General features: G+C 39.9%; 2 protein-coding genes across 4 annotated transcripts; one reads left to right on the forward strand and one right to left on the reverse strand.

Annotated features, from left to right (window-relative positions):
* Positions 1 to 7,361: 7,361 nt before the first annotated feature.
* Positions 7,362 to 55,171, reverse strand: PDHX (pyruvate dehydrogenase complex component X). 3 transcript variants are annotated; one of them, XM_037393984.1, is made up of 12 exons: positions 55,113 to 55,171; positions 54,639 to 54,840; positions 44,872 to 44,955; positions 37,412 to 37,512; positions 29,390 to 29,595; positions 27,883 to 27,981; positions 22,504 to 22,687; positions 20,776 to 20,923; positions 14,643 to 14,701; positions 12,908 to 13,066; positions 9,306 to 9,370; positions 7,495 to 8,076 (listed from the first exon to the last, which is right to left on the reverse strand). In XM_037393984.1, exons 2-12 carry the CDS (start codon positions 54,781 to 54,783, stop codon positions 7,812 to 7,814), a joined length of 1,515 nt encoding a protein of 504 aa, XP_037249881.1. In that variant the 5' UTR covers positions 54,784 to 54,840; positions 55,113 to 55,171; the 3' UTR covers positions 7,495 to 7,811. The 3 variants fall into 3 exon arrangements, with proteins under 3 accessions (XP_037249880.1, XP_037249882.1, XP_037249881.1); XM_037393983.1 differs by lacking the exon at positions 55,113 to 55,171 and having other exon boundaries at positions 7,362 to 8,076; positions 54,639 to 55,056; XM_037393985.1 differs by lacking the exon at positions 55,113 to 55,171 and having other exon boundaries at positions 7,362 to 8,076; positions 54,571 to 54,661.
* Positions 55,144 to 72,090, forward strand: LOC119150884 (APAF1 interacting protein). The gene is made up of 8 exons (XM_037393986.1): positions 55,144 to 55,270; positions 60,947 to 61,047; positions 64,050 to 64,098; positions 65,393 to 65,510; positions 66,577 to 66,712; positions 69,289 to 69,456; positions 70,006 to 70,125; positions 71,342 to 72,090. Exons 1-7 carry the CDS (start codon positions 55,175 to 55,177, stop codon positions 70,103 to 70,105), a joined length of 768 nt encoding a protein of 255 aa, XP_037249883.1. The 5' UTR covers positions 55,144 to 55,174; the 3' UTR covers positions 70,106 to 70,125; positions 71,342 to 72,090.
* Positions 72,091 to 130,351: the final 58,261 nt, after the last annotated feature.

Genomic DNA, 130,351 nt, shown 5'->3' on the forward strand with positions numbered 1-130,351 from the left:
AACAACCAAAGTTTCTGTCTGATCCTAATTCCAACAGAGTAAGGCAATTAGTGTTTACTATTCCTTCTTTATTCATGTCAGGTGCTTTTTGAAACACTTCAAAGCCAAACCATCAAGCTATAGTTTAAATTCGACATACTAATTTTACCATTCTACATAATGAAATAGTTCCGTGACTGTATGTACACTTAAAATCAAGAGACTGAAAAAGTCAGAAAGCCGGACTGCTCTGTCTGCCCTCTGCCGGCCTTTCTGTATTTCAGCTTTCCCTTCAAAACAAGCCTTTCCTTGACTGAGATGATCGGGGATGGTGGTACCATTAAGGCTTACACCTGAACCGCTCTATACAGAGATCAATAGGCTGATCAATCCACTTTCTTGGAAACAAATTTTGGATAAATATGCATAATGCATATATTTCTGGTAATTGACAAAATACAGAAAACGAAAAAAACCCCCACACTTCATGCACTTTCCTGTAGAACAATGTTTCATTCTTTGTGCTACATTGCTATGGTCAGAAAGGAAACTGATAGGAGACACACTTCTCTAGTGCTAATATCCTTTAAAGCTACTCCAGCAATGTTCATCTCCCTCGTTTTCGAGATCAGTATCATGCTCATCTTAGATACACTTCCTCTTCTGCAAGAACAGTATCTAGCTGGCATATTTTTTAAATGATTGCTAAGACACTAATTTAAATGACACATTCACAAAGGGTTTGGCCATACCTCTTAAAACAACAGAGAAATTGCTACTCAACTCTCTCATGTGGCTGAATTAAAAAAAGGAAATATTCATAAATTAGAAGCTTATAAAACTTAACCTAGTATACAGAGACTAAAAGGGAAGGATCAGAATGTTTAAATTACTTAGGAAGAGTTACCAAAACATTAACCTAATTTTATTGGACTACCATTTAGTTAATACTTGGGAACTTTAAGGAAAATGAAAAAACACCACCATCAGCAGCAGCATACAAACAGGAATATATGCGAACCATCATTTTGTTCATCTTCCTTACTTACAAAGCACTATGTGACTATCCACACGTAATTTAGTAACTTTTTAAAAAACCACCAAAAAACGAAACAAAAAAGGAAATACAAACAGCAGTCTACAAACAGGTATTGGGGAACGGGAAATCAAAGGTACTAGGACACTTCTTAAATGCTAATGCTTCATTGCTTATTAGTAGCCTTCACAGTAAAGGAAATAATAGCTATTGATTTCTGATCTGTGATGCACTATAGTACTAGAAGAGAATCTCTCCTGATCTAGAAGAGTCAGAAAAGTATTAAGAGTGGGTGGACAGCTAGTTAAATTTTATTAGTTGTGCTGCAGTACTTCATAAGAAGTGAAAGGATATATTATTTCAAAGCCTTGGAAAAAATAATTTTTCTCTAATTTCAAGAACAAAATAGCATGAATGAGAGCAGTAAAGGCAAATCAGCCATGAAAAAGAGGCTGAAAAACAGCCCTTCCATAACATGAAAGTGGGACATAACATCGGTTGAAATAATAAATTATTTACTGGTACTTGAAGCAGTACAAACAATAAACAGCATAAGCTCAAACTGAACACATAGCTCAAGAGTAGTAGTTTTCATAGAATCATAGAACAGTTTGGGTTGAAAGGGACCTTTAAGGGTCATCTAGTCCAACTGCCTCTGCAGTGAGCAGGGCCATCTTCAATGAGATCACGTTGCTCAGAGCCCTGTCCAGCCTGACCTTGAATGTCCAGAGAGGTGGTAGATGCCCCATCCCTGGAAACAACCTGTTCCAGTGTTTCACCACCCTCATCATAAAAAAAAATTTCTTCCTTGTATCTAGTTTAAATCTACCCTCTTTTAGTTTACAACCCTTCCCCTTGTCCTGTCACTACAGGCCTTGCTAAAACATTTGTCTCCATCCTTCTCATAATCCCCCTTTAAGTCCTGAAAGGCCTCCCTGAGGTCTCCCCAGAGCCTCCTTTTCTCCAGGCTGAACAACGCCAACCCCCCCAGCCTGTCCCTCATAGCAGAGGCCCCCGGACCCCTGCCATGTCCCACCTATGAGACCAGAGGTGTGACTGAGTCACAAATCCCCTCAGTGTGCACCAAGGTGAGATACCACCCCAGGTCCACACAAAACCATCAGCTTTAACGGAAAAAACATTCTGTGAACATTGGCCCTCTCACAGTTATATCCAACCAAGCTGTGCAGCTGTGTGAGGAGCCGAGGTAGACCTTGCATTATTTAAGAGCTTTAAGAGAAAAAGAGGAGGGGGAGAGCAAGCTAGAAGCAGGGGGAGAGACAGGGAGGTCACCAGTCCTGGATCCAGCACTGGACATGCCAGCAGGGCGTTCAGTGCAGACAGCTCCCCAGAAGGTCCAGCTTCTCAGAGGAACAGGTCGAGGGCCCTGGCTAGCACCTGACCTCTAACCTTGGCATGGCATCCCACAGCTCCTCACGGGCAAGCCCCGTATTACTCCCCTCCTCCTTCAAGCCTCGTTTAAAGCTGTCAGAGCCCCACTAGCTTGTGAGCAAAGACCCTCTTCCCTCTTCGAGAAAGGTGAATCCCATCTGATGCCCGCAAGCCTGGTGCCACGTAGGCCACCTCATCATTGAAAAACCCGTAATTATGGCAGTGACACCAGCCAACCAAACACAACAAACTACCACAACGAACAGTTTGTGGGTACAGAAAGGGGTGATTCGATTGAACACCAGAAGACGGCCTGTTTCTCATGAGAACCCATCTCCTGCATTCTTTTCGAGCTTACACAGCTGTACGGACTGCACGGGGCCTGGAAACAGATCAAAGAGGATTTCGAACACACAGACATTACTTACACTCCTTGATAAGAAAGTAAACGATGCAAATTCTCGTGAATTCTTAGGACAATACTTTCATCACTTTAGGAAGGAGGGGGGCATCTCCAAAAAAGGAGACCTAAGAGACCTAGTCAAACACCAAAGACAAAATCAGTTGAATTAAAAAAAGAAATAATAGTATGAGCTACCAGTTCAGTAACCTATACATATTTTATTGTCATGTAACTATGGAAAACTGTCTGCTTGGCAAGAGGACTCCTTGTAACATTATTTCCTTCTGTCAAAAGACATTGGAATACTTTTCAGCTCATCAGTCACCAAAGCTTTTAAATGAGTATGCTGTTGTGTTTGCAACATCTCAGCTGTGCCTTTTCCTATGCAAAATTTTTAATTCTGTGCTACAGCTTTTCATACCCTAGAAGCAGTGGTTGTGAAAGATACTGGATGTCCACCCAGGACAGCAAAATCCTTCTCCATAAAAGTCTACTGCACAAATCATAGAATTACATTTCCCAGTGGCTGCTCCTGGTCTTGCCTGGTTTTGGTTAACATACAAGTAGATTAACCATACTCCAATTAACCCATATCTGAAGCTGCCAGGATAAACTCCAAGAGGCTTGCAATGAGTACCTCTGACAGAAAGATACCAACCCATTTGACCAGTTGGCACTGGCCATTGCACAACCATTACTTACTCTGTGCTTTATTTGCATTGCTTTCAAACAAATTATAACAATGCACAACATTTTCAGTGGATTTCAGGGAGGAAAGAGTATTTGTTATAGTCTAACGTAATCCAGGACTAAAACTCATTGGAAAAATGAGAAGTCATACAAGAAAAGGCAAGAAAGTAAAAAATAAAAAAATGATCAGTTTCAAACCTACAGGTTACCACCATAAGACTAATACACAATCAATCCTAATGGCACCTTTTTCTTTATTTTCCTTCACCTTATGGCACAAATTATTGCATATGAAAAACACATCAAGTATGACACAATTCTGAATTAGTTCCCCTTTAATTCACTCTGCAATTGCATATACTTTAATGCGATCAATATCAACTTTCTGTACAAGAGCACATAAAAGCATGTATTCAGACTTTGTTTCTTGGATTATTTGTCATATCTATGGCTTCCTACTCAACTTTAAAATATTTTTTTATCCAATGGGACTTAGTTGAATTAATTAGTTCAACTAATTAGTTGAAATAAGAGTGTCTACTGTTATTTTGTATAGATGGAGATGAACACGTGGACAAAAGAAATAGATGAAAATAACACTACGCATACACTTTGCAGGAGTGAAGTTCTTTCAGAGATTATGTGTAGGAAGATTAATTACAGAAACTTTATTTCGTAAGAAATACACTGCAGAAAAAAAGATCCAAAGAAGTCAAATATTCTGACAGAATAATTAGGGATTAAACTGTGACACAGATCAATACTTGCCAGCAATCACAAAGTCCAAAATAGCTACCTTTTTTTTTTTTCTATCTATGCCTCTTGCAAAGGAAAATGATACAAAGAAAGTAATTTTCCCCAAGCATACCCTAAAGAGGCAGACATTTCCATCAGATGTTAGCACACTCCTTACGTTTTTTTGGTTTTGTTTTTTAATTCTTTAAGAAGGTAGATGTCTTCATGGTATTTCTTGCTTAGGTACGTAAAAAAAGATGTTGTCAGAAAACATTTTAAAGAATAAAAAAATGAAAATTTGTATTTTTCATACGCGAAATTTTTGCTTCAAGGAAAATTTGCTTCAAATGTAAGCATAACCATTTCAATGGTTCATTTTCTGGGCCATTTTATCTATTGCCCCTATCCCCAAATCCCCGAATTCTTCAAGGAGATATTAAATGTTTTATTTTAATCCACATGGGCAACTATTTGTTGTCTCAGTTCTGCTGAAGTGGTAGGTGTTGCTAAATGGTACAATTACTCTGAATTAAGGAGATCTGACTGCTATCACATGTCTGAACTCCAGAGGTTTCTTTCACAGGCTGAGGACTAACAAATCACATACATCCATCTTTATGTGAAATGACAGTGATGACAAGCAGGCAGGTATAAAGAAATTGGAATTAAAGCTTGTATTGACCTTACTGAGTTTTGCCTAGTTCAAAAGGTGTATTTAACCTGGAGAAAAAGTTGCATTGTCTTCACCTGTCCATGTCAAACAGGGAAAGTATAATGGATTAGTACCCACACAAATGAGCCAGGCTAAACATTGTATACTTACATACAACAGTGCCTTCCAGTGGCTCCCAAAACCAAAAAAGCATACTGACTTGCACTACATGAACACACACGCATGCAAAACTATAGTTGTACACATCAGTCACACTACCTTTAACTGTGGCCAGCTGAAGAGTAGAATATATAAATGCTGGGGAGCACACAACAACACTAGAGCACCAAGTACAAAAATGAAGAACAGTATATCTGATTTTAAATTAGTCTGCAAATTCTCTTGGGTAGACCAGGTTTAGCTATGCAAACAATGACAATTTCTTTTATATATTGTCCTTAATAATGTACATCGGTGGGGTTTTTCCCTTTTAAGTAATACGGGATTGACAAAACTTCAGAAAAATACATGGTTAACCATTTAAGATTGCAAACTAATCTTCAGCACCAATCTTGAATATAATTTATCAGTGAGAAACTCCTGGAAATACAGAATGGATATGTCCATTATTGCACAGTAAACGATATTTAGCAATCAGAATCTCTCCCTACTGTTAGATTAACAGTTTATGAAATTTATGATATAAGAACAAGCTGAAGAAGCAAACTCATTTAGAAAAACCTCTCAACTCAGTATTAACAAAATATTTTGTCTGGTAATTAGCTTTATAATTATGGCAGCAGCTCAACAAACATGTCCTCCAAATCTTTAAAAAAAGTACTTTCACAAAACAGATTAAGCCAAATTCCTAAAATTCTACTGATAATTTATATTCTCACCAGGTCCTGTAAATGCAGTTATTTCATTACAAACACATACAATACATGGTTCCGTAATTATATACAAGAAAAAAGCCCAATCTGTTAATTTAAACTTCAGGCCATTGCACTTAAGCCTCTGAGTTACAATTCAATACACACTGATGATTAAACACTTTCTGCTTACATCCTTCTCCTATCCATGCAAAGAACAGCATTAAACAGCAATATCCAGTGTGCAAAATACGACCTTTCATACTGGAACCTCTATGAGATTTAGAGATCACAGCTAGTTTTTCATCACAACACTGCTGACAAAATTAACTTATGTTTTAAGTTAACCACAGTGTATCACAGAGCACCTGAAAAAAATATTTTTTTACATTTTGTGATACTGAAGAAGATATCTGAGTTGGGGCAACTTCTGAATTTAGAAAAATGTAATTGTCTACAAATTAAGTCAAAGAAAACCTATTATTAATTTTTTTTTACGCAAAATGTTTTCACTAGATGTTGGTTCCATCAAAACCCAAAAATCAATGACACTTAGATTCCATTCTTTATGGAGAATGCATTTATTCAGACAAATTTATTCTCCTCTCTATCCCTCTGCAAGGCATTAATTATGCGGTTAACCTTAAATACTGAAAAAAGCAGATGCATCTACAGTTTAAATGTGTTTGAATGAGTTCTAATTATATGAATGAAGCTGTGGATTTCACCAATTACTTAGTATTTTGAGAAATTATTTTTTATCTATCATCTACTTCAGTCTTCCTCAGAATTTCTTGTTATTTCTTTTTTTGCATTCATCTCCACATTCATCTTATTTTCTTTGATGCAGCTTATAGTAAAGGAGAACATAAAGAGCAGTTAAATCTGTGACATAAAAAAACTGAACCAAAATGGTTTTGGTTTGTAATGTCTTTGCTTTTATGTAGGAAGCCATTGAAATATCTGTCAAAATCTTATAAACACTACTTCAATCTAACTTGGATGGAACAACATGCCAGAAAAAGCCTCCTGAAAATTGACAAACTTTCTACTGCAGAAATATAATTGAGCTACTTGGTTACCTCAGTACTGACCAGGAGCCATAGCAGCACTTTACTCAATTATGAGTCTCGCTTTCCTCACTATAAACGCTAGATATATAGATATATACATAAAACAAAGCCCTTAAATAAAGCATTCCATTTCAGCACTGGAAAGACCACCCCTGGAGTACTGTGTCCAGCTCTGGGGTCCTCAGGACAGGAAAAAGATGAACTAGTTGGAGCGGGTCTGGAAGAGGGCCACAAAAATGATCCAGGGACTGGAGCACCTCTGCTATGAGGGACAGGCCAGGGGGGGTTGGAGTTGTTCAGCCTGGAGAAAAGGAGGGAGACCTCAGGGAAGCCTTTCAGGACTTAAAGGGGGATTATGAGAAGGATGGAGACAGACGTTTTAGCAAGGCCTGTAGTGACAGGACAAGGGGAAGGGTTGTAAACTAAAAGAGGGTAGATTTAAACTAGATACAAGGAAGAATTTTTTGTTTTATGATGAGGGTGGTGAAACACTGGAACAGGTTGTCCAGAGAGGTGGTAGATGCCCCATCCCTGGAAACATTCAAGGTCAGGCTGGACAGGGCTCTGAGCAACCTGATCTTATTGAAGATGGCCCTGCTCACTGCAGAGGCAGTTGGACTAGATGACCCTTAAAGGTCCCTTTCAATCCAAACTATTATATGATTCCTTTTTAAACTTCATCAAGTTTTCTTGAGTTTTCCTTTACAGAGCAGACTGACTTTTCTACACAAATGTTACTTGCCATTAGTACTCAGTGTTTAAAGAAATGTAGTATGTTAACTCTGAAGTCTTTTAGCTTTACAGTATTAAAACCTGGTCATTGCAAAAGACTATGAGCATGAAAATTAAGAGGTTTTCACATTAATTCAATAAATTAACTATCCATCCTACAGTAACTATTTACTCCTCTATACAGAAGAACAACCTCAAGTATGTAACAGTTATCTATGTTGTCATAAGAAGAAGCAATCCACTGAGTTTAACACAAGGCAAGACGGATTGGATTTTCTATGTTGGCTTTCAAGGTCTCCAGAAACTTCGAAGCCAGTTCATCATCTACCACCCGACCATCACTTGAAAGAGTCACTGTCATGAGTTGATGCTGCTTAAGTTTCTCATTCCCTTCTTCATCTTCCACAATCTTGAGCTCTGGTCTTGCTCGGCCCACAGCTAGGATGCAGGCCTGTGGAGGGTTTATGACTGCAGTAAAATCATTGATGCCAAACATGCCCAGATTGGAGATACTAAATGAAAGAGAAAATTTACTAGTAATGTCAGAAATTATATATCCCCTAGAAGAAATAATCTATACTTGATGACTAACATGATGTCACTCTCTCCCACGGCCAAACCCATTAACTTTATAATATATGTGAACTGGATTGCAGTTAGACACACTTAAAGACTCAAGGTTTGGGATTTTTGCAATTATAACTAATGCATGTTTTTAAAAGCCCCATTTCTGTACAGCAGTATATCCTTGCATTGCATGCACTAAAGGCAGAAAGTAGAAAAGGAAAGCAATACCTTCAAACAAACTTTGGCTGTCCCTGCACCAAGCCAAATGTCTTTTAGACTGAATTTCACAACATTTAAGTTAAAAAGGCTGCTGATAACCATGTCATACAATTTGGGCATCTACATATCACTCAGCCACAGGACAGCCTCATCGTGCCTTTCTCCCTTGAATGTTTTTGTCTGTCACCAGCCAGGAAGTGGCATATTAGGAAAGGCTTGGACTCTTGATGATACTGTGTCATACAATACAGTACATTTGAAGGTTTAGAAAGCTGGGGAGTGTAAAAACTCAGTTGAGAAATTAGTTGTGCAACTGCGTCACTACATTTATGCTAGTGTTCTACACGTGCCATTTATTTCCCATCACTGAGCTCACTAGCTCTTTTTTCAGAGCACATTTCATAGAAAAAAATATTTACTAAATATATCCTACTATTTAAAAATTATCTACTCAGTTTTTAATGTTTCAGTTAAAAAGTATGAGTCAACACAACTTTGCTGTACCTTTTTTTGTCCCTATAGAGACATTTCAGATACCTCTGCCAGACAACTTATTTTAAAGTATTTCTTTTTTAAAATATTAACAACGGATTTTCCTAACTACAGAACTCAATTCAAAAAACAAAACAAAGCAAACCCAACAAAAAACCAACAAATGAACATTCTTCTGTAAATGTGAAAAATTAGGTGCAAAAAATGAAAGTCAGGTCAGTCTCAGTATGAAAAATATGAATTTCACACCAGGCTGAGATGAAATAAACCTGCACCAAGATAATTGTTTTCCCCTGATACAGAACACACAGCCTAGGTTTGGCCCTCAGAATTATCACACAGTGTTTCATCCTAAATGGAGCAAGATTTTAAAAGGCAATGCATTAACACACAGTGGAATAGCTGAGGATAAAACAGTTCTGAACCCACAATGCATGTATTAAGTGCTGCTAGAGAGTTTTACCTAAAAGATCCTCCCTGGTACTCTTCTGGTAATAGTTTTCCATCTCTTGCTTTCTTTGCTAGAGCCTAAGGAAAATGAAAGATAAAAAAAAGAGAGGGGAAAGCAATTAATGTGTTGTAATGGATTAACCCTTTTTACTTCAGTAAGGCATTATAAGTACCATACAGCCATTAAAGAAGCATCTGCTTTTGGATTTAGGGAAGCACCTCAACAACATTTTTGTTGTAGCTGCAATGATTTGCCAAAGAGACTAGAACACAAAACTTCATTTTCCCAACGATACTGGCTGTTCAGTAAAAGCTGTTCTCACCTTACAAACCTTGCTCCGGTTTTCACAATGGAACCACTAAAACCACTAGGGAGAACAGATGATAAAAATATCTAGCAAAATACCGATGAGACAAATTCATAGTATTCTTCTTAACGTATTTGTTTAAAGAAACTGCCATGTATCACTTCAGAACTTTCTAGCAGATTGAGAGAACTTATTTCTTCCAGCTAAGCATTCAATTACCTTAAAGACTACCTTTCCTGTGACCTCCATCTCATTTGTGAGAGTTTTCTACTTCTAAACATAATAGAAGAAACTGTCCAGGAATGTTTTGTTCAAAACAGAGCCCAAGAAGTTCATACTATGTTCTGAGATAAGATCACAGAGAAAAATAACCTTATCCCAACCTAGGATGTTTCTAGCACAGAGGTCTCCTTAGAAAGAAGCAGTGGGAATCACGATGGATAATCCTTAGTGCAGTTCTCACATAAGGAAGAAAGGACTGTGTGGCCCTCAAGAGGAATGGCACTCATTGGTGGGTCAAGAGCCAGTTATTCAGCTACCAACCGGTTCCTAACACCCTGTGAGTACCCAGCAGAAAAGGTGGTGACTGGAAATGTGCCACATGACTTCTCCATTAATAGCAACCTTTTCAAAATCAAGAGCTCTTCAACTGACAGCCGAGACTGAAGTGGGAATATACGTAGGACAGATGAACTATCCTATTCACACAGAATAGCGGTTTTGGCTTGTATCATATTTATCTCACAGGTGGAAAAACACATGGAAGTTGTCATGTTGTAACAATTGCAGCATTTGTGGACATTTTCAGACAGAAAGAACTGTTTCTAAAAGCACAGTCAGGGAAACTGACTCAGATCTGCCTCTGGGAAGACAGTTTGTTTATATTTTCCTTCTGGTAAAATGAATAAAACTAATGATAGTTTCCAATATTTAGTTATGTTAGGGAAATTCCAGTGGAAGCGAATAAAAACCAAAAAAGTCTACTTTATCACAATGTCAAAAAGGTGTTGTATCACATTCGTGAAACTTTCTTGGAGAAGATTATTCCATGAATCCCATGTTTTCTAGGAATTTTCCATTCTCTTTTTAGGAATTCTACCACTTTCCTAGGATATTTTCCATGTTCTTGCTAGGAATTGACCTTTTTAATCTTTTTTATTTCCTCCTCTTGTTTTAATTTCTAGACTGTTTTGCAGCAATTGCCTGTTCTGCTTTCCAGGGATTTTTTTTCACATGCATTCTATAGATATCCCGTCAAGCACTCAATTCAATCTACCAAGAGGTAACTCCTATGAAACCTCACCCCTGCCTTTAAGGGCCTGAGTCAAAAAACGGAAACTATGATAGAATTGACTTCTTTTTGTTTGCATGAGGGTGGGGTAAAGTCATCAACTTCCGCACAGATAATGAGTTGGTTAGTAGTTACAGTCATGACATGGACTAATCCCCTTTCATGTTGTAATATAACTCTGTTGGTCATGGTAAACAACTGTCTTCCCTGTATACATTTCTAAACATCTTTCAGGCAAGGGTTCTGAAAGGCCACAGTAGTTTAACAATGGCAGTAACTTCAGCTTAAAAATAAACACTAAGATGTTTAAGAGAATCTCATAGTAATGAATCACCCACCAAATAATTCAAGCTGACATCAAGTTTTGTAAAACTTTGACACCCTCATTATGAATTTAAAAGTTAAAAGGATACAATGAATTTTATTTTAAGCTTTTATTCATCTCTGAATAATTAGTGAACCAGAAGACAATAGCCAAGGAAACAGCGTTCACACACTAGGGTCAATATAAGCATTATGCATATGTCCAATTGCGTTACTTGAAGGATGAAAATATGGTGCTAGGATGCACGTAACCTGGAAAGAAGTAAAACTAACATACAGCAGAAGGAGACATATAAGCAATCTACACAAAAAAGTGCTTGCCAAACTACAGGGAGATCGGTAGAGAAGCAGCTGCAGTTTCAATTTGTGCTTCCTACATATGCATGTCAGGTACATATTTATTTCAATAATTCAGTGAAGTTGAAAAGCAAAACTATATTGGTGTGGACACCTGCAATCTATGTGACCCAATGACTTTTATACTGTGTGACCTATGTTACAAACATTCCATTTGAAACAAACGTGGGATGTTTACTTTATCATGGCCCTATTAAACATAATGCAAGTATACATTCCCATCATGGGAACTGCAGGACACGGTAATTTATGGTAATACTGCATCACAGTATCACAGGTATTGGGGATAATAATGAAAACACAACTTACACTTCCCTTCTCATAACGCTGTTGTTCTTGTCAATCTACCATTAATCACAGAATGATGTAAAAATCTCAGCTGACCTTCCTCCTCGACTGGCTATTACATTAGCAAAAGGATTTGTTTTCACAACACATTCAACATGAAGTAAGCTATATGAACTGGAAATATCTTTAAAATATCCAATTACAAATGTTTTGTGGCATGACACTTAACATCTTCTGCTACAACTTTGTTGGTTCCCCTCTACCAATGCAGACTACTTATACAAAAATTTACAAAGTGCAGCTTGTGTCTAGTTTTGGGATGTCTTATGCCCTAGCAGCCAGTTCCATTCCTCAGATACTACAGGCCTTTGATTAGCACTCAAATGAAAAAAAAAAAAAAAAAGCCTTGTATTGGGGCATTTCATTATTCATTGTATTTTCACCTGCCACAAAATACTTCTTCTGTGGCTGGCAACAACTGCCACAGATTCAAGTCACTCCAACTGGCACCTAGTCTTTGCAAAACACTGCTCATCAGTCAGAGAAGTTTAATATTACCTTTCAGTGACATTCTCAACTGAACTGCATACTAAAATATGCAGGCAGAAATAACATAACTGCACACAGAGTAACACAAGCAGCTATAAGTGAATCTCTGGGAAAGGGGGCGAAAAACCTCCCAAACAAAATCTCAAACCCAAAGACTGGAAATACTAAAGACTTTAACATTATTTAGCTTTCTTATGAGGATTAAAGAAACACAATTGTATTAAATTTCAGATTTGTGTAAAGGTTTACTTTTCAAACAGTCTAACCAGCATTAAACTAAATAACATGATGGTTTAAGTACTGTTAATTAAAAATTAACAGAGTTGCAAAAATTATAATAATTTTTAAGTCTAAAGAATGCTGAAACTGCTTTAGATCCATTTTGAAACTGCCTTTGTTATTACTGATGTCCATCCGGGTCATGCCACATTTTCTGCTACAAAAAACTATATAGCTACTATATGATATTCTTCAGCCCACCATACATTTAAAACCTACCTTTGCAGAGGCAGCAATTTCCTTTATTCCCTTGGCGGCAACATCTTTTATGATTGGTGTAATGAGACCTCGGTCTGTTGCCACAGCAATAGAAATGTCAATGGACTGCAGCTGCCTGCAGGATTCTCCATCCCAGGTTACGTTCACATCTGGCATTTGCTAGAAGACAGACAGAGGGAGAGAAGGCGGGGGGGGGGGGGGGGGGGGGGGGGGGGGGGCGGGCACAGGGCGCAGCGGAGAAGAAAGAGGGGGGGGGGGGGCGAGAGAGGGGACGGAGGACAGAGAGGCGACAGAGAGAGCGCGCTGTTAAAAGAACAATGGTGCAATCAATTACCCCCCCAAAAAAGGAAAAACCTTTAAGACACAGCTACATACAGGCATTCACCAAATTAATTAGTGCATCGCAAACTGCTGTCTCTAAATGAAGGCAAAAGAAGAGGTTACATATATCTTCAGGACAGCCAGAAGCAAACCAAAAAACCCAAAAGTCACTGTGAGGGTCTGAGAATAGACGTACACAATTAGCTTGCATTTATTTTATTTAAACTCTACTTTGTCAAAAAGCATGAACCAGGAACTGAAAATGGCAGGGCAGCCAGAAGCTTTTTTGGTGCTGCTGAAAAAAAAATTAACAAAAGCCTACAAAATCCTTCAGGAGTCACTGATGCCACCTCACAGATAACCAGCATGCAAAACTACAAAGCAGTGTCATTTCCCCCCTCAAACTGAATCTCAGGATATTGACTTAAAAAGCATGGAAATGGACATCCTACTATACCCCACTTGTGTCTCAAGCATGACTTGCAACAAAGGAAGCTACAAATAGAATATGCTGCAGCTACACTCACTGTTATTCAGATTAGGTTCTCCTAAACCACATCTGATAAAATTTTTTGTGTGTGTGGACTCAATTAAAATTGAGATAATGTTTACTGATAATTTCCATAAGGTTTTTGAGTTTACCCTATAAAGCTGAAAAAGCTTAGAAGAAAAGAATACCCCAACATACAGGTGAAGTCTAGGTAACATAGACACTATGAACTACTACTTGCAATAAATCCAAGACTAGTTTTTAGCAACCTTAATGAAATTAGAAACTTGACTTCATAGTGGAGAAGATATTCCAGAAAAAAGTATGGGAGGGACACATTATCTCTATCTAAACTAACTCCACTCCTACAAAAAGCAGTGTAACAGTATTCACTCATATTAAAAAAAAAAAAAAGGAAAAAAAATGGATGGCAGTAATCCTCTTTGCCAATTAAATAAACATCAGGAAAGTCCCACTGCATACACAGTTGTAAGAAGCTTTCAAGTGGGTATTGTGCAAGTATGACTATATAAAGTATCCAAACAAGATGGTAGGGCCAAGGAGTTTCTCCTATCAAATTCAATATGATTAGAATAGTCTTAATTTTGATGTAGACCAAACAGTATTGTTTCTCCCATCACTTCAGCAATGAAAGACGATTTATTTTTAAAGAACGGTTGCTATAGCAGCTGTTGTTACTAAACCCAACTACTTGGGGATATCAGCCTGGAAGCTCTCATTCCTTCCTCCCCTGTCCTTGTTCCAGAAAGCCAAAATTGTTCCAAGAGGCTAACATCTGGTGAACCCACTAGCACGTTCACAAACCTCTGGCTATCAAACAGCGAGACCAAGCTGAAAAGCAGAATCCATAACTGGACTTGTTTTTAAAAAAACTTGGTTTTTTAAAGTCAGTTATTCACTTACCTTCAGAGTAACTGCAGTTGCCTTGATAATAAAATCATTTACAGATACTTTAATGTCATCTGCAGACAGGAGAAAAAAAAAGGATAACTATCATTGCTTGTATGATTTGTTCATCAGTATTTGTGTGGTAAGATCACAGTGATTCAGCAGATTTGCTTCTTTGAAAATTGTCAAGTTTTGTCTTTTGTCAGAAAGTAACTCATCTTCAAACTATAATCATAAAAGAAAGAAAACTTTTCTCCCCCTTGGGACAGAATAAGTATCATCAAGGAAAAGTCTGCTGAGCAGAGACATTCTTGCTAGCTGTTACTAGAAGGCCAAAAAAACTGCAAATTTGAGTATAACTATTCATCCCTGTAAGTAACAGCCTATATGTACTTCACACTTTACGTATTTACTGTCTATGTAGAAATCTATTGCAAGATTTAAATTTAGAGACAATACCGGAGACTACTATTCTTTATGTAGTGTAATGCATTAACTGGAATAATTGCAGAGATCAACTTTTATTCATCTATAAATCAGAAGTATGTTATTCTCCAGTGACCTTTGGGGCCTTATAATTTAAGAATTAGCAAGTTAAAAGGCATCTGTCAATCCTTAAAATGGGCTAACAATATATTCAAAAGCCGGCTGCAAAATAATATGTGTGGCAACATTGTTAAATTAAAAACAAAGCTGCAGACAAAAAAAGGCAGTGTTAGCCAAAAGCAGATAAAATAACCTTTTATCTGGAGGTATCCAGATAAATCCAGAGGACTGGATTTTTTAAATGTGAGCCCAAGAAATACTGCAAAACACTTAATACAGTTGTGTCCCTTCCCAAAAGCTCAGGAGAAAGGAGGGGTGGTAACAATGGCTATATTTGCCCTGCATTATTTTTTTCCAAGTTTTAGGAGACTGAAAGTACTAACTAAAATCAGGACTGGCAGCAGAAGCAAAGAGTATAGATACAATGCAAAATATGTCACAGTTGCTACAAGATTATCCTGAAGATGCAAACTATTTACAAAATGCTAAACACATAATTCTCACAATAAAAAAGCTACATTATTCTGCTACCATCACCACTGCTGTCAGCTGAACAGATCAAGAAGCAAAGTTATTTCATTTTTGAGTATGGTTTACAGCATGTAACACATAGCTTTGGAAATGCTTTTGTAAAGGGAAAATTATTTATAGATAATTATATTAAGTGAAATCTTCTTAAGTGATCATAAATTTGGAGGAATGAACCAAGTATATACTTGCCGCATAACTCACCTGCAACATTTGTCATGATTAGCAATCTATGCATAAGAGAGTCAGACTTCTATTGTAACAGAGCAGAATTTGCAAGTACTATGTTGCATTGACAGAATTTCACATCAGACAAACCTGTATCTTGGTCATCAGATGTATTTCAGTGTTCTGTATTTTGATTTATATATTACATTCCTAACCCTTGGCAAAAATGTCACTGTCCACTAGAGGGGCAGTAATATATTGAAAAGATAGTACAGTTAGATGAATTATGCCTGAATACTTTACCTCCAATCATTTACAGTAGGGAAAACTGCTATATTCTACACCCATAACAAGGAAGCTTACATTAGGGAATGCTCCATGAAACTTCCACATTACATCTCATCATGTAGTAGAAAATACCATCATTTCCATCAGAAAAAAAAAAAAATCTACCAGGACCATCTCTGCAATTCCATTTTATGCAAAGACATATGGGTGTTTCCCACCCCTACATATTTAAAAAAAATATTCATTAAGAATCCATAACAGCAGAATAGATGTGAAAAATTTTAAGTGAACATTCCTCAGACAATTTTTTATTTAATTTCTTATGACTTGCTGCTGTTTAAAGAAAAAAAGTTAACATAATTAATTGTCTTTGACATTAATTTGTGAATAAGACATTAAAATAAAAATAAACATCAGGTAGAACAATGACCTGGGTACTCTTGCATTACAAATAGTCATTGAAAACTCTAAAGAAAGGAGAAGCAGCTCCTGTCTCATCATCTAGGAAATCTGAATAGACCAGTCTAATTTAATTTAAGACCTCACAAATGGATAAACAAGCACGAGTTAGTCACCAGCACATAACAGTAGCCCTCCAATGTCAGCATTCTAGTTCTTACATGTACAGCTCTGTGACACTAAGCAGAGAGAAAATTCACTCACAGGGTAAAGCCTCGGGAACAACTTTACCCTGTTGAAATGACTATGAAGTAACCTAACACTCCCACAGAAATGACTATGAAGTAACCCAACACCCCTGGAGGACTTATGTCTTGTGCCATAATGCCACATCAAAAGACCTCTATACTGGGATACACCCAAGAAAAACATGGCAGTCTAAATTGCTAGAAATACCAGGTTGCAAGCAAATCTTTTGTTACATCAACAGAAACATGGTTCAAGGAAAAAGACTATCAACCTCTTTGTCAGACAGGCATATCACCACATGAACACTGTGTCTAAAACGTAGCTGGTGCCTCTGTATACAGAAGCTTTCAAGGCTAACTTCATTAGGTTAACCTTGAAAACCCTTTTGTACACATCCACACAACAACCGACTGTCATGGTTTAACCTGGCAGACAGCTGAACACCATACAGCCACTCGCTCACCCCCCCGCCCCAGTGGGATGGGGGAGAGAAAGTTTGTGGGTTGAGACAAAGACAGCTTAACAGGACAGAAACAAAAGAGAAAATAATAATAATAATAATGGTAGTAGTAATGATAAAAGAATTAGAATATACAAAACAATTGATGTACAATGCAAGTGCTCACCATCCATCAACCAATGCCCAGCCATTTCCCAACCAGTGGCCCCCAGCAGTTTTCCTTCTAGTTTATATACTGAGCATGATGTCACATGGTACAGAACATCCCTTTGGCCAGTTTGGGTCTGCTGTCCTGGCTGTGTCCCCTCCCAACTCCTTGTATCCCCCCAGTCTACTCACTGGTGGGGTGGTGTGAGAAGATGAAAAGTCTTTGACTTAGTGTAAACACCACCAAAACATCTGTGTGTTTCAACATTATTCTCATCCTAGTCTTTAATAAAAAAAGTTTGGTCTTTGGGGAAAAAAAAAAAGTACAGTAGGACAAAAAAAAAAATACTGTTTCTCCTCACTATAAAATAATGGGCCTTAAGATGTTTTTACCCAAGTTACAGACTTAGTACCAGGCTATGAGGTGCATGTATGCATGCCTCCTTCAGCAAACAGAAATTCACTACTTGCTTATGTAGCCTGATCAGTGTGGAAAATGTGATTTCATAAAATGGAATGAATGATGAATGAAAAGTAAATTTATGAAGTGGAAGAGATTAATCTGTGTGCCTGGAATAGTATTCAAACTTTGTAGGTATTGAAAAGTCAAGTTTTTTAAGCAACCAAATTATTCTTCCACTAGCATAATTAGCTAAACCTATCAAAAGCAATCAGTAGTTTCCCAATTTGATCTGACGAGGGTTCTCTCCTCTAAAAGAATGAGAATTAATTTAAAATGCTATGCCTGCTTTGGCTGCAACTGAAGAAGCAGACATCAACTGATCTCAACTGATTTCCAGCAGATAAAACACAACAGACACGTCATTTTAGGCAGAGATAAGATAGTCAATTTAATAAACAATACTGCTAACTTCAGGCACTAGAAATTAATATTATTCTTTGTGAAGAATATTCCACATTTCATAAAAGCTTATAGAAAAACTAAAGAATCACTTGCAGATATTGTGGTCAATCATACTACATGATCTTGACTAATTTATCAAGTTCTGCCTTAAAACCAGACAGATTTCCTGAGAAGGCTACTCTTCCTGGACAGCTGTAAGCCAAACCATATTTCTCAATGTATTAGAATCAGTTAGAGCTCCATGGGCAACCAGGAAATTAAAGGCAGGCATTGCCCCCATGCAGGCCTGTCTCCCTTCCTCTCAGCTACTGCCAACTTTGTAACATAACCTCAGTTGTGCTTGTGTAACTTTTTTACAGGTCTGATGTCAAAATGTAACAGGGATTGGGACAGCTTAAAATGACTGAAGTTTTGGCATCAGAGAGCATGAAGATACTAGAGGAAGAAACACGCAGCACAGGTTTTCAACTGTTAAATCCAGCTTTTTCTGTGAAGAAAAGTATCTTAATTCCAATCTATAACCTCTGCAAGTAGCTTAGGAGTTAAGTGAAAACGAAAGATGCAAGTGAAAAAGGACAGTGAATTCATTATTTTTTTCCACAGCTTACCAATTGGTGACAGAGATATGACCTTACTGAGAAAAAAAAAAATTTTACAGGGCAACTGCTCAAAAATTCTCTCTGATCTTATTTCATTACAGTCCTTCAAATTCTTGTTCAAGATCTGTATTTAATGGAGAATAGCCTATTAAGTGTGATGGAAAAAAGAAACATTACATTACAAAGTAAGTTTTTCCTCAGGCTTGAATATCTCTGAGTCAAAAGATACAATTTTTAGAAAATCCTCTAACTTAAGGTGAGTTACTGAAGAGCAAGATACCCTAGATTAATGCAAGTCTAACCTACTGTTACAAGCTGTAAATCTGGCTTGATCAAATTAACTTACAGATGTCACAGTTTTATGAAAACATTTGTTTCCGTATTTCTGATACTGGTATTTATAAATAGATTGCACTGTGTTGATGGCCTCAGAATATTCCTCAGAATACAGAATATTAAACCAGCTACAAAAAAAAAAAAAAAAAAAAAGGGGAGGAAAAATTTTAGTAACAGCAGGCAATTGCAAGAACTGACCTACCATAAAACAATGCTTTCCTAAAGAGTTTCCGCAGGTTTTGGTTTAATAACATAGCAAACTGAAATTGGAGCCACTTTCTGTAGACAACATTAAAAACAGTATATTGATCAAGTATTTCTAAAAATAGTAAAATTTATTTAAATTAAGAAGGTTATGATGTTAAACTAAGACAAATTTTCATTCAGGTTTTTTAGGGCAACTAAGTAGAAGTCCTTAAAAAAAGACACTAAGCAAACAACACTTTTGTGATATTTTGTATGAAAACTAATTACCTGTCTTAAGTGTGTTCTATTGAAAAATCCTCTTAACTTTTTTAAATGCATGTCGTATGTACTTTGTTGAACAGAAATTTGGGAAAGAAGATTCTACTCTGCATGATTGATTTTTAAACTATTTAAAGATCTTATCATACAATATACTTTGCTGATTTTAGTAAAAACAGTAACATTTTCACCAAAACAAAGCAATCTTTGAAAATGACCTTAAATTTCAACAACTTTTTCTAAACAAGCCACTTCAGTGAATACAAGTTGAGACAAAAAGAGAAAAATTAATTTCTTAATCTTATACATAAATGTCTCTGTATAAATAAGACACAGTGAGACATTATGAAAATTGGGATTTACACAGATACAGATATATAAATATTGAGATTTATAGCTTTTAATCCAATTATCCAGTTTTCTGTGAGACAGATTTCTATTCCAACGGCTTAACATAATTTTAAGCATGTACATCTAAATTTCACTGATAGAGATAACCCTGTCTCCTTCACATTAATACCATTACTTTGCCTTTAAGAGGAATTTATCCTGCATTGGCTAGCACATGCTAAAAACTCGCTTGCTTTCCTCACCATGGATAAAGCCATTCTCAACCAGAATTTCAGAGGCTGCATTAGCTTTCCTTTTCCAGTAAATTCAACAAAGAGACCAGCAAAACTAAATTTTAACATTGTACCTAGGACAGAGCGTGATTTTTATTTTGAAGCTTCACCTATTATCTTTCACGTGAATAATGTGAGATTTTAACCATCAAGAAGCTAAATATTGCTGCATCTGGATAGATGGAAACAAAAACCTACCAGACAATTCATAGTCCTGTGTTAAACTGTCGCTGTCTACAGTGTTGTGTGCATTGGCAAAATAAGACCTCTATCTTCCTATACCTTAGTAAGCTGTCCAATTTAATAATCGCAGGGAATGACAGCTTGAATACAACATACAGAATACTGAAAAAGATTATTTGAGTGTATAGTGTTCTGCCTAAACAAAATTCTACACCTCCTGGCCAAGATTATTGAAACAGGACAAACTATGCATTAAAACCACATAGTATAATAAATCAGTTTAATCACTAACCTTTGGCCAGTTCTTTTCTTAACTTCAAAATAGCATCAATGTCACAGTCTGCAGCAGCATATGCATGAGGTATAGTAGCTTTAGACTCTGTTAATCTCTTAGCGATAACTCTTCGGATGTTGCTAGCTGGGATTTCTGTAAACGTGCCCTGAAAGAAATCATATGCTGCATATTTAATATCAAGAGATATTAACATATAAAAAAACTTCCCCTTTGCTAAAACAGAACTCCAGCACTGATGCATTATGCTCACTTCAAACATCTCCTAGATCTCAAAAAGCAATATTCCAACTACCAAAATTGATATGATTAAGAGCAATGAGTGTTCTAGTCTATTCCACTTCACTTGGATCAACACAACAGGTTCTATAGAATAAAGATAGTTTCACTTTACAGTATAGAATTAATCCTACTATTCTAGCAGATTGCTTAAAGATATATACGTATTTCCAAATATTCAAGCATTAATTCTCAGCCACGGTATATAAACACTGTTCCACCTGCCAGACCTGGCACATTGCTCAGAATATACTTTGTTCCATTTAAATTATAATAGATATTTCCTCAGTAAGCTGAAGGGAAAAAAACCCCCACACTTCTTCAGCTCCCTGAATGGTTCCTTAAGACCAGCTTTACCGAATATCTTTTTTTTTCTTCTCTCTCCTTCCAGATATATTCACTAATGTTTCAATGCAGAAGTTTTCCCAGCTTCTTCATAGAAGCAAGTCAACTTTCAAGGAATCTCTTGAAATATCAGTGACTACAGAAAGCAAGAAAATAAGTGATTCTGTAAAATATTATTTTGTACCTAGTCTATAGCACGTATGCTACATACTGAGTAGTACTCAAGACACAACAAATTGCAGTATGTTCTGGTACAAGTGAAGAAACATTTTTTTTCTGTAATGAAAAAAAATCTAAGTTTGACCTTTGTGTGGTTTCTTTGGATCTTTGGACAGTGCAAAAAAAGCAGCATTTTCTGAATATTATGAATTGTAGCTACATTGTAAACTTTAGCCTGTACAGACACTTCAAATTTAGTTCTAGACCCAGAAGTTTTTTCCTCATATTTTTCACAAAAGCATTTCCATTTCTACTAATATGCGTTTCAGCATGAACTTTTATTCTTTACAAAACAATTTCTGGTATTTCTGTCATTTCAAATTAACATTGAAATTGTATTTGGGTGCTAGAGTTTGCAAAATTACTCTTCAAAGCAACCACTTTCCTTCCTCGCTTCTGGACAACTCATCAATGGACATTCACATATACTTATATTGCAGGAAAGCAAACAAATGAAGTACAGTAAAAATACATCAGGATTCAAGTTTCTCCAACTTTGGAAACATATATTGATCCTGCAGGGTTTAAGGGAAAGGATGTATTGTTGCCATCCAAAATATTGGCGTCTTCTTGTTTGGGGACTGAAACAAAACTGCTGCCTCTCTGACTTTCCCCTTTCCAAGGCCTGCAATGTAAATTCTTTCATGGCTTCAATATGCAAGTTACACAAAGTAGGGCACGCACTATAATTTCAAGAGCTCTGCATTTTGAATTACACTGCTTTAAAATCACTCAAACTTAGTAAAAACTGCACATGACTGGGCTTGGCATCTGGCTGGCCTTAGTTCCCTTCATCTCTCCAGTTCTGGAAATCTCACATAGCTGCTTTAGTAGCCATGGCAATATTTAGCTGTAGCAACATTGGGGATGTAATAGAAGCCTTACCAGTGCAGCAGGTTGTCCTGGTGTGGAAATTGGAGGAAATGCTGGCCTTGGATAAGCAGAAGTCACAGCTGCTGTTTGCGAAGCAGAAGGCACTGTGGTAGGCTGTGGAGGAGCTGGAGAAACCACAGGTTTCAATTCACTGGGTTTGCCCTTCTGCTTCTCTTGCAGAAGTTTGAGAGCATCCCTGGTGATTAAACACAGTGAAATACTGACGACAAAGAAACTATTTCAAAAATTTCCGAAGTATTACTATTCCATCACTAAGTTTAATCAATTAGCCGCTTTTGTGCATTTAAATTTCTGTCGTCAAACTAAACATTAAGAAGATGATTATTATTAACTGATAGAAATTTTGTGTCTCTTATGACACCTTTTTTGGTAAATTCTCATTAACTTCTGTGAATGAAAGGGCTTGAATGTGGAGTAACAGAAAATATTTGCGTTAGAGAAGCATAACATCCATCATCACTAATTGTGAGTGTACAAGGTAATATGTGAATTGCACTAACAATTCTTCTAAATAAGATACAGTACACTTACTTCAGCTATAAAGTCTCAAATAAAAGCTGTTTCATCTGTTACATGTGTAATCATTTGAATTCAATGTAATTAATTAGTGCTCCCAGAAAACTGAGTAGTACATTTATCATTGATTTCTCTGTACCCTTTTGACATAAATATGCACAAACATCTGTAGATAGTATACAAGTCCATACTTCTTCATATGCCACTTGAAAGATAGCACCACACTAAAGTACCAAAGCCAAAAACTGAGTAACATCAAACAGTCTGAGGTATGGCTGAACTTCATTTACTCTGTAAGCATTCTCCCAGGGTCTTTATACTGATACAGCTCCCACCACAAAACTTCCCTTTTGTGGGCATAGCACAACAGGCTAAGTAAACTCTCATCTTGAAGCTGTAATACTACATCCACTCTAGATGCATTGTATTTACAAAGCAACATGCTAAACATTAGCACCTATGAGGCTAAACAGAAAGAGACTGCATTTACACTACCACTGCCAAATGCAAGGGAAATAAGCTATAGTAAAATCTCTCTTTTGCAGTTGTAACTGCACCTATACTAACAACTTGTTAAAAGACCTGTATCGGTCATAGATCTCCTCTCTTTATGTTCCAGATGCGACAACAAAAGTCTGTATTATACACCCTAGCTAAATCTCTTATTACTTCGCGAAGACATCACCACAGCATGTACATAAAAGCTTACGTACACAGTTTTATTACATAAACTGACAGAGGAAATTAAAAATAAATGCAAAAATCACACTACTAAGAAGCATCCTATGGTTTCAAAACATAAGCCATAAAAACTAAAGAACAAAGCTATCTAATTTCTTTATATTACTGCTTGAGTGAGTCAATAGTTTGTGTTATTGTATTTTTGTAGAAAGGACAAAATCTCAGAACATTATGTGTTCTTAGTTCTTCCTAACAAAGTAGTACTCCAGAACCAAGAACTGAAAACTGAAAAGCTCTGTATGGTCTATATAATGCCTTCTACTGACTGCTGACTTGCTTCAATGTTTTTTTAGCTTCAATACATACTTTACCAAACTACATTAAAGTTTAGAAAAATGAATGAGTTCAGGATGTAAATCTGTTATTAAAATTGTTACTTGTTTTTCCAAATTAACATGTTAGCCAAAATCTGTTTTTTAAAAAAAAAAAAGTGATTAGTGTTTAACGTAACTTCTATTATCAGGGGAAAAACTAGATTTCATTGAATGAAAATTATGTCCTAACATTACAATTTGAGGAAAAAAAAAAAAAGTAATTGCATGACCTAATGCAACTTTCCTAGTTAACATATTAGAAGCTACCAAAAATTACTTAAGGATTTTAATTTGGCAGCTGTAAGACAGACCATCTGCTCAATATATTCTGTAATACATAAAATAAAGCTTTTATAGCTTATTATATGTTTTAAAGCTAAGGAAATGCTGTAAAATTTCTTCTATGTATTATGCAAATGCCAAAAATCAGATGGTCTTACCTATCATAGCCAAGCCAAAACGCTTTAATAATTTTGCTGACTTTTAGTGTGTTAACTATAAAATTGCCAAAAAAAGGCTTATTTTTAGTGTAGAAGATTCACTTAGGAGCTTTTAAAACTGATACTAATGTGTGAGTATGAGATATAAATATAATATATATATAAATTGTATTTCATATATATTCATATAGTATATATATATATATTTGTTACACATACATATAATCCTCCCCCCCCCCCCCCAACTGCACATGATTTAACTGAGTAAGAAAAACTGGTACAGCAATGACACGACTGTCATGGGTGCAAGATTACAAGCCCGAATACAGGTAGAGTTGGAGGAGGCACCACAGCAAACCCAATTAAACAGATTTCAGTGCAAGTCAGGCAAATAGATATTTTACTTGAACTGGAAAACAAAGGGTTGGAAACATCTTTGCAACTACTCTACAAACCTCTGTCAACACAGGATAGTAAAGGAAAAAGATGAGAGATAACAAACATGAAAGAGAGCAGTCCTCTCCCCAGAAAAGATACCTGAGTTTCGTAAACATTTATCACACAAAAATATGCCTTACCAAACTGTTACTATTAGAAGTCTGAAGATTCTGGCAACTGTTACACTTCACTTTATCACTGCTACAGAAGTGTATATAGTCTTTCCACTTCATGTCAGCCAAAATCCAAGAATAGGGAAAGTAAACTATTCTGTGCTCAAAATAAGCTTTGCTTGAAATGGGCAAGTTAGAGGTTATACACACACCTAAAAATCACTAAAGATTCAACGGTGCAAAAGGAGGTGCACAGATGGACACTATCTTCCTCTGGTGGCAGTTATTGTTACTAGATTGTCTCAATCCCCCTTCACCTGAACATCTCATTACTCAATTCATAGAAGATTTCCTAGAAGAAGGAAAAAGGTGAGCAGAGAATGTTACACATCAGAAACTTCTAGGTATCAGACTTACTGCACTATCTACGTTACAGAAGGAACTCATTCCTTCATAATGGCAGCTTTGGAAGCAATTTGTTGTATGTTTGCACACAGCATAGATCCCACTGTAAGTCTGCATTCAATAGATACACATGAAACGACTCTCTGGAAAACCAGCACTACATGTGTGCGCTGTGCCTTATTTATAAGCTGAAAATGCAAATGACTGAGCAGCTCTGAGATCCCAAATCACACCAACCTAGTGACAGCTGGTAGGAAGGTACAGATAGGAGGAACGTGGCCTCAGAAAAACACAGTTATTATTGGTAACTATCCCCCCCGCTTTTTATGATTACATTTATAAATCCCTAGATCACTAGTAAATAGGACAAGAAAGGGCAGAAGTAGTCTGAAACAATCAACAATTTTAACATAGCTCTCCCAAACACAGTGTCTGAGCTGTTTGACTAGCATGGTGCAATCTCTGACAGAAGTTGTGAGTTACTTTGTACTGACACATCAATTTCCTAGTATATATCTAAAGAAAGCAGAGGATATTGCTTTAAAAAAAAAAAAGAGCTGCCACTCCATAAAAAAAAAAAGCAAGTAGGAAGAAGACAACAGTAATTCAGCCTTGCACAGACACATAAGAGAAATGAAGTATTGCCCTACTAAGGCAGTAGATTTTAAGAGAGAAAATTATTAAGTAAAAGCTCCTATTGCTGTTAAAAGTTTTACAGTAAATTGAATTTAAAGATAGAAAGTTGGGGGAAAAGAATGTTGCTTACTTACATAACTCACTTTCTGTGTTTGTTTCTTGTTATCTGGTGAGCATGAACCCTGTTCAATAAGGAAACTCAGAGTCTGAAAGTGAAAAGTGAACTTGCAAGACTCCCTTGAAAGAATCAATCACTCATCTACTTGGAAAAGAGACCATGAGTCACTAAGCTGTGAAGCATGGCATGTATTCTAACAGTAATCTCAAGTTAGCAAAAGAAGTATTTCCCTGAATAACTGTAGCAGCTTTGCAAAAATCTGCAAACATTTCATTTTGAATTGAACATAACAGCAGAGCCTGCAGGCATCTGAAAGATTAACATCATTTCAAAAGAATGGTTAAAAAAACCACAGTCTGTATCTTAAACTGACATTTCAAAGTCGAATCTTTTGTACAGAAGAAAGCAGTTTTGAAAAAAGATTTTGTTAGGTAATTCTCATAGCTGCAGAAAAATCTTCGCTACATCTCCATGACAACTAGGGAATGTTAATTTGGCAGCTGGAGTCCTAAAGTCCTAGAGGGTTTCCACATGCCATAGCTTAGTAACACGCCATAAATTACCATTACACATATAATTAAGAAAAAACTATCTCTGATAATTTGCTGTTACATAGGATATTATCTCCGTTCAACTCCTTACCTTACCTCAACTCAGCTGAAGACCACAGGAAAAAGAGTTTTGAAAAAAACCAGCAGACGCTGTCTGCTTCTCTTGGTTCAATTCCAAGTTACACTTACCTGGTTGTCTTTGAGTGGAACTAGAATTACAGTGGCTAACAAGGTCTATGTAGGTGAATGGTGGCATTTCTCAAAAAGAGTAAGTTCACCGAGAACAAAAATAAGTATTCCTGCCAAAATCTCCCCCTCCAATAACATACTAATGTGAAGATAATGCATCATTTCAAACCTAAGGGCTCTGGATCTACAACACAATTTTATATGCAAGTTCCTCACTCCAAGGCTAGAGTGCCAATCATTACATCAGAATACTCAAAGTATAGTAAACTACTAGAAGCCTGACCAAAACAAACCACAGGTTCGTAAACAAACAATCTTCAAATCAAAGATGGGGAAAAAAAAAACCATGGGAGAAAAGCAGAACTCTGGGGTTCTTACCATTACACTTTATTGCTCTCCCCAGTCTAACAAAAAAAGGAACAAATTAAATCCCAACAGACTTCATAATTGAACTTAAGTGAAAGAACCAAATGACTCGAACTTGCCAAAGAAAAGTAGTTGAAGAAAACAGGCCACTGGTATTTTATTTTGGCTCTGAATGTATCTCCAAGTAGAAAAATTCTTGAGATGCACAAAGGTAGCTAACTGTGGTACCTACGAGTTGAGAGTGACCATCAGGCTGAGCTGCAGGAAATGTGACAGCAGTACCATGCAGCTCAGTTGGGATATAAAAACAAAAAAATATATTTTTTTTTTAATTAAGACTTCTTACAGTATTTCCTAGCGTATTCTCCATATCTTCTCAACAGGTTTTTCAAATATAACTAAACCATTACCCCAAAGAAAAAACTAGAACAAAAAGTTGTTTTTTTAAATAAATGGATGTTCCAAGTTCATGAAGATTGCTCTAGGTTCAAAGGAAGAAATAAGGGAATATGAGGTTGTAGCTTTACTGAAATATCTACATACTCTTTAGTGAAGATTCCTCGAGGCCCAGAAGGTGTAACATTGCTTGGATCTAGACCATGCGTTGCCAGAATGTTGCGAGCTGCAGGACTTAAGCGAACCCTAAAAAAATGGTGAGAAAAATAAACTATTTAAACAATTAGATTAACTTATTCCATTTAATGTGTATCAAGAGAAACTACACAATATATGCTCTAATGCAGAAGCAACAGCTGGGAAAGAAGAGACTTCTGCAATAAGGCAGATCCTGCACAGTGATCTTGACACTGCAGTCACACTGTGCCCCTTCATCAAGCTTTAATGCAAAGTTCAATTTAAAAACACAGTAGCAACCCTTAAACAGATCAAATTAAAGGTGGAAAATTCATCTCCAAACTTTCCTCTTACAGCAGTGATGCAATGTACTTGTGGATTCTTCTGGAAAAGGGTCATCAGTGAAGAACAAAATACATTTTTTTTAAGACCACCTTGTTATAGTAACATTAAAAAATGAGTTTTAGGAGCTCAGACAAGTGGGTTGCTCAGCTCATTTATTTATTTGGCTAGCTATAATTGTATCATTATGCAGCTTAATTTTAATTATAATATTACATTTGCACTAGCTTCAATTTTATTTTATAGGATTGATTCAGTAAAATGGCTATTTTTTTGGAAAGCAAAAGCCATATAGATGTAGCTGCATACTTCAGTATATGCTTTAGAAGACTAAATACTAAGCCTTCCCACACTCAAACCTTTTAAGCAGCGTATACCTAAGATGTACTGTAATACTAGTCAACCTGTACCTGCCATCTTGACCTAGATGGGGTATGCTCAAATAGTAACATTTCTGCCTGGAAACAGAAACAGTGATCAACCACAAAGTGCAGTACATAGCTACAGAGCACCCAGTGTACCACCTTAGCATTATTCGCTTTCTGAAATGAAGGGTAAACACGCACAGAAGAGATTTCAGATGTCTGCAATGCTCCAAGTACTCTAACAGATCAAACCAAAACAAAACTAACAAAGACACATAAACCTACAGTTTTGAGTGAGTTTTTTGCATTCCAATGTTATGAAAATCACGAAAGAAGAAAATGTTTTTAATATCAAAAGTGCAAGAGCTTGGAAAAGTTTTGGACTATGCCATTTGTTTATTTTTTCTCCTTAAAAAGAAAGAGAAAACAAGTTATAGTTAAACTAAGCATCTGCTGCATAAGCATTAGTGTCCATCATATATAAACACAACTTCTTCCTAATCTAAGCTTAAAATCCTTCATAAAGCAATTGTATGTCAGAATAAAAGCACATCCATAGGAAGTGCTCTACTAAAACTATGTTGTTCAAATTGACTAACTGGCTTACAAGCAAAGAAATATTCCGGGCAGGCAAGCTTTATTACTTTACACATACTGAAACACTCTCTTAAACAGCTTAATCCTAGGTAAAAAGGGACAAAAGATTCTTCTTAGTTCAGCTCTACTGACCTAAGTAAGAGTTCCATTTCATAACACACACAGAAACTTACTGCAATTTTCCAGGCTGATGTTCCAGTTTAGGAGGAGCTGAAACTGAAGGACCTGCAGGAGCTGAGGTAAGCGCAGGTGCTGGTGGAGCTAGAGAAGATGGATCACTACCATCAGATGGTATTTCAACTTGCTTCCAGTCCTGTCCTTCCTCTACCAGTAGACCAATTAGTGAGCCCAAGCGTACATTTTTGCTTCCTTCTGCCACCTAAATTTAGGTGAACATTTCATTTAGGTGAAAATGGGAACATTAGGTTACATATTGTGCTGTCTAGATTAATATGACTGCAGATGGTAGATGTGACAATTTCAGGCATATTAATGACACTTCATCAAGAAAATATATCCCATTTTATTCCCACTATTAATAAGATGACTCATGGCTGAAGTTAATTACAATGGCTATTATAAGGAGAGGAATATTAACTTATGCCCCAAAATCCCATACGTCTGAAGTTAACATTCAGAAATCAAAGCAAGCAAGTTACAGACTACTGAGTACCTCCAAAGACACATAACCTACTGAAACCAAAAGCGGATCCCTAATCTTTGCGAACAGAGCCTGAAAAGTTTGCTGGACACATTCAGCAGATGCACTTTGAGCTATCTACCCTGTATCTAACAGTCTGACTTTTTAAAACACAAACTTGTAAATTCAGAGTCTAAGGGAACAAAAAGAGACCAAAACTGCACAACATCAGTGCCTCATTACTTCTTTTTGAAAAATATAACATTCACTTCCCACTAACTTTCACCTCTGTGTATTTTAACATAACTGGTGCCAAATAACAAGTCTGTCCATCAAGAAAGCAATAGCGCTTATATGGCATGTAAATCTCTGTTTCAAAGATCATCTGAACAGAAGTCTACAGAAAGATAAATCTAATATAATCTAATTAGACTAGACAAAGCCAATCTAGTCTACATGTTTCTTGTAAAACGAAAATGTATCACAGTCAAAAACATCTCTGTGATGCTTCAGATAAAGGCAGTTATGTTAACAATTTAATGAAGGGCTACTCCTACAGTCACTGAATTGGTTGCAGAAGTACAACTCTTCATGTACTCAAAAGCAGTAACATTTCCAGGGCATCAGGCCAAATATAAAGAGACACCTTTAGGATCACATTTAGTCAAATACAACTAAGACTGCACCAGCCCAGATAGGGTTGATTTCATAACAAAGGAAATATTTCCTTATATAAAGCCACATTGCACATACATTTGCCTCAATGGAACTGGGACATATCTGCGACGCTGGTATTTTACTCAAGAAAATGAAAATCACTGTCATTTGAAAAGCCAAAGACAGGCACAAAAAATAAAAACATACACAGTACCAAGTATCACACTGTTCTTACTACCTTAACTGGGTTTTCTAGGCACTTAAATACTAAATAAATAAAACAGAATGCTGTAAAGACTGTACTAGGCAGATGCAAATACTACAACATTATAAGGCTGCTCTCTGCACACTGTTAACTCCACTGACAGAATCAGAATCATTTAGGTTGGAAAAGGCCTTTGAGATCATCAAGTCCAATTGTTAACCAGTAACCATTAATCCAGGACTGTCAAGTCCATCCCTAAACCATGTCGCCAAGCACTGCATCTATGGACATCTAAGGCTGTGGGTGTTGCCTGCTGGACCTTATGTCACCATCGCCCACAGCTATCTCTGGAGACACTGGCTGCTCACGGCTTGGGCGGGTGCACTCTGCGCTGGGTTAAAAGCTGCTGAACGGCCGGGCCCAGGGAGTGGTGGTGGATGGAGTTACACCCAGCTGGTGCCCGGTCACAAATGGTGTTCCCCAGGGCTCCCTGCTGGGGCCAGCTCTGTTTAGTATCTTTATCGACGATCTGGATGAGGGGATCGAGTGCACCCTCAGCCAGTTTGCAGGCGACACCGAGCTGGGGGGAGTGTTGACCTGCTGGAGGGCAGGCAGGCTCTGCAGGGGCATCCGGGCAGGCTGGACCCGTGGGCCGAGGCCGGTTGTACCAGGTTCAACAAGGCTCAGTGCCGGGTCCTGCACGTGGGTCACAGCAGCCCCACACAGCGCTACGGGCTGGGGGCAGAGCGGCTGGAAAGAGCCTGGGGGAAAAGGGCCTGGGGATGCTGGCTGACGGCCGGCTGAATGTGGGCCAGCAGTGTGCCCAGGTGGCCAAGAACCCAACAGCATCCTGGCTTGTGTCCAAAGCAGTGTGGCCAGCAGGGCAAGGGGAGTGGTTGTCCCCTTGTACTTGGCGCTGGTGATGCCACACCTTGGAAGAAAGGTGGATGGAACTTACACTGGCTCACTCTGCAGTGGAAGTTTTACACAATGTCATTTCAGTTCATACAAATTCTTGTTTAGGTAATGAATGAGAAAATGGTGATGGATACTAAATCCAGTTCTTAAACAATCATTCATCATCGGGTTTTGGTCCAAATTGAACTAGTAAGTATTTTAGGCAAAAAAAGTCAGTGTTAATTTAAGAAGCAGCACTACTGAAAGAATAATCACCATTCTGAAATTACCCTTCTAATACTTTCATTCAGTCATTTAACTTTTTTTTTTTTTTGCATTTTTATTGCATTACACTTAATCAGATGTGGTCATTAAAAGACCTGTTCAGACAGAAAAGGAATATATGCATGATATATATTTTACTGTTAAGCCTGCTCTTTCTTAAACCATACAGTCAAGGAAAACCAAGAAGGGTTACAGAAGTTTAATTCATTTAACGTAATGAACATTCCATCTTTAAAGGTAAAAACCAAAATGTTAGGCAAATAGTGTGTTTATTTGATTCAGTTTTCCATACTGAACTCAGTCAAGATAGTGCAGAATTGCAGTTGGCATCAAAGACCATAAAATTATTGCCCCACTTCATTTAGAAAGTGAGTAAACTTCAGCCAGGTGCTGATAACTCAGATGCATTAAACATTCTTAATTTCTCACCAACTACATCACATCTGAAACTTTTGAGTGGCCTTTGAAAGGACAGTCAATAAGAAATCATCTCCCTGTCCACAAACAGGGAGACAGCTTAATGTTATAAACCCCACACAAACATCTACTGAAAACCCAATATAGTGCAGAAACACCCACACTATACTGCAGAAAGACTACTAAGTATCATACTTGAGCTAGGGGGGGAAAAAACCCAGAAAATTCTGATCTTATTGCTCCCCTACTATTTCAGTTTCCAAAACATCAGGTTTCTTCTGTACTTTTTAGGAGACTGGAATAAAAGCTTATTTGTGTACCTATTCTGTACTCTAATACTTATGTCTACCATTTCTAGATTCCAAAAAAGAGGATTAAAAGAATCCATTAAAGACTGGGCATGTATAATGACCTATTCAATGTACTCCAATAAAGCTGCCTCTCTCCCCTTAATCTGAAAGACATTATAATTACTTTCCACCTCCTGACATCTCCTTCTCAAGCTCAGTTCTGGGCATATGATTGTTACTGGATGATGTAGATATGTTGGCTAAGGCTGAGTATCACTGCTCTGTGATACTGATATCACACAGTTGCTGAGGATTCTGGTTTTCATCTATCAAAAAGTGTGCCACAACAGCAATACACAGAAAGAAATCTGGGAATTTGGAATACAAGACAGGAAACAGCAAAAACACAGTTTCTGAAATACTAATGCTATTTGAAATAATCATGATTACTATTAGAGAAAATTTAAATTTAAAAATCAATATTGGAGTCTGCTATTCATTTTTTAATGTATCTCTAGGAATCACTTTTCAATACTATTGACAAAGACAATCCTCATATCTCCTCTTCATGACCTAACAGAGCAGCGTCTGTAAATGCAGAATAGGTACTTCATATTAAAAAAAAAATAAGGGTTACATAAATTTTTGTCAAGAAAATTGGATGCAAAATAATTTTCAGAAACATTCCTAACTGAAGAAGAGAGAATTAAAAATAGTGAAAGCATTGCTCATCCAGCAAATATTAAAATAACTCTATGGAGACTAAAATCACATTTAAGAATATGTCTGATGTGATGTTTTGTCCAGGGATAGCAGAATAGATTATCTGAAACTTATAAGATGTGTTGCTCCACAGCTGGACAGAAAATCTCAGAAGTTTCAAGGTGCTACAAAAAACTTGAACATCTGGGAAAAACTAGTATTTAGCAATGTAAATTAAAAAAAAGATTTACAAAACTCTTACTTGTTTATATAAACTAGTGTTTAAAATGCAAGTTATCCTGTAGAAATTAAACACTAATGACAATTTCTTTTAAGCCCTGACAGACTTCACTTGCAGACGAGTTCCATATTACATCACCTCTCCTCCCAACCCAGCCCCTCATCTATTTTGATGCTTTCATTTTTGCAAAGGATGTTCCCTTTGCTTATACAAAAAAAGGAAGATACTAAACAGATCATCACTTCTTAAACATTGCCACACAGGAAACTAGTCTCCCTTTTTTTGGTGAAGGGTAACTATGGGAATACATGCTGTTGTAAGAAAATGCACCTATACCAACCAAAATAGCTTTTCCAATAGCAGCAGAATCATGTCTCACTGTGCAAGAGTTTTGTGCAGAATTTTCTCTTGCACATTAATGGCTCCAGGAACTAGTTTCCACCTATGCCCATTCTGTTGTTTCCTAATAGCTAGATTGCAACTAATACCAGTATGCCTATATATAATTATGCAATTCATTCCTCTTGTGTAGATATTCCCTAGATGAGACCTCCCTGACCAAATTACATACTTACTATAAAAGTTTGTCTTCAACAGCATTTTCTTTTAGAGTGCAATCTTAGTTCTTAATGATTACAGGACTGTTAGTAGAATAACACTGTTTTAGTTGAGCAGAAAAGGCTCCAAGATTACACAGGATTACTAGCTAAACATGAGTCAATATAAAAACTGCTGCAAAAAAGGGTGGGTCATAGAAGCATAGCATATTTCATTTGGGAAATGTTCCATTAAATACTTGAGAAGTATTTCACTATAAAGTCCTGATACAGCTTCAGATAGAATATTTAATCCAGTTTAGAGCACCATACTTCCAAGAGAAACTGTTAAAAAGAACTTGAAGGATTATAACAGAACAAAATAATTTTGAAAACAATCCTTTGGAGGTTGAAGAATTCAAGCTTTTTCAAGCTTGCAAAAGAGAATACTTGAGAGATATGTAAGAGTCTTCCAGTACATAAATAATTGTGATAAATGGAATAGTTATCAGCTGCCATTTGTGGCTACCGCATCAAGAGAATAAAAAACAGTTTACTTTTGTACAATTATTTACTTTTGATGACTGAGGAAATATTTTTTTCTAAATGCAAATATAGGATGGTGTCAACAGCATGTAAAGAGTCTCTGTCAGCAAATTGTCTAGGTAACTTTGAGCTGCTGTCAATGCAGGAAGCTGCAGTAATCAATAACTTATGCTTTTCTAACCTACTTTTATCTATAGCTCCTTGACTCAGCACCTTGCACTGCTATATTTCACACCTTTTTATCCACTCTGATCACACTGATATTCTGGATTATCTTCCAGGTTTTTGCAGTTAACTAACCAAGTCAATATCTACCCTTCTTAGAACTACAAATATAGCTAAGTGCTAAGACCAAAACTGGCAATGTCTTCTGAGGAAATTTTACTAGTGACACTTGTGGTCACAACAAAATTTAGTAACTACAACCATCAGAAACAGCGTAAGATTTCTGTGGAAAGCCAGCCCCTCCAATTTTTAATTCTTCCCACTTTCTACATAAACTTAACTTGATTGTGAAATGATTGTATTAAACACAGTGAAACAGTGGAGCATACTAAACATCAAGGTACAAAGCAAATATCAAGGAAACAGACATTAAATTTCATGCTTATATCATTTTTCAGATGATGGTATCTCTCTTCATAAATACTTCTCAATTTTGACTGAATATCATCAAGCTTTAAATAGTGTCATTATTAACAAGTGCAAGTACATGAAGTAACATTTGCAGGGCAGCATCGTTTAAGACTTTGTTTAGTGTTAAAATAGTCACATCTTTTTAGTCCAACACCTTCATGGAGTTGTTAAGAAGCATGACTGAAATAATGGCTTATCATCTCCACAAAGGGATTTAAAGTACTTAGTAGAGTTAGAAAAGTTTCAGACACCTTATAGTTATTTATTGACCAAAAGCTACGATCACATGGATCTAAAATGCATAGAGAACAAACGTTTTTCCAGAAGAGGTACGGATTATTTGAAATCTTTGGCCTGCCCACCCCTGCCAAGCAGGGACACCTCTTTGGTAAGACTTGCACCTCTGATGTTACCCGGGACAGTACTGTTAACTAAAGTGCTGAACTTTTAACTTGAGCCCGATTGTTGCAGTAAGTGCATTTATCAACAGCAATTCCAAATTTGTTGTTATCTGTTGCCTTAATAAATCATCTGGGTTTTTTTTCAACTTTGTAAAACTCTTTCAGTGAAAGTCCTTGAGAGGGATCTGACAGGCAAACATTGACTCTGAAGAGTGGCTGTATCCTCTAGATCTAAACTGCTGACCAAGTCTGAGACTAGGATTGGATCTAGCCAAATCTAGACTCCTCTCTGTGAATGAGTTTAGAAAGCAAGGGGATCCTTTCCGAACCTCATGATTCAACAGGAAGGCTTTCCCACTCTGGCCACGCATCAGACTCACACCCATTACGTGACAAAAAGATACAAAATTTGACTTGTCTTTTTAGAATATACTATGTACAGAATAGCACAAGATTTACAAGCAGACCTCAAGCAATGCAGGGTTAGAAGTAAGTTTGTTGACTCACAAGCAGAGTTCATTACCCAGTGTGCAAGAGCCAGTCTCAGACAAGGGCCGAGATATCACGTATTGCATGTCTGCACAGAGATGGATGCTAGGTGGTAAATCCACAAAGCTAGCATCTCTCTTAACACATAGTAGAACATTTTATAGACTTTGAACAATCGTTTACAATTATGTTTAGTCACACTTAAGTCTCATTGGCTCTTCAGAGCCTCATCGCCATTTAAAGGTACAGTGCTCTTTTTTTCACCACACGTTCTGTGGGGAGGGGGCTTTGTTATTAAGGAGCTTTCTTTGTTCAAGGGTGGATATTTTAGTATGCTAATTAGGATAGTTCACACACAGGTCAACTAATTTTCTGTTTGGTTGGTTCTCGTGTCCCAGTTTGATATATTTATGGTGTCTAGTCCTTCTTCCAAGGCCATGTTTTCTTAACTGTTTGTAACATCCTGTTTTTCAAATTCTTTCTTGTTTTTTATTATAGATATTTTCATACTTTGTCTAATTTCAAGTTTGATCTAATACTGAGCCAGTCCACAGGTCCTTCATCCTGATCTCTGTAGTCCAGTTGTTACTACTTTCATCTTCCTACAGAACAGGATTTAAATCCAAACATCAACAAGGAAGCCAAAAAAACCCTAGCATTATCACAGTTATATATGCACATACACATCAATAATCCAAAATGATGTTCAGATAACTTCACTCATGCCAGTTCTTATTCTTTATATTAAGCCTAGTCAATCTAACTTTAAGAATACAGGAAGTTAAAAATTCTAAGAATCATACTCTGTGTCAGCCCATCTTGTATAATGTTCCATCTTCAATGGCCAGCACAAGATAATCTAGCATGGATATCACATATCCTGGGTAAAGTATCATTCAAAATTCCACATTCCAGTAAACTGATTGTAACTTGTTTTTTTGTAACTCAGAGTAAGACATCACAAACAGCAATATTGCATGGCCATAATTCATAAGGTGCAAAACATACAAAACCCCCCAATCAATCAGCTTAACTGAAAATCCATTAAATAAATATAGAATCATGTACCAGTAGCCTGGTACATGTACAAAATTATAAATAGAGCAATTATTTCTCACTAGGAATGCAAGTACATTATTCTGAAAACTGAGCAGAAGGAAATCTAGCTACCTAAACTAGTTTTTGAGGCAATATGCTAAATGACAGTCTGAAGAGAAGTTATATCATCCTACTCAGAAAGGCAGAATCCCTACCAGTATTTTAGCCAATATGCCATCATCACTTGATTCCATGGTAATCACCGCTTTGTCTGTCTCAATTTCACACAAGGCATCTCCAGCATTCACTGTTTCACCTGCAAAATATAACAAAACTTAAAAATACTTAGCCTAAACTTCCTTTCAGATCTATTTAACCATGGCAAATAGATACTTATCCCTATAATACAGCCACTTTACATTCTTTAATATATTCTATAGCTACTTGATCCCCCATCATTATTTATTATATTGTATCTTTCATTTCCAAATAAAAGCACTAAGATTCAGAGACACAAACTGCTGCACCAGAACATTTAAGATATTCCAAATACTTATGTTTACAGTAGGTTTTCCAAAAGGAAGCACACACACTTTTTTTTTTTTATTTCCAGAACACCACCACTCAGTAACACTACAATGAATAAAACCCTGAGCCTTCCATATTCATTACTAGCCATGAGTCAAAGCAAGCTATTAAAGACAATGGCACAGGCAACATCTTCAACTAAGTACCAGAGTTCTCTAGTTTGTATCCACACTATTAAAGTTACTCAAGTAAAAACCTAAGGAACTTTAATCTCTTTGGAAAGCATGTCTGCAAGTTTGTTTCCCCGATCTCCTATATAGTTAAAAAGGTGTATTAGAAACATACTTACCTTCGTGAAATAAAAATATGCACAACTGTTAGAAATTGCTTTTACTACATCACACAAATCTATGATTAAATTTGAAGTATACTCTTCCTTTGCTTTTCAAGTGTATCTGTAGCTGCTGGCTCATGATAAAGACATTATGGATCTGGATTCTTTCAACAGATCAATTTATAATATCTTTACTAACATAAATTATTTATTAACTTAAAAAAATCAGGTACTACTTTTTGTACTCCCCAGCCAAGTTCCATAATGGGAACATCTATGGCTTAAAGTTATGTAAGTGACTAAGTTTTGAATGTTTCCATTGTTCGCTACTGCAGAGATCACAAGCATCACACAACACTTCATTTTCCCCTTCTAATTCTGGGAGTCCTGAAACAGGAAATACTTATTTAATAAGAAGTGTTTATCTCTTACCTAAATACAGGAATTTAACTGCACTAGGTTTATTCTCATGCTTAAGCACAACAGAGTGATATCAGGAATTAAATTAAATGCTTAGACAGGTAATAACATTGCAGCATTTCTGGTACTGGGGAAATACTAAAATTTTATTTCACGTAAAAGTTGTAATCATGCGTTAGGCTTATATGTATTGTCCCTATTTTTCAGTGCTCTGTAAGGAAAAGGTTATCCTATTTTGTTGGAGGCCAAAACATTCGACTACCTCAACATTTTTCAATGTAATTTCTATTTTAATGTTGGCCATAGTAAAAAATGTTCCTATGATGGAACTTGGCAGGGGATTACACAAACTAGGACCTGATCTATTTAATTTAATAATCTAATTGCCACACTGTACTTTGCAATAACTAGAGTATAAACATTTTATATAACAGGAAGTAAAAATTCCAGGCTCTATACCATTGTTTTAATTCCATTAGATCATTAATTCAAGTAGCCCATGTATCAGACCATTAGGTAAGCACTTTACAGATGTTAAGAAATCAAACTGTTGGGCAAATTCTTTAACCTACAGAGCTAAGACAGGCAAGCAGAAAGGAGCTTAACTCTGTCTTAATTAGTCTCTTCTCCCAACCTGTAATCAGATTGTGTGTGTTCTGCACCATTAAATAGAAATCTCAGTGCTAAGCAACCTGCAGCTGTAACTCCCAACAGTGCAAGCCAGTCAAACCAAGTACCTTTATCCATGTCTTTGTCACATATGACACATCTCTTAACTTGGATACGTGAGGCTGTTCACAGAAAGCTATAGGATTCCCTTACACTGGGGAAGTGTCGTGGTTTAGCCCCAACTGGCAACTAAGTACCAGCAGCCTCTTGCTCACTCCCCCCGGCCCCTGGTGGATGGGGAGCAGAATTGGAAAAGGTAAAACCCACCGGCTGAGATAAAGACAGTTTAATAATTGAAATAAAGTATACTACTGATACTAATAACTGTAAAGAAAATGATAACAGAAAGAGGTAGAGAAACAAAACTCAAGGGAAAAAAAAAAAACCAAGCGATGCACAATACAATTGCTCACCATCCACTGACCGATGCCCACCCAGTCCCCAAGCAGCAACCTGCGCCCCTCCAACTGCATTGCCCTAGTTTACGTACTGACCATGACATCATATGGTATGGAATAACCCTTTGACTAGTCTGGGTCAGCTGTCCTGACTGTGTCCCCTCCCAACTTCTTGTGCCCCTCCAGCCCTCTCACTGGAAGGGCCCATAAAACTGAAAAGTCCTTGACTCAGTAGAAACATTACCCAGCAACAACTAAGAACATCAGTGTGTTATCAACATTATTCTCACACTAAATCCAAAACACAGCACTGCACCAGCTACTAGGAAGAAAATTAACTCTGTCCCAGTCAAATCCAGGACAGGAAGGCAAGAGGAAAAGTCTTCAGAGAACTGGGTAAACCACTTTTCCACTACTATTTTTGTTTTCCTTTCACTGCTGCAGCGAATAAATGGGCCCAAGTTTGGAATGCAATTAATTAAATGCAATTTTAAGAATACTTCATAGCAGCATTCAAAAATTTCATGTGTTTCAGTACCGAAATGCAATGGAAAGGATCATCATTATTTTCCACTGGAAAGAACACTTTTGCAGAGCACATCTTTGCTCTTACACTTTCTAATGAGAGAACAGTATTTGCAACATAAGTTGCATGAATGCCAGCTCTCAGAGATTATATATAACGCCCTTGAAAAATCGTGAGCGGGGTTTGCTTGTTTGGTTCATTTTTTTAAAGTGGTTGAGTTCTTACAGATAGGCTGAATGATTAGGATCTCTACTGAAGCCAAGTATCCCTCTAGATAACATCCAACTGGCATTCAAAAGCCTACATGCTCTGTTCGATTACTGACAGACAAGTATCCAAATCACAAGACACAAAGTGCACTCCTTGATGTACTCTTTGCAAATCAAATCAAAGCTGTCTGAGCATAAAGACCCTCTGGAATCAGACTGAGAAGTCCCTGGAGGTGATGTTTCAGAAGGTGGCAAAGATGTACTGCATGAGGAAACTGCTAGCACTGTTGCTTATTCCGCTTCCTGCCCACAATAACAACAGGATTTCAGTCTCCTGGGCCATCAGTCTATCATCTTTCATCAACATTAAATTCATACATAATAAATAAAAGTTTTTAGAAACACAGTTTATTTTTATGAGAATTACTTTATTACCCACAGGAATCAATACAAAACTGCATTAACAATGAGAAGGAAATAGTAAAGCTGTCAATTAAGTTCAGCATTTTTCCTTCTGCAGTACTGAAACCAGACCACAAAATGAAAACATTTGACATTTACACAAAGAGCAGAAAAATCATAATAGTATTCTACTGACCTCTGCTGGTTATACAGTGGGAAAAACATTTCATATGCCATCATCAGCTTGCTTCTTCCAATTGTTTTAAAATATTTATTTTCTTAGATACGAGATTATCAAACATTTATATTCAGTAATGCCACTACATTTAGATGGCCAAGTCACTGGAGGATTATGCAGTTATGAGCATCCCTTGCAGACAGAAGGGGTATAAGCATTAAATCACATTGGTTTTTTTCTTCAAAATTTATCTTCACATTTTTAATGTTGTCCTTATGATTATTTTCCAGACTGTCAGAGGAAAAACACATACATAGGAACTAATTACAGTCACAGACGTGCCAAATATCACTCAAGCTCAAGATAGGTGCATCCTCATTGAGTAAGATAACAAGCAGGAGCCCTGCATGGATGAGTAAGGAGATTCTGGCAGAAATCAAACAGAAGAAGGAAGTTTATGGGATGTGGAAAAAGGGACAGGCCACTTGGGGGAGGAATACAACGATGTTATCAGAATATGCAGGGAGGTGATGAGGAAAGCTAAGCTCCATTTAGAATTAAATCTGGAAAGGGAGGTGGTCAAGGACAACAACAAAAAAGCTTATTTAATTACATCAGCAGGAAGAGTATGACTAGGGAAAATGTGGGCCCACTGCTGAATGTGGTGGGTGCCCTGGTGACAAAGGACACAGAGGAGGAGTTTCTGAATGCCACCTTTGCTTCAGTCTTCACTGCCAAGGCCGGCCCTCCGGTTCCCCAGACCGTGGAGGCAAAAGAGGAAATCTGGAAAAAGGAGAACTTTCCCTTGGTCAAGGAGGATCATGTTAGAGATCACCTAAGCAAACCTGACACCCACAAATCCATGAGCCCCGATGGGATGCACCCCCAAGTGCTGAGGGAGCTGGCAGATGTTATCGCCAAATCACCCTCCATCATCTGGGAAAGGTCATGGAGAACAGGAGAGGTGCCTGAGGAGTTCAGTAATCAAAAAGGGCAAGAAGGACGACCCAGGAAACTACAGGCCATGAACCTCACCTCCATCCCTGGAAAGGTGATGGAACAGCTCATCCTGGAGGTCATCTCTAAGCATGCAGAGGAAAAGAAGGTCATCAGGAACAGTCAGTGTGGATTCACCAAGGGGAAATCATGCCTGACCAGCCTGATAGCCTTCTGTGATGGAATGACTGGCTGGGCAGACAAGGGGAGAGCAGTGGACGTTGCCTACCTTGACCTCAGCAAGGCTTTTGACGCTGTCTCCCATAACATACTCATACAAAAACTCAGGAAGTGTGGACTACATGAGTGGACAGTGAGCGGGACTGAGAACTGGCTGAATGGCAGAGCTCAGAGGGTTGTGATCAACGGCAGAATCCAGCTGGAGGCCTTTAGCTAGTGGTGTTCACCAGGGGACAGCGCTGGGTCCAATCCGGTTCAACTTAGTCATCAGTGACCTGGATGAGGGGACAGAGTGTGCCCTCAGCAAGTTTGCTGATACAGAACTGGGAGGAGCGGCTGATCCACCAGAAGGCTGCGCTGCCATCCAGTGAGACCTGGGCAGGCTGGAGAGCTGGGCAGAGAGGAACCTCACAAAGTTCAATGAAGGCAAGTGTAAGGTCCTGCACCTGGGGAGGAACGACCCCACACACCAGCACAGGCTGGGGCCTGACCTCCTGGAAGGCAGCTCTGCCAAGAAGGACATGAGAGTTCTGGTGGGCAGCAAGCTGCTCATGAGCCAGCAGTGAGCCCTTGGGGCCAAGGAGGCCCATGGGACCCTGGGGTGCATTAGGAGCAGTGTGGCCAGCAGGTCAAGGGAAGTGATTCTCCCCCTCTGCTCTGCCCTGGTGGGGCTGCATCTGGAGTGCTGTGTCCAGTTGTGGGCTCCCCACTTCAAGAGATACATGGAACCACTGGAGAGGGTCCAGCAGAGGGCTGCAAAGATGCTGAGGGGACTGGAGCATCTCCCTTGTGAGGAAAGGCTGAGAGAGCTGGGCCTGTGTAGCCTGGAGAAGAGAAGACTGAGAGGGGATCTTATCGATGTCTACAAATATCTTAAGGGTGAGTGTCAAGAGGATGGGGCCAGGCTCTTTTCAGTAGTACCAGGTGACAGGACAAGGGGCAATGGGCTGCAACACAAGAAGTTCCTTCTGAATACGAGGAAGACCTTCTTTACTTTGAGGGTGACAGAGCACTGGAACAGGCTGCCCAGAGAGGCTGTGGAGTCTCCCTTCTCTGGAGACATTCAAAACTTGCCTGGACATGACTCTCTGCAACTGTCTCTAGGTGAACCTGCTTTAGCAGGGGGTTGGACTAGATGATCTGCAGAGGTCCCTTCCAAGCCTGAACATTCTGTGATCCTGTGATTCAGTTTTGGTCTTGTTTCTAAATAGAAAGTAGAGCAATAGAAATCCTAAAATATTTTTTATTTTAACTTAACTAACATAGGAGCTTCTTTTTCTCCTTTTGTAATAGGGTGGAAGCGTAGTGGAAAGACTGAGAAAAAACATTGTATAGATGTTACGTCTTAAGACCTTTTCATAATGAAATTGATTCATTTGTGTTGTGGAGTCAACTGGAATCTACTTCAATTCCTATTGTGCTCTCTTCTGTGCTTTCTCTTGCAATTTTGAATGTTATATTTACTGCAAAGCAGACTACCGTTCATTTTTTATGTTATTGTTATTTACAGTTATTGACAACTAATGAATAGAAAAAGGACTTTGGATTGTTCCTTCCTTTCTGTATAATCTTTGACTTGATACTTGACTCACTGAAGCTTCAAGTTTCAAGAACTGCTTTCTACAGACATAGCTGCCATATTTCCTAGCAAATTCTGCAGAAATTCTTACTAGAAGCTTTACAAGCAAAAGGTCACGTCCAGTACTGGAGCAACAAGCTGCTTTCTGGCCACCTCTCAAAATGTATTCAAAATATATAAAAGCAAAGTACTCCAGCAGCACAATGATGGAGGCTGTATAAACACTTAGAAGACTAGCCAAAGGAAATGGCTTATTTAGGCAGAATAGTCAAAACACACATTTAGCTCACCAAATTGTGTCTCTCAAAGATAATATGCTTTAAGAGATTTTCTTTTCTCCAAACACATTCATCGCTTTAACAAAGGTAAAAATGTTTGAGAACAAGATATATTCCTACAGTCATTTAAAACTCCACAACGCATCCTATAACAATGGACAAATGCTACCTGGAATCCAAAACTACAGTAAAAACACAGGTTTAGTATTAAATTGGAGAGGGGAAAAGATAGGAGGAGAGGGGAGAAGGATTTCCTGGCAGAACAGGGACTGCTGATTCTTCTGCAGATCATTTTTCATTTACATATAAACTATGTGAAGTGAGAACATACACCCAGACTATTTCTCTAGCTGCTCCAATGTATTTTAACAGAAGTACATTGCTTTTCAGTTGTCAGAGCACAGAGAACCTAAGATAACCAAGGTTGTTAGGCTTTTTTTGGAGGAGTAGTTTGGGTTTTATTTTGGGGTGTTTTTTTTCTTGGAAAGAGATTTCCCCATTTGCAATTTGGGTTATGAAAGTAATTTACATTTTTCTATCAGCTTTAATTGTAGACTATTGCTTAGATATTTAAGTGCTGAATAAAACTATAAAAACACCAATCTTTCATATAATTCTGTAATGTAGTGGAATAATGAAACAGAGACCCTCCCTGAAGTCAAAGGCTCTCAGCTTTCCAAAGTTACTGGTCTGTATGACAACACTGGGAATTAAAAACAACACACACACACTCACACCCTCGAACAGCCTAACGGAAGCTTTTCAAAAATATGACTGATGCAACCTTTTGAAAGGGAACTAAAGGAAAAACATTTCAAGAACAAACAATTTCAAAGTGAGTATTGTTCAGGAAGACAGCATCCATATACCAAACATTTTGCTTCAAAATACTAAAACAGAAAGAATGATCTTACTCTGTAAGAATAGATTTGTATAGCTGAAGAATTACAAACATGGCCATAGAAAATGCTATCTTACCTTCCTTTTTTAACCATTTCACAATGTTTCCTTCTTCCATTGTAGGAGAAAGTGCAGGCATGAGAACTTTAATACCAGGTGTACCTGTAAAACAAACACATAATTATCTAGACTAAATATTTTTTCAGTACACTTACTTTCTCAGTCAACTGCTTAACACAAATGGAAGTAACTGTCTTTCAGATTTATGCACTTTTGAACAAAAGATTCACTATGATGCTCTTTTCTTATGACAAGTATGCACTCCCAAGAGCACCAAGGAAAACAAGGCACTAAATATAGAACCTCTATGTTACAGAGGGAACAGGAGCTATTGTATTAAGTCATAAATAATACAAAGCATCAAGCAAACTAAACTCTACCTTAAGTAAAAATATATATAGAAACTTTTGCTTTGATGAAGATGACTTTATATACTCACACTGCTTCAGCTTTGATTCAATTAATTTTTAATGGAAACTTTCTCCACAACCAAGTCTTATTCCATTATTAAAAATACATAAAGTAGTATTTCAAGTACCCTCTCAGTTCAGCCTGACCTACTGAACAATCCTACAACGGATGCAAGCGAAATAGAGTTACATACCTTCTGTCCAACAGAAATGTAAACAGAAAAAAATCTACAACTTGGTTAGAGCACTAACTACACACAAGCCATCATGTGTAGGATGAAAAAGCAGCTATAAAATACAAATATACATTGGGGGGGGGGGGGGCGGGAAGAGTAGCTAGCGTGGAGCTGTGATTTTAATTTTTTATTCCCCCCTTGCCCCTGACATGCCATAACTTTTAAAGCTGCCAGCTATCACACCCTGACTCTTGCGTATCAGGGACATATGTACTAAACCAAACCACATTTCCATTTTGGGGGGATTTCCACACATGATCCTGCATATGCTTCCTTCTGCCCTGTCAGGGTCTCTGAGCAAAACCTTGAATAAAACACTGTGCCGCAGTCTGTCACAGAAGTGAATGAGATGAGTCTTAAAGACCTGTCCTCTCATTTCCCGCTTGCCGGGCAGGAAGGAAGTCTGAGCATAAGACTTGTCAGGTATAAGCCCAGAGGAGAGAACACACAGACACATGCACGCACAGCTATCTCAATCCTCAAGATAGGCTGAAATTGCTGCAATCACAAGAAACTGGGTGACAGTTATTGATACGTTCCTTGTTGATGAACCATGATGTGCTACAGAGCATAGTGTAACTCCACGCACAAATTCCTCAGTAGTGTTTACCATAGTTTTTCTTCCTAGTTATGCAGTGTATCAGCAGTATGACTATGAATGTATGACCAGAGTACCAACCAGGCTGGCATCTTCTCTTCTGTTCAGTGTACTTTATCCATCCTCAGGCTTCTAGTCATGGGTATGCATGTGTGAGGACAGAGTGGGGTGTAAATGTGCGGAACATATCTAGACAATTGCTAGAATGCTTTCCAGCTTTTAGCCAAAGGCTAGATACTTATATCTTGATTATAACCTCTGTCTTAATGCTGAACTGCAGAATTAAGAGCATGCAAGGCAAACTGTGTAATTCCATTCCCCAAAGCTCAAGCATTAAAAAAAAAGAAATGGGAATTCAGAGTCCTGAATTCCTAGACCAGAAGTTTGGTTGGTGTCCAGTTTTGACTGGGACAGAGTTAATTTTCTTCCTAGTAGCTGGTGCAGTGCTGTGTTTTGGATTTAGTGTGAGAACAATGTTGACAGCACACCGATGCTTTTTGTTGTTGCTGGGTAATGGTCATACTAAGTCAAGGACTTTTCAGTTTCTCAGGCCCTGCCAGTGAGAGGGCTGGAGGGGCACAAGAAATTGGGAGGGGACACAGCCAGGACAGATGACCCAAACTAGCCAAAGGGATATTCCATACCATATGGTGTCATGCTGAGTAGATATAAGCTAATGGAAAAAGAAGGAGGTGGGAGGGACATTTACCATTATGGTGTTTGTTTTCCCAAGTAACTGTTACATGTGACGGAGCTCAGCTTTCCTGGAGATGGGTGAACACCTGCCTACTGATGGGAAGTGGTGAATGAATTCCTTGGTTTTGCTTGCGTGCACAGCTTTTGCTTTACCTATTAAACTGTCTTTATCTCAACCCACAAGCTTTCTCGCTCTTACTCTTCTGATCCTCTCCCCCATCCCACTGTGGGGGGAGTGAGTGAGTGAGTGGCTCCGTGTGGTGCTTAGTCACAGGCCAGGATTAAACCATGACAGTTGGTCTTGTCAGAATCCACCACGAACACTACATCCCCCTTTCTCCTGTCCTCCTCCTCTTTGCTGCAGGCTGTGGAATTTTTTCTAGATGACAGATTAAATAATATATTTTAAATTAATAAAGCTCCCCTGATCCTAGTACTCCAGACACTGATGATCTACCTTTTTCACTGATAAACTTTTCCAATGCTTATTTATCCTTTCTGCTAGGAAACTATCTACTTTGCAGAATAAAATTGCCTAATTTCAAGTTTCAGTGATTGTATCTTATGCCTGTTAAAAAGCTTGAAAGATTTCTCATTACAGAGATTCTTCTCATCAGTGAGTGTCTATATATATAGACCAGGTAAATTCTTACCCTTTTCTTTCCTTTGACAAGCAAAATAAAAATATCTGAGAAGTCCAACGTATTTAAGCAACACAACATCACAACACTCTGGCCCTACAACACCATGTACTAAACACAGCTAGCTAGCCCATCACTTCAGTCTCCCAGTTGACTAAATTTGTTTAGTAAACCCATACATAGAAGGAACTGGCACTGCCCAGCAGCAAGCTGCATGCCATGTTAAGCGGGATTCTTCTGAGGACAGGGTTTGTGATGCAGCACATTCCCTGGCTTCATAGCACACTACATCTCTTGCTATTTGATCCAGTATATCAAAGTAGTTATCTGACATACAGCTTGTAACACAAAAGATCTTTTTGGCCTTTTAAGGATAGTTAAAAGGCTGAATTAAACATATCTTTATTCAGATACTATTTTTAAGAGTCGTTTTCCAGCACTTGAAAGATTTTTGAGGTTCTTTCTTTAACTTTTCAATCTGAATCTGTATTCAGTTAAAGAACAGAAACAGAAACATAGAAAGTACATTGTATACAACAGCAAGAATCAATTCTACTTCATATTCCCTTGTCTCTAATGCTCACCATTAAGGCTTATTATCATTCAATAGGCAACAATACCACATTTCTCCCAGTTGCTGTATCGCTTAGAGTAATCATGAACAGCTTTAAAACCTTAGAAATTAATCCTTCCCCCCCATTATTTGGAAGGTGAAGGAAAAAAAAAACCCTAGAATTTTGAGCTGAAAAGCATGTGTCACCTAGAGTAAGAATGCCTCTTATCTTTATTTCCAAGTCCTAAGAGTTACCATGGTTAAGATTTCAGAGAACACAAAGATAGAAGTGAAACTTCAACTAATACACAATGATTTAAAGGAATTAAAAGTGTCCACCTACGTTCTGTAATTCATTAATGTTAATACATCCAATACATCTGACCTTGTCTTTCTCATTGCAATAGAATTATGAAAGAATAAATCGCTACTCTTGTAAAAGAATGTAGGTATTCAACCATAAATATTTCAGAGATTAGGTAGAGTGAAAGACATTACATAGAAATAATGGAAAAACTATTTTCATTATTTCCATTATTATTTAAACTCTCTTCCCACACCCAACTAGCAGAAGGACCTCATGGCAGTGACTCAGGGAGCAAAGTCCCTCCTACTGTAAGAGATCAGGTTTGTGACCACCCGAGGAACCTCAACACAGGTAACTAGCATGCATCTTGCTGGGTCCCATAGAGTCCTGAGAGAATTGGCTGATGTATCTGCCAAGCCACCCTCCATGGTATTTAAAAAGTCATGGCAGCCAGGTGAAGTCCCTGGTCACTGGAAAAAGGGAAACATTGCACCCATTTTTAAAAAGGGTAGAAAGGAGGACCCTGGGAACTACCGACCTATCGGCCGCACCTCTGTGCCTGGGAAGGTCATGAAACAGACCCTCCTAGGAGCTGTGCTACAGCACATGGAGAACAGGGAGGTGATTTGAGACAGCCAGCATGGCTTCACCAAGGGCAAGGCCTGCCTCACCAACCTAGCAGCCTTCTATGTTGGAGTGACTACCTCAGTGCACAAGGAAAGAGCTACAGATGCTGCCTATCTGGACTTCTGTAAGGCACAATCCCCCACAACACCCTTCTCTCTAAACTGGGGAGCTATGGATTCGATGGGTGGACTGTTCGGTGACTGAGGAATTGGCTGGATGGCCACATCCAGAGGGTAGTGGTCAATGGCTCCACGTCCAGATAAAGACGGGTGATGAGTGGTGCCCCTCAGGGGTCCACATTGGGACCAGTACTGTTCAATATCTCCATCAATGATATAGACAGTGGGATGCACTCTCAGCAAGTTTGCAGATGACACCAAGATGAGTGGTGCAGTTGGCACACCCGAGGGATGGGATGCCATCCAGAGGGACCTGCACAACCTCAAGAAGCAGGCCCATGTGAACTTCATGAGATTCAACAAGGCCAGGTGCAAGGTCCTGGACCTGGGTCAGAGAAACCCCCAGTATCACTACAGGCTGGGGGATGAAGGGATTGTGAGCAGCACTGCCAAGAAGGACTTGGGGTACTGACACATGAAAAATTGGCCATGAACCAACAATGTGCACTCACAGCCTAGAAAGCCAACCGTATCCTGGGAAACATTAAAAGAAGCATGGTCAGTCTCTTGAGGGAAGTAATTCTGCCCCTCTAATCTGCTCTGGTGAGACCCCACTAGGAGTACTGTATATAGCTCTGCAGTCCTTGGTACATGAAAGACAGGGACCTGTTGGAGCAGGTCCAGAGGAGGCCCATAAAGACAGTCAGAGGGATGGAACATGTACCTCTCCTATGAAGAAACATCTCTCAGCCTTTCCTCACAAGGGAGATGCTCCAGTCCCCATAATCATCTTTGTAGCCCTCTGGAGCTTCTCCAGTGGTTCCATGTGTCTCTTGAAGTGGGGAGCCCACAACTGGACACAGCACTCCAGATGCAGCCCCACCAGGGCAGAGCAGAGGGGGAGAATCACTTCCCTTGACCTGCTGGCCACACTGCTCCTAATGCACCCCAGGGTCCCATGGGCCTCCTTGGCCACAAGGGCTCACTGCTGGCTCATGGGCAACTTGCTGCCCACCAGCACTCCCAGTCCTTCTCTGAAGAGCTGCCTTCCAGCTGGTCAAGCTCTAGCCCATACTGGTGTGTGAGGTTGTTCCTCCCCAGGTGCAGGACCCTACACTTGCCTTTATTGAACTTCATCAGGTTCCTCTCCGCCCAAGTCTCCAGCCTGTCCAGGTTTCGCTGAATGGCAGTGCAGCCTTCTGGTGGATCATCCCTCCCTGCTTTGTATCATCAACTGTATAAAAAAATAAATAAAATAAACAGGAAACAGAGGAGAAAGAAGTATCCAAAAAATCTAAGCATGTGCCAAAACTGAAAAAGTGAAACTGCAATTTTCCATACTATTGTGCCTCACTGCAAGAATTGTATCTCAAAGTGACCCGAGAAGATACAAGACTTTAATAGCCAATAGAGTAGGCTAACAGTGTTCTCAGGTACTTAACAACTTCTTACTAACAATCACACTACAACAAAACCACACCACACAGAATAAACCCACTTATCACTAGATAGAAATGGCAAAACCTCTACTGAGTAGATCAGAGAAGTATCCACAATGGTAGCTAAATAAAAATTTCCTTCATACTTCCCCAGCTTTTCACCACTTATGCAGAATATTTGACTTGTAATAAAAGCTTGTTGTTATTATTACATAGGTAAGTTTTCCTGCTACTGGAGCAAGCCCAATATATCATATAGCTTAAAGGAAAATTCTTTTTAAAAAAAACCACAACAAAATAACAAAAACAAAACCCTACAATGTTCTGCTGCTACTGTTTCGAAAGATATGGGGAGCTGATGGCTACTCAGCTGCTTCAGCAGGCAAGACAATATAAACCCTCTTAATGAGATAGATGTTACTCCGTATCACTGATGTGCTAGTGGAATAGTTCACTCTGCATCAAATCAAAACGAAAGAACATCCGTCTTTCCACTGCTACTCTCATGCTTTATGTTGTAACTCAAATAGCCTTCTTTCCCTTCTCAACCTATGGACACACTTCAGTGTAATTCTATCCTCACAAATCTACAAGTATATTTAGAAATTGTAACAAAAATAAACTATCCCTATGTTCCACTTTTCGCTGAAGAGGCTGCATACAAGACCTTGCAAGCTGCGGGTAATGACGTTTACTACTACCTAGAAGACTGCTAACCTTTTACTTCAAAACATAATTACATATAAATATTGTACTATCCTATGTAGTGATTTCATTCAGAAGATGAAATATCTGGCTGTAGAAGTCTGAATTGTCCCTGCAGACTTAAAACATATTGCAATATGACTGCAAACGTCGTAGATGTTTTCCATTAAACTGTTCACTGCAAGTTCAACATACTGCTTAAGTTACAAAACAATGCACGTGTGGAAACATTTTGTTTCCCAAATGGATTCAAACAAAAAAACCCCACCACATCACAGGTCTTAATTTAAAAAGACAACACCAGCTTACTTATAGCTGCTAAGTGTTAGCATTTGAAATTCTGCTGTATTGTCCCACACAGGAGTTACATACATTTTTAATCTATTTTATTGTAAGGCTTAAAAAAACTTCACATAAGCTGTAGCTGCTAGTTTGAAGAAAATCTGTGTATCCAAGAGAATTTGTTCTTGGTGACATATTTTATGAATCCAGTTGAGTCTTGGCACGATGTTTCTGCCTCCTTCCTTCTCCACGAAGAGATTCAATGCATGCTTAGGCTATCAGACTGACGAACAGCACTTTAAGAGGAGAGCAGACCAGCAGACCTCTGTAATATCCTGTTAACTACAATCGAAGAATCCCATTGACAGTGAATTTTGTACTTAAACTTATCCAGCCTAACACAGGTTCAATGCCTCTTTTTAACATACTTTGATATGGAAAATAGCTACAGCATTGTCAAACCAACAGAACTGCAATGAACTGAAGACAATGCTTTAAGCGCCCCACTGGAGAGAGATTTCGTGACTTCCTAAACCATATTCTGTAACCAGTAGAGAACTGCAAGATTTACTCCAACCCGGTATCAATGATAAGATTAAGAAATATTAAAAACACAGAAAAATTGACAGACCTCCCACATAAAGGTTCATTCTATTTTTCTTTCTTCTGACGTGCAGAATTAGACTCTATAACTCGAAAGTTATAAAGTAGGTATGTTTATTGCGTGCAGATGCACGGGGGATCGCTCCTCCACTAGCGTGCATGCCCGAAGCGAGGAACCATCTCACATTTATACAATGAAACAAATGAATATTCAATTAACGCCTATACATATTCGTTACCTAAACCCACTTCGTATGTTAATTAGCTTATCAGTCCTTTGCCTGGAATGTGGTGGTCTTGCAGGTTTGTAGGTGATTCATGTTCTTGTGACCATCCGATCTTCTCCAGCAAGGAGACTTAGCACTCCCTCCCTCTAGATAGCATTGGAATATCTCTCATCCTTTTCTCATTCTTTTTTAAAATAGACCCTTTTGTTAGAGGAAGAAGGGCAGGCGTCTCCTCAAAACTGTAGGCGTCTCCTCAAGGCTGTGTGCCTATGTGACCAGACACCGCACCCATGACCAGTCACCATACCCACATTCCTTGAGCAGACATATACAATCACAAACGATGTCCATTGTCCCCATTTCACACTATTTCTCCATATCACTTCCTTGCAGCCAACAAACTAGGAATTCAATTCTGAATTAATAGTTCTGACTATGCAAAACATCTTTCTCCCTATTATATCACCACCACAGAGAGGGACAGAAACATAAAAAAGCAAAAAACTGAAGCGACACAACAAAAACTAGACCCACATAAGCCAATACTTTTTCAAACAGTGGTATTTTCAGAAACATACATGTGGAGAAATAAGACTAATGCTAAAATAATACTGACTTAACTTTAAACTCTCAAACTAGGAACCAAGAGCGAGTTTCATGTCCAAAAGAGCTGTATTTTACAAGAGAAGTTATGAGTTTTCTCTTTGTTTTCTTTTTAGAGGCTACAGTAAACATTTAAGAAGAATGGTGTCACCGAGATATGCACCACCTTAAAAGCAGTCAGGAATACCAAGAGGGTTCAAAGTAGTAAGTCAATGAGGAAAGCGTGAACAAGTTAAATGTGTGATATATCCACCTTAATACCAAAAGCTTACTGTAAGGAAGAAAAAGATTCCACACCTAAAATTAATAACTTTAGTCCAGCTATGTATTAAATAAGCCTTTCTCACCATGAAGATATACAGACTATAACAGATTGCCTAGGAGGACCATAGACAAGAAGTCTTTAAGGAGTTAGATAATACGACTAACGCAGAGCTAGCTAACCCTGCATCGGACAAAAAGACAAACATATACTTTATGAAGAATGAAGCAATTGCTTTCTAATAAAATTTGAAATTAAATAACATTTGTTTCAAGAACAGGGATAGCCTTCCTTGTATTATACACAGCTTTGTTATATTATACACAGTTTTGCAAAGAAAAATATGTTCATGCTGCAAAGCAAAAGACAACCAGTGCTGGAAAGAAGGGTGTACTGAGATCTAAAGCACACTCATTAACAAGTCTCTAAACTACTACCGAGTTTTCTGGTAAAATGCACATATTTTTATGACACAAGGTTAGCAAGAGCTCACTTCATTATAAGTGCACTTAAAACCCAAGGAGTTCAGGTATTTTAAGCTCCGTATCACACCAGTACCTATTAACGATGTACCTGATTATTGTTTAAATGTCTTACAAGCTGTAACTAACAGATCAAGTAGGGAAAGAAAACAAATCACGTTTAATTTGGGCATTAAAACTCTTCCCACATTTCAGAGACAAAGGAAGTAGTAAGTAGAAGATCCACCTAGTAATTCTGTAACAACAAACTCCTGAGACCAGAAAAAGTATCTTGAAAGGCTGTTGCCACAACTTATAGGCTGACTTCTATGTAGCAATGTACGCCAGACAAGCAATTACGAAAGTCAAACTCCATTTCTCCTTTAAAAAAAAATTACATAAAATATAGCTTCCCTGCCCTTCTCTAGCTACTTGAAACATTACTTGTAGAATAATAAGTTGACAGAAAAATGGTGGAATTGTCAAACATTTAAAAAAAACCAAACCCAAATACCTTCTCTTTTGTTACACCTAGAAAACACTCGACTATTTTCAATTGTAAGCACTTTTATTCCCCTTATCCACAACACTTGAAGAAGGCCTCATCTCCCAACGACGTCTTCCTCTCTAGACTAATTCCTCCAGCTCTCTCCCAGCGGTCACGTTTTCTGGGCCTTTCGAGGCTCTCGCCTCCCTCCGAATCCCCGCGGTACCTCCGCTACCCCCGGACACCGACCCCGCCGCGCCCGGCCGCCCCCCTCCCCATCGGCCGCTGCTGTTCAGCTTCTGCTCAGGGCACCAAAAGCCCTGCCCGGCCCTGCCACCCCACACACCCACCCGGTAACACCGGGCCCTCGTACCCTACCACCACCTTGCACGGCTTTTACTTCTCGCCCAGCGCCACCCATCCCCATCCCGCATCGAACGCCCCAAGCCCTCCCCACACACCTGCAGCAGGCCGACGGCGCAGGCCTCCGACTAACAACGAGGGGTGCAGGACCCAGCCCAGCACTCACCCAGCAGCTCGCGGGTCTCATGCAGGCACCTCCAGCCGCCTCGATGGGGGGAAAGTCCGCCAGCGCGCAGAGCTGGCCGCCCCCGCAGCAGCAGCCTCGCCACCGCGCCCTTGCCGCCGCAGCTCAGCCACAAGGAAGCTGCCATCTTGCTTCTCCTCCCTTCGCCGCCCCCCCCCAGCGCCGGGGCTGTCTCTCTCGGTGCCTGAGCAGAAAAAAAGCGGCACACCTCCCACTGCCGGGCCACCTCAGCGCGGAACACCGGCTTCACCGGCGCCCCCTGCCCTGCCGCTGGCCGCCTGCCCGCGCCTAGCGCGGCGGGGAGCCCTCCCGCAGCACCAGCCGCTCGCCTGCTCGGGCCGAGCGCCCCTATCGCCCCAGGTACGAGCCAATGCCCGCCACCGTGGCGCCCCTCCCGGCCCTGCCTGACCGCGGCGTGCGCCCGCTACCGGCCCGGCCCTGCCCTGCCCTCCCGACCTGGCGCGGCGCCTGGTCTCGCCACCCAGCCCGGCTGCCCGCGGCAGGTCCCGCTCGGGCCGATGCCCCACCGCTGGGGGCAGGCACCCGCGCGGCCCCGCCGAAGGACCCCCGCGCCGCCCGGCGACATGGCGGCCCGCGCCAGCGATGCCGCGCAGGTAACGGGGGCCGCGCGCGGGCGTCGCAGGGGCGGGCGGGGCGCGCGCCCGGTCCTGGGGCAGCGTCCCGTTCCGGCGGCGCGGGGCCGCCATCTGCGCCATGCGGGCCCGGCCCCGCCGCTCCCCGCCGGCCGGAGGGGCTGCCCCAGCGGCGCGGCACGCCACGGCACGGCGATCGGCAGCGGCCCTGCCGGCGTCGCCCCGGGCGCGGGCTGGAGGCACGGTGGCACTGCGGGTTGCGGTTACTGAGGCTGTTCTTGCGACCGTAGCAATTAGCTAGTAACCTTCGTAGTTACTAATTAGCAGAGGGCATAGAGGTGTTCCCAAACTTACTACGCGTCCCAGAACGTGCCAGCTGACAGTCTGGCCGCAATTACAGGACTTGTGGCCTTTTTTTTTTAATATATGGTAACCGGGGAGGCGTTCAGGTTTGGTTTAGGTTTGGGGTTGGGTTTTTTTTTTCTGTGTTTGATGGTTGGCGGCTTTCTGTAGTTTGGTGGCCGTTCACCACCATAAGCCCGAGGGTCAGCCAGCAGTGCTGCGCTCCATCACGTGAAGCAAACGTTGCCCTACAGCAGGGGTCCTCAAACTACGACCCCCCAGGGTCCTCAGTCCGGCCCCCGGTATTTACAGAACCCCCCTGCCCGCCGGGGGTTGGGGGGGGAACCAAGCAGCCGCAGATGGCTGCCTGCCACTTCGTCCGTGCGCCGGCCCCCTGCTTAAAAAGTTTGAGGACCCCTGGCCTACAGCATATGGGAGCATCTCCTGGGCAAGGTTTGCAATACCTGCCCAGTTTGTATGTGGAACTGGTCAAGAGGCCAGCCCAAGCCTCGAGAACAATGTGGACCCACAACAGGGAGATGAGAATCAGCGGCAGGTTAGATAACGTGGTCTGTCGGGAAGGAATGCGCTTAGTCAAAGAAAAGGGGGAGGTGGGTGGGAAGAGGAGCAGATGGAATTGGCTTAGTATGTAAAATGTTGTCACAGAGATGAAAGGGAGGAATGTTGTCTTTAGGTCCGTAACTGTTTGGTATGAGATAACAAGCTTCAGTTTCAGCAAGCAAGGTTTAGGTTAGGCGTTAGGCAAATATTTCTAACCAGGGACAGTTAAACAGGTTGCCTGAGGAGGTTGTGACTCACTGTCATTGAAGGGTTTAAAGATGATGTTAAAGTAGAAGCTTCCAAACCTTGTCAAACTTACCCCAGGCTACCATCTCCATCACTTCACCTTCCCTGTCTCCTGCCTCAGAACCACTGCCGCTGGCTTGCACCCCTGCCTGTTTCTCCCATGCTGCTGCCACTGCCTCCACACACCCGGTTCTGCAAGTCCGATGCCAACTGGAAGCATTTTCCTGTGGCATAACAACCCCCTATAGCAACTGCAACAAGGTGCAAGTGGTCTGTCTGTTCAGAGAGGCTGCATTAGGCAAAGCTTCTGCTTGCTGTGATTCTAAGGACCAGGAGACAATCTTGAGGGGCTCACAGAATCCTGCTTCCCCTTTGCTTGAGTCTTACGGTCTTACTTTAGACCATCAAGGATCACTCGGTCTTCAACTTCAGAGTCACTGTGGTTTCGGGGTGGGCGGAGAGAACAGTGACAACACCGCGTTGTTTCTTAACGTTTCAGCAAAAGTATCGGTACTAAGTAACTACCTGCCTACCAGTTTTGGTACGTGCTACTTATTTTTTTGCTTTTGTTCTCTTTATTCCATGGGTGTTAGCAGAATACCCTCCACCAATGTAGGTTCCTGCTACTAAACAAACATTTCTCTTGGGAAGTTTCTTTCACGGGCCTAAATGACTAAGCTGAGCAGTAGAGCAGCTGATAGCTTGTCATTTTAAAAAAACTATTAAAGCTTCTAATTGTTGTAATAAAAAAATCAAAACATAAAAAAGGCACACCATAAATTATCAGTTTCAGTTGGAGGTCTGTACTTGCTATAAAAACTGACAGTCTGAGGCTATTAAGTAGAGTAGGAACCGTCACCACATTGCTTTCCTCTCTCTTCCTTACCATTATTGCTTTTTTTCACCTAAAACCCCCTCTTTTTTGCATTATAGAATCCTTGTGTGGTACTAAAGGTGTTGTAGAAAATAAACCAAAACAGCAAAAATAATGTCACGATCCTTTAAAAAAGTTGATTTGATCCATTTCTATGCTAAAGAGATTTTAAACAGAAATCTGTCAGCTTATTAACAGTACTTTATGTATACAGGGTAGCGTATATCTGTTTTTCCACATAAAACTTATCACTACACAGCTGCTCAGAGAAACCTCATCATTATTTAATACTTGGCAGTATGACATATCAACAGTATGATTTCATGCAGTCTGTGCTTATTGGTGAGGAAAATACATGATTTCTAAGCAATTTATGAAAGGGAGATACCTATTTCAGGCACTGCTTATTTACTGTAATATCTGGAAACGTCCACATTGTAGTTCACTTTTACACTTTCTGAAAATTATCCCCAAAACTTTTACACATGTGTTCGTTCCACAAGTAGTCTGGGTCCACTTTGATGTCCATGATATTAGATCCCCATTGTTCTGTGGAGTTTTGCATTGGGAGGGTGGGTTCATTTGATTTTGTTTTTTAAATCACATTAGAGACAGTAATTTGAATAAAATAGGAGAAAGCTAATTTTCCTTGAGCAACGACAGTCTTGCAGAATTCAGTAATAATTTTTTGAAAATATTTTACTGTAGGAAATATTCTACATTTTCAATGAATACTTTCTGTTTAGAAAGTTACCAGCAAAAATGTTTTCAAAAGAATAATTTAATGGATTGAAAAAAGTTCATGGAAATTTGTCAAGTTTTCCTTCATACCTAACAACATGTAGAAACTTAGGCTAAGACGGTAACAGCATAGCAGCAAAGAAACTGAATTGTTCATGTTAGCTGTATCAGAAAACTAGTGGGCCAGATCCTGAATTAGAGAGGTAAAGAAAGATAACCAACAGCACCTGTAGTCCACTTCAAAATCAGATTTAAAAGTACTGCTAACTGAGATTTGACAAAGAGTAATCCTGTTGACTTGCCTACTGCTTTCACACATTCACTCCCAGGCTTATTACAGCAAGTACTCTTTTTTAGTTAATGGAAAGAATCATCATTTTTATTATCAGTGATTTTTAAACGTGAAATATAGTAGTATTTTTGTTTAGGTAATTTATGGTTATAACCAGTATCCACTGATCTTGGAAAAATACTGTTAAACTCTGAAGATTGATTTATAATCCTGGAATTCTTCAGAGAAATAGTAAAAATTCCTTGATTATATTTATTTTCATACATTTTTGGTGAAAGTAGCTTCTGAATTTGAACTTTTAAAAATTCTTTTTAATGGTTTAGAGTGTTGAAAAGCACTCATGTTCTCCCATGAGTATGAATTTTGCAGTAAATGTCTAGATTCATCAAACAGGAAAATATGAAACTGTGGTAGTGTTATAATTGAGGGTTTTTAGGGCTGTGTACATTCAATAAATAATAGCATTATAAACCTGGTAAATATAAGGTTATTCCATCAAAGGTAGAAAAGACATAATTTTTATTTGAAATGAAAAATGTTGGTGTAATATATAGGTTACAAATAGACAGTGATGTAATTCTGAGTAAGAGTCAAAAGAGGATACTGTGGGAACAAGTGAATAGATAAAAGTTATGTAAAACCATTAATTCTGTATAAATAAATCAGAACAACAAAACAGGGACCTGTGAGTTGCACATAGTATGTGCTTGGTTTGTATTTGTAAACGTATGACACATGGGTGAATATTTTCAGATTCATAGTACATTTCAGGGTCATTAGTATTTGAGGAATGCTTAATTACTCCAAGCATACTTGATATATATTACTAATTTCAGTGGCAAAAAGCTGGAAAGCAGTGGTTTCATTTTCAGCTTGTGAATGGGGAAGATTTCAGAGCTTTTTCACTGTAAATATAGAGGTTTGCGTATTTGGCCTGGGGTCTTTTGCCTTCGTATGCTCTTGTATGTGGTGGTCTGTTTGTTTCAGGCAGGTAAAGTGAACTGGTAAAGGTTCATGGTGCTTTAAAAATCTTAACTTCTTACGTAAGTTTCTGGGAGTACTGGTTACAGTCTTGTTTCTATCACTTGAATAAACATTTTTAATATATTAAGACACTGTAAATAATAGAAACAAAATCATAGCAGGCAACAATAGCTTCTGAACTGAATCCCAGTTCTTTAAAGCTAATTGCTTCAGAAACAAGTGCCGTTGAAGAATATGGTGCTGCACTATTGAATTCAAGTTCCAAGTACCTGATCAGACTTAACATGTATATGAAAAGAATTATGTGAGAGTTGGCTGCAGTAGAGGGCTACTGTATTTGGTGAGCTAAAGGTTTAGCCTTCCTAAAACTAATCCAGTTTTCTGTTGAAAACAATGCAAGGAGCACACATGTGGTGATTAATTGCTGATTTCTGTCACACACCCATGTAAGAAACAAAACCAGCGGTATTACTGTGGTAATGTAGGTGGAAATCTTACTCTATCCCGGAGAGATAAATACAATCACTGCACTGCTTCTGTACTGTTTAATTCCTTACTTGATGGGTTCAGTTGTGTCAGGATCTTTGTGAAAGCACAAATAATTTTTATTTTTAGGGGTAAATGTGGGAAGACTGGCTTTTTATGCTCTCAGATAAGCTAAAAGAAATACTCAAGATAACATACAGATGCATGAATTCAAGCACACAGTATGAAAAGTAGCATCTCACGGCTTTCTCTGTGTATACTGGTTATATTTCTCATGTAAATGATTCCAGCATCCCGAATTTTTAATTTTCCAATGCAGTACTCACTTATCAAAGACCTGTTAGACGTAGCTTTCTTAGTTTTATATGTTCAGTGCAGAGTAATGTTTAGGATTTCCAATAAATAGTTTTGGCTTGTACTCTAAAGCCATTCGGTTTTAGATTAACTATGAATGAATCTCTGACACTACAGGTAAGCTTTGGTTACTAGATAGATATAGATATATTTATTGATCTAGTAAACAATAGAATATGGAAAAATGTAAGAACTTCTTTTACTTCTGAAAGATTAAAACAATGCAGTTTGCCTTCTGGCTAAACTGCATGTGAGGTAACCTCATGTTGCAAAAATGTAGGAACTTGAAGTTCATCAAACAATTTGCCTGTTTTCTATGGCATTTTTCACTGCTATTTAAAATACGATACAACAGAACTAATAAAATCTATTCTACTGAAATTTTTTAAATCAAGCAAAATAAACCTTCAGAAAACTGATTCAATGGGAAAAATACTAGTTGAGCTTTTAAAAATGGATAATGTTAGATACATTTATTTTTATTTTTTTGTGTCATTAGTCTATGACTTAATCTTGCTGGTGTAATACCTATGGTCCACTGCACTCGAATAAATTTGAGATGAGACCTTTCCTGTGAAGATTAATCAGACGCATTTTATTTGGGAGCTCTATTTGTTCATTTCAAGGTCTGAATGGCCCCTGCAAACTGTAAGGGGCATTGTGCAAACACGCAGTCATTTTGTAACAAGTTCATAAGTATAAATTAGACTGTCATACTGCAGTATGATTATACTACCCCTTTAAACTCAGTTTCAGAATTTAAATTCTTAGTTTTGTGATGCTTCTGATGTTTTTTAATTTATCACTTTATTTTTAGGACAAGTTACATCCAAGAAATCTTATCCCTGAGCTTTGTAGACTCTTTTATGGTTTAGGCTGGGTAACAGGAACTGGTGGAGGAATCAGCTTGAAACATGGGTAAGTAAAGATGGAAGAAGAGAGAGACGGTGGCTGTGTTTAGTAGTCGGTGGGACTGTGTTTAGTAGTCGGTGGGAGTGTTTCAGTTACATGAAAAATGTTTGAAAGTCAAGAGCAAGCAAGAAGATAGAGGGTGAAATGAACAATATGCCAAATTTAACCATATAGAAGGGAGGTGGCTAGTCTGAAGTAGTCATTTTAGTCTCTTCAATGGAAAGAGCCAACTTCAGAGTGTGACGACTTTTTTCTGTCTTTTTCCTATCTTTGTTTAAGGTAGATTAATTGTCTTTAAGGAACAATGCATTCTCCCTTTTTCATTTCATTGGCTATGGAATTCAGAGTGGATTACATCAGGCACATGGCTTTCAGCTGCCTGTGGTTGAACGATGTGAATCCCCCTCTAGTCATTTTGCAGGCAAGACATTTCCTTTAAGAAGAAAATTACTGTTCTACTGGGGTAACTTCTAAGGAGATATTCTTAACAGATACAATTAAAGCAGGACAGGGAACAGCAAAACAACTTTTTGTGCATATCCACTACTAAGGAGCACCTCTTTGCTTTGCTCGGCTCCCCCTGTTCATACTTTCCATTATTTTAACGGAGACAGAGCTCCTCTCAGTGGCCACTGAAAAAAGAGAAGTCCTCATTCTGCAAAAGACCTTGCACAGCGCCTGCAATTCTGTCCCCAGTCACAGGTGCTGTGACCCTTGAAAGTGTCTGTTCTCATTTTTCTGACATACACTTGTATGCAGACGCAAACAGCCATTGCTATTCAAATACATGCCATATATATATGAAGCCTCTAAATGCTAGTACTTGTGCTATTCTAATGGGGCTTTGTGCAGGTCATTTCACTTCCTTTCTTGATTTTGCAAGCAAAGCAGTCGCAATAATAATGAGAGGAATGATAAGAGGGTTGATTCTTGTTTCTAAAGTTCTTTGTCTATGGAAAGATCTTTCTTGCGCTAATTTCTCATCAGTAGCTAAATGTAACCTATTTTCTCCATCATTTCAGTGCATTTCATTTTGGTTGTGCAAGACAATGGCATCAACAGAGAATACACTGACACAGTAGTACAATTTTCCTCAGCAGTTCTATAACTTGGTTGGTCAGACTACACTGAAATACGTATTTGAGTTGATACCAATATTGTATGTGGTCTAGGAATAGTAATCTATGTGGCTGTACTGTTTTATATGTACAGTAACAGTATCTGTTTCAAAATCAATAGCTATCAGGCAGACATCAGACTAGCTTAGAATTGTTATATAGGAAATAGTGAAAGAAAATTAAAATTTGACTGAAATTCTAACAGCTGGTCTTACCAGGTAATCCTACTCAGCAGTACTCACTGTGCAGTTCCTATCTGCTACTCAACAAAAATGCCAATTTGGACATGGGATAGTATATTAAAAATGTATCTAGAATTCTTTGTCAGATGTGCTGTATTTCAAAGACTGTATTTCATAATCAGATTTTCCTTTTGTGATTAATTTCTAAAAAATAAAAAAAAAATGTTTTAAGAAAAAATGCATGTCTTTCATTAGTAACCCAATTATCACTTGGTTTTTCAATATGTTGCACTCTCAATCAACTTGCTTACGTGAAGGAAGTAAGACTAAATTAATGCAGTATTGGCAGTGTTAATTCATGAATGTTAAAACCTACAAATATGATAAAGCCAGGTTTTGTTGTGCTTCACAGCCATTTTACTACTATGAAGAATACATCACCTTAAAAGTTGTGGTTTTGGAAGAGTTAGAATCTTAGAATCATATAGGTTGGAAAAGCTCTTAAGGTCATCAAGTCCAACCATGAACCTAACGCTGCCAAGTTCACCACTAAACCATGTCCCTGAGAGCCATGCCTAAACGTCTTGTAAATACCGCCAGGGCTGGTGACCCAACCACTCCCTAGGAAGCCTGCTTCAATGCTTGATAAACCTTTCAGTGAAGAAATTTTTCCTAATACCGAATCTAAACCTCCCCAGTGCAAACTGAGGCTGTTCCATCCTATCACTTGCCACTTCGAAGAGGAGGCCAACACGCATCTCACTACAAACTCCATTCAGGTAGTTGTAGAGAGCAGTAAGGTTTTCCTTCAGCCTCCTTTTCTCCAAACCAAATAACCCCAGTTCCCTCAGCTGTTTTTCATAAAACTTATTCTCTAGACTCTTCACCAGTTTCGTTGCTCTTCTAAGTGCTCTTGTCCAGAAATATATCTGTAACTTGACTAATTATTCACTAGATGTCTCTGTGCTCCTGAATTTAGTATGTTACTGTTGCAACTGAATAGTGGTTACAATTGAGAAAGATAATCTGATAAATTTTTTTTGCTATTATTGAAAATATTTTAGATGTCATCTTAAAATCATTGTAATTTAAATCAGTTTTTTATAGTGTTAGTTCATGTAGACCTTGCAAGAAGCAATGCACTTCTACTTGAATTGCAGGCATTTAATTGCATTGCATTACTGTTATCTTTTCATCAACACAAAGAAATACATAAATGCATTAAAAACTTAAACTACACAGTTATAACAAACCCCCAGAAGTATTTACATTGTAGAATACTATGGATAATTAATACTGTTTATCAGTAGTCTGGGAATTTTTAAGTAATAGTTTTGTCACCTGCTTTGTCATAGATCGATGTCCACTTGCAATTTCTCTTGTTCCACTTTTATTCTGAATTCTGGGGATTTGAGTTGGAATTATTGCAGGGGGAGGCTGTGTGTTTGTAGGAAAATAAGGCTGCACTTCGTACACATGTTTCATATCTCTTTGTCAAGTTGAAAGCGCGGTTTTGTACCACTGCAAGTTACAGATTTCGTATGCCCTTCTATGATTCAGTTCTATTTTGAAAACCACCTACATGTAAATCTATGGAAGGAGCAAGAAAGTCACTAAATTATGAAGGGCTAGATTTGCCATTTCCTTTTCAGTGGATCAAGAGCTCTAAACCTGTTTATCCATTTTCCCTGTCTGTAACTTTTCTTAGGAATGAAATCTACATCGCTCCTTCAGGAGTGCAAAAGGAAAGAATACAGGTATGCTGAACTGTATTTTATGTCAAAGCTCATCTTTAGAAGGATGAAAGTACCTTTGTTTAGAGTTTCATTTTTCCGTATGTAAAGTTAGAAACTTATTATACTATTGACTTCCTTATCGAAACAACTGAAGATTCTGCCCAGTACTCCACTAGCATAGCAAGCCAACGTGTTTCAGTGACCAGTGTAGATTACTCGTGATGATCTCTTTGCTTTAAATTAACACAGACAGCTGTGAGATTCAAACGTTACTAAAGTCCAGCTTTGTCAAGCTTGAATGGCTTTATAACTGTCTGGCTACAGTTTCAAGTTACTGTGGCACATAGGTAATTAACATTAACACCTCGTCTCTATTTTCATTTTAGTGATTACAAGTCTTTCTCTTGATATTCTCAGTAAATAGATGGGCTTTCCCCATGAAAAGGTGACTGTGCCTGTCTGTCTCCTTTCCAAAAAAAACCCAAAATATAAGTGGAGGGGAGAATGGTAAATGGTAACTATTTTATGACACCAGGAACTTCCCCAGAGTAGAGTAATATGTGGAAAGGCTTTGTTGTTTTATATATATGAGGGTAAATACAATGAGAAGTGAACAGAATCTCTTCACTGATAGAAACTTGGGGTTTCACAGCAGTGCTTGCTGAGGATGTTAGCAAGTAAAGCAGGCAAAGGCATAACATGGCAAGACTGTGATGGTCTGTTCTTTGCTAGCAGTAGTAGTGGATTGAGCACAGTGAGTAAGGAAATCTCTTGCAACTGTATTTCCTGCTGATTTTTAAAATAACATTTGAAGAAGAACGTTTTATTGCTGCTCTGAACAATTCTTTGTACTGTTATGAGTAGCTGATTGATGCAAAGGTACCAATCATGTAAAGCTACTAAAAGCAAGGTTTAAAAAAATAGTTCTACAAGTTGAATATATTATGTGTAGGTTTAATTTATGTCCATTATTGATTCTTTAAAGGGGGGGAAGGAAAAGTACATCTACATTTCTTTTGAATCAGTTACTATTTTTCCTTTTGATCTGTTGTCTGTTGTTTAGATACAGGCTGCCTCCTCTCCAAGAAAAACTTAGTTTTACAAATATCTGCTTGGCAGCAGTCTGAATGAAAAAAGTACCTGATATTAATTCACATTACACAATGTCAGTAAATAGTATTAGAAGCTAGAATAAATGTGGTGCGTTACAGCACTTCCACGAAGTTAAAATTATGGTGTATGTATTTGCCTCCCTAGAAGGAAAACAAAACTGTTCAGGTCATCACAGGTCAAAATAATTCCTTCTTTGTTACAGCCAGAAGATATGTTTGTTTGTGACATGAACGAACGGGACATCAGTGGTCCTCCACCACACAAGAAACTGAAGAAAAGCCAGTGCACGCCTCTTTTTATGAATGCCTACACTATGAGAGGTGTGTAGCAAATGGGTTTAGTTCTGTGATGACTAGAACACTGAATACATACATCCACAGAATTAATAATCAATACCATATTCGTTAGACATGGAAGTTACAGTGAAATAAACATGAAACTATATAAAATAAATTATTTGTAAAAGAGTATGAACAGTTGAAGGTAATTCATGGTAACATCCTGTGTGTGTGTCATTTACATTTTAATCTTCTCAGGTAGTTATACCTGTGGCCATCCTTTTGGCAGTAATTTTTAGTGCTGTGTATTAGTAGGTTGTGGGAGGAGGTGGGGGGTTTACAGCAGGTTGGTCCCAGTAATTTTGCCTATTCAGCAACTGGTTTAGATCCCTTTGCAACCATTGGCTGTGATTAAAGGTTCTAAATTACAGGTAGGTGAAAAAAGTATGAATTTTTTCTTTTGCAGGTGGACAGTAAAGAGAGCTCTTGCTGTTGTGTAAGATTTACATCTGTTACTTTAGAAATGATTTAGGGAGTTTATTCTGATCTTCCTGCACAAGAAGCATACATGTGTACCCGAGGAAAACTCATTTCATATCTTTGGCAACTCTGCAACTTTAAAAGTAAATTATAATTATTATCTACCTATCTTTCCATGATAACACAAAAAGATAACAAATATTTTTTTCAGAGAATCAGTGGATAATCGAAGAAGAGTATTAGCTTAAAAAGAAAGTAAAAGTCTTTAAACTTTCATCTCACAAATAAATTTTTGAATTAATGAGAGTGTTTCAGTCATTGCAGTATGTAAAGAAGTGTACCAGTAGTGTTTCTCCTTCAATTTTTGCAAGTAGTTTATCTCCTGGAATTTGTCACTAACTGTGGGTTAACGCTGGTGTCCTAAGACAATCTATAATTATCCTTTAAGGATGAGGAATTATGTCATACCTTTATTTAGGTTGCTGGTTTTTTTCCTGTAATAAAGTAGATGACCATTTGCTAAGATGTCTAGCCAAAGGAAATTAATCAAGTAGGTGAATAAGATTCTCTTAATAAACACATTTTAAAATTCTGAAAAAAAAAATAATTCTCCTTTTTCTGTTCTTAGGGGCAGGTGCAGTGATCCATACTCATTCCAAGGCTGCTGTTATGGCTACCCTTCTTTACCCAGGGAGTGAGTTCAGTATTACCCATCAGGAGATGATAAAAGGAATCCAGAAGTGTACTTCAGGAGGCTATTACCGGTACTTCTCTATGTTTAAGAAAAGAGGCACGCTATCTGATCATTTGTTTTCGGCAATATAAATAGATGGCAAGTCATTTGAGTTATGTACATCAAAGTGTGTAATATAAAGTATTAGGAAAAAGAAGTAAAAAGACTTCTACATTAAATCAGTCATTGGCTTTCCATTAAAAGCCTGCAAGCCTATGGAAGAGGTCTGAGATAAAGTCTTGCAGTGTCAGGGCTACTGTGGTCTGTTGAGCTACAGAATCAAGCCAAATAGAGAGTTATATCCTGACAAATATCTCAAGAACAGATAATGTTAACACATCTATAGAATGTTAAACTGAAACTGAAACCAGCCAACATTAGGTTGGATTGAAAATGTGCAAACTACATTTGGGTGGACTTCACATACCACTACATGTGCTAGTTTAGGGCATGTTAAAAGAGTACAGGATTTCAGATTTTACTTGACAGACTTTGAAAGAAAACTCAGAATAAACAGCTCATTAAAGATAATGTTATTACTTTTCAAGGATGAGCTCTGAGGTAAGTGCTGAGTTATTCCAAATTATGTGTGATGGCTTGTTTTGAGGACTCCACCCACAGTGTGTTGAATTGGGATCCGCAAAAAGCATTTATATAATATGTGACAATTAGATGAAAAATTGAAATGCTAAATTCTTTCCACTTTTTTGATGTTAACTTCTGTAACTAATTATTGCCCTTTGCAAGGGAGCAAGCCATGTGTCTGGCATGTGATTTTACACCTGGCCATATTTTATGCAGTTTTGGCTGACTTGCCAGCTTTACTCTCTGGCCAGCATGAGCATTTGTATTTTTAATGTGGCAAGATGCCCCTTATATTGAAATGTGTAACAACGCTGACTTTAAAAAAGTCCAAAACTATTTTCTTGTTGGATATACGTTTTGAATTCTCAAACATTCCCAAATGTTAGTCAGGAGACATTATATTTATTGGGTTCCATATCTCTGAATTGTCCCATTTCATCCTGTTAATTTACCAGAAAAACTAAAGAAGTCAAAGCTCCAGATTACATGGCTCCTAAGTACATACTCATCCATACTAGACTGATTCCACTGTCTTGCCTCACACAAGGCTCCCCATTGATAAGAAGGAATTTGATAGTACGGAATGGGAACTTTCAAAAAAGGGATCAATGATATATTGTTTCTAATTTCAGAAACCTTTTCTGGAAGCTATCCAGGAAAGTGCTACAGACAGAATAATCAGAAGTATTTGTTGACCTAAATGTCATACCAGTGATGCCAGAATACTTTTACATTTGACTTCAGTAGAGAGAACTAGATCTGTAGTAAATAGCTTTGAAAGTCTCAGATTGTCCTGAGATTTTATATGACGGTTTGGCTAAATGTAGGCAGCTTATATTTCAATAAAACTAAAGAAATATCAAGTAATAACTCATTCATAATCTTCTTTGAGTATTATAGGTATTAGTTCTTGATAAAAAGCTTATGGTTATGATTAGAAATCAGTTATGATATTTATACCTGCTTCCAAACTCTCATCCAAGTAGAAAGCAGAACCTAGGAAACCAATGCCTTAGCTCATTTGGCCTCACTAATAGCCCACTCTAAATCTAATTTTAATGATCAGAATGTGTAAGATTCAAAGTAAACCTACAAAAAACACTTAAGTTTCTTCATCACTATTTTCATACTACTTCCTTGGGAAAGCATCAGCATTGAAAACTGTAAGGGATGAGACTTTAATTTTCTGATTTGAAATACAAGATGTATTATTTTTACTATTGCTTTCTCTCTGTGTTTTATAAAAGTACAACTAGGATCCACTCATGAAATATCTGTGATCTCAATGATAAATCTGAACCTGAACTGGGGACTTATTAAAATTAAACAAGTTTCTGCCAGTGTTAATTAACTTTCAAACAATGCCAAATATCCCAGTCCTCCTTCAGAAGAAACTCTTAGGCAAGTTCCACTGAGTAACATGCATCATCTTGTCTTTGGAACTGGGGTTCTCAGGCTCTCTTAAGATCACATATAGCCCACCAATGACTCCATCAGAGTATTTATTTTTCATGTGTTGACTCTACTTTCTATTTATATGCCTTAGCAGGACAATCTTATTTCCAGGGGCTTTTTGGACTACCTAAATTATTTTTTTCTGCTCTGCAGCAAACAGCTTCATTTCCTTCTTCATGATGTGATTCTTTTAAATAATTTAGTCTGAGATAAAGCTTGTAAGTGATGCCAATACAGGATAAAGAGTCTGAGAAAGTTGTAAAGAGACCCAACTACAAAGTGATATGTGAACAAACAGCTACACCTAATACATTAAAGTATTACTTTCTTTTTGTGCCTCAAGTGTAGCTCAGGTATTGCCAGCATAGTGTACGTTTGGGAGTGAGAGATGTTCCTGAGAGTTCTTATGTTACAGCATGACTCACAAGAGAAGAGCATAAAATCACTAGTGTTGAGAATTTGTTAACACCTTCACATGGTCAAAGCAGAATCTCTTTCTTAGGGAAAAGCTTCATACATCCAAACACAGCATTTTTTTAAATACATGAACATTCATTTTTGTTTTAGATATGATGATACGCTAGTGGTTCCCATTATTGAGAATACACCAGAAGAGAAGGATCTCAAGGAAAGAATGGCACGTGCTCTGGAAAAATATCCAGACTCTTGTGCTGTATTGGTTAGACGTCATGGAGTTTACGTATGGGGAGAAACATGGGAAAAAGCCAAAACAATGTGAGTACAACGTAGGAATATGATATCTTTTGCCATTATACCTCAAAATCTTAATGACCTTAATGTCTTGTGTATTTCCAACCCATGGACAATAATTCAGAACATTAAGTTCTGGCCTCACTGAATGTATAGAGAGCTTTTGGGAATGCATTCATCCAAGATTCCACTGCTTGGTTTTGCTTTTGTATCAATGCTGGCTGATACAGTTGCCAATATTTTCCTTTCGTAGGGACAAGTCCCTCCTCATGAAACCTGCAGGCAATCTCTGCTTTTATATGACACCTGCCAATACCGTTTGTATAGTCTTCCCTAGACCCATTTTTGGAATTTACATCTTCATGTGCTGATGGGAATGCAGGAAATCAGGATCATACAACAAAAATGCTCGGCATTTTCCATGCTGCAAGAACAGAAATAAATTACAATAGAGCTGTCCAGTCAGATTGTCGCATTGGTGATGTAGAGCTCAAGGAAGAAAACTATTCTCATAAAACATGGCAAGACTTGAGCCTTACTTTACATTTCACTGTTTTTTCCTTTTGATTTTAGGTGTGAATGTTATGATTACTTGTTTGACATCGCAGTGCAGATGAAGCTGCATGGGCTGGATCCTTCAAAACATCCAGCAGGAGAAAACGGGATCTTGTAAATGAGAACATATATATTCAGGTGTGAGTTTATCTGTAAAGATGATCTGTTTGGAGGGAGAGGCTACAGATGACACCATCACTTCAGTCCGCTTTCCCACCTGGGGAAACTTCAGTATTGCACATCTCCCCCAGTCTGCTCCATTACCACTGCAGTTGCATCTACGCCTGAAATAATGCTGCTTTACCACACAATGGAACAAAAAGATATGTGTTCATAGTGAAGTATGTCCTGTGCATATTTTAGCACTATGTACAGCATGGGGTGCAGTTGCTTTTTAAAACAAAATTGTATCAAGTATTACCAGAAAAAGCCAATGGAAAAAAAAGACCCCAGCCTAGTAAGCTAATCTGTACAGAGGTGCCTGAACACCCAGTTTGTTCTTGCAAGATCAGGTTTGAATTCAATCTGTCTTAGTAGTATTACTTACATGGTGGGTTGGCTGGGGTTTTTCCTTCTGCAGAAATGGCTGATTGCAATTTGATTCATTGATCAGTGTCACCTGTTTACCTCATACAGCAATTTATTAAAATGTTTTGTTTTCTAATGTAGAAATGATCAACGTTTTGAAGGTTTTCATAACAAGTATTTTAAAGTAAAAGCACATAGATAATATGATCATGCAGTACTTTACATGAAGGATCCCTGAAACAATTGTCATGTAAGCAATACACAGCTCAGTATGGCAAAACACAGGGGTAGAGTAACGTTTCAGAGTCTGGGACACTTCTTCCTGAAAATCTAAGCAAGATACCAGTAGTAGTCAGATTACATAGGAGTTGCTAGGCCAAAGTGGTGGTCTAATTAAACAGGGTAGGCTAAATTAGGGCACAGTTAGCCCATGAAATAATCCTCTCCACCCACCACATTTGCATCAGAAGAGATGAGAAAAGGCTGCTCAGGCAGCATGAGCCCAGAACAGACAAGTACTTGGATCTTTAGCCTTTATGGCCACACTAGAGGAGGAAGCAGTGGGACAGGAGGCTTGCTGTCAAGGGAGTCTCTGCATGAACGGGTATTTGGAGTGCTGCCACTACATACAGTGATGAAGACACACTGGCTACCTCACCTACACAGAGCTACCTCATGGCCTATGAGAACCATTCTAAAATTGCTCCTCAGCCCCTGAAACTGAATAGGTTGGGCTAATGTAGTGGCATTAATATTCCTTTGCCTATTTCTTATGACTAAATACCTAGTTTTATAAAATTTTCACTTCTATCTTGTTTCTCTACAGATTTCTTACATGATGATGGGAGTTCCAATTCCACCTCATGCTGTTAAAACCAGAAGGGGGTGCTGTTATACTCAGCTGATGGACAGATGTTAGCAATCAGGTTTGACTGTTAAAAAGAAAATCCAAGAAGAAGAGGACAGTTAAACAAAAAAGCTGAGTAATCATTTCTATTTATGAATCCTGTCAAATGCTGCAGTAGGAGAAATGAAAATTCAGATGCAAAAAAAGATCTGTGAAAAAAGCTGTGGAGAACTAATGTGACATTTTGTTTGCGTGCTTTAAAAATGCAGATTTCAACAACCTGCATTATTTTGATCCTACTCTATTGCTACATCATTTACTTTGTTCTAGGTCTCCATTTCTGAAAGGTATAGTAGCCTTTATTCTTGGGGAAAAAATGTGAGGACGACCCCTTAACTAGAAGTTAGGTAGAAAGTTTAAAGCATTGCTTGAACTGTTAATTCATTCACGCCATGTTAATAGATGTTGGGTTTTTTCAGTTAAGCCTGTAGCATATGTGTTTTTAAATTCTCTTAATTGTTATTATAATGAGTAGGAAACATAATTTTATAGCATGCCTTTGGAAGTTGTTACTGAGAGACTGCTCTGCGTCTTGTCTGTTTTTTATCTCTTTAAATTCATTCACTTTCAATAAGATTTTGTTACAACTTTACAACAGCTTATGACCTGTGATTAGCCAGCCTATGATAGATTTAATCAAACTGCTCATTAAAATATAATATTGCATATTTATGTATCTTAGTGTCCTCTTTTGGAATCTCCTGGAATGGCCCCACAGCGGCATCAGTCTAAGCCTTGATTGACCAACTTCCTGATTGAGTATTGAGGCTCTAGTCCCAGGGGTGAATTGAGACTGGGTAAGCGCCAGTTGACCTTGTTTTCTGCTAGGGGCCATGCATTCCCACCACTTCCCCTTGCATCATCCCTGGCACTTTTATGAACTTCCCTGAAGTGAATTCCCCAGTGGTGTTCCCCAGGGCTCCCTGCTGGGGCCAGTCCTGTTTAATATCTTTTATCAACAATGGGGACGAGGGAGTTGTGTGCACCCTCGGTAAATTTGCAGATGACAGCGAGTTGGGAGGGAGTGTTGACCTGCTGGAGGGCAGGCAGGCTCTGCAGGGGCATCCGGGCAGGCTGGACCCGTGGGCCGAGGCCGGTTGTACCAGGTTCAACAAGGCTCAGTGCCGGGTCCCGCACGTGGGTCACAGCAGCCCCACACAGCGCTACGGGCTGGGGGCAGAGCGGCTGGAAAGAGCCTGGGGGAAAAGGGCCTGGGGGTGCTGGCTGACGGCCGGCTGAACGTGGGCCAGCAGTGTGCCCAGGTGGCCAAGAACCCAACAGCATCCTGGCTTGTGTCCAAAGCAGTGTGGCCAGCAGGGCAAGGGGAGTGATTGTCCCCCTGTACTGGGCACTGGTGGGGCTGCACCTTGAACGCTGTGTTGAGTTTTGGGCCCCTCACGGCAAGAGGGACATTGAGGTGCTGGAGCGTGTCCAGAGAAGGGCAACGGAGCTGGTGAAGGGTCTGGAGCACAAGTCTTGTGAAGAGTGGCTGAGGGAACTGGGGTTGTTTAGCCTGGAGAAGAGGAGACTCGGGGGAGACATTATCACTGTCTGCAGCTCCCTGACAGGAGGCTGTAGGCAGGTGTGGGCAGGTCTCTTCTCCCAGGTAACAAGGGACAGGGCAAGAGGAAATGGCCTCAAGCTTGGCTGGGGGAGGTTTAGTTTGTGTAATAGGAAAAAATTCTTCACTGAAAGGGTGCTGAAGATTGGAACAGGCTGCCCAGGGAAGTGGTGGAATCACCATCCCTGGAGGGTTTAAAAAATGTATAATGCATTTGGCAACATGGTTTAGCGATGGTCTTGGGAGTCAGGGTTAATGGTTGGACTTGATGATTTCAAAGGTCTTTTCCACCTAAAAGATTCTATGATTTGAATTAACTCTTCAACCCAAGAGAAAACTACTGCAGGAGTGGGGTAAAGAAAACCATTACATTGCTTCCTGTTAAGCCACTGGTAAAACATTGAATCAACTCAGAGATGGGTCCAAACAGAACCAGAACTGGGGCAAAAGAGGAGATGGCTGAGGCCAGAGATGGCAGACGCTTCCCCCATTTCACAGGGATGAGTATTCAGACTTATTCAGCTACTTGTGGACAGGGCTTTGCTGTGGGTGTTCTGAATAATTCGGAAAGAACTGGAATTGTGGAAAGTATTCCGCTAAACAAAGAAGGCAGGAAGAAACTTACTTTTCACCCATTACTGAGCATTGAATTTTCTTTAGTTATGTATGTCAGACTACAGATTATAGAACTACATGCCATTGGTCTCTTTAGTTCCTGAAAATTGTGTTGTACTGAACTTGCACAAAAAACATCCTACTTTGGCTTGGTAGGTATTTGTGTCCCCACATAACAGTCTGTCACTGGGCTTCAACAAAACTCCTTTGCAGTTAAGCCATCATGGTATAAGCGAAGTGTATGCTGACCTGATCCAACCTGCTGGGTATCAGCTGTTTCTAAGCAGTAAGATGTGGTCACCTGTGCCAGGACAGTCTGGTGTAGGCCACCAGAGTTGTTGCTGCTATGCTGCCACTTTGTCAGCAGCCAGATCCCCCTTATCTCCACATGTAGCAGTTATAGCCTGTCTTTCTATGCTGTACAAGAGAGCATGTTCAGCATCTGATGCTACCAACCCAACAGCAGCTGTCAAAAATGATGTCAAGACCTCAACCGATGAAGTAACTACTCCACAGGAATCATTCATTATAGAAAGATCTGCTGTCACAAACTTGCTGAGTACTCATCTACCAGGGTAACATACCCTCACCGCTCTGGAATGCTTCACATTTTCTCAACAGGAAATACCTAAGCTTTGCTCTCAAATTTTCCTGTCCCTGTCAGTGAAATATCAGCTGAAGAGTTGTCAAAGATGTAGCCGTGTAGTTCAGATAGGCTTCTTTTTTCCCCCCGATGACTGGACTGCAAGACTCACCCATGTTAATTACGGTGAATTTAACAGAATCTTTGCCGTTCTATTCTTACATTAAAGGAATAACTGTGTTTAGTTCTTTTCTGGATCTCCTTATGCATTTTAGGAACACAAGAATAGCATTGGCCATTTTCTGATTTATGCCATTGACTTCATTTCTGAACTCCCATCAGAAATGCTTGTGCTACCTGATTCTTAGAATACATAAAGAGTAGTGCTATGCTGACGGACTGGCAGGTTTCTTTAAGATCAGCATCTTGTGACCACTAGGCATCTTTCTCCTTCTCTACTGTATGTAGTGTTGTACCAGTAACCTTTAAAACTTAGGGGGAGGGTGACCTTGATTATTGTGAAAGTTACTGCAGGTTGTTGACTGTATGTTTGTTGATAAATTTTTTCATTATTAGGCATTCATTTGTCAGTGGCAAATGTTTTGCAGTGACTCCACATCTATGTGGATTGCAGTAAGAATTTCAGTGAAAAATGGGTTTTAGATCAAAGAGTGACTTTAGACAGGCTGCATACTCCCCTACTCCACTTAAGCACAATACACATCCCTAAGTATTCTCAAGACTTCAGAGGTACAACCGACATGAAGGGAAAGCAGACTGTATTCCCTTAGCTTTTTTCCCTATGGGCATGCTCATGAAAATACTTCTTTATGTGACAATCCACTTAGTCTTGAAATCTAGTTACTGTCTATATTGATTGTGACCTTTAATTAGTTATTTAAACTGCTAGATTTCTGCAAAAAGCAAATTCCTGTGGTATTCTGATGATGCTTTCAGAATAGGTCATAATTGTATCATTCCCTAACACTGATGTTTTGTAAGGATAAAGATGTTTTTACACTTGGTGTTGTTTTGTTCTGCATGTATAATGACAAACTACAAAAGAACACACACAAGGAAAGGTATTTTATGCCAAATATATTTCTCTGGGGTCATGTTCATTACAAATACTCACTTCCTCATCCAGCTACAATTTGCCACTCTGCTGCCTTTCTAAAATCTGTGTGTAATATCAAATTTCTGTGGTAGCAGTTAAGTTCTTTCATATAGGATTCTGAGATGCTCAGAGTCCCGTTCAGTGGCCTGGAAATGAGCTAAATACACTCCTCGCACATCTGTTTGTGTGTGAACTCTGAGCAAAGAAATCAATGACTTCACAGCTTTGGCGGCTTCATAAACCTGTGAAATGATTACTGTTTCCTGAAGTGTTCAGAAAGCTCTTACAGTTCAGCTCTGATTACATAGACCAAAAATATTGGAATTTCCCATACGATTTAAAGCTTCTAAACTCCCATAATTTTTAAGTCTAGATCATTTTCTGAATTGTAGGCTAATAAGCCTACTAGATATTTTTATACATTTACAGCAGACTTGATCTCCATCGAAGCAAATTATCTTGGTTTAGTATCACCAGATAGATAGGTTTATGTAAAAATGACATAATCCCCATTTCAAGTGGGTCATCCAAAAAACTAAATAAGTTCCAACATTTCCCAATAAAATTAATTTCCTAGCCAACATCTTATTTGCTTTCCAAGAAGGAAATAAATTTGCAGAATACAGCATCTTGAAATATTAAGAGATAGAGCTCTAACTTAAAGTAAGCGGTTATGATGCCAGTATAGGTCCTCTAGCAAATGCCGTAATTCCTGAACAACTGGCATCCTATTTCCTGTAACCCTGAAATCATAATTTAAAAATTAACATCTCAAAAGGCCCACTGACTAGTAGCCTTCCTCTAAATTATTTTTGGCCACACTTTTTGGCAAATATGTCTGTAACAATTTTTTGTCATTTTACAGAGAATGGCAAATTGGCAAAAAAAAAACCCCAACCCTGGAGCACTTTAGGTGGCTTCTGTACCAAGGAACAAAAAATGTGTAATTTGATACTAATGCTTCTTAATTTCAAAATTGTTAAAAAACCTCTGAGCTGATACAAGTTAAGATGCCCCTACTAAAGGAAGTTATCAGTCATGTACTCCCTTGATAAGCAATGAAGAAATCAGGAGAATTCTTCATTTTTGAAGCCACGTTGGATTTGTAGTTCCCTTTTGTTATAAGGCGAGATGAACCCTTGCAGGCTTTGTATTTGTTTTCTTCCCCTACATGTCAGGTGAAATAAAAGCTGTGCCTTACAGATGTAGGTTGTTTCCAAGGACAGCACTCCGAGCTGAGGCTGACTTTTCAAACGGAGAATACAGAGGTGCCTGCAACTGCACTTTGCTGCCAGCTAATCAAAGCTTTCATAGAAGTCAGAGAGTCCGTATGTTTGGTTTAAGTTGGCTTAATGCTAAAAGTTTAATATTACTCCAGCAGAATGCTACCTGACATGATTCCTGAAAGAGCGAATTTCTAAGTCCCTGAGTCTAAAAAAGAGCTCTCAGGCATTTGTCCTGTGCTACCCAAGGGCTGACTACACAGATCAGATGGTAAATAAAATCTCACTGTTTTTTCGTTGACATCATTAGCACAGGGATGTGTTTCTGCTAAATTTGAGTGCTAGTGATTCAGCACACTGAGTACGCCACTGCAAAATTATTTTGGAGCTGGAACCACAACAGTAGGCTATTAGGACTTTAATCTATTGAAAACAAAATCAATTCCAAATGGTAATTTGTAAATTTTTTCTGTCTTCAAAGTTAGTCTAGAATCTGCTAGATTTTGCTGGAACAGTTAGAAAAAAAACCTAGTGACTGGCTAGTGCTCAATACCAAAAATGGACTGAGGGTGTTTGACTAGATGGCATTTAATGGGGAATCACAGCAATTCATATTGCCTGCATAGCATTTGCAAGCACCCACTCTCTCTGTACTTACGTATACGTGTTGGGTTATTTTACTCCAAGATACTATGCTGTTGTACTAGCAAGTTTCTCCCATCTCTGACAGACAAAATTAAAGAGTTTAATCTCCAGAAACCAGATCAACAAGAATTTATTTAAATAGTTAAGCATAAATTCTCGCTCCTTAATAAGCCTCAGATTAGCTCTGATTTCTCTGATGGTAATTTCTGGTAATTACAAACAGAATACACTGGATATAGAAGAAAGAATAGGTCTTAGATTTAAAGCAAAGAGCTGGATGTCTAGATTTTGTGGCTGATTCAAGTGTTACCTTAAGGTCATGCCTTGAACAGTTCACTTTGATGGGAGTTTCAAAAGAGCTTGAATGAATCAGATACTACCCTAAATCCCATTGGAAAGTTAGGTGCCTAATTTCATTATGCTGCTCTGTAACTGAGGCTTTAGCTGTCTGTGGTTCCATCAGCGCAGGTAACAAAAGAAAGGGGGACAGGGGTCACCTGAAACACTAGCCGTCAACTTATCACTAGTGTATACCAGATTGACGTCAAATGCTTAACTGCTATTTTTTCCCTAAAAAGAAAACAGAAACCCTTAGTTTAAGAGAAAAAAGTTACCGAAGATAATTTCACCTAGCAGGGATTTAAAAAGTAAAAAAATCAAGAACCGGGCTTTCCTGTTGTGTGCTCAGAGATGTACATTAATACTACCACAAGTAGCACGACACAATTTTTGTGACTTCAGTTCTTCCCCTCCCAAAGGATGCCAGCATTCTGTCTTTCCAGATGAAACATCGGATTCCCATTCTTAAGTTCCTGTTCTCCAGACAAAGCAGGTTACTCTCACAGTCCCATTTTGGTGCAGTTCCTGAAAACAACATCAATAAAGTACGTCTATATGCATGAATGATGATGGGAGACTACCTGGGCTCACCAGGTTGCTGTACATTTAACGCTAATGGTTACGCTTCTTTTGTCTTTATGCTTTGTCTCATTTCCATATTTTATTCAGTTTTAGTTCTGCTTTTCTGTAAGATTTTTCTCTACTTCCCTGTTTTCCTTACAATCTTTGAAACCAAATGTAAACTTAATACCATAGACTTTCTGGTTGAACTTTCAAACCCAGGAATATTTTTGTGTTAGGAAACTTACCACTTTCCTGATTCATCTGCTACATCCCTGACATATCCGAGCATGTCCTGTTATTTGCATGTTTGCAAAATTTTGTTACTTAAAGGGTTAATGTGCCTTTTGTGCCTCAGACACACTCGGATTTTGCAAGCAAATGTCTGTTGGTTGCAAGAGCTTATGAGCAAGTATGAGACTAATTTCCTGTTAAGGAGTCGCTACATTAAAAGGATATTTGCATAATCATAGACTAAGATAATGTAGGGAAAAACCCAGAGATCATTCTGATGCCAGGATTAAGCCAAGCCCAACATGTAATTTATTTGAATGCATGAAAGCTGCTTCTTATCGTTCACTTCTATCTCAAGTCCCCAAGCACTTTAGTTGGCAGCAGCAGGCTCTAACTCCTCCTGGCTAATTCATTATCCTCAACAACATTTAAAAGGGTTATTTTAAGTTTAACTTAACAGTTCCTGCAACTTAATTCATACAATAAAAAAAATTATTCCTTTTATTAGTTGTGTCACATGTTCAAAATCAAGCTACCGCATCTTCTTGGGTCATCATTTTATTTAATGCCCTCGCCTTCAGGTTATGATAACTTCTGAAATATCACATGCACCACAAAAACAAGGGTTCAGGATTACACCTATGAAAAACATAGCCAAAGCCAACGAGGTTTCATAATGCAGGTGTTTTTTTCAAGTTGTATATAAATAAAGGAGTGCCCACATAGGAGTTTAGCAGAAGGGCCTCAAGAGAAAGTACATTAGCAATTAAAAAATCAAGACAAATGTTTCTGCACAGATTAATACTTAGTCAGGTTGGAGGTCCCTGACTTTCATTTTAAATCCAGTTGCATGCTTAAAATTTTTACTTGGAGAACCTATTGCCAAAGTAAAGAATTTCTCACGTGTCACCTGATACTTCCTCCATGTAAACACGCTTAGAGACTTATGGCTGGGGTGCTGTAGAGGTGTCTGAAATGCTATTTAGTTTTTACTCAACTTGGATGATTAAGTTATTTGAACCCGAAAGTCCAGTTGCCAGAAAAAAAGAATAAAAAAGAAAACAAAACAAAAAACCAAGGCTACTGTCATGCTTGCTTGCCATGGTTATAACAAATGGGGTTACAAAGACGTGTGTAGGAGTAGGAAGACGTCAGCTGCTGTTTCTGAAAAGCAATAGAGGGAGGAGAACTCATTCAATAGCATTTCAGTGACAGCTCAGTCTATCAAGCCTGAAGCCATAGCATAACAAGGGAATAATATTTTGAGTGAGGGAAGGGCAAACATTATGATAACAAATTAATTGTAGTAAATCAAAAAGAGAATATAATTAAGGTCTCAGACACCTAAATAAGACAGCATTTAGTAGCAATGGTAGCAACATCAGTAGATAAGCACAGTTAAATGAATAGGACAATGACCACTGCTTATTGCAATTGAAGCAATAACAGAACACTTCATTGTACTAGAAAATAGTACCATGTTTTACTATACTTTAACTATGATTAAAACAGCACAATCCTGGTAGTCTGAATGGTTTAGTCCAGTATTATTAGTTAAAACATCATATACTAACCTACATTAAGATGTATTGTCCTGTTTGAAATTTCTAGTCCTCAATAAGGAAGACTGGTATATCTGAAAGAGAGAGTCTAGACATTTTAAGTAGTTAATACAACACAGATTGCTCCTAAATTTTGGAAATGTTAAGAACAAAACTATCTCATACTTAGATGAGGAACTTACTCTAGTTAGACCAGAAGAGAACAATGGCCAATCAAGTAGAGAATACATGATAACTTAGTGTAACCTGAAACTCATATTGCACAAAATTAATTACCAAAGAAAATTAAATGACAATACCTTGCAACCTGTTCCCATAGCAGCCACACTTGGCCTTGTGCTATAGATGTCAGCTAAACTGAAAGAAGATTGCCCATTACAGGATTAAGTTTATCACACAATAAGCTGTAAAACAAAGGTGCAAATTGAATGTGCTCGGAAGCTAATTGAGAGATCAAGAACTTTATGGTCCATCCCACAAGCATCAGCTTAGTTACAGTTGTAATTATCCCCTCCTTTAAAAAAATATACTAATAATTGATTCAGGATATTTCTCATTTGCATATTTTTTTAAAATCCTTCAGCTACTATTTTGAATTGCAGCTGACTGAGACAGATTCTTTTTTATTTTTCTGTATTTTTTTAGAGAATTTTTTCATCCTACTTCATCCAGAATTAACATTCCAGTGGAAATGACAGAGTTCAAATTCTGCAAATAAGAGAGGAAACTTGTTTTCAAAGTAATAAACAAAAGCCAGACAGCTGAAGCGCAAGAGGGATCACTGAAATGCCATTAGCCAGGGAAGGTTAAAGTCAGGATAGTTTTGTGAGTTGTATTTTCACACCTTATCAGCTGTGCGGTGGAATTGTACTTTTTTAATATTACTAATGTCTATAGAGGAAAATTTTACTGCCTTCTATGCTCTTTACATTGGGCAGAAAGACTAAAATGTCAAAAAGTCATAGGCCAGAGATAATCTGACCAGGATGGATAATAATGTGAGCAACTGAAGCCTTCCTTGCAGAACTCGAGGAAGCTCTCTGTTAGGGGTTGAGCATAAGACACTGATTTCAGGAGCAGAGGGTACAACTTCTTCAGGATTTATGGATGTCCTTGGGAATTCACTTCTGTAATCCAAACAGTCTCTTGGGACTGTCTATAATATCCTATTTGGTCATTTCAGCTTCAAGTGAGCACAGCAGTATGAAATTAGAACATCTTCCCCCAGACTGTCACTTCCATGCTTGAGTTCTTGGAGGGTAAAACTAGGATTTCCTAGTTGAGTAAAAATCACTTCCTGTTCAGAGAAGTAATAGCAGGTCTTTGACTATGGTCCACCTAAGCTCTGTAAAGGTTTTGTACTTCCTTATGCATCTTTCAAGCACTTATAGCTTTCAAGTGCTATCAAAAAGAGAAAAAGGAGTTAGGTTTCTGATACTTGTGATGGACTTCCTTGTAGGAACTGATGTATTCAAAGGTTAAAGATTTACATTTTTAAAATACAAGCTGTATGTGAAGAATAAGCAACCAGTAGGAAACAACATGAACAACAGCAGGTCTTCAATCTTAGGCCATATCTGGGTGTTAGACTGAAAACAGAAGAGAGCGGCAGCCCCTTATTTGAGAAAACTCAGCCTAGAATCCATTCCTAAAGATGGATGCCTAAGCACTGTCTTTGAAAAATATGTAAGCAGGGATTATTAATTTATTCCCGAGAAGGAAGTACCAGCTCCTTCAAAATGTCACCAGGCAGTTAGCGCTCTCATTCAGAATGATGAAAACCTGGTACCTTTTCATAATAAGGAGGTGCAGCCAAGTTTCTCCCATCTCCATGAAGAGAGCTAAAATTTCAGTTATTCTAAATTTAGAGGGAGTACTCTCATTCCTTCTAGCTGAAGATGCTGTGAAACTATTGACTGGCTCTGAAAGAGAAAGCATGGGCACCTATGAATCCTCAAGCAACCAACTGATCGTTTACATGAGGAAGGGCAATCTTGAATTCTAATCTGTTTTTAATTCTAAATCTAATCTCTATTTCATTTATAGATAGATACTTGAACTGGAGAAAGATGAGTCAACAGAAGGACATTAAAGCACTGTCACTCAGCAAAGCTTTTGTCATGGCAGATGCAGATATGAAGACCCTCCAGCAGCAGAAGGAATTAAAGAGTGTTGAAGATTTCAGAACAAGTATAATTTATATAACGTGATATAAGAAGATACTTTCCTGTGTCACTTAGTTGTGAGAAATATTTTATTCAGAGCCTGACCTAGATGTGCTCACACCCTCCAAAGATCTATCAAGAGACTGCTTCCTGGAAGGACTTAGATTTGATATAGGCGCTTGGTTACTCAAGGCTTGTGGTGACTACATAATTCTAGGAGAAACACGGATGATAAAGGAAAAACCATAGATTAGAAACCTCCAGTGGAAATGCTTAAGATGCTTGAGAATAGTCCTTGATGCTTGAAATGGAGGTTTGGACAGGCACTTTAGAACAAACCTAAAGAAATGAGCAAACACAACTTTCAGGCCTCCCTTTTAACCAAAACCTTTTGCTTTCCATGATTTTTACAATCTTCTTTTGGTCCCGAAATGGGTGACAGATGCTTTTACCAACCATTCATCTCAGCCAATTTTTCATTTTTCAAATTAGTAACCTTTAATAAACACACCCCTGTAATTTGCATTGATAATCCTTCTCCCCAGAAGAGTGGGTGTTGCCGCAGGAACATGTCCAAAGGTTGCTCTGCAGCCAGTTACTACTGAATAAAGCACCATGCCATTAGCAATTATGACTCAATAATAGATTGAAATCTCTTGTTATGTGTTAAAATGGGATAAAAACTCCCTTAGAATTTCCATTAATAATGAAGCCCCTTAACAAAATACAGACAAAACAACAGCTGCTGTGAACTTCTAGTAGATACTGTTTCTGCAAGATCTCTGTATTACATCAGCACTCAAGACATTGCATTCCAATCTTCCAGACACCCAGGAAAAATGATAACAGGCCCAATTCAGATGCTGACATGCGGTACAAATGAGTAAATGCGATTTCAGACCATACAGTAACACAGGTATAGTGTGCCTTTGTGACTATGGTGATGTTACATTACATAGCATTAAATACTACATCATTCTGATTAGAAAGCAGTTAAGCTCAACTGAAATAAAGGCAGAAAAAAGCCCCTTGCAGTGTGTCACATCAGAGGAAGGGAGTTTGTTGTATCCATGTAACAGTGTTGTTGTAACTGGTGAAGCCTTCTAGTGTAAAGAAGTGATTTAACACAGTTCGGTTTTGTCTTGGAATAGGAGTATGCACTTTAGGACTTGAATAAACGACCTCTTATTTGTGCCCAACTTTATTTTGGTGTTGATCCTTATGTATATTGACTGTGGTTCTTTCTGTCCACATGAAAGCATGGATGCTAAAATCCATCGAGAAAACCTACTGATTCAAAACTGCTTTTAAGAAAATTGAGGAATAGATGGTTCTTTATTTTTCAGAAAGTCTGAAGTTCAATTTTCTATCAACCGAATATTCATTTCCATGTTGAAGACTTAGAATCTCATTATTAGATGCATTGATGATTATTTAATTTCCACTACCGCTAACAGAAGCTGATTCTATCTTGCTCTCAGAATTAGAAGTTTAGGTTTGGAGAGTTAGAGGTAGAAATAAACTGACAGAACAGTAGTCTTTTTCCTTTGTAAATGAGATAGAGCTGAGCATATGTTTTACCATGTAACTCAAATAACCTTCCTTCACCCAAATAATTTTCCACAGAGGAGGACAAAAAACCAAAAAGACTACTTGATCTTCATTTATACATGTTAATCAAGTACCTCTTTTCTTTCTCATTCTCTCCTCCTTTGCACATCTTTCCACATTTCTGTGCAGCAGAACATGGGTGGAATTCAATGAAGGCACTTGCTCCATGTTTCCCCATTTGTTTTGAAATAAACTATGATAACTATTGTCAGTAATGTTTATGCCTTTTCTTGCTGTGTTAGCTTGGGATTTTATGTGCAAGCATATTTCCAAAATGTCGTTTTGTTTGCACACCAGTCAATTACATGATTAGTGGAAAACAGCACAGACTGAAAGCATTATCTTAAGTTAAACAAGCAAGTTACTGCCATTGCTGATAGAGTCACTGAATAGTTACCACCAAATAATTAATATTTTTTTCCACAGTAACTATGCAATTAACTTGTGTGCCTAGTGTTATTTCAAGATGGGTGTACTGTTCAACTTACTGGCGTTATGCAATACAGGTGTTCTATAGTTGATGAAACATCCTGTAACCTGAGATCATTGCCACTGGTTTGGGTGGAAAGATACCCACTCAGCAAAGTCGCCAAGGGTTAGTAAGCATAGAGAATAAACTGTTCTCTCTGGAAAAGTACAAAAGAAAAGAGAAAAGAGAGAGCACACAGGGGGGAAAGGTGTGTTTAAAAAAAAGAGAGAGGGAGAGAGACATGACTGAAGGCCTTGTGTCAGTGGGACTCATCAAAACTCCCTTTTTTCCTGGATTTTACTAAGGGTTTTATTGCTGTCCCTCATACCATCTTTCTGGACAAGTTGTCCACCTGTAAGGTGAGTAGGTTCACGGTATGCTCAGTGAAGAACTGGCTGAAGGGTAAAGCTCAAAGGATTGAAGTAAATGGGGCTAATGTGGCTGGCAACCAGTCTCCAGCAGTGTTCCTCAGTGTTCAGTTCTAGGGCCAGATCTGTTCAATGTATTTATCAATGATCTAGATACCAGAGTTGAATACACCATTAGCAATTAGCACCATTAGCACTGACAATGCACCACTGCTGACAATACCAAACTGAGAGGTGCTGTTGACTCTTGAGGGACAAGATGCCTTGCAGAGGGATTTAAGATTAGAGCACTGGACAATGATTAATGGCCTTAAATTTAACAAGACCAAATGCCGGATTCTGCACCTAGGATGGAGTAACCCCAGGAACAAATATAAATTGGGAGAGGAGTGGCTGGAAAGCAGCCCTGCAGAGCAGGATCTGGTGGAGCTGGTTGACAGCAGGTTCAATGTAAATCAGCAGCGTGCCCTGGCAGCCAAGAGGGCAGACCACGTTCTTCGATGTATCAGAAACAGTACAATCAGCCAGTTAAAAGAGGTGATTATCCTGCTGTGTTTAGCATTGGTGTGGCATCACCTTGAGTACTGGGTACAGTTCTGGCCCCGCAATTTAAGAAGGGTGTTAAGGTATGAAATGTGTCTAGCAGAAGACAACAAAGCTGGTGAAAAAGCTGGAAGGAATGTCCTATGAGGAGGGGCTGAGGACTTTGGCTTTGTCTAGTTTGGAGAAAAGGAGACTGAGGGGCAACCTCACTGCTCTCTGCAGCTTCCCGAGGAGGAGCAGTGGAGAGGGATGTACTAAGGCACGTGGGAACATTCAGAGCTGCATCAGGGGAGATAAAATCTGATGACATTAGGAAGCATTTCTTTAGAGAAGATAGTCAAACACCGGAACAGAACAGCCTTCCTAGAGAAGTGGTCAATGCCCAAGCCTGTCAGTGTTCAAAATACATTTGTACAATGCCCTTAAATAATATGCTTCAAATTGTGGTCAGCCCTAAAGTAGTCAGGCAGTTGTACTAGATGATCATCATAGGTCCCTTCCAGATGAGATACGCTATTCTATTCTGTTCTATATGGTCTCAAGCCTGAAAGCATTTGGCTTCCTTACATGGGTTAGGTCAAGACACTGACTGGCCAGAGCCACATTTTGCTTATCTGTGAAAGGAGGATAAAATTCCTTTCCGCTATGCTTTGTAGATTGTGACCAAGATAATAGAACCTCATGCTCGGTTGAGACTGCTTAAGTGCAGTTAATAAATAAATACAATACTGGGGAAAAGGAGGGGAAATATGCAGGAGACAACGAAGGAAAAAAAGGCAATGAGAAAGGAAGAAGCAAGTATATTGAAAAAGTCAAACATGACAAAGACTTAAAGATATCAAGAGGACATGAAGACATACACAAAAAAAGAAAACATTAAAAAATATCGGACAAAGGGCTTAGAACAAGAGTATCTGAAGAACATAAAAATAGCAGAGCTTAGAAAAACATTTACTTTCTAAATATGGCTGATAACAGAAAAAGCAGAGGCCGTGTCATGAAACAATGAGTACCCTGTGGCAGACCATCCATTTTCCCCAGGCTGGAAAAACAAGTTTCTTTCCTCTGTAATTGCTTGCATTTCTCTGGTACAGCCAAACCTTCTGGACCCTTCTAAGATAATGAGAGCTCCGTAGTGCAGAGATCCTCCCAGAGAAGAGCAGATGCCTGTGAACGGAAGATACTTGCAGAGAAGTGCTACTAATAAATTTACCCTGAGGGTAAGTTTAAGACAAATTAAAGTGGCCGATTAGCAGCTTTGAAAAGGGTGGTTCCAGTCTTCCACAGGATGGTCAGAGAGTACTTTTAGTTTGTTTCTGTGTACGTGGTGCAGCTAGCACATAGTTCCTGGTCCCTTGGAGCAAAGGTACTTACTTTTCTTCCTTATCCCTCTCTGTGGAAACTTCTGAAGTTACCAGTGCAATGGAATTCATGCCTTTGGTGGTCTTCCGTTATTCGCCTCTGCTAACCCAGATTCTACAAACGAACATCAGCCAGCAACGGCTGAAGTGACTAGCTTTGACAGTCGTTCTTAACCTTTGTGTTGGTGTTGACTCAGTTCGTTCGTCCTCCCTCATGCGCTGTGAGCTTCATGCCATTCCAGAATACCCAGAATAAGCGCAGGGATATGGTACCAATTTGTCATTGGTTCTTGAGGTAGGGATGGCCAGGGGCTTCCAGCTCAGAAAGATCTGTGAGAGCTGTAGGATGAGAGAAAAAAAGAGGAGGGGCAGCTTTGGAAGAAAGGGCAGCAGCTATGAGGAGAACTCTGCTGGAAGAAGTCTTTCACGCCTGATAGGGATTTAGCGACAATTTTGACATTGAATTATCTCAGTCTCAACAGGATCCTGTTGTTTTTGATAGAAACCTGGTGGCAATCCAAGGAAGTCAGGTTCAGAACATTTTGGAGGGCTGTTGAGGTTGTGGGGGGGACAGGGGAGGCAGGGTTATTAAAATAAAAAGAAGAATCTTATTTTGCAGAAGAATAAGCAAAACCCTTGATTACCTAGCATTCCCCCACTCTCAGGATACAGCATTATTTTTTTTTAACTGCATTGATGTTTGCTAATGTGACTTCTGCTTTTATCTGCCCATGTCCAGGGCCTCTGTTAATTCACACAAATTCCTTGGTGCAACAACTAAACATGTTAAGCACATACAAAAGCCAGATGTATGTTTTGGTTCAAAAAAGCGATCCAATGAGGTGCTGTCTGTAACAGATTTCTTGAAGGCAGAATGCCAGCCTCAGTCAGCTGAGTATAAAAGGGCTCAGTACAAATTGTTTTGTTTCATCCCTGGGGATGGCTAATCAACAGCCTGGAAGAAAAGTCTGGGCCCTGACTTTTTAACAAGTCCTACAAGACTACAAGATGGAGTAATCAGGCCAGCTGATTTAGAACTACTGATGTATGGAGTGGGTAAGGACGAAAACCTAGACTAGGTCTGGAAGGTTTTAGTAAGTTACCACTGCACTGTGCAAACACCTCTATATCTTGCTCCCTTATACCCAGCTGGGAAGAAAGTGACCCCCAAGCATGATGAAAGTGACTGTCCTCAATTTGTGCAAACAACTAATAGAAACAGTCCTATGAACTGGGATACGTGTGTACGGTGTACACGGATTTTTCATACTGGGCAAGTACATAAATTATTCCTTACTTGACCTAGGGAAACACCACACCCACTCTGCACACAATTACATCTTTTATGTTCTGCATGAAAGAATATACTGTAAATGAATCTTAGTACAAAGTTTAAATAAAGAATTACCAAGTAATAATTAACCCAGCCTGTCATTTATTATGATTAGACACTAAGGTAAGGTCAGTTCCCTTTAATGCTTCTCAAAGAATATACTCATTTTAGAACAGGTATGACCAGTTACACAGAGGTCTCAAAAGACATAGTGTTCTCCTCCCGGCTTAGTGATGCACAGTGTATTCATTTTTATTGCTGGTTTTGACCCAATTATCGATATCACAGCCAAGGTGACATGCTGAAAGCCAAGTCACACTGAAGTTATGACCCAGGACTTTCACTGGTAACCTCTCCTGTAAGGTTTAGCTAAGGATCGCTTCACCTCTGTGATGAAACACTTTCCACTGCAGGACTGGATATGTTACTGTGGTTCAGACATGAGTACTCCCAGGTTAGCTTTTTTATTCCTAAACTCCATTAACGTGGGAAGCTTTTTGTGTGCAAGTGGTCAACCAGAGGTTAGTAACAACCAATAAATCAGTAAAAAAATCTTATGACAGCAATACTTTTTGTTCCAACTTCCTAGTCCAGGTGGTGTTTTGAAAGGAAACTGTGTAGACTTACATATGCATAGTTCCCCAAATCTGTTAGCATCGTCCCATATTACCAGGCAGGACTTGTCTGGTGGCGAGATTCTGTTGTGGCACCCCACTGCTTAGTTTCCTCCCAGTATACTGCTAATCACCTACTACTACTGAAGTCTTATTTTCAGATTTTTGGGTTAGAGATAATGCTAATCTAACAAAGTTATCATTTACTATTTATATTATAGTTGCACCCAGAAACCCCAAATGAAAGGATTTAATTTAATTAGGTGTTTTGCAAACAATAAGAGATAGTTCCTGCATCAGAGATCTAACAGTGTTCTTATCGGCTGGGATAAAAGCAATGGATAGAACAGATAAGCCACAAGGCGGGAGTGGATTGGAAAGACTGAATAACTGTAAAGAAAACAGACTTCACTGCAGCTCCCTACTTGCCTAACCAATGGGAGTGGTTCGCAAGCATCACTAGGGATTTGGAGGAGGATAAGGTATCAGCTTTATGGATTTTGGCAATGACTGGTTTCCACTGCTGGGTACTGCAGCAGAGAAAAGATTTAGGACATCTGCCTATCACTGAACGAAGCACAGCTGCTTAAGAAGCTGCACTAGGTGACCACCCCTCACTTTAATAAATTAATTTGTATAACCTCTGGTGAAAGATGATTTTGCTAATTGACACAAGTCCATTTAATATCTATAAACTGGAAAACAGCTTTAATTTTCATCTCCTATGAGTATATATAATTATATCCTCTCTGTTGTTTATCCTGAAGTTGATCGTGCTCCAGTAGGGCTGGAGTCCAGAAAGCATAACTGTATGTTGAAATGCAAATTGCACAATAACCATCATCACAGAGACTTAAAGGGAAAATTATGAGATTTGTTATAATCTGGCCTTACAGGAGATTTTAAACCAAAAAAATACAAAAACTGTTTTTTGAAATAGAAAATATGACTGCATTTCACAAAAAATCTAAAGTTTTTCTGTTGTGGGTTGAACAAGATTGTTTCTTTCACACCTACTTTTATGCTTTCAGTGGAGACAGTTGCAGTCTGTGCTCAATACAGTTGTTTTGGAGTTGATAATAGATAACATTAATAATAATATTGTATCCAATTTATGTTGCACTACAATAAACAGCTAAATTTAATTCAAGTTAAACTCTTGAGAATGTAATAAACCCTCCTAAAATTGATTATGTGTGCCATTGTCAGCTGCAAACCCTTTCTCTCACTCTGTTCCCTACTCCCACTGACTCTCCAGGGTCCCTGGATGCTATTCCAGCTGTGACTGTTCATCCATTAGCTCTGCATCCCTGGCAGGAGCCTCCCTCTCCCACCAGTCAGGAACTCTCATTCACCTAGTTGCCTTTAACCACATATTTAAATCAAGACCAGATTTGTTGCTCAGGTTCCCTTTACTGATGTAGCACAGTAAGTAATGAATCATGATGCTGGTTCAAGCTACTTTCAAGCAGCTGAATCAAAAAATTTGTATGCAAATCTCTCCTCCACACCTCCCCTCCCCTCTTTATTTACATCTAATCTGTTCCTTTTACATTTTGCCATGCTTCTCCTATTGCTTAGCTTCTGTCATCAATCTGCAACACATTTTTCAATTGTTTAATGATTTATCCATACCATGTGCACCCATGCTAGCCCCAATCACTGTCTGCACCATGTGTTCATGCTGTAAGTATTCGAAGGCTACGTTCGGTCATTTCCTGGCTTTCATGTCCTTATTAAAAGACAAACACAGACCCTTTGACGGACTATAAATAGCCTGCTAGATCACTTCCTCCCTAGCTACCAAGTCAACCTCTCAAGCACCCCATTACTTCAGTTGCACAGTTCCAATAATTAAGTCTATTTTTTTCTAGGCCTCAATTACATTGTTTTCACTGACACCTATAAAGTCTTATTTCAGGAAACAGGAAAATAAACCACAAACTTTATTTACATCCACCATCCACATAAAATAAAACCTAGCTAGAGTTGTTAAAGCACCTGGCACAGGTTTAGAAACATAATTACAGTATCAGAGAATCAGTCAAAACACCAGTTGCTCTTTCTCTCCTCTATCTCTTTCATCAGCTACATATCATTCACTATTTAGTGAGAAGATTCAGTAAAGATTAAAACGCATCCTAAACCAAATCCATTATGCAATCATATCTTTATTTTGCTGTGATAGCTAAGCACCCCTTGTACAATCTTTGGAAAGAGGCTGTGGGGAATAAGTAAACAACTTCTAAAAAGAAGCATTAATGTCATCTTCTATCATGAAGCCCAGGTTACTGCACTTATGGCACGGTTCTGCCACTTCTATTGCTCAGAAACTGCTTTCATGTAATGGTGAGAAATGCATTGAACAAGTCTACCCTTCCCACCAAATCAAAAAACAAAGAATTAATTATCCAAATAAGATCTAAAATAATTCCTACAATATACAATTGTCTGATAGGTAGCAAAAAGTATTTTTAAAGGTCAATAGATATGGGGAATGCAGAATTAAATACTGATTAATCCAGATAGGACTGGTGGTTGATTTAAGAGCAAGTTAACCACCTACTGTTGTAAATAATTACTACTCTTGTAAATTTAACGTCCGTAAGTACAGCAAGAGAGGCATACGTTCAAAAAACTGGGGAATTTATATATATATATATATATATATGGGTGAGAAAGGTTGCAACGGTGTTCTTCCAGGCAGCCTGCCAGGCATTGGGTACTGCCCACGTAGCAGTTAGGGGTGTAATTCAACTGGTAGCTGTACAGTTTCACTTGGGACACTTTCAGGTCAGCCAAGATATTTCTGCTGATCCAATCTGGATTTGCATCAGATTGCATTTTGGCTATTGTAGGTTCAGAAATCCAGGAAAGCCACGACAAGATTGTAATTGTCAGTTAAATACACAAGTTTTCCAGGAACCCGTGTTCTGTACATTCACTTTAGATGCTCTGCAGAGGGTGAGAGGCTGGGAAAGAACTCCCAGGTTAATATTAGCACTAGCAGGACTGAAAATGGGAATGACATACTGTGTCAAAATGTATACCCAAAAAACATTAATGCAATCCAGAAACCTTAGTAAACAGGTACTACATTAAACTTAAATTAGTATAGCAATTGTCTGTCATATTTAAAAATCAGCTCTTTGTTAAATATGGGTTACATCCAAGTATACATTCTCTTATTATTTCTTTTATTAGTAACAACTTATTCTGCAGTGGGATTAGTCATGGTACTTACATATTTTCTCCACAATAGGTGGTGGAAAAATATGTGCAAACATTTCTCAGTAACATTAGTAAAAGCATGAAGCCTTGATGTAACTAACGATTGGAGTGCAAGAAAGACTCTCCAGGACTGCACTTGGACTGCATGCTCCAAGCCCTCTCAAGGGGCTGAGAAATTTGATTGATTACTTGCCTGGCTGTTTGACTTTCCCTCTAAATATAAAGTTTAGCTACATCTCTACAAAATCCAAGATTCCCCTTCTCCCCCTTATTGGTTTTTGTTTTGGGTGTTGTTTTTTTTTTTAAGCCAGCTAAAAACTGATAAATATCTGTCAACAAGCAGTTCATCAAATAGCAATGTGAATCTTTGGTATATCAAAGGGCAAGAGATCATAGAACAGACATTTGTCTAAAATGTAGCCAGATTTTCCAAAGAGCTCAAGGATAATTTTTTTCAAGTGCTCGGCATCCACCTCTATAGGCAAATTTTCAGAAGTGCTTAAAGCCATGCATGCTAAAAGCCTTTAAGAATGCTGCTAGTTGTTTTGATTCTTAAAAAGAAGCCAAGCTTTTTGAAAAGCCTGCCCTCTTTGAAATATTTCTGCTAAAGGATATTACAGTATTCCTCAGTTATTATTTTGGGTTCTATATGTATCTGTAGATCTCTACAAAATAATCTTGCTGTAAACCCGGGTTTTTGTTAAATGAAAAACACACAGAGTTGCTTTGGAACATAACTCTTCCCTTTTGTTATTTTTGAAATGGCTTCCTAGGCAGCCTTTGTATGAAATACTTCATCCATGGTTTTGGAAACTTTGTATCGTAAGGACATGTCATTTTTCCTTTGCATCTATTTATTAAGCAGGCATTTTATTTTGTCCCCTTTACACATATATCTCTTCCTAAACTAATGCCTATTTTCCCAACTATAGATACCGTGACTTTTACAAAACAGCATTACATTTGACATGTGTTAATCAAATTGTTCTGTTGGTTTTTGAAGTGCTGCACCTACATTTTATTAAACCCTCGCTACTGAATAAAGCATGGAGAACCACCACAGAAAACAGCACCAACTGTTCTAGCTGTCAATAAGAAAATTCGGGAAACTGGAATAAAAACAGAATCAATTTAATAACAGGGTCAGGTGGAAGATGCTACACTTACACAGAGGTGTTCAACAGTACAAAAGGGGAATGACTGTCCAGAAAATAGTTTTGAGTACATGGAGACAGGGCATCTATCTGAGCACAGGCTGCACTTGAGTATGCTGCCACAACAGAAAAAAAAGAGAGGCTAACATCACCCTTGGACGTGTAAAGCAGAGCACAGCCTGACAGCCACATGAAATACCAGTTTTCAGTGTTAGACTTTAGCTGGAATACTGAGCCAAGGACTGGGAACCCCACTTCAACAAGCATGACATCTGGAAGTGACATAGAGGAGAGCAAGAAGGGGCATGGGTCTTCAAAAGACTGCAAGAACTACAGCTTGTTAGCTGAAATAAATAAATACATGTTCACTACACTTGCTGTTGCAAAAGGGATGGGTATTATCTCTTTATCAGTGACACCTCCAGCTGGGAGGAGTACAATTCCAAGGTGATAATCAAGTCTGCCAGAACTGTGAGATATATTGATATATTTCAGGGAGGGGCACCACTAGGTAACTGAATTATCCAGTGCCAACGGAGATGAAAAAGAGAAGGTTTGCGCTAGAGAGATGGAGCTGGGGAAGGCTCAGTGCCTGTTCAGCAGTAGAAGTGCAGACACTTCTCATGCTGCCACCTTTCACAGCTGCTGTTTTTGCTGAAAAGCGTACATCAAACGTAGAATGAATCCCAGAAGACTACTAAGTATACACCATAGTTTCTGACTGGGTATAAAGGAAAAAATATTTCAATGAGAAAATGGAGTATTCAAACAGGTCACCAAGAAAGGCTGGGGAACGTGTCCTTGAAGGCTTTTGAGACCCAGCTGGGCAAAGCCCTGTACAACGTGGTCTACATTCATAGTTCACCCTTCTCCGTGATGGCGGCCAGCCCAGAGACCTCCTGGTGTTCCTCCCCACCTTTATGACTCTGCACTGACCCTATGGATTCACCTTTCCTCAAGGCCACCAGCCTTGGAGGTGACCAATTGGGAAAGAAATCCCTTTGCAAGAGAACACTTTGCCGGTCAGTGGGTGCTGTGGGGGCACCTTCAGGTAAGCATTCCACCAGCACATGTCTCTGTGCACGAGCGTGTCCATGCACAGATAGCGATGCACAGGGCAGCAATCAGAGGCTGCGTTCAAACCTGGAGGCTCTCCAAGGCGCAAACGTCCATCATTTAGGTAGACTTCGACGAAAGATTAAAAGAAATACTTGTGTATTGCTTGGCTCAGAACACCCAGGAAGGAGAGGAACTATACTGAATTGCCCGCGGGAGTTTACAACTAGGAGCAATGGGGTAAAGTCAGGTAAAGAAAAACAGTTTGTACATCAGTAAAATTTCCTAACTGTGACTGTTATTAGACAGGAATAATCTCCCCTAAGGGAAGCAATAAAAACGACATCATTTGCATCTTTGCAAACTAGACCAGACAAAGCACTGGGAAATATCCTGTGAGGAATAATCCTGTAAAATGATTGCACTAATTTTTCCCATGTATTCTTTCTTCATAGGATTGCTTCATACATGGAATGTGCCATACTCTTTTTCCTGTTACTTTATTCCCTTTCCTGTGGGCTGAGTAAAAAAAAACCCTGAAGGAAATTATACCATTCTAAGTAAAAAGTAACATATTAAAAGAATTTGCATCTTTATTTTTAAAAAAGATGTCTTTTCCTTTCAAAATATAACCAGTGATAAACTCAAGAGCATATTCCCTAGGACAATGACACACTTCAGTACCCTAGGCAATTAGATTTGCCTTAAATTAATTATTATTTGACGTGCTGCTCATATAAATACTATGTGTAACAGGAGGAAGTCAGTTTGACCTTAATTATTGCCTGTAAATAGTCCCTGAGTTGTAACTAAGTAGTGCCTTTTTAAATGTAATTATTATAATACCAGAGCTTCAGAGCTCATTGATTTATAATTACTTAATTGTTTATACTCATTAAACCACAGCTGTGATCGGTTCATCAGACCTATATGCACTAGCCCAGAAACTGATTAAGTATGGACAAGAACTTAGGTTGTTATCTGCCGCAACTGAACGGCTACAAAATTGTTGCAGTCTAGTCAAGGCCAGCAACGGTCATCAGATGGCTGACAGACTGGGAAATGAGATGGCCATTTCAGCACGCATCCTGCGGAGCAGGAGAGGGGGATATGAAATACAGGCACCTCCAGACTGCTGAGCTCTCACCAGCTAATTCAGACAAAAAGCTACTTCTTTGTGAGTTTGTCTTCACACTTTCAGGGTCACAATGTATAATGCATTGTTGGAAGTACTTTTAACTGTGCTACTGGGAAACAGAATAGCCATGCACACCCATAACCCATATTGTTACGAAATTTTCTCCTCCTTCTAAACACAAGTTATGTAGTTTGCACACTTCCATGCAAGGGAGGGACTGTCATTTTGCTTCTTATACCTTGCACCATAACACAGTAAGAGCATTTCCCAGAGCAGGTTCAAGCAGGCTGTCGTGGTTTAACCCCAGCCAGCAGCTAAGCCCACGTAGCCACTCGCTCACATCCCGCCACTGGGGTGGGGGTCCTAGCTGGAAGGGTAAAAGTGAGAAAACTTGTGGGTTGAGATAAAGACAGTTTAATAGGTAAAGCAAAGGCTGTGCACACAAGCAAAGCAAAATAAGGAATTCATTTACTACTTCGCACCAGCAGGCAGGGGTACAGTCACCTCCAGGAAAGCTGGGCTCCATCATGCATAACAGTTACTTGGGAAGACAAATTTCATAACCCTGAATGTGTTCCCCTGCCTTCCTTCTTCTTCCCACAGCTCTATATGCTGGGCATGACACCATACGGTATAGAATATTCCTCTGGTCAGTTGGGGTCAGCTGTCCCAGCTGTGCCCCGTCCCAGCTCCTTGTGCACCCCCAGCCTGCTCACTAGTGGGGTGGGGAGCAGAAAAGTCTTTGGCTCTGTATACGCCCTGCTCAGCGGTAACGAAAACATCCCTGAATTATCAACACTGTTTTCAGCACAAATCCAAGACACAGCCCCATACTAACTGCTGTGAAGAAAGTTAACTTTACCCCAGCCAAAACCAGCACACCTACACGTGGTCCCCTTGGCTTTAATATACTCAGTTTTTTTCTGCCACTATCTGCTAATCACCATCCAGACCACTCTGCTGTATTACACATATTTCTCTTTTGTGAGTGGGGAAAAAAAGGAGATACAAATAATAAAGCATTTAAAAGTAGTCAGCATGACACACTTTCACTTAAATTGTAAATCCCACCTGTCAGAGGAGTGGAAAAGCCAGTGCCTCTCTCGGATCTTAATTCTCAGAAACAGAACTGCTTTTTGTTGTAAAGATCCTACTACATTTTTCTCCAAAGAAAGTGGTGGTATTTAGAGATAAACTGTGTGGATTTTACAGCATTAAAACTTTTACTTGGCTCAAATCTTTTAATGTCTTACAGTGAAGTCAAAACCAGCTCAGAAGCACGTGAATTCTGTGTTACAGAAGTAGACCATAGAAGGAACGGCAGAGCTATGAACTAACCACCCAAATACCCAAGCTAGCCGTGAGTATTCACAAAGGTCTCGGGAGTAAGAGGTTATGTATATTCTCAGTAGTCACACAAATTCTTACATATTTCCTAAAAACGTAATATATTTTGAAAGCATGAAAAAACTTGTCCTGTGTTACACCATCAAAGAAGTTTCTACTGTGAATTTCTTCAGAGTATGCCCAAGACACTGAAGGTAAGAACAAAGATTTTTGTGCAACCTGTACCTATAGTTTAGGAATTAAAGCAATTAACCCTTCAAGGATTTGAAGGCCCTGTTCCAGTCTCAGGCTTTCCTAGTCTGTACAACATGGAGGGAAAAAAAATACCAGCACCGTTCATCTCAGTCTCTGCACTCCTAAAAAGGGAATATTAGTCATGTAGGTTCACCAGTCAGGTTACATCTAAATTCCCCATGGTAAATGAGACTAAAGAAATGCAAACTATTCTAGTACTGTACAATCCAGATGGAGTGATAATGCCCTGCTTGTTATTACCAACATTCCACAGCAATTAGGGAATTGTGGCAGAATTCTAAATCTATGGGAAGAAAATCAGATTGCCTTGAAGTGTGGTCCTGTCCCATCATGTGACTGAAAGTGTAGGATTAAAGGAATCTCTATCTCAGTGTTTCTTGTGCACTTTCTAGTTTATAATTGAAAGCGCTGTTTTTTTCAACTGTCAGTTATGCAAATACAGCACAGGTCCTTGCCCTTCTGTGTACCCCCACCAGTCATCAAGGCTTTGCAGCCAAACTCTGCTCCCAGTTCTACCTGCACAGACCTATTCCTTTCAATCTTTCCGTGATATATCAACAATAGGCAAAGAAAACTTGCTTAAATGCAGGAGCCATCCCTTCCCGAGTGCTGATCCCCTTAGAAAGGTGATAAACTCCTCTTACCTATTCTGCTTTTTCAGATGCAGCATGAAAAAAAAGCATAAATTAAAAGAAAAAACATTCATTCAAAAGAGTTTCATTTATCTTCCTTAGTTGCAATGCCTGCTGAAGAAAATAATGTTTATATTTCTGGCATCCTGCGATTTTCTTCTTCTGTGACCCACTGGCATCTCCGGCTTATAAATAGTCTCTCTATTGCAAGTGCTTTCATATCGGTCTGTGTTCCTCCATCATTCTAGCCAGAGCAAGAACAGTAAGGAATAACTGTTTTGTTTTGTTTAACAGAGTATTTGGAAGACTAGCTGGTATGTGAACTGTATCCTGAAAGAGTAGAGTATTATATAAATAATATGGACATCTGGATTTTTCTTAGCTTCCAGAATTTTGAGTTTATTTTCTGAATTATTTTACCTTGGCAGAGTGCAGCACTTGGCTGAAATAATCAAAGGAACTTTAAGCAATAAAAATAACTGTAGATCCAAAAGCATAAAATGCTAAAGGTTAAAACTGATATCAGTGCTACACTGCATAGGAAGTAGCAAACACCCAAAAAGTAAGCAAGCCAAAATACTCACAATATAAACAATAGGGGGAAAGATGCAATTGTGAAGAACTAGTAAATAAATAATCATTATAATGCAAAAAAGAGTTACTTTCCTGACATGCAAAGGACCAAAAGAAGGAAAATACAAACCCTAAAGCTCCTTATTAAAAGAAACTGACCCAAATCTGTGCTGGTAACTCAGGGAGTGAACTTCTGATAAGCCTGATGACAAGAACAGCAGAAGTTATAGTTTTGTTTTGCAGTATCTGGTGAGTTTACAGTATATTTGTTGGATATTTTAGCTAACTGAGATCTGGGAGTGGCCCTTAGCTGTTTACCAGAACTGCAATGAACAGCATTTTTGGTTAAAACTTAACTAAGGCAGTGTAGGATGGCCTTTAAGAAAACCTAAGGGTTGTTTTTGATCCATCAAACCACAATATTCAGCAACCAAAGAAAACAAAGGAAAAACAGGAACTTGGAAGCTCTATGATTTGAGTACATGCACTGAGACACTTTTAAAAAACAGATTTTCAGAGATGACTACTTCACACTAGAAAATTCCAAACAAAAACGCCACCAATCAATGCACAAGGACTGTGAGCACTCAGAAACAAAATTTTCCAGGTCCACAGTAAACCCTTACACTGGGATAAGTTAAGCAAATAACACCTCTCCCAATAATTCCTAATAGAAGCTCATTACTAATTCATTCAATAGTACTTTTCCATGCTGGGCAAAATGGGTGTAGCGGCGAGGCATTCCCCAATCCTGTTACCAAAACCTGCTCCAATATTTAGCCTGTATCTACACAAGTCTTTCTGCTTCTGCATCACCCTGTCTGACAGAGGAAGCCTTTCTTCCTCCTTACCCCACATGTCCTGCACCTGTACCCGGCGTAATAACTGTGCATGCGGAAAACGAGCAAATGTATTGAACCAGACTGTTATTGACGGTGAGGCACATCCTTAAGGACTGCTCTTCCACAGGGGGAAATCAGGCACAGCAATTGCTGAAGGGATATCCACAAGTGCAGACAGAAAGGGCAATATACTACATCATATAACAGTCCTAAGCTTGTGCAACACATCCTAAAGAGACCTACTCATTCAAGCTCATTGGCAGAAGTTTGCTTTATCCTCCTCCAGTACTGCATGAACTCACTCCATTTTTCAGAAACATTATCAATATATAAAAATAACCTGTGCATAAAAAAGTTACTAATAAAAAAAAATTATAGTAGCACCACAACATATAGCCTTCATTCTTTAAAGCATTTGTGTACATAACAAAGAGACAGCCCCTACCTGAAAAAAATAAAAATAAAATGTATGATCAAAGCATAAAACTAACTTTGATAATTGACAGTCTTACTTGAGGACACCAAACAGCAAATAAAGAAACACCTCCCTGTGTTTCACTCCTCATTTCATCCTCCCAGAGGGAAACTTCTGCAGGCATGATGCCCTGCTCATACAGGACCTATTAGTACAGGGACTAGCACATTTTTAACCCTCTTTGAATTGAGATCTGTAAGTAGTAAAATACAGACTGGTGTTGCTCCTAATTAAGTACACCTGCCTCTACCCAGAGCACTTTTCTGTCAGCTTGAAGGAACACCCAGGACTGGCAAAACAGATGCCTTGAATTAGCACAGGTCACAGATGATGACACACATAATATAAGCAGATTGTCCCACTTTTCCACCCACTGAGTTCTTGTTGCTAATCCAATTAATGCCCTCTGATTACTTCAGATGGTCACTTGGGAAGGGACAGCAAAGATAAAATGCTCAGATGTCTGCCCCATTCCCAGCACACTTTCCTTTGCTCTGTTTCTCTCCTTCTATCTCCCATCTTAGTGTTCACCACTTGCAAACATGGTGCCTCTACTTCCCAGCTTTTGGGACAAGTACTGAGATACAAGGAACCTGGCTGAACTAGAAGCCCAATGTATCTCTCTCTTTCTCCTATGTTTTTTCAGTTTATTGCCTCTGTTCTCTTCTGTATCCCTTCCCCTTTTGCATTCCCTCCTCACCTCTCCCATCCCCGATACTCCCTACTCCTCACTTTGCCTGTGGGCCACGCAGCTCTCGCAAACCCATCCCCTGCCCACTGGCACAGTGTTGGTGGAGAGGCCACAGCTGGGGCTGAGGGCCACGCTGGGCAAGATATAACCCATGGAGCCGGGGGACAGTCCTCACCTAGAGATCTTCCAGACTATGTGAAGACAGGAGTGGAACAAACAAGGAGGATGCAGATTTGGTACAAGGTAAAATATTTATGTTTATTCTATGTTTGGCCATTTTCATGCATTCTGGAAACAAGTAAGAGACACTGATGATGTAGGGTGGTAGTTCCTTTTCCAGGCACAAAGGGGATATATTTTCCCCTCCTTGTTCTCATACTCACCTCAGATTAAGGCTAAACAAAGCCATGAACAACCATGGTAAAACAACCCGGGAAACTACTAGTTTTTGGGCTTGAGGTGATCTGAAAAATTTTATATAAAATTGACTTATTTTCAGTAATAAAAGCTCACACCAAAATAAAAATAAATAAGGTCCTTCTGTCAAAGAGTTCTGTTCCCAAAAGAACAGATACCAAACAGCAAAATATCTATTGTAATCCAAGAATGATAGTTAACTAGTATGTGTAGATGTGATAGACCTCATTGAAGAGGCTATTTTAGAGGTGGTAAGCAAGTGGAAGCAGTGCATTAAAAATCATAATGCTCATTTATGTGAGAAACAAGAAAAGCTGCACAGACCTGGGAGGGTGGGAGCAAACAGGATTGTCTCTGCAGAATGGATGGCTTCATGACAAGCTAAGGGCACAGCAAAGGGAGCGGGTGAGTGGATCAGGGCTCCTTTGAATGAAAACCTGGTGATTGTCAACCTTTTATGTCCACCATTCCTGCACTCCTCGCAAGTGGCTCACCTTCTCCATTCAGAAAACACTGCCTGCATAACTAACACCATTCTTATAAAATGTCTGATCTAAATTCCAACTAAGTCATCTGGAAAAAAATAAAGAAATTGTGATAACATCCCCCAAAATTAAGCAAAGACTACTAAGTGAGTGCAGTTACTGTGTTTTTTAACCTGAATTTCAAGTATTCCCATGGCAAGGAAACAGTCACAGTATGACTAAGCAGGTTTGTATGAAAACATAGCCTTTGTGTTATAAAAAAATCTTTGCTTATCTGAAGAGGGCTAGTATAGCTGTGCATTTTCTTTTTATGCAAACCCCACTCTAGTAAAGCAGAATTCTTTAGAAAAAGGCTTGAGAGATGAAACTTGAACTGTACTAAGACCAACATTTCACAAAGCTTTTGTTATGTTGGATTTAACATGCTGCTGGGAATAAATACAAAATTTTCATTCAGTCAGACAGAAAAAATAAAGACCGAAAACATGAATTCTTTATCATCATAGGTCTTAACGCTAAATCAAAAATATTGCCTTGTTAGTTGCACCATCCTATTTTCTCTTTGGGAAGTCACTAGAGGGCATCATTACCTACTCAATCTTGCCTGCAGACCAGGTCAGAGCGTTCATACCCTGCCCACACCCTGAAGTTCACCAAGGAACAGGAGGGGTGCACCTACGCTGCTGCCTGTAGGATTGCCCAGAGCTCTGAAGAGTCCGCTTTCCAGTTGTTCCCACCACCCTAGCAGAGGGGGACTTGCATAGCACCCTGAAAATGGTCTACCTTGGATCACAGCAGAGAGAAGAATTCAGGAGTACTTGGCTCTCAGCACCCTTTAGCATTCAGTGCGCACAGCGGAGGACCCTGGACCACTCACCCCATGGTTAGAGCTATCATTTGCTTGGCAACCACACCTGCATGGCAGGTCCCCCTCAACTACCTCTTAAAAATGGCACTGCTAAACAAAAATGCCCATCCTCTGTCTAATACTCACAGTTTTGTAAGATTATCTGTAAAAGCGCTCACATAGTGACCTTTCGAAATTGCCCTGGCGATTTAGAAAGATGAAATGCTGAAGAGAGCATGAGAAGATGATTAGTTTTGTCAGACTGAGGGCAGGAATAATCTCCCACAGTTTCATCATAAGGCTGAGAGAGTTGGGTTGTTCAGCCTGGAGAAGAGAAGGCTCCATGGAGACCTTATACCAGCTTTTCAATACTTAAAGAAGACCTATAAGAAAGATGGGGACAGACTTTTTTGTAGGGCCTGTAGCTATAGGACAAGGGGTAATGGCTTCAAACTGGAAGAGGGCAGATTTAGATTAGATATTAGGAAGAAATTCTTTACCGTGAGGGTGGTGAGGCACTGGCAGAGGCTGCCCAGAGAAGCTGTGGATGCCCCATCCCTGGCAGTGTTCAAGGTGGCCAGGATGGACGGGGCCCTGAGCAATCTGGTCTGGTGGCAGGTGTCCCTGCCCATGGCAGGGGGGTGGAACTAGATGACTTTTAAGGTCCCTTCCAACCCAAACCATTCTAGGATTCTATGATCATAAATGTGTCTACTGTGCAGCACTTGTACAACAACCCAGGTCCCTTTTTTACACTACTGTTCTTAGAGTGAGCATGACAGTGGATGGGTCTGGCTGTTGCATGAACTACAAACACAAGGGGGAATGTCCAGACAATGACTTGAGTATTTTGCACACAGCTGCTCTACCTCTATTCTTTATCTCTTTCTCTTGCTTCTTGTGCTTCCTAAAAAGGCCCAGGTGAGTCATCTCCATGGCTTGGTATTCATTACCATGAGCACAACCTGCGCTGTCCCAGGATTCCTTAATAACATCACTACTTGGACAGCTTTGCTGGAGGTAAAGCATACACATACAAACTGGGAGTCAGGGAGCTTCTGAGCACTCAAATCTGATTACAGATACAGCTGCACACATACAAACTCACACCAGGGTGAAACCCAGGTACCTGCTACCCCCTGCATATCACCACCACGTTCCCATCCCACAGCCCAGGAGTGGTCTGGACATGATGGGGCCACAGGACTCTTGTTCCCTTGTCTGTGCCCAGGTATGGCACAGGGAGAACCTGCTCCTCAGCTAAATTCAGGGCAGGAGAGTTTTCTCTCGTTCTCTTTTCTCTCTCAAAAATTATTTTCGAAATTAGTTTCTTCTATGGGTGGAGAGCTGTAACGTCTTGAGAAAGATCCTCATCAGAGGACTTGGAAGGAAGCACCCCTTTTTTCATGAAACAATGGAGTTCAGAGAGACCACGGACAAGTGACACAATGGCTCATGGCATGCATAACACACCTATGTCTCGGCAGGGTCTTCCAAGAGCAGCTCTGGACCATCTCCAAAGCCCGGAGCAGTGCAAAAAGCACCTGAAGTTCCAGTGTCAGAAACACCTGTTATACAAGGAGCAGGTCTACATACAGGTCATAAAAGGTTTGTGGCATTTTGATTTTTACCTGGGATTTTCCCTGCAAAGGGTGGGTCCCTGGAGCTGTTCTATCCAGGCTGACTCTCAAGTGTATGCTTTAGTTTGGAGGGAATAAATAAGCAGTAGGTGTAGAGCACCCCTGCCCTGCACTGTTGGCACTGCTGTACCCAGTGTAATGTGCAAGGGAGCAGCCTTGTCAACTTGTTAGCAAAACAGATCGAATGTTGGAAGCACAACAGGAGCCAAAAGGAAGGGAGCTGGAGGGGACATTGATGTTTATCACTAGAAAGGTGGAGGGGCAATGCCATAAAAGGCAGGTAAGGTAAGCAGACAGGGAGGCGAAAGAAGGGGAAAACATTGGAACTAGATTCCAGCTGAAGGGGTAATCTATTTGGATTGAGGCACAAACAATCTTGGTAGCTGCGTTGTCTGAGGCCTGGTAAAGATGACAAATTTGCATTCAAAAAGTCAAAAAAGTGGACTCAAGTGTGGTCACAAGTCTTAAAAAATTGGAGTATCAAAAACTCCAAACCTGGTTAAAAACCTCTGCAAAAATGTCATGGGACTTTCTGTGATAGAAATTACCAGTGTTTTCATGGAACACCAAGAAAAATTCACTTTAGAGCGAAAGCTCGATTTTTTATTTTTTTTTTCCTATATATACACTGAGTGACGAAGGTTTCCCTGGACTGGAAAGAGTGGCTTCTACATATCTGTGTACATACAGTGGGAGGGTACTTGGTGATTATTATTCACTAAAGCTCCTGAACTAGGCAAAGGTACTGTCTGAGTCACTCTAACAGAAACCCACCCATTCCCAGGCCCACAGCACTTACTCACAAGCCAGCATTTAGATATGCAAATAACAACATATTATCAGAAGCTTGTCCAATAATACTTCCTTTGTTTCATCAAAAAGGCGTATCAGTTTTGTACAGTTGGCAGTGAACATGCAAAGAGGAATTTGAAAAAGCAGGACCAGCCGGAACAGCAGCCTCTGCCAGTCTGATTGCAGGCATCGCTGATGTCAGGTGATGGATCAGCTTAGGGTGCTAACGACTTGTTGATGTGCTTGACGTTATACAGCTATCCCTTAGCAGGTATTTTCACGGGTGATATTGTTTTTATAGATGTTGCCATATTACGCACAAACTGGAGGTTTCAAGGGAAAATTTTGAGAACAGGATGAAAGCTCGAGGGGACAGGGAAGAAGTGAGAGATAAAGCTTGTCTGAACCCTCGCTTACGTAGTCCAAAACACAGAAACATGAAATATCTTGTCCTTGGTCACAAGCCTGTTATAGAATGAGAAATATAGGACACCTGACTTCATCTTCTCAGCTACAGTCATTTGTTTATATTCAGGTATACACATATATTTATAATCGGCTGTCATCCTTGAACAGAAAAGTTCAAAAAAAGAGGAGAAAATTTGAAGTAATAGATCTAACTAAATTATCATCCTGAAATAATCTGGCTAGTTTGTCATCTTTGGGTTTTTGTCTGTCTTCTTTCCTTTGGAGATTTGCAAGACAATCTTTAGAGCCCGATTAACTTTTTGCATGAAGATGCACTCCTTTCATTTTGGAGAATGAATCGCATTTAATCTGCAGACACTAGCCATTATAGCAAATCTGTCTGACCGCTGTGACAGATAGATTATGAGAAAATAAATGGAAAGTAACATTCGGCTTAGTCTGAGAATGTTTTCAGCAGCCCTCAACTAGCTTTTCTAGTTACCATGACTTTAACCCATCATCACTTTTTCATTACAACTACCCGATTAAGTAGGTTAGGTTGCCAAGTGGCTTTCCCGGGCATTTTTTATGACAGTAATGTTGTTTATGTTTGAAGTTATCAAACCTCTTCTGAGTGAATTGCTTTCTTAAATATAGAGTACCTTGATGTCAGCTAGAGACTGGGTGTGTGGGGCAGTTTTGGAGTCAAAGCACTTTAGGCACAGAGGAGTACAGATCCAATTGATAACAGGGGAGAAGAATTCATTAATGCATTTTGGGCTGCATACCCAAGGAACTTTGTTCCAGTAGTGAAGTGCTGGAAAAGATAACATTTTCTTACAAGGGACTTCTCACAAAACAAAAATGTGCGTACCTCTATGAGAAGGCAACTGAGCAAGAACACCAATGCAGGAAAATATGTTCTAAGAAGGAGTAGGGGGGGAAGAATGAGTTCTTTCTAGATAAAAGGATTCCATAACTATGCCAATAAAAGATTTCATAAAAACTATTCCATAAAAGGTTTCCATAACTATGCCAAAGAAAAAGAGATACTGTTCTTGTGTTTTGCACTTCAGCCAGAAGTGCAATCAGTACTTGCAGAATACGTGCAGAAATAGGGCTGTTTAGGAGAGCATGTGTTCTAGGGTGATTTATATCAGCTAAATAAAGGTAATTAAAGATATAAAGGACTGAAGCAGTAAAAACAGGACTGAGTTATTTAACCAAGTGTGACAGCTTTGCATGACTGATTATTCATGAACTACTCCTAGGTAGTTAAGAAGCATAAAATGTGATTCATAACCTCTAGAAAGAAAACAAGCTATTTATTAAGAAATCTAACTTTATGATGCTCCTAAAACTAGTATAAATATTTGAATTCTTTTCTAAAAACTTTCTTAAAGACATGAATAAATACACCGATTCACATAATGCAGAGATATACATATATTTCCAAACTGACAGTTAGAAAGTAGGCACTCTATGTATGTAACATAAAGACATATTCCAAAAGCATTACAAAATTAGCTACTGTTTCTACCAAATTCTTACCATGTATTTTTATGGAGATCGGCTCTATCAACTAAGAAATGCTAAATTAGCAGGCTTTTAAAAAAGAAAAATTATCTGCAAAATTATTTTCTGATCAGGATGAAAGCTCCTCTTCACAGGTACCTAACTGTAGAGTGTATTAACAACTCTTCATTAACTCTACATGTGCAGTAATTGCAGCTCCTTTACTCCACCAGTTAGCTACTAACACTGACTTGCACTGCTAGCGTATACACATGGAGGGGTTAATGTGAGAGCCACTACAAGACCATGAATTATCAGGTCATTGGACAGCACCTAGGAAATCCCTAATTACAGCTCACAATTCAGTAATGAACTAAACATATATAATTCTGCAAAGCAATCTGTTAACAAAAAAAGTGGCAAGTAATTCTTGTTTAATCATCTGGGCATCACAGCAGGAATGGAGATAAGTGTTCATTTCCATGTGATTTGGGGTTTTTGTTAAATCTTTTTTTGGTTTTTTTTTTTCCTTTCTCATTTTCTCTACCCATTCTGCTGAAAAGTATGACTATTTCTTGTGGGTTTTCAAGGTTTTTTGCATTGATGAGGTACAGTATGTAAATCTATAGAATTACAAAAAGTCATGTCATTATGAGCGTGCTTTATTATGAGCCTGCTTTAAAGTGAACATAAAACGAACACAAGGAATTGCTATCAAAGGTAATTACCATAAAGCAATGTAGCTTGACTATCAAATGTCGTAACTGGATATTACTACAGTTGCCAGTGCATCTGTAGTTCAACTTTTCAGGTATTCTGTGGAAGTAATTACCCTGGAATATCCAGCTGAATCAAACACTAGATTTCACAGACTAGCTTAAACATGGATATTCCAACTTTTTTTTTCAGGGCAAAATCATGGCACAACTTCTGCAGGATCTGTTTTGGAATTGCCACATTGTAGTTAGGTTTTCCTTCATCCTATGTTACTTGCATTTTACTCAAGAAGAAAAAGATTTTTTTAACATATGTAAGCACAAAAAAAGCCAACCCTAAACGCCTTCATATTGATTTCTACAATAATTTTCCTTCTTGTTTTGCCTTAGTATTTCATGAATAATGTATAGTAAAATTTCTTACATTCCTAGATTTGTTCAGTTTTGATTGCAACTACAAAGTTCCCTTGAACAAATCAAATCTTACATTAAAAGTCCTTTAAGTTATATTCATATTAGAGGTTACTTTTTAAAATGCAGTGGCCTTTATACGGTTGCTGCTGTATTTGACTCCACTGCAGCCTTGCTCGCTTTTCTTGGCCACCGATTTAAGAGTTGCAACTAAAGGAAAAGGACAGATTTTGCAAGGGATCTGCAATGGGATATTCAGCTTTCTCTCCTTTCACTGGCTGAAGTTTTTCTTTCTCTTACTACTGCCTAGGGACAAATAGTCGTAATAAAGGCATATATTCTAATTTTCCTCCTGGAAATTCTGTAGAATTTCATGGCTAATCTTTCTGTAAAAACTTTAAAAGATCTATGAAGCTCTGCTACAACAATAGCAATTTTTATATTCAGTAGGATGAGTTACAACATCCTACCAAAAAAAAAAGTTTATGCATGGCTTGAAAAGTTTTCCACTGGATTTTGCAGTATTTCCTTCCTTCATCTTTTTAATACAACTTATCCACAGTGCTTAAATGCAGTTTTGAATCTATGTCCCTAAAGATACTAACAGCTGTAAAACTGTCAGCAAAATAAAGGCAGACCTACCTCCAGAAAAAAACGTGCAGTTTTGCAAAACACAAATTAATGGTATGTTCATAGCATTACATATGGAAGATACTCATGGAAGTTGTCTGAGCTGCTTCTCTATTTAGGAAGGCTTGAAACATCTAGAGACTAATATAGCCAATACCAAACTGGTAAACTCTTGTGGTATCTGTTACTCGGACAACTGAACTTCCCATGTACTAAGCACCTGCTCTGAATTACCCTCCAAACCTACCTTGTTTCAAGAGGCCTTTGTAATAGCAGAACAATTAGCCCCAGTGTTTTAATACTGCAACATTGTCAGCCCAAAAGAGGAAGATACACAATGCAAATGATGACCTGAGGACTCGGGAATTTAATAAGCAAAAACACCACATGCAAACTCTGGTGGGTAGAGATTCCTCTAATATGTATGAGTGTTGGTTTTAGAGTGAGATGGAGTGATCTCGCTGGAATAAATTGTTGCATAAGTGTGGAACATCCCTCTTTGACCTGCTGGATTCAGACAGCCTGGCTCTGGGCTGACATGTGATGCTCTGACCCAAAGCTATTCTGTGGATACTCAGAAATACTTTGAAAGAACGCCAATGGTCTGGGTTTTAGCTGTAGTCAAGGCATTTAGGCTGTATGACCTAAGCATTTGCATTGCATGATAAAAAGTGTTTGTGGCATCTAATAAACTCATTGTCTGGTTCATGTAGGTACTCACTGCTGTTGTTATTGCTGTGGTTTGTAGCAGTAGTGCTAATATCAGAGTAGCAACTGCCAAGCTCAGTAGAGACTGGGCTTTGTGAAAAATTAATAAATTAAAAGCCAGAAACAGTCTCTAAGAATTTATGCTGGAAATAACATTTCAAATTTTCTTTAGCCGCAGCTGAGGGGCCGCGAATCACCGCCATGCACTGCCACGTTTCAAAGCAGAGTAACAAACCAAAAGCAAAAGAGCAATTTGTGTGCACTTATCAGCCTACAACCAGAGTACATCAGAAGCTGACACTCTGCCTTGCCTTCGCCCCCATTGCAGGGCAATAACCCCTGGCAGACAGGTGTGGCAGCCCATCATGCTGCTAATCTCTTTGATCAACCCAGCATGAATGGGTAGAGCTCCTGAATCAGAGTCCAAAGGGTGGATGCAAAAGCATTATCCTGCCGATGCCTAGGGAAGCGGAGGCAGCGTCTCTCCTGTAAGCAGGGCAATTTCATCTGCATTCGTCCTTGCCCTCCAGAGTGTGGGGCCTTCTTGGCTAGGAAATATGAGGAGCAAAAAAAAAAATTGGCACCACTAGGGCAGGAAGAAGCTTTGCGCTTTGCCGGGGAAACAACCTCACATTCGTGCCCCAAAGACCAAAACCCCAGTGCTGCCAGCTCACCAAGGGCTCAGCTAAAAAGGCAGCCTTCAGCCTGGGGTGCCCAAGTGACAGCCAGTTTTGTCCCCCCTGCTTCCCTGGGACCACGAAGCACGCTCCTTTTGCAGATCCTGCCACTACGCCCCTGCAGGCAAACCGAGCCCTGCGGTCCCTGTGGCCATCGGACTCCCTCGCCCCCAACAGGCTTCCCGTGGGGAGCGGCTAGTCCCAAAACATGCTGGGAGCTGCTCGAGAAAGTGGCAAAACACGTGCCAGGGATGTTGTGAGACTGCAATGGTATAAATGATCAAGCAAGAAGTGTTTCCTCGCTGTTTAATTGATCATCTCAGATAGAGCCACAGAGGCCATGCACGTTTAGTTCCCGTCGGAGCTTCCCCGAGCAATTACATCCAGGCGCCAGCTCTGTGCAGAACGGACCAAATCCACTGCCACTGTGTCACCCCATTCATGTCAGCAGAATTGCAGGAATTTGGTCAGGTGAGAGAAGCACTGCACCCTTCCTGCTGGCCTGAACTGTCCCAATTCTTGAGACTTTACAGAAAATACTCACTAGGAGAGAGACCAGCTACTGTAAAATTTCTCACCGTTCTCTCCTCTAGCCCTGTTCACATGTGTTCTCTGAAGGGCTTCCAGTCAAAAATTTTTGCTTTTTTATTGCTACTGTTTTGCTTCAGTGTGAAAGTAAAACTGAAGAGAAAAGTTGGGGAAAAAGCATTTGCTCCTAGAAACAGAAGAATGCATAATGCTTGAATGGGTAGAGGGGCTTTTTCCTTACAATCTACATGCCCAAATTAATTTTGCAGTGAAATTATTCTTCCTCCAATTCTGCCTTCCCTTCTTTCATTAACCTCACACTGAAATAACACTCTTAATCCCAAGAAGCATCAATATTTTTGCTGCAAAGTGTTGCACAACTTGTGGTATGGACTAATGCCATGCATTAGCCATGAAGCAAGGTTTGACGTAGCTAAAGAACATCAAGTACAATACCACATTTTATCAAAACCAAACAGCAGAACAATGCACACAAGCCTCTTGCAAATATACCAGACCCGTCAGATTTAAATCTGATAAAGTCAATACAGAGAAGAAATATAGGGTACAGTCTGTCTTCATTAACACAGAAATAGGCCCAGGAGTTTCACTCTCCCTCTGCTCTTAACCCAACAGACCTGGGGACCAGCCTCTCAGGCTGAAATATTGGGAATTTAAAGATCTGTGTGTTTTTCACCAGATCAGATGAACCTCAGAAATGCCATGGGAGGAACTTGCCCAGCTTCTCACCCAGGCAGAAGGACCAAGCGACATCTTGGTCTCTTAGGAGGACCTCTCCAAAGACCTTCTGCAGGGGACTGACCTCTGTCCCCAGTTTTGCCTGCAGCTAAAAGGGAGGCACCACACGGACAATCAATTAGCCAGTAGAGGCTTAACGTCTGTGTTAGGTTTGTCATATGTGCCCCTTCTAATGAGGAAGAAATTAAAGAAGAAGGTGGGATGCACCTCAAGGAAAAGCTGGAGAGCAGTTGGAGAGGGTCAGGCTGAGCTCTGGCCATCCATGTGAAACCAGGTGGCTCACCAGCGCTGCAGCCATCCCTCACCTTCCTGCCATGGGTGTCAGCACCAGGAGCACCAAGGACACCAGGGGTGCATCCTAATGGTGTAAGCAGGCAGCGTGATGGAGACAGACCCCAGCTGCTTTCACCTGGAGCTTGCAGGTCTAGCTGTGGTTGCACAGAGCACCGCGCGGGCTAATTGCCATGGGGTTTACCCCATTTCCCAGGCGGGTTTGGCTGCTGGCCACACATGCCCAGTTCACATGCCACCAGTACCTGAGCAGGCTAAATGAAAGCTACCTCAGGTCCACCTGTGTGCCCAGCTGACATATTCTGTTACAACGTGGGTTGTCTACATTGACAACTGAGTTTGCCTTTCATTGTTCCATTACAGGGGCAGAACATCTGATCAGATGGATCAGTTTGTCTGTCAGAGTGCAGGGCAGCACCATGTGAAAGTGTACAAACCAGTCCAAACATCAGAAGCAACATCACTCTTAGAGCAGCGATCCACCTGATGATACGAGATATTAACGTTGTGAATTAAGGAGCTACAACAACCCTGGGAGCAAGTGTAAAACCACCTGGGATGCCTCTGTGCTGCACCAGGTGCTGTGCACAGGCAGTTCTGTAGAGGGTCTGTACTAATTTTGCAGCTAGCCTGCTTCCAGCACCCAGCCTGGCTGCCCACAGTGACCCAGGGCACCCCTGCGCTGCACCCTCAGTTGCACCCCAGCTGAACCTGCTGGCTCCAATGCAGGGGGGGCCTCAGCACACCAGGATGCTTTTCTTATAAAAGAAGCTTATAAAAGCTCTTACTGGCATCACCAGGTTCCTTGCTCACTTTTTCTGCTCGTTCTGGGGGGAGATGTATGGGGTGCACATTGCAGAGGGGCCTGACTGCACTCCATAACCCACCACAGCCCACGCTGGGCTATGTTTCTCTTCGGTGGAAACCACAGGGTTTGGGTTATGTTCCTTAGAGCCCCATCTTTGTGGTTTGCTTTCTGGTTCATGCCTCTTGTGCGGGGCCTAGAGGGAGGAGGAGGGTTGGAAGGAAAAGTATTAACTCCTAAGGCTGGAGCCTGAATAACGTAACTCACCTTTGACAGGTCTAACAAAAAAGGTTAAATCCTTGATTGCTACATTAGGCACTTGGTGACAGGGAAAGATGAACAGAGAGTGAAGTGCGAAACTGAAGATAAATGAAGAAGCACACGCTGCTGAAACTCCCGCTATGACGGGTTTACAGTGGAGCCAAGGTTTTGCTTAGTTCAGTAAATACTCTAATTTAGACACCAAGCCAAACTCCCTGCAATGAGACACATGGAGATGCTGCAAAGAGAGCCTTCCAGGGCTCCCGGCTATCAAGAGTTTGAAACCTATACTGCAAGACTGATTTTCCCCACCGTGTTTTCTCTTTCAATCACAAAACCAGATAACACAAAAGGTGAGTGGAAATATTTTTAAAAGGAAGAGTTTCTAAATCTTTATTGCATTTGTTATGGGCAAAGACCTTGTCTTTCTGAACTGTTTTGTTCTATGCAGTAACATGAGTGATTTATTTTCTCAAGGCTCGTTTTAAGGGGCAGGTAATGGACATTTAGTTATTTCATTAAAAGAAGAAATGCATGAGGACCAAAGGTTGGTCTGATTTATGGCTGAGCTGTCTGATATGTTATAGCTTGGATTTACAATAAACCATTGTGGCTTAAAATTAAATAGAGACCAGAAGTGGAAAATGTTTAAAAGGCCATTACATAACTGAATAAATGGGCTGAAAAAGTTGTCTGCATGCCTCTCCCACACACATTAGCTGAGGATGATGGCTTCATCTCAGATTGAATCTGATCTGTTGCTGCTATACCTTTTGCCAGGCTACAGCAAATATTACAAATCACGTATAATTATTTTTAACAGAACAGTGAGGGAAAACAAATATGATCAGATAAACTGACTCCTTTTGCAACTTCACTGTCTTCTCATTAACTTTGCTTTAGCATCACCACATGTAGCAGAGGCAAGAAAATGACAAACAAAAAGAAAATTACCTTTTTACATACAGAAACTAGAGGGGACAGTTACTAGGGGACAAAGGTTTACCTGCCAGGTGCTTGGTTTAGCACCCAGATATCAAGGTAAGCATTGGGTTATGCTGCCAGCCACCATTCTGTAGCTCATGTGGAAGGAAAGGCAGGATCTGAACCCGAGGAACCAAGAACATGAAGCCATCAGCTACACCTTCCGCACACAGCAGCGCCCCGTCATTGCCGAGAGCACGCATGACTACAGCCTGTAAACCGAGAGACACAAAGTCACCTGAGGCAAAAAACTCCAGCTAATATCTGATTCAAAAGTGACCATAGCATTGCCGAATGAGCACCGGGGGTGGGGAGCAAGCTTGTGTGACTGGCAGGGACTCTGCACCAAATGCTGTGGTACCAGCAAGTGCCCAGGCTCCCAGCCTCCACCAGGCTCTCACTCCCGGGATTTTGCTCAGAGGCATCCAAAAGGCCACAGAGACACACGTGTTATCCCTGGGCAGCTCCCCAGTGACCTGTGCTCACTTCGCCAAATCCTTCCCCCCAACATTTAAAAAATAACAGTTTGCTGATGCTTTCTTGTGAAAACCTGTCAAATGCTTGATCAACTGTGTTCACTTATAAAATTCTTCCACTGCTAGTCTGAATTACCTCATTAATTTCACCTATCTGCCTGGCTTTTTGTTTAGACTATATTCTTCCATATGACGAACAGAAATGGGTCAGAATAACAGAAACAAGCCACAGGACCATGCTCACCCTGGCACTGCCCACCCGGCGCCGGGCAGCCCCTGCCCTGCCCATGCAAACGTGCAGATCTGCCTCCAGTAAAGCCCGTTGTTCTCCGCCAGGCCAGGCTCCGTGGGTGACAGGGGCCCTGAGGTGCTCGGAGCAGAGCGTTTACTTTAACTTCAGCTATCAAAGCGCGTCTCCTGGCATTCCTGTGCGCCCCTTCTCGTCAGCTTCTGGGAAGGGTTCAAGGTTTCTCAGTCAGTTGTGATGATTGATTCTGCATGCGCCTCTACAACTTCATTTTACAACAGCATAGTAAATCTGTTATCAGTTCATAATTAAATACATATTAATCTGAAGCACTTCATATGAATGCAAATAGCTGTTTGTGAAGATTTCTCCCATAACCAACTTGGAAGGCCCCTAAATTATTATTTTTCACTGACAATTCAGTTGAAATCCATGGTGAAAAGTCACATCACAGCTTTGATTCCAGGTGACTTCTCTATAAGTGCAAGGGAAAACTCTAACCAGAGGAAGTTTCCAGTTTCTGTGCCACAGTGAATTTACAAATCTGAACTATTTGGTATGACAAGAGGCAACCCTATCAGTTCACAGTTAACAAATTGCCCTCTTTCCAGAGAATCAAGATCAGAATGTGTTTTTACTACAAATTGACAACTTTGGGTGTGTTGTATAGCTGAGCAGTGAGTAATTGGGATACGGAGTCTTTCATCTGCAGCAGTCAGCTCCAATTCACAGCCCTTGTCAGGAATGACTGAAACTGCCAGATGGTGCCGACACGGTAGCATCATCCCCGGTGCACAAAGGTGCTGCCTAACAGGACCGTCGTCCCCAGCACCATCTCTCCATCCCTCCTCCTGTCTCTTGTGGTTGAGGAGGGGTGAGGCAAGAGTTGATTTTAAAATTACCATGAATTCTGCAAAGAAATCATAGGCAAAATTTCACCTTAGCAGTTTCTAGAAGTAGAACATTTCATGCCAAAGTATCATGACTGCTTCTGGTCTGGAGCAGGGGACAGGAGTATTCCAAAGCTATAAATCTTTCCCAGAATGTCAGATAACAGGTAACAGTCTTAAATCTGTGAGGATCATAATTATAAGCAGAAAATTCTGCCACTCTCCTGCAATGGTGAAAGCAACAGAGAAATTGTATTTGGTGATTGCTCTGCTTTCTTACAACTTTTTAGTACTCTTCATTTACATTTCAGGATTTCTGTAACATTTTTGGCAAAGGTAAGTATATGCAAATGTTTTTTCTGCTCTGTTTCATTCATTAGTAACGTCTAATTCTGCAGGCTTGTGTATTTAAATCCGCATCCATAGCTTAGCTTGTGGTCAAGATGCCAGCTGTTCTTCCACATATATTTAATTTCCCTAGATGAAATGCTGATTCAAGTGGACTTAATAAAGAAGCAAATCATGTAAGCATGGAAATTAAGCTGTTGCATGTGAGAGATCTTCTCCACTCATCTCATTACTGCATACTAATGCTGCAGTTTAATCTCTCCATCTTTTGTTTGGTCTGATTAGGCATATCCCAGTTCCTATTAGGCATCAGGAAGAGAGCAAGTTATCCTTAGAAGATAGCAGCGTGAGGATCAGCCCTTGCTTCCTGACACATCCAAATCCCACATCATTTCATGTGCCTGAGGATGACAGTACCAGGTGCCAAGTCATTCCAGATCTCCAAAATCCTTTTTGCTGTGGTCTGGCAAGTTCAGTAAGACATTTCCATCTTGTAAACTCTTGGGTCATCCTCCCTCTTTTGATTTTGCACTGAAATTCTCCAAACACCAAGGTTTGTTGTAAGTAGTAGGACTAACTTAGTAGTATGAAGGAAATTAGTTGTTAGCACTTACCTATAGTTGCTACAAACTGATCTGGTCTGACACCAGAACCAGCATATGTTTTGCATAGTTTTTTTTTATTCCTCCTGGGGTGCTGTTCAGAGTGGGCTGCTTACCAGCAACAAGTTTGTCTGCTGACTCAACACAGACATCACATCTGCATGTCTCAAACTCAAATGCAAACACAAAAAGCTTTCACTGACTACAGGTGATCCTCAGGTGATTAGTCTTGGTAGGCTGCAGCCAGTCTTTTGTTACTACCTCCCTAAATACCAAGCATTACTCAGAAGGTTGATGTTAATGTATTTTCTTTGTATCAGCTGTATTCTGGATGGCTAGATCTCCTTTTCTTGTTGCTTTGTTGATAGTCATATGGAAGTTCAGTGGCAGGTGAGATTTCCCAGCTTCTCTTATCTTAAGCTACTTATAGAGAACTCAACGGAAGACTGAAACTAGAGGAGAATGATACCAGAGAATGAAAGTGTTGCTGAAGATATGATCTACATGGTATGTGAAAGGAAAAAAAAAAAAAGAGCATAAACTCCTTTAGCTTGTTCTGTTTCTTTTGAAACCGTTTCTTCCACATATCCACCTTCCACTGGGACTCCTTTGTCTCCCACTGGTCAACAAGAAGTATGAGAATGGCCAGAAGTTTGAATTGGACATGAAAAAAAAAGCAACCCAACTTGACAGGCTGATTAACAAGATCAACGGGATTTCCTGTTAAACCAGAAATGTTTAAGTTACTTTGCATTTTCCAGGGGTTTTTTTTGGGGTGGTGGTGTTTTTTTCATTGGTTGGTTGGTTGGTTTTGGTGGTTTGGTTTGTTGTGTTTTGTTTTTTTTTTCCTAAGATCTCGCACTATTCATTTACCACAATCCATTTTGCACAGACTGGCAAATTTTCATAAGAATTTTTCTTAAACCAACAGAAAGATGACAAAAAATAATCAAGCCATATTGTTTTAACACTTTCATCAAAACCAAAAGCATTTCACTAGAAATGGGAGTGCCTCCACTAGGAAGTTTAGTGCCTCATGACAGGTAAATGAAAGGAAAGAATAATCCCAGTGCAGGGCAGCTGCCTGTATCTGGCATCTGGTAGATGCATTCGCATTCAGGATGTCTCTATTTGCATGACTGATGACGTTGCTTCAGCTCAAGTCTACACAAGTACACAAGCATCCCAAAAACACCAAACAGATCTTGGTTTTAATTTCTGTGTATAAACAATGTGTAAAAAGAGGATAATTGTACTTCTGTCTCTGGCAGCAATATTTCAAGGACAGGACTGAGAGGTGTTTTAGGATAGTACATCAGGATGGACTATATAAATGTTATATGCATTTAGGAAAATTTTTGTCTTATCTTTCCGTAGATAGAAGGGCAGTTACTTGCAGCGCATGATGTAGAAGTGTAGGCCAATCTAGATTAATGCTCCCCACAATTTGACATCAACAACCTCTCCTAATTCCTTTCAAAACTTGAACTTGCTTTATCACTTCCCTGCAGGGAAACAGTACACAGTAAACAATTACCTAGCAGGTTAGATAGGTGAGGCTCAAATGTAACTCAGAGTATGTCACTGTGTTCTGTTCTCCCTCTTGGCCTCTGTGGCCACTTTGAGTTTTGCACATACTCTCCTTTAATTGGAATGTCCACATGCTACTGTTCTGTCCCAGAAACACCTGTAATTTCTTGCAGAATATAGAAGTAAGTGACCGGATACAACACAAAAGGCAACTTTACAAACTGTCAATGCATGCAGCTTGGCCAAAAGATCTGAAAAAGCTATATTTGAAAAAAAATTTTTGAAAAAAAATATTTTTTCCATAGAGATATTCATGTTTCATCAAAACCTACATGACTTGCGAAGACATATTGCAGAATCACAAAAAGCCAAGCTGGAAGAGATCTAAGATCATGCCAGTCAATCCCTCACCCAAAGGAAAGATCAGCTGCAGTTATGTAATTCCCAGAAGATGCTGGTCTGACTTGTTCTTATAAATGTCTATTGTTGGGATTCCTATCCGTCCCATCACAAACCTCTTGCATACATCTAACCTGAATTTCATTTGCTATAGTTTAGGCTTGTTATTCCTCATTTTGTCTCACTGGAAACAGGGGAGGGTTTATCTTCTTTCTGACAACTTCTTACATGTTTGAAGAGTATTACCAACTTTTTGTAAGATAACCTCAATTTTCTAATCTTTCCTCACAAAACATGTCTATTACATCTCTAGCCCTTCTTGCTATGCTACCAGGCTCCTGGTTTTGCTTTGGTTTTTGGTTGGTTTTGTTTTGTTTGGGGTTTCTTTTTGAAGTAGGGCATCCAAAGCTGGACACGGTACTGTAGCTAAAGCTGGTCTCACTGCTGCTGAGTAGGCTGGAAGGGCAGTGTTGTTATCTCACAGTTGTCACACCTATTTATATTTTCTCATCTGTTTTTTCACAACAGCATGGCACTGCCAGCTCATGGTTAACCTGTGATCCATTGCAATGTTACAATCTTTTTTTCTACAAAACAGCCACCCAGTAAGTCATTTACTATCTCATACCTGTGCGACTGTTGCATGTTTGTGCAATATATTGAGCCATTGGTTTTGCTTTTGCCTGTCTGGAATGGCCTTTTACTTATTTCAGATCATTTCTGTAATGTGTCATCATTGTTTTCATCCTTTCTTTCAAAGGGTTTACTACGTCTCCCAGGTGGCATGACCTACAAACTTAGTGAGTTGACTCTCTTTTTTTTTTAATGAGCAATGTCATTAATGAAAATATTGACTAGTACTTGGCCCATGACAGATCACAGTGAAGCTACATTAAATCCAACTTAGTTTGACAGTGAATCACTAATAATCACTCTTGAAGTACAAGCTTGCAACCAGCTTGAACACAGTTTTAAGTAATTTCATGAAGACCATGTTTCCATAGCTTGTTAATGAAAGATTCCTCTGAAGCAGTATTAAGTTGAAAGCTTAGCTCATTCTCTCTCATATTCCTAAAGAAATGTCAGCCTGTCGTGCTATCACAGAATAAAATTGGTTGGAACGGTGCTTGGAAATCCCTTGTGTTTTTTGTAGGTGTTTTGCAAATGCATTGATAATTTGTAGCAATAGTTCTGGAAAAGCTGAGGTTTTACTTCCTGACCTGTATTTGCCTTGGTCCTCCTCTCACCACCCCCTGTTATAGTTTCTGTATTTGTATTTTTCTGTTTACCAGACCTCTGCTTTTCTTTTTTGAATGTCATTGTTAATAACTCAAAGATTGCCTCACCTACCATCCTAAGCAGTTTTGAAAGGATTTCAAAAAGATCAGCTGATGTGAAACATCTAATTCATATTCTTTTACATGTGCAGTCTGAAGTCTCATTTCTTTTTTTGCTGATCTTAATGTGTGTGGGCACGCTGATCAGAAGTCCAACAAAGTTTACAGTGAGAAAGTTTCAGTAGTTTGAAATGCTCTCACTAGTCAGATGGGGACAGTGAAAAAAGGAAAACAAATCTATTCCAAACTGAAAAACAACAATTTTTTGCATTGTAATATATTTTTTTTTAAAAAAAAAAAAAAGCTTACAAGAGATTTAAAAACATAACATGTTAAAACTTTGGAAGTTATAAGTTATGTCTGCTTTTACCTATTTGTAACAAGCCTTCGGGGGAAAAAAAAAAAAGGGAAAAAACTTGTGATTAATTTAAGAAGATTAGTATTTCTTTTCTGTTTTTCCCTGGGACACACATCAAGGAAAACTTACTAGCAGCAATTTTCCTTTGTCATACCATGCTATATGCATCAAGATTTAAAGCTGTGTTATATGCCTACAGTACTCAGTACCCAGGCTATGATTTCTACGTGGTGAAATAAAACTGACAGCAAACAACTCCAGAGACCACTACCTGAGCTGTCTCATCTGTGGATTATACTGGTTCCCATTGGCAAATTATTGCTTTCTCCACATTAGTGCAGAAAATAAAGGTGTATAATAAAACAGAAAAACATTAACCTATTTTATTTTCAAGGCATTGCAGAAGTAGTATTTTCAAGCACATCACACTGCAGAAATAGTTTAGTGAGATGAGGTGCTGTGGCTTGATTCTCACTCTCACACACACGCATTTGTGTAAGTCAGCGTTCTGCGCGCAGTGCCTCAGCTGCAGTCAGTCACCTGAGGCACTGAGAAAGGTTTGAGTCTGGAATACAACACGGCACAGCGATAAACAGGACAGTCTCCACCTGAAATGGCTGATACCATCCACTGCAAGATCTCCCCAAGTGACCAAAACCAGTATGGCACATTTCATGTTCCCGCACACATAACAAGTCCCTTATTAAGCACCCACCCAGCACTCCACAGAGGTATGAGCATACTACCCCAGTTATCAAAAGCAGGAGAAACACATTTACAATTACACTTGGAAGGAAAAAAGAATGAGGCCTCTAGCTCCACTATCTTAAGACAACAGCTGGAGAAAATAAAATCTGACATTACTGCTGAGAAAATGAGAGGACACATGCTGGAGCAAGTTTGGACTTCATAGTGAAGACCATTGGCTTTTTCTGGGAAACTGCTCATGGATGATCATATGGGTACATTTTCACACACAGGTAACGATCCAGGTCATATTTATTATTTAAGCTTTATTGCATTTGGTAGATAGAAAACAATATCTCAAGACTATCTTAAAATAGTAAAACTTTAACACTTTCAACGTTAACCCTTTCCATTGCAAGGCACCCTCAGTGCATTTGCCTGCTTTTTCACCAGAGCCTGGCAGGCATAGGAGGATGGATGCTGCTACTGAACCTCTCAGCCTCCCTAGATACAAAGGGGTCCCATTTCTGCTAACCAAACATTTAGACCACAGACCTCTTACTATCTTGAGCTCCTTATGTAGGGTTAGATTGAAAGGATACTTGTAGCTATCTTGCCTCCAAAAAAACCCCTCAAATTTACTCAGTGAGAGTCATATTTTCTTTCCTGACTTTTCCTGGAAGCAAGTTTTACTCCTTTTCATTACTGGAATCATCTTTTACTCCTCACAGAGCAGTTCCCATCTCCCCTTTCCCACTGCCTGAGCCAGAGAAGCATCACGATGACTCCACCTGACCCCTGCGTCCTTACTCTTGGGAAGGCGTGTGCAGTGAACCCCAGCATGTAGTTGCTGCTCAGCATTAGGTGGGAGATAATTTATTCTGCCTTGCACCTTTGGACAGAGGTAAACACAGGGAATAATCTAGCCCAGAGAAATTAATTGTCTGTAACCAAGCCTTTGCAGTGTTGTAATGATCCACTCTGCCTGTGGTTTCTTTGGTTGGGTTTGTTGTTTGGTTTTTTTTTTCAACAAGTCCTTTGAGTGGGCCGAGGAACGGAGATGTGGGAACTGACTGAGGAACAGAGCTGTGTGGGTTGATCACACAGTATTTTATTTTTTCTTTAATTTTATTATTTTAACAGGCATATTAGGGGAATGCATACAGCCAAATCATAAAAGTGTGAGATGGAAAGACCATAATAGGTCACACCTATGCTATCCCTTTGCCTGTACCAGATTGTTATCTGCAGTTTATTTTCCGTTTTGGTTCTTCACGGGGTAAGCGATTGCTCACTGCCTCTGAAAATCAGGCCCTACTGGTGCTCAGTGGTGGGGCCTCAACCACTTCCCTTAGGAGACATGAGGTAATTGTTCTTAGATATTAATATGCAAATGCAGCATCCAGAGTTCAAAAGGACTAGATGCATCACACTGCAATTTCAGTCATTACAGTCATAATGGTTTTTAATTCCAATCGTGCACTGCAGCACAGCGAGCACAGTGCAGCTTTGCAACCCAGGCACCTCCAGCTACACCACCAGCCCTTCCGAAGGACAAGCTGCACAGTCAAGGCGTTACTACCAAAATTCGTCTTCTCAGTTTCTCCTTTTCTTAATTATATTTTGCCACTTATAACACATCTCTTCGTCTTGGTGATACACGCTCCCCGCCCCCCCAAAACCCCAGACACCCAAACCCATTATCAGTAGGTTTGATCCCCTTTCTTCCCTTGCTCCCCAGGCAGCATGGGCTGTACGTACCCTCCCAGGCAGCACGGATGCCGGAGTTTCACAGATCCCTGTGACTCATATGACCTCCTTACCATCCTGTGAGGACATCCACTGGTGGGAGGTATCTTTCCCAAACTGACACCCTGTGTTACTAGCTCCTCAACAAACTCATCCTTGCCGCTTAGCAGAGGAGCCTTGCAATCACCCTGGAGTCCCACAGTCTGTGTTACATCGGGGGCGGAGGGGGTGGGGGGCAGTTCCCCAGTTTCACACCCCAGTGTCACCAGTTCCTGGAGACCTGTGCTTTACCAGGTGCACAAAAGCACTCTTAAGACCAAAGAAACATCATGGCAAACACACGGTAAAACACAGAATTATTTCATTACTATAGAAAATCTAAGGAAAAGCATTGCTTTATTTGCCAGAGCATAATATACCTGCTGAGTCCCTCTCTGTGGAGCAGGTGATCACCTGAGGTTTCATAAACTGGCTCACGCTGACCTAACTGGAAACAGCTGCTAAAGGGGTAGGAAGCCACCGCCCCCTGCTCCTCTGGCTGCAGGTTTCTACCTTCTCCCTTGGGCTGTGACTGATGACCCTGTGACCTCAGGATGCACAGATCCAACCAAAGAACTTACCCTTTTTCACTTCGGACTGATTTTGGGAATCTGTGAGTGAGCGGGGCCAGCCCATGCAGCAGCACTGGGGCCAGCACCAGGCACCAGCAAGCACAGAACAACAGGACCAGGCAGCCAGAGCAGCCCTCCCAGCAGGGACCTCGAGTCAGCTTAAACAAGCGATGACTAAATTAACCTGCAATCAAGCTCAAGGTGCTTCACGTGGTGGCTGAGCTGGGAAATACACATCTGATAAGGCCCCGCTTCCAGCCTTGCCTTCCCCCCGGCTGCAGAAAGGCTTGCTGGTGCACAGCCCTTCTGGGCTGGTGGAGCTGCCTAAAGGTCCCCTGCCCACAGGTTCCCTGTACCTCGTAACCTTCACATCTGGGGAAAAAAGAGTGTCAGTCTGTACTATTTCTCCCACAGTGTCCTGGCTGTTACAGTGTGACTTTTCCTTGAAACGTAAAGAGGCTTTAAAACTGCTGATGGCCCTTGGGCGTAGCCACATGGAGCTATTATCTTGTGAAACCATTTATTAAGGGTGACAGCAAAGCTTATTAGCTGACTTTGTTCTTCACTTGAGTATAAACAAATGGGTTATCCGTGCATAGTGAATCAAAAGCTTTCTACACACCAGAAAAAAAGGAGTTTAAACTCCAGCAGATAACTTTTTGTTGTATGTGTATTGAAAAATTACATTTGATAGAATAAAAGACAAAAAGCAGGTCTCGTTACAACTGTTCATGGAGACCAGGCTTCATGGCAACAAAACATACCTGGGACGAGGTGGCGCTTGCTCAGATCCTGGGACACCGACAATGGGTCTTTGTGTTCTGCCCCCTTAAACTTGACAGCACTGGGCTGCTCCACACCGGTGCAGGCACACAGCCCAGCATGGGGATTACTTTACTGAAGTAGTGACCTTAGGTTTTAGGGAGCCAAAGGGTGATTCTCAGCCTCAAAATTTATTGCAGTCCTCCGATCCTTCACATTTTCAGCACTGCCACCCTTGGTCTCTGTTTTCAGAGCAAAACGAAAGAGCTGTTCCGCCTGGCACGCTGCCAGCCCCCTGCAGCCGCTGGCAGCGGTGGGCATGAGGGGGCTGCCGCAGCGGGGTGCTTTGCTCTCTTTAGCTGCCCGGCTCGCTCAGAGCTCTGCAGAAGCACACTAGCTCACAGGGGCATCGTGCAGCCCCCGAGCCGTGGGGACTGGCGTGTCTGGGCAGGGGTCACAGCAGTGGGCAGGAGCCAAGCTGTGCCGAGGGCAAGTCTGGGGAGGTGGAAGGGCAAAGCGTGTCCTTCTTCCAGTGGCAGACAGGTAATAGTTGGATTAGCTTCATCATCTAACTCTAAATTTCCTTGAATGCAAATATACCTTTTATTATCCACTCACCCCCAAACCTACCAGAAAAGCAGAGTGTCCATAAGCTGTATGTGGTTGTGTGAAGGCTGCTGAACATGCTGTGCATCCCCGCACAGAGTCCCATTGCCATTAGATGCCTCCTGGCATGCCAACGATTTCAGCCTGAACATGCTGAAATGTTTCACTCATGAACAATAAAATACTGAAAAATATTGGTTTGGCATGAATAACTGGTGAATCATTGGCATTTGTAATTCTTCGGGGGTATGGAGGCAGTCTTGGCTTATTTGTATTCTGGTTTCACATGAGAACATTGATATGAAACAGCAGTAATTGAATCTGATAAGCTCTGGTGAGCCTTCCCCCAGGAAAGGAGGTACGATTTAAAGAGAGATATAAGAGTACAGAGGGAACGCTAGAAGGATGCATGGAGACTTGCCGGTTGCCTCACATCGCAACTCATAGATTTTATATACTCCTGAAATGAGTGATCATCATCTTAGGCAAAGTTAATTACCTGAGACATTATGATTCTATCTGCCATGAGAAGGATGAAAATCAAGGCGTTTCCCCTGCCCCTCTTTTTTTAATTAATTGTCTGTCTATTTAAGCTTTCTTTGAAAATAAGGGGATCTTAGACAGCGTAAGACTACAGTCACAGGATCACAGAATGATCAGGGTTGGAAGGGACCTCTGCAGATCATCTACTCAAACTGCCTGCTAGAGCAGGTTCACCCAAAGCAGGTTGCACAGAGTCAAGTCCAAATGTGTTTTGAACGTCTCCAGAGAAGGACACTCCACAGCCTCTCTGAGCAGCCTGTTCCAGTGCTCTGTCACCCTCTTTGAGTAAGGTAAGTAAGTAAGTAAGTAAAGGTCTTCCTCATTCAGAAGGAACTTCTTGTGTTGCAGCCCATTGCCCCTTGTCCTGTGGCTGGGCACTACTGAAAAGAGCCTGGCCCCATCCTCTTGACACTCACCCTTAAGATATTTGTAGACATCGATAAGATCCCCTCTCAGTCTTCTCTTCTCCAGGCTACACAGGCCCAGCTCTCTCAGCCTTTCCTCACAAGGGAGATGCTCCAGTCCCCTCAGCATCTTTGCAGCCCTCTGCTGGACCCTCTCCAGTGGTTCCATGTCTCTCTTGAAGTGGGGAGCCCACAACTGGACACAGCACTCCAGATGCAGCCCCACCAGGGCAGAGCAGAGGGGGAGGATCACCTCCCTTGACCTGCTGGCCACACTGCTCCTAATGCACCCCAGGGTCCCATGGGCCTCCTTGGCCCCAAGGGCACACTGCTGGCTCATGAGCAGCTTGCTGCCCACCAGAACTCTCATGTCCTTCTTGGCAGAGCTGCCTTCCAGGAGGTCAGGCCCCAGCCTGTGCTGGTGTGTGGGGTCGTTCCTCCCCAGGTGCAGGACCTTACACTTGCCTTCATTGAACTTTGTGAGGTTCCTCTCTGCCCAGCTCTCCAGCCTGCCCAGGTCTCACTGGATGGCAGCGCAGCCTTCTGGTGGATCAGCCGCTCCTCCCAGTTCTGTATCAGCAAACTTGCTGAGGGCACACTCTGTCCCCTCATCCAGGTCACTGATGACTAAGTTGAACCGGATTGGACCCAGCGCTGTCCCCTGGTGAACACCACTAGCTAAAGGCCTCCAGCTGGATTCTGCCGTTGATCACAACCCTCTGAGCTCTGCCATTCAGCCAGTTCTCAGTCCCGCTCACTGTCCACTCATGTAGTCCACACTTCCTGAGTTTTTGTATGAGTATGTTATGGGAGACAGCGTCAAAAGCCTTGCTGAGGTCAAGGTAGGCAACGTCCACTGCTCTCCCCTTGTCTGCCCAGCCAGTCATTCCATCATAGAAGGCTATCAGGCTGGTCAGGCATGATTTCCCCTTGGTGAATCCACACTGACTGTTCCTGATGACCTTCTTTTCCTCTGCATGCTTAGAGATGACCTCCAGGATGAGCTGTTCCATCACCTTTCCAGGGATGGAGGTGAGGTTCATGGCCTGTAGTTTCCTGGGTCGTCCTTCTTGCCCTTTTTGACTACTGAACTCCTCAGGCACCTCTCCTGTTCTCCATGACCTTTCCCAGATGATGGAGGGTGATTTGGCGATAACATCTGCCAGCTCCCTCAGCACTTGGGGGTGCATCCCATCGGGGCTCATGGATTTGTGGGTGTCAGGTTTGCTTAAGTGATCTCTAACATGATCCTCCTTGACCAAGGGAACGTTCTCCTTTTTCCAGATTTCCTCTTTTGCCTCCACGGTCTGGGGAACCGGAGGGCCGGCCTTGGCAGTGAAGACTGAAGCAAAGGTGGCGTTCAGAAACTCCTCCTCTGTGTCCTTTGTCACCAGGGCACCCACCACATTCAGCAGTGGGCCCACATTTTCCCTAGTCATACTCTTCCTGCTGATGTGCAATGTTATATCTGTCCTACTTGGGAAAAGGGGATAAGGGAAAGGATTGGAGGCAGGAGCTGACAATGAGTAAAACTGGCAAAACTTGAAGGAGAAGGTGGATCCACTCTTCAACTACACTTCATGATCTGCAGTGGAGGGCTGTATCTCAGCTTCCTCATGGCAGCATCACCTCCAGGAGCTTCAACAGTCCCATCAGTCTCCTGATCTTTCTGAAGCGCTCACAGTCATGGCATTTGGGGTGCTCCCCCAAGAATACTAAAAATCTTCAGCCTACACCTGCTCAGCATATCTGAGAAGTGCAAGACCCACAGCCTGGTAGATGAGGGTGTACAGTGGCACTAAATCTCTGTACACAGTGAATCCTACAGTCTCCAGAGGCTGCAGCCTGCATAAGTGCAGCACTTTTCCTCACCTTTTGGTTGCTATGGAGCCATCCTGCAGCCCTCCCTCGAAAACTGTGAAGCACAATAAATTCCCTGCCACACAGTGCTGCAGGTCAGATTATTGCCCAAAGTTTTCAAGATTCAGAAAAGCTTATAAGGTGTCGTGGTCAGCCCCTGAACACCTTCAATTCCAAGAAAGAGGCTTTCAGAGAACCTTTGTGCTATGATGGTCTCTGCACCATGCTTAGAGAGGGGTTGCTCCTCTGCAAAATTCACAAGATGTGTCACCGATAATGAGATCATTGCTTAAAAAGTCATTCACTCCTCACTGAAATACCCATAGCCTGAAATGAGGAAATCCTAGCGCTTATCATATACTTATGTAAAAATCTGGGATCAGTTAAGAAGCATCTGCCAATGGAAATAAAGTGATTTTCACCATAAATGATATTTGCAATAAATAGCCCACCTGCTAATCTCATTTTGTGATCTGATTGACTTAATAAGTCACTTGAACTAAATCACTAGAAGCAGAATCTCTTTCAACATCTTGAGTGCCGTAAAACTGCAGGCTCAGATACAAATGAAAAATCAAGTACCAGACACACACAGAATATATAACACCAGTTGAAACACATTTATGAAGCGCTCCTGCTTCCCCATGGCCAAGAAGTACTGCATATGCAGCAATCTTGTGTGCAAAGTCATGGGGCAAAAGCACATTTTGTGTTGCTCTTGAGCGGGCCTTGCAGGCCAGCTCTAGGAATAGAAACTGCACTTCTGGCACAGCCTGTCTCCCCTTGACAAGATTTGAGAGGCAAAACAATTTGCAGTGTTGAGATTTTTGTCGATTGAGCCCAGATTTCCCCTTTTCCCACCTGGCATTCAAAGGAATGCTTCAGATCAAACGCCGTGTCAGACAGATGTTAGGGGCACGCACTGGGGCTGACAGTGAAACGTGATGTGGTAGACAGGGCGGGAAGCAAGGCAGCAGCAATGATCCATCAGGATGTAAATTTCATGGGGCAGATCTCAATTAGTTAAATTATAATAAAAAACTGTAATTGCTTATGTCAGATCTGCTTGTGAACCGTAACACTTTATGCAAAATACAATTCTAACTGCCAGGTGCAGTTGATTTTTACCTAGAAATTTTCATTAACAGGGTTCTCCTAGAAAAACCTCAACCTGGAACAAACTTTCCAGTGAGGGGCAGCTGAATGCTGAGCTAGTGATGCCAACATAGTGAGCATGGGATTTCCAAAGAGTCTTGAGCTTCATGATTAAAGGTGCTCACCACTCTGTTTATCTTTGGAACTTCTTAAAACAGGCGAGTCACTGGGGAAGTACAAACGTGTCACCAATACCCCTCCTGGAGCTTCCCTTGACAGTCTGTCCACCTGTGGGGCTTCTCACCAGGCTTGAATTTACATTATCATTGCTGAATGGTTTTCTTAACAGATCTTTAGTTGAATTGTATTAATGTAACAATTTCTTCGAGAGATTTAGGCAAGCCAGTTCCTGTGGGAGCATCCCATCCAGGATATGTCAGCATGCATATGTCCCAAATATGTGTCTATAGAGAAAGGTATTCAACAAGTGCTGTCAGTAATTAAAATTTCTCTCTGTCTTCATCTGCTCAATAGGATATAGAAAATATATAATATTTTTTAAAGGGTGACTCCATTAAGTCAGATTCACTGCTGGTGCAATGACTGTAAGGGAAAAGGCAGAAACAAAATGACAAAAAGGAGGTTACTACATAACCTTTTCTCAAAAGTTAAAAATAAAATGACAACTTTTTGTCATCCTGTTCTATTTTGTGTTATTTTTGTGCTATGTTGGAAATCTGTTTGGTTTTCAGTAACAAAATTTGCCAATGAGAGCTTTTGAACATTAAAATACTCTTGTAAAATATACCTTGGTGTTAGGCTTTTCCTGCAGAAACAATACAGAGTTATTTAAATCAAAATGTAAATAATTGATCATGTTCCAAATTTCTCACAGAAATAATCAGCCCTTTGAAAACAGATTTAGCTATTCAAGTTAACAGTCCCGTCTCAAGAAAAACTATACTACGTGGTATAGTAACTGACTGGAGCAGACACATTAGAACCTCAGTTGTAGAAAAAGAAACATTTGCAATCTTAAAAATAATTTTATTTTTCCTTTTCATTTTAGTGACATTACATATTTAGACTAAATTTATCCCCACCCTCACACAAAGCACCTTGTTCCCAGGAACAGTATAAATGCTGAATGAGGAACCAAAAAACTTAGGAAGAAGAAGCTTTACTTTGCCTATTCGATTTGCAGTACCTGCTACACCACCACAGATCATCCATCTCCCTCTTCATTCCTTGTGCTGAGACTGAATCTTATTGTTGAAAATTCAAAATGAGATGAAAGCAAAGGAGACTATCATACCATTCTGAAGACAGAGGGGGGAAATTGTTCAGCAGAAATAATGCTTCGTTCATTTTACTTTCATAATTAAATATTTTTTTAGGGTCACAAGATTATGCAGCGCACATAGGCATATTGCTCTAATTTTTTGTTCTCCTTACATTTATGATTAGACTTCTAAACACTAATTTATGTTTAATTTTTGCAACCAACCTCTGACGGAAAGACTATAAATACTGACTTCGATGTCATCAACTTTTCTGTGCATACAGGCTTTGTATTTCCACACAAAACTGTTCAGTGCAGTAAAACCTGGCCATCTATTCGGTCTCTTTCTCCTGCTTTTTTTGTTTGGTTTTTTTTTTTTTTCTTTCTCTATTATTTCCTCTAACATTTTAATGTTTTGAAACCGGTCAGGCGACTGAAGGAGCTAAATATCTAGGGAAAGTCAGCAAGACTGGTTGTTGGAGGAAATTCTTGGCTGATATAAAGCTCAGAACTTGGACTGCATTGTGCAAAGCTCCATTCGCAAGGGAGCAAATGCTGAAAACCCAGATAGATAATCTATCTTTCAAATTATTATAATTATCCCACTTACACTTCTTGGTAGCTATTAGTATTGGTAACCCTTAATTGCTCATCTTTCTGCAGTACCACATTTCACTTACCTGAAGCAGTTCTCACTCGTCCTTGATGCAGTCATGCCCACAAATTTGTATCAGGTTTAGATGTGGCTTGGTAGACTCTGTTTATAGTACTCCTCTTACTTATTCTCAATTTACATAGGATTTGCAAACTCTGAATTTTGCCTTGAATTTTTATTTCATATGGCCTTAGAATGCAGCTGAAAGCTGAAGTTTTGCTTGATTTTAAGTCTCAGCCAAAAAAAGTTGGGTTTTTTTTAAGTGTGCATTATTTGTATGTTTCCAAATACTATTCTCGTTTGTATTTGTCTCAAATATTGGCCTCAGCTTGCTTGAAACGAAAGGCCTGGCCATTTACTGTAATAACCAGCTGTGTATTTATTTAAAATTCAGTCTGAACTTGCTTAAAATATGGTTCCAATTCCTTTTGAAACCTGGCTTGGGACTCCCAAGTTCTCAAACTATGACAACCCTTTCAGGGCACTGGCCTGGTTTTGCACGTTAAACATGACAGTTGTAGCTCTATTTAAAATTCAAACATATTCTCCTACTTAGGTGGACATGATGCTGGAGCCCCTTGAAATTCTGGGTTTGAATCTAGGCTGATTCAATATAGGCTGAACACTTGCAAAGTCACTATCCTCAAACATCCATATACATAATTTCAAATGCAGTGCAGTGCAATCACTCGCTTAAAATTAAGCACATTTGCAGATTATAGAGGATGACAGTGCGGTGTGTCCCATTGCAGTGAAGCTCCCAGTTTGAGAATCAAGCCCGACTCCAGACATGCTGGCACAGCGACAGGCACAAGTCGCCGCAGCAGATGTGCCGCACTGTACTACCGTGGTGCCGCGCGCTGCCCATCAGCTAGGGACACCGCACGAGGTGGTGGCAGGGGCCGCAGGCTGGCTCACGGCAGCTCCAGGCACCGCACCGATACAGCCACAGTCCGCCAGAGTGCAAATGCCAGACGATCCCACCTTGACTTTCTCTTAATTTTAGGGTTTTCACCTTTTTCCCTCAAGCTGCAGACCAAATCAGGAGAGATGTTCTCTTTGTTTATTGAGCGCTTTTGTAGCCACCACTTAGATGGAAAAATAACACGAAGGACAGGATTTCATAGTTTCAGCTGCTTTGATTCAGTAAAGGAAATGCTCAGTGTGAGTAATGGCATCCTTAATCAGCCTAGCCCTTGCACACACTTCAAAATAGCTTGAAGTTAAATCAGTGCTGAAGTAAGACCTTTGTACAGTTTAGCAGTCGAACAAGAAAGTCAATCTAGCTGTGTCGACACAATCAAGTATTCCAGCGA

Source organism: Falco rusticolus, chromosome 7, assembly GCF_015220075.1.
Source record: "Falco rusticolus isolate bFalRus1 chromosome 7, bFalRus1.pri, whole genome shotgun sequence".
In the NCBI taxonomy this organism is placed as follows: Eukaryota; Metazoa; Chordata; class Aves; order Falconiformes; family Falconidae; genus Falco; species Falco rusticolus.

Bases quoted from the DNA above. Each gene is read 5' to 3' on its own strand.
- PDHX (XM_037393983.1), bottom strand. From the start codon at position 54,783: ATGGCAGCTTCCTTGTGGCTGAGCTGCGGCGGCAAGGGCGCGGTGGCG. The intron at 27,982-29,389 runs GTAAGTTTCTGT...CCATTTTTTTAG, and splicing joins CATCAGCCTGGAAAATTGCA to GGTTCGCTTAAGTCCTGCAG. The intron at 8,077-9,305 runs GTAAAACTCTCT...TCTTTCATTTAG, and splicing joins TACCAGGGAGGATCTTTTAG to TATCTCCAATCTGGGCATGT.
- LOC119150884 (XM_037393986.1), top strand. From the start codon at position 55,175: ATGCCCCACCGCTGGGGGCAGGCACCCGCGCGGCCCCGCCGAAGGACC. The intron at 55,271-60,946 runs GTAACGGGGGCC...CTTTATTTTTAG, and splicing joins GCGCCAGCGATGCCGCGCAG to GACAAGTTACATCCAAGAAA. The intron at 66,713-69,288 runs GTACTTCTCTAT...TTTTTGTTTTAG, and splicing joins ACTTCAGGAGGCTATTACCG to ATATGATGATACGCTAGTGG.